At 42.5% G+C, this 129,317-nt stretch overlaps 1 protein-coding gene, 1 non-coding gene and 2 pseudogenes across 2 annotated transcripts; all 4 read right to left on the reverse strand.

The window, feature by feature from the left end:
• Positions 1-14,645: 14,645 nt before the first annotated feature.
• On the reverse strand, positions 14,646-14,718 carry trnaf-gaa (transfer RNA phenylalanine (anticodon GAA)). Its single transcript has one exon. It is a non-coding gene; the product is annotated as a tRNA-Phe (tRNA).
• A 7,910-nt stretch (positions 14,719-22,628) lies between these two features.
• On the reverse strand, positions 22,629-23,031 carry LOC109873462 (transmembrane and coiled-coil domains protein 2 pseudogene; annotated as a pseudogene).
• On the reverse strand, positions 23,031-25,276 carry LOC116352907 (transmembrane and coiled-coil domains protein 2 pseudogene; annotated as a pseudogene).
• Positions 25,277-43,643: 18,367 nt separating this feature from the next.
• LOC109873376 (G-protein coupled receptor 22-like) lies at positions 43,644-107,178 on the reverse strand. The gene is made up of 2 exons (XM_031822573.1): positions 106,613-107,178; positions 43,644-46,274 (listed from the first exon to the last, which is right to left on the reverse strand). Exon 2 carries the CDS (start codon positions 46,157-46,159, stop codon positions 44,459-44,461), a length of 1,701 nt encoding a protein of 566 aa, XP_031678433.1. The 5' UTR covers positions 46,160-46,274; positions 106,613-107,178; the 3' UTR covers positions 43,644-44,458.
• Positions 107,179-129,317: the final 22,139 nt, after the last annotated feature.

Raw genomic sequence — 129,317 nt, forward strand, 5'->3', positions numbered from 1 at the left:
ACCAAGGTGCGGCGTGGTACGTGTTCATGATTCTTTATTCAATCCAAACAAAAGAACAAAAGAACAACAAACTTCACGTTCTGAAGGCTACACAGAGCTAACAAAAAACAACATCCCACAACCTAAGGTGGCAAAACATGCTGCCTAAGTATGATCCCCAATCAGAGACAACGATAGACAGCTATCCTTGATTGAGAACCATAACCTGCCAAAACATAGAATTAAAGAACATAGAATGCCCACCCAAATCACAGCCTGACCAAACCAAAATAGAGACATAAAAAGGCTCTCTAAGGTCAGGGCGTGACAAGAACAGTGATTGCTCACCTCAAACTGGTCCAAGATTTTTCTTTATTGAGTCTGAGCGGAACACTAATCCGGATGCTTATAAGAAATCCCGCTATGCCCTCAGACGAACTACCTGACGAACTATCCTGTATTGAGGCAAAGCGTCAATACAGGATAATGATTGAATACTACTACACCGGCACTGATGGTCGTCGGATGTGGCAGGGCTTGTAAACTATTATGGACTACTAAAAGAAACCCAGCCACGAGCTGCCCAGGAACGCGAGCCTACTGTTACGGGATTCTTCTATTGAAGGAGAGGCGGACCAAAACGCAGCGCGGTAGTTGTCCATGGTTTTTTCATTAGAAAACTGAACATGAACACATAACCAAAACAACAAAGTGAAAACCCGAAACCAGTCCCGTGTGGCACAAACACTAACACAGGAAACAATCACCCACAAACCCCAACACCAAACGGGCTACCTAAATATGGTTCCCAATCAGAGACAATGACTAACACCTGCCTCTGATTGAGAACCATATCAGGCCAAACACAGAAACAGACAAACTAGACACACAACATAGAATGCCCACTCAGATCACACCCTGACCAAACAAAACATACAAACATACAAAGCAAACTATGGTCAGGGTGTGACAATACCCCCCCCCCCCCCAAGGTGCGGACTCCGGCCGCAAAACCTGAACCTATTGGGGAGGGTCTGGGTGGGCATCTGTCCGAGGTGGCGGCTCTGGTGCTGGACGTGGCCCCCACTTCCCCATAGTCTTAGTCCGCCACCTTGTCCAATTCCGTGGCCTCCTAACCACGGCGACCCTTCTAAATGACCCCGCTGGACTGAGGGACAGCTCGGGACAGAGGGGCAGCTCGGTACAGAGTGCAGCTCCGTACTGGCTGACGACTCTGGCAGATTCTGGCTGACTGGCTGCTCTGGCAGAACCTGGCTGACTGGCGGCTCTGGCTGCTCCATGCTGACTGGCGGCTCTGGCTGCTCCATGCAGACTGGCGGCTCTGGCTGCTCCATGCAGACTGCGGCTCTGGCTGCTCCATGCAGACTGGCGGCTCTGGCTGCTCCATGCAGACTGGCGGCTCTGGCTGCTCCATGCAGTCTGGCGGCTCTGGCTGCTCCATGCAGACTGGCAGCTCTGGCTGCTCCATGCAGACTGGTAGCTCTGGCTGCACCATGCAGACTGGCAGCTCTGGCAGCTCCTTGCATACTGGCAGCTCTGGCTGCTCCATGCAGACTGGCAGCTCTGGCAGCTCCTTGCAGACTGGCAGCTCTGGCAGCTCCTTGCAGACTGGCAGCTCTGGCAGCTCCTTGCAGACTGACAGCTCTGGCAGCTCCTTGCAGACTGGCAGCTCTGGCAGCTCCTTGCAGACTGGCAGCTCCTTGCAGACTGGCAGCTCTGGCAGCGCTGGACAGATGGGAGACTCCGGCAACGCTGAACGGGCGGGAGACTCCGGCAGCACTGTAGAGGAGGAAGGCTCCGGCAGTGATGGACAGGCGGGAGACTCCGGGAGCGCTGGAGAGGAGAAAAGCTCTGGCAGCGCTGGAGAGGAGAAAATCTCTGGCAGCGCTGGAGAGGAGGAAGGCTCCGGCAGCACTGGACAGGCGGGAGCACCTGTAGGGATGAGACGGAGAGACAGCCTGGTGCGGGGGGGGGGGTACCGGATAGGGGCTGGTGCGTGGAGGTGGTACCGGATAGACCGGACCGTGCAGGCGCACTGGAGCTCTTGAGCACCGAGCCTGCCCAACCCTTCCCGGTCGCCCTGCCAATGCGGCGAGGTGGAATAGCCCGCACTGGGCTATGCAGGCGAACCGGGGACACCATGCGCAAGTCTGGTGCCATGTAAGCCGGCCCAAGGAGACGCACTGGAGACCAGATGCGTAGAGCCGGCTTCATGGCACTTGGCTCGATGCCCACTCTAGCCCGGCCAATACGCGGAGCTGGTATGTACCGCACCGGGCTATGCACCCGCACTGGGGACACCGTGCGCTTCACAGCATAACACGGTGCCTGCCCGGTCCCTCTAGCCCCCCGGTAAGCACAGGAAGTTGGCGCAGGTCTCCTACCTGGCTTCGCCATACTCCCTGTGTGCCCCCCCAATACATTTTTGGGGCTGACTCTCGGGCTTCCGTCAGCGTCGCCGTGCTCGTCTCTCCAACTCCATTCTATAACCCTCCTCGCACTGCTCCAGCGAATCCCAGGCGGGCTCCGGCACTCTCCCTGGGTCGACCGCCCACCTGTCTATTTCCTCCCAAGTAGTATAGTCCATACTTCGCTGATCCTACTGCCGCTGCCTGTCACCACGCCGCTTGGTCCTGTTGTGGTGGGTGATTCTGTTACGGGATTCTTCTATTGAAGGAGAGGCGGACCAAAATGCAGCGCGGTAGTTGTCCATGGTTTTTTAATTAGAAAACTGAACATGAACACATAACCAAAACAACAAAGTGAAAACCCGAAACCAGTCCCGTGTGGCACAAACACTAACACAGGAAACAATCACCCACAAACCCCAACACCAAACAGGCTACCTAAATATGGTTCCCAATCAGAGACAATGACTAACACCTGCCTCTGATTGAGAACCATATCAGGCCAAACACAGAAACAGACAAACTAGACACACAACATAGAATGCCCACTCAGATCACACGGGATCATATGGGCTAAATACCTTTTTTGCTCCCTTCCAGGCAAGCAACACTGAAGCAGTCATGAGAGCACCAGCTTTTCTGGACGACTATGTGATCACACTCTCCGTAGCCGATGTGAGCAAGACCTTTAAACAGGTCCACATTTACAAGGCCGCGGGGCCAGACGGCTTACCAGGATGTATACTCAGAGAATGCGTGGACCAACTGGCAAGTATCTTAACTGATGTTTTCAACCTCTCCGCTCTCACTTTACCCCTACCTACATTTACAAATTACCTCGACTAACCTGTACCCCCACACATTGGCTCGGTATATAGCCTCGATATTGTTATTTTATTGTGTTACTTTTTTAAAACTTTAGTTTATTTAGTAAATATTTTCTTAACTCTATTTCTTGAACTGCATTGTTGGTTAAGGGCTTGTAAGTAAGCATTTAAGTAAGCATCTACACCTGTAAGCATTTAAGTAAGCATCTAAACGGCGTATGTGAAAAATAAAAATACAATTTGATTTGACACATTGGTATTGGAAGTCCCTCTGAAGGAGAATTACAACCACCAAGTCATGCTACATAGCTTCTCACATTACACCTCCCTACATGAACAACACAAAGCCCTCACATCATCAAAGGAAGGTTGATGAAGGACTCACATGGGCTAGTAATGATGTGAGCCATTGCTATCAAACGACCACTCAGAACTGATTCTTGTCACAGGCCCCTCTCCTCATAAAATGACATCTGTGTTTAAAGTGTTGCATGTCTGTGATAAAAGGCCTGCCAATCAAAAAGATCCCTTGGTTGAGTAGCTGAAGGGGTTTTGGCATTTTCCCAAATATCTCTATACCTTGTAAATCGCCACAACAAAATGCAATCAAAGCTGCTTCTGCTGTGGCGATGGCGCTCATTTAGGAATCCTTTGAACTAAGATTATTATCCCAACCTCCCCAACACCCCTCCCCACTGCAACACAGTTCAGAGAGTACATTTCACAGGGCTCATCTGAGTTTCTCAGTAATGATACTGTTCATCTTATGACATTGCTTCCACAGTCAGGTTAAATTACATGCAGAGGTTCAACATTTTCTGCATACTAACCCTGACTCTCTCTACCCAGTTAACCAGGGGTGTCAAACTAATTTGGCTGCGGGGGGCCGTATTTTGCCTGCAACAAATTTGATGGACAGAAAATATAATACATTTTCATTGTGGCCCTCCGGAGAGGGCCACAATGAAAATGTATTATATTTTCTGTCCATCAAATTTTGCAAATAAGTCTTGATACTCTCTGACTGTCTAGCTTTCATTTGGGTAATTATTAGCGAGCTGGACACAGTCAAGAAACTGTATGAATATAGGTCCATTATCATTTCTACACAGTTTCCACTTGGTTTTAGTCATTTGTAAGTATATTGAGGTTGTTTCCCCCCAAAAATGTTTTTTACAATTTTTTATTCAAAAATATATGTATATTTTTTAATGATTTACTTAAACCACCCGCGGGCCCGATTGGACCCCCATATGGGAGACAGTGGAAAGTTATCTTGCTGCAGGTTGTGGAGGGACAAAGCACAAAGATATGCACGACACTGTGTACTGAGAACTGCTGTTAGCATAACTTAGCCATAAAGTGACTGAAGGCCACACCAAGTCTAAAGGTACAGATAAACACACACTGATTACCTTAATTGAAAGGAATATGAAAGGTTGACGCCAAGTGCAATGCACTGACTGATACTCATGAAACAGAATAAATCTAAAATGTGCCATCCCTCTACGTGTGACCTTTGAACACAGACACACACACACACACACACACACACACACACGCACACACACACACACACACACACACACACACACACACACACACACACACACACACACACACACACACACACACACACACACACACACATTGTCCATTGAGCGAGAAGTCTCAAAGATGTCAGTGTGGGAAAATTTGACTTGGTGCCATTTAAAAAAAAATACTCTTCAACCCCCCTCTTTCTCTCTCTCCCTCAACCCACCCTTTCCACAACAACATGTTGAGAGAACTTCCAGGAATCCAATTTTTTTGTCTCTCTGTAAAAGAACTTGTTGTACATCTGGCGTGTGATTGGCTGAAATGACAGCTCAACTCTGCAGAGTTCACAAGCAGTGCACATACACGGTACCTTTGTTTGGGTGAGGGCTAAGATACCTAACTAAATAATTGCTTGATGTAGACTAAGTTAGTTGTTTGCTGTCTAGCTCTGCAGCATCTTAACATAGACCTCCTTTAGATGTTGTTGTTGTTGTTGTCAATGTTTTTGTATTATGTGTTTAGTCATGGCACCAGGGAATGTCACCTTTATTGTTCCTGGAAGCAGTCAGCCTGTCGTGGTGTGGGTGTCTAGACCTGGTTTTGTGCAGCGGTCCTTGTGTCACCAGAGAGCAAGACTTGCTTTTGTGTGTTTGTCATCAGGGAGTGGGTGAAGTATCTGTTTACAGGCTGCAGAGTGCTCTTGCTGCACTCACAGGACCTGCTCTAGCCACATAAGCAGCCGCTGTGAGTTGGGGTCTCAATTTACTGTTGATAGTTAGAATAACAACATACACAAAGTGCAATTTGGTCAAAATTTGGTTGTGCATCAGCAGTTTTTCTCTCATTATGTCTGTCACTGACAGTCACTCAAATAAATCCAGTATGTCAGCTAAAAATGATTAGATTGGTAAATTATCCTAGCCAGGTATCTAAACTTGTAGTAATCATGGTGGAATACCGACCAGGCATGCAGGGCATGTGCCCAGGGGCTCTGACCACCAGGGATCCCAAATTGATTTTGTTAGTCACTCTCACTCAGATATCATATTACCATGGCATAACTCATGGTAAAAGTGTAGATTTGCAAGAAAATAATCTTTAAACTTGCAAAAATATCTCTCCACCCTCTAATCGGGAAATGTAAGATTAATAAAGTTAACATTCAGTTAATAGTAATTAAGACAATGCTTAGCAGATGTATATGTTTTCATTTTCTGTTATACACATGATTTCCAGTTTTCTATGTGGCACTCATTTATGTACATGTTGATGGTCACTAGACTTGATACAGAATGTTATGGATTGTTCTCATATCTGTTGATAAGGGTTGACGCCAGACTGGAGGTACAAGGACCAAGGACACTGGTTGCTATTGTTTTCTGTGATTCTGTAAAAGTTGATGTTGTGACTTCCTACAAGTCTCTCGGCAGGTGTTTACAAAACATTCCCACTGGGCACAGACGTCAGTTCAACGTTTAATTTTGATTTACATTTGGTTGATTTGTCAACTAACATGAATTCAACAAAAATGTCACCATGTCATTGGATTTAGGATAAAAGTTGGGTGAAAAAAATGCAAAATTCCCTTACCTTAATGACTTTTTTCAAATCCAATCAGTTTCCACCTTGATTCATTGTCATCAAACCAGTTTTTGCCCAGTGGCTTGGTGCTGTTAGATTATAATATAAGGGCCTGCTTAGGCGAGTTAGACATTTTCTGTGCTCTAATGCTGGATGTTGTCTCCCTGTGGCAACTTGTATTAAACCATATTGGTTTTGTTTGACTTCATCTGTGACTGCTCTTCTCTTTTATTCACCTTGGAAATCCCTACGACACGCTCCTTGGCAAAATAGGTAGAATTTCAGGAAATCAGCTGTAAAACTGCTCTCTTCCCATGGCAAAATCTGTAGACTTACTTAAAAGCTGCAACATTCTCTCCGCCATCAAAAGGGGGGCCACTAGAATGTTTTGCCCGCGAGTTGGGGGGCCCATAAAAGGCTAGTGTTGGCCCTGTGTGTGTGTGTGTGAGTGTGGGCTGTTGTCTGAGAGTAGGCTCTAGTTTGCGAGTAAAGATGTGGAATGTCTAGAGTATTGGATAGGAGATACATCACAGAGGTTATGTGTGCATGGCTGTGTGTCTGTCTCTCTCTTCCCCGCTCTCCTGTCTAGGAACGTGATTAGCTGATACAGCTTAAACCATTTGACCTACAGAAACCTCTCCAACTGCGAACCAGAAGTTTCCTCTCAGCTCAGAGGTGCCAGCCATCCTGTTTCCTCTCCTGCTCAAGTACAAGGGTGACTTTACAGTACGTGATTTGTTAAGCCTTGTTAGTACAATAGGGTCTACACAAGTTCATTCTATCAGATGCATGATAAAGGAAGTGTATTAGGGTATAGGTATAGGGTTTATGAGGAGGTGGGCCTATTCAAATCAAATCAAATTTATTTATATAGCCCTTCGTACATCAGCTGATATCTCAAAGTGCTGTACAGAAACCCAGCCTAAAACCCCAAACAGCAAGCAATGCAGGTGTAGAAGCACGGTGGCTAGGAAAAACTCCCTAGAAAGGCCAATACCTAGGAAGAAACCTAGAGAGGAACCAGGCTATGTGGGGTGGCCAGTCCTCTTCTGGCTGTGCCGGGTGGAGATTATAACAGAACATGGCCAAGATGTTCAAATGTTCATAAATGACCAGCATGGTCGAATAATAATAAGGCAGAACAGTTGAAACTGGAGCAGCAGCACAGTCAGGTGGAAGTTGAAACTGGAGCAGCAGCATTATGCCCTATTAAGGGCATCTGCTGAAGGAAACGGATGGTTCATCCTGTCCTCGCCACCTGCTTTGCTGATTTAGCCACTCAGACCACTGTGTGACATTTAAATCCACTCTGAACATCAACACTACTTGACATTTAACAAATGGCTCTGTAGGAATGCAAATACAGGGAGGTTCCAAGAGTTCTTACATAATTCAACAGAATGCAGTATCTCTGGTCAATCCTCCACACTGCAATACAATGGGTATACACTAAGGGCTGGTCACGCTAGCTGTGTGTGAGCTATTATCCTTGCTTACCAGGCTTATTATGAGAAACATGGGACAGACTAGACAGTCATTTCCACTGTTAATGTTGAGTGACTGTGGAGAAGTGTAAATCTGAGCTCTAGTTCAGATTTTAAGCAAGTGACACTGAATTTACAGCTGTGCTGATAAGGCCTTATCTATCCCTGCAATCTCAGAGCTTTCACATTCAAACTGTCATAGCATTTGTGTGTCCCCTCTGATCTCTCTAAGCCCCTCTCCCTGCCCACAGCATGATGCGTACAGTAGCTCCACCACAGTTGAAGGTCAGGAGCTGAGTCTGCACTGAGTCAGCAGGCCGTCGGCGATACTAGTGTTTCTGATGATGGTGGTAGGAGTTGAATACTAGGATTGTACAGTACAGTCTAGCTACTGTAAACACCACTTCAATAGGATGTGTTATTGGCCAAACAAATGTTACATAGTGCACTAGGCTGTTTAAACAAAAACTATAAGTCGGACATATGGCTGGATTCAGCTTGCTGATGTCCTTCGAATGGTGTGTATTATACTAGACCACCTAGTTTCATAAGCATGTATATTATGTGCTGTACTAAACCACCTAGTTCCATAAGCATGTATATTATGTGCTGTACTAAACCACCTAGTTCCATAAGCATGTATATTATGTGCTGTACTAAACCACCTAGTTCCATAAGCATGTATATTATGTGCTGTACTAAACCACCTAGTTCCATAAGTGTGCCTGCAAAATGTTCATTGGCTCAGGGAGGCTCATGTGATTTCAACAGCTATAGACAGACTTCCTTCCGTGTGAGGTAGAGTGAACTGCGAGGTACCATACCATTAAACGTGTCTCGCTCGAGGGCACCCCAAAGACATGTATTTAGTCTCTGTAGGACTAGACATCTGCCCCCCCAAACCTCTTAAAATGTCAAATATGATATGACATGGACACAACAACAACAACAACAACAAGCACCTGGTCCTCCCAAGTTGTATGGTGTATCGTTTGTCTGACAGAGGGGCCAATGCTACAGTCAAATTCATGGGACTAGTACCTCAATGTGTTTTCCCCCTTTTTTATTAGTACTCATAACTTCATAATACATTTAAACAGTAGAACACACATAATCCTTGTTAGAAACAATATTTGCAAAGGATTCAAATGGTGAAGAGCCTTATTCATTCACATTAATCATTTATATAATATTTTATTTGAATGTGTGATGTATTGAGCCTTTGCAAAGCCAATTCAGTACGTCTCACACACACAAACATGAACCAGTCCACTGTATTCTACATCTCTCTAGCTTTCTGTGGATATAAGGGTTCACTAGTCTATTCTTCATGGCCCCTCCTATACTGTCTTTTATTTGTGGCATAGCTAATATGGTCAAAAAAGGCTGTCAGCTCAAGAGAATGGACAGATTTGGCTTCTTCATCAACTTCTTCTTCTTTGGTACCATGGCGTTCACACATTTTGTTTGTGCATACCGCCACCTACTGTGCGGCAGTATGTGTTCAGTCACATTACATTTTGTGATACAAAACCAAAAAAAAGAAAGGGGAAAATAAAAATAAAACAAATGCACCACAAACTAACCCTACACATATAAACATTTAAATAAACACCACCCTATTCCACTACTATCTGCTCCTGCATCATGCCACCTGCCCTGGGAGGACGGGACTCCACCACTCAACACACCTTGTAACTCTTCTCTGCAGCTGCCACCACAACATATATTTTCTGTGATTTACGTTCCATTTCTGCAGTATAGTTGATAACCATTGCTATGAATGTTAAGAAGCCAACCTTACTGAAGCATGTATCACTCGTTGGCCTATCCCTCTATGCTGACACAGATCCACTACTCACAGGGATCCTCTCAGGATCCTTCAACCTTGACCCATCCTCTTCTACTTTCTTCACTGCCTCAGCATACGACCATTCTGCACTACTCTGACTCTGGCCACCTCCATCTGCCTCTCTCGCACTGGACTTCCGATCCGTAGCGACATAGGCATCCCTACAGTTCACACAGACAACTTTATTCTCCAAAAACTACACAATCCTTGGTCCCATGCCCTCTTGCACACTTCCCACATCTTCGTATCTCCCTTCCTATACACGGTTGCGACATGACCATAAACGTTGCACCTGAAACACCGCAGTGGATTCGGCACAAAACTTCTAACAGGATAATTGATATATCCTAACACAATTTTTTCAGTTAAACTCAGACTCAAAAACTCAAAACGACGGACAGTGATTCCTCTGTTTCCCCACTCTCACCACCAGGTCTGCGTCGCACCAAGCGGCGGGCACCAAACACCAGGAATCCTCAAGCTCAACTGCTCCATCTGTACACACCCCAGAAATCACTCCTTTCATCAATGGTACCCTACTCCTAAGCGCAAAGCAAGAAACAGATATTGATGCAAGTTGAGTAACACGGAGCGCCCGCTCCCTCTGGTCCGAAGAAACAAACAAATATCATAAATCCACTACAGGTTACCTTCAATGATTCAAGTGAACCCAACTCCTTTCCTACCCCTTGCCAAAAGGCAAGGATATACTTTCTCCAAAAATGTCACTCCTACTGGACCAGATTCGTCTTTATCATGTCCATCGATGCCAGTCTCCGAACTTTACACCACACCTTCCACCTCACTTAACTTGCCCTCCTTCCCTTCCATTTCAACTCCAGAACTCTGGCGCACGGCTCGCTCTGTTTGCACTTGACACCAATCTTCTTCGACACCCTGTCTCCATTTTTATCGTCATCTTCCTCAAATTCAAATCCAACCTCTGCTTTCCTCTTCAACCTCTTCTTCCTCTTTTTTCCCTCCATTCCTCCTCAGAAATCCACCTTTCTGTGTCCCTGTCCCAATATTCCTCTTCTCCCGACATTGCTTGCCACAGACTGCCTCATTCTGACAAATATGGCACTGGTCAATATTTGTGTTACACCAACTAGGAGGTTGACTCTGATGGGAACTCACTCAATAACCAGGAGTGATACATTATCTGGTCTTAAGAAACAGGAACAACGGCTTAAGAAACAGGAACAGCAGCAGCTGTCAGTAGTGACAGTTTAAACACACACTGACCATGACCGTGGAGATCAACACTGCCACTGCCAACAGGTGCTCTCAGGTCAGAGGTCAAAAGTAAGATGGTAAGGAGTAGGGTGTCCACACAGCAAATTGACCAGTGTTACCTAGAGTTGATTTTGTAATGTAACATGTCTAGTGTTAACTCTCTAGGAGTGAAATGAACACTCAGTGGTATGAAAGGGAAAGGGGGATACCTAGTCAGTTGTACAACTGAATACATTCAACTGAAATGTGTCTTCTGTATTTAACCCAACCCCTCTGAATCAGGAACCCCAGTGTTGATGTTAACCAATGTTGAGTGTCAGGTTGTGATGGTTAGATTTTTGGGGATTGTTTTTAATATCTGTGTTTTTGCATTTACATTTATTGATTAATATTATGCGACACAAAGATAAATCAGTTAGTTACAAATGGATATGTCGCTTGTAAACCAGGAGGTTGCTAACACCAATGTGTTAGGGTAAAACTTGGCCATGCAGTTGCCTAGAACCGCATGTACTGTACACATACTGAGAAGAATAGCAGAAGGCAGTTTGAAATTCGGAATGCAAAAGTCTGGACAAGGAAAAATAATGTGTGTTACGGGTTGAGGAAAGATGCCAACTTAATAATTTCACAACTGTGGCATTGGACAGGGGTGGAGACTGTTACCTAATAAGACCCCAGTTATTAGAGGAGACAAGATTGGAATTTTACACATGAGCCAGTCAGTGATTTTAAAGTAGAGCAACCCACCAAACATCTCTTCACAGTCCACACTAACAGAACACACACACACACACACACACACACACACACACACACACACACACACACACACACACACACACACACACACACACACACACACACACACACACACACACACACACACACACACACACACACACACACACACACACACACCACATCATTTTCTAAGCCTACATCTAACCATTCCCACAAGGACATTCCCAGACATAAAACAGATGGATAAACATCTTTATTACAGGCACGCATACACAGACAGTCATCATGTCTCATGTGTCAATTCTAGGGTGCACTGGGGTATAGTCTCTTCCTGGAAAGGTATGTATTAATAAACTAAGGAGTGGCTCCCTAACACACACTAATAAAGAGACCAATAAGGAGAGAAACAAGCCAGGGAAAGAGAGACAGACAAAGGGAGGTAAAGAAAGAGAAAAGAGGTCTAAAAGGGGACAAGGGGTGTGGGATAAAGAACAGCACGTGAAATGTGAGGAGAGGAATAAATAGAGGGTCCCCAGGGACAGAGGTGAGGACATGGGAGAGTTCTGGATACGTTGGGTAGCTGCTGGAGGAGGTGGGGTGTAGTCTGGGGATCTATGGTATGGTTGGGGGATAGTAGAGACTATGGGGGAGTCTGCAGTTGCTGTTATGTAACAGTTTGGTCAGTGTGTTTGCACTGCCATGTGCGGACTCTATGACCCAAAGGGTAAACCTACATACAATTAGAGTGTATAGTCAAACATGCCACCACACATGAACCTACACAGGGTTTAAAAAGACACACACTACACCACAGCGAATTTCATTAACAACAAATAAAGAGTTAAAACAGCACACAGGTTCATTCACTAGGGAAGTATTTTCCTGGAAGAGGAGCACAAGTAGATGACACACTGACATGCACAGACACAGCTATCTTTCTTTCTGTGTGTGTCTGATATATAGGGTTATATCCCTTTTTTCTCCCACCTCTGTCGGTATAGAGACATATAGAGATGTGGCTGACTGCTTTCAGGACTTTATGGTTTTAACACCTGTCTACAGTATATAAGGTCCCACAGCTGACAGTTCATGTCAGAGCAAAAACCAAGTCGTGAGGTTGAAGGAATTGTCCGTACAGCTCCGAGACAGGATTGTGTCGAGGCAGATCTGGGGAAGGGTATCAAAACATTTATGCAGCGTTGAAGGTCCCCAAGAACACAGTGGTCTCAATCATTCTTAAATTGAAAAAGTTTAGAACCACCAAGACTCTTCCTAGAGCTGGCCGTCCAGCCAAACTGAACAATCGGTGGAGAAGGGCCTTGGTCAGTGAGGTGACCAAGAACCCAATGGTCACTCTGACAGAGCTCCAGAGTTCCTCTGTGGAGATGGAGAACTTTCCAGAAGGACAACCATCTCTGCAGCACTCTACCAATCAGGCCTTTATGGTAGAGTGGCCAGATGGAAGCCTCTCCTCAGTAAAAGGCACAAGACAGCCTGCTTGGAGTTTGCCAAAAGGCACCTAAAGGACTCTCAGACCATGAGAAACAAGATTCTCTGGTCTGATGAAACCAAGATTGAACTCTTTATCCTGAATGCCAAGCTTCACGTCTGGCGGAAACCGTGGTACAATCTCTATGATGAAGCATGGTGGTGGCAGCATCATGCTGTGGTGACTTTTTTCCGTGGCAGAGACTGGGAGACTAGTTTGGATTGAGGCAAAGATGAACGGAGCAAAGTACAGAGAGAGATCCTTGATGAAAACCTACTCCAGAGTGCTCAGGACATCACACTGGGGGGAAGGTTCAACCTTCCAACAGGACAACAACCCTAAGCACACAGCCAAGACAAAGCAGGAGGGGCTTCAGATCAGGTCTCTGAAGTGGCCCAGCCAGAGGCCCGGACTTGAACCCGATCGAAAATCAGCTAACCATATCAGGTTAAGGGTAAGCCCACTCAAAACATAGCCCTTTTTAAAAAGTGTTTCTAACATCCCCTTTGGGATTTGTTGTTGTTGTTGTTGTAAGGGTGGAAGAATGATAGGAACCATTTCCCCGTTTGACCACTAGGTTTTATGGGTATTATGACTCATACTGTGGTACTCTATGGCCTTATAAATAAAACTGGGTTGAGATAGAAGGACCAGGCCTGGAATTTTGTGATTTTAGGGGCAAGGGAATTTGGCTATTGTGTTCTTGTGGACCTTCAATGCTGCAGAAATTTTTTTAATACCCTTCACCAGATCTGTGCCTCTACAACAGCCTGTCTTGGAGCTCTGCGTTCAATTCCTTCGACGGCATGGCTTGGTTCTTGCTCTAACATGCACTGTCAACTGTGGGACCTAATATATAGAAAGGTGTGTCGCTTTTCAAATAATTTCAAATCCATTGAATTTACCACAGGTAGACTCTAATCAACTTATAGAAACAACTCAAGGATGACCAATGGAAACATGATGCCCCTGAGCTCAACAGCGAGTCTCATAGCAAATGTACTTATGTAAATAAGGTTTTTCTGTTTTTATTTTTAATTCAACTGCTAAATCCTAAAAATACGTTTTTACTTTGTCATTTTGGGATATTGTGTGTAGATTGATGAGGATGATCATTTATTTAATCCATTTTACAAAAATGTTACAAAATGTGTAAAAAGTCAAGGGGTCTGAATACTTTCTGAAGGCACTGTAAATATAATGTGCAACAATAAATTAATATGTCAACCCTGGTGAAATTGTGTAACATCATATTTTGAGGGTGCTTTATTGACTACAGAATTTACAAGGGAATTACTACTTGATTAATTACATGTAATTTAATAGGATTATTTAAAATTCCTAGCAACATTTGTACCATTAGCTGATAATAGGCTAGATTCTTGAAGTAGGTCTAAATGAAAAACCTGTGCTCAAAATCATATGACCTGAAGTACACCCGAGGTTTCAGAGAAACAGCGTGGAAAATGGTTAACACCGTTCTGCTGCCGAAACCCGGGATCGAACCAGGGACCTTTAGATCTTCAGTCTAACGCTCTCCCAACTGAGCTATTTCGGCACTCTAATAGATAAAACATCAGTAAGTATATTAACTGGTCAAATATACAATATCGGGAGTGGCCACATGGTGCTGCTCAAACTCCAACAATAACTTGGTCGTCAACTTCAGGGCAAGGAAGGACACTTCGTAATATACACTAAACAAAAATAAACCGCAACATGTAAAGTGTTGGGCTCATGTTTCACGAGCTGGAATAAAAAATAAATACAACATTTCCATATGCACAAAAAGCTTATTTCTCTCGAATTTTGTGGACAAATTGGTTTACATCCCTGTTAGTGAGCATTTCTCCTTTCTCCAAGATAATCCATCCAGCTGACAGGTGTAGCATACCCCAGAAACTGATTAAAGAGGATGGTAGTTACATAGATGCACCTTGTGCTGGGGGTCAATAAAAGGCCACTTTAAAATGTGCCGTTTTGTCACACAACAAAATGCCACAGATGTCTGAAGTTTTGAGGGAGTGTGCAATTGGCATGCTAACTGCAGGAATGTCCACCAGAGCTGTTGCCAGAGATAATGTTAATTTCTTTATCATAAGCTGCCTCCAACATAATTTTAGAGAATTTGGCAGTACTTCCAACCCGGCCTCACAACCTCAGACCACATGTAACCACGCCAGCCCAGCGCCTCCACATCCATCTTCGTCACCTGCAGGATCGTCTGGGGGGGAGCTGAGGAGTATTTCTGTCTGTAATAAATCCCTTTTCGTGTGGAATAACTCATTCCTATTGGCTGAGCCTATTTCCCCACTGGTTGCCCTCCAAGGTCCACCCATGGCTGCACCCCCTGCCAAGTCATGTGTAATCCATAGATTAGGGTCTAATGAATGTATTTATTTGACTGATTTCCTTATAGGAAATGTAACTCAGAATGCAATTTAATTAATCAACTGTTTGCTAGGGGTGAAGAAAAAGTTTGATACCAATCAGGCCCTAGAGAACTGATTGCCCACTCCTGTGCTAAAGGCTTGAGCAGAGACCCCTTTCAGTGTTTGCAAACATTGCCGCACGAGGGCGATGCGCGCAAGTTGGTGGCAGAATGGGGGAGGCTTGGGAAAGTTGCAGCGAGGGGTGCAGGGCTGTTGACCGGGGTAGGGGTAGCTAGGTGGAAAGCATGGCCAGTCGTAGAAAAATGCTTTTTGAAATTCTCAGTTATTGTGGATTTATCGGTGATGACAGTGTTTCCTAGCCTCAGTGCAGTGAGCAGCTGGGAGGAGGTGCTTTTATTCTCCATGGACTTTACAGTGTCCCAGAACTTTTTGGAGTTAGTGGAGAAAGTTCAGCACTGTTGCTACTCTCCCTAGCAGGGGCCGTCCTGCAAAGATGACTGCAAGATGACAGTGCAAAATGCTCAATGAGGTTAAGAAGAATCCGAGAGTGTCAACTAAAGACTTACAGAAATCTCTGGAACATGCTAACATCTCCGTTGACGAGTCTACGATACGTAAAACACTAAACAAGAATGGTGTTCATGGGAGGACACCACAGAAGAAGCCACTGCTGTCCAAAAAAACATTGCTGCACGCCTGAGGTTTGCAAATGTGCACCTGGATGTTCCACAGCGCTACTGGCCCGATGAAACTACAGTTGAGTTGTTTGGAAGGAACACACAACACTATGTGTGGAGAAAAAAAGGCACAGCACACCAACATCAAAACCTCATCCCAACTGTAAAGTATGGTGAAAAACAGCTTCTATCTCAAGGCCATCAGACTGTTAAACAGCCACCACTAACATTGAGTGGCTGCTGCCAACACACTGTCAATGACACTGACTCAACTCCAGCCACTTTAATAATGGGAATTGATGGGAAATGATGTAAATATATCACTAGCCACTTTAAACAATGCTACCTTATATAATGTTACTTACCCTACATTATTCATCTCATATGCATACGTATATACTGTACTCTATATCATCGACTGCATCCTTATGTAATACATGTATCACTAGCCACTTTAACTATGCCACTTTGTTTACATACTCATCTCATATGTTATACTGTACTCGATATCATCTACTGTATCTTGCCTATGCTGCTCTGTACCATCACTCATTCATATATCCTTATGTACATATTCCTTATCCCCTTACACTGTGTATAAGACAGTAGTTTTTTTGGAATTGTTAGTTAGATTACTTGTTGGTTATTACTGCATTGTCGGAACTAGAAGCACAAGCATTTCGCTACACTCGCATTAACATCTGCTAACCATGTGTATGTGACAAATAAAATTTGATTTGATGTGATTTGATGGAAGGAGCGTCATGGTTTGGGGCTGCTTTGCTGCCTCAGGGCCTAGACAGCTTTCTGTCATCGACGGAAAAATTAATTCCCAAGTTTATCAAGACATTTTGCAGGAGAATGTTAGACTATCTGTCCGCCAATTGAAGCTCAACCGAAGTTGTGTGATGCAACAGGACAACGACCCAAAACACAGACCCAAATCTGAACAAGGCAGGTAACCCACTGTTCCTAGGCCATCATTGAAAATAAGAATTTTTTCTTATTAACTGACTTGCCTAGTTAAATAAAGGTAAAATAAAATAAAATAAAAAAGAAGTGAATCAATAACCGAATAGCTTCAACAGAAGAAAATACTCCTTCTGGAGTCCTGACCTCAACCTGATAGAGATGCTGTGGCATGATCTCAAGAGAGCAGTTCACACCAGACATCCCAAAAATATTGCTGAACTGAAACAGTTTTTGTAAAGAGGAATGGTCCAAAATTCCTCCTGACCATTGTGCAGGTCTGATCAGCAACTACAGAAAACGTTTGGTTGAGGTTATTGCTACCAAAAAAGAGTCAACCAGTTATTAAGTCCAAAGGTTTACATACTTTTCCCACCCTGCACTGTGAATGTTTACATGGCGTGTTCAATGAAGACATGAAAACGTATAATTGTTTGTGTGTTATTAGTTTAAGCAGACTGTGTTTGTCTATTGTTGTAATCTATCTGAAAATGTATGCAAATAAGGTATTTCGGTTTTTAATTTTTTATAAATTTGCAAAAATTCAAAAAATGTGTTTCTCTTTGTCCTTATGGGGTATTGATGAGAGTAAAGCAGGGAACCTTTAAGTTCAGATGCTGTTCTGCTGAGGTGTGCTGCATGGTGCGACAGTATGGTGGTCGTGTGACTCAGCTAGGTACATGTCAGATAAGCGTTTGTCTTTGACCCCAGGAGGTTGTCAGAGGATGACGCTGAATTATTCGTTAGGCTCCTCGTAGATCTGATTAAGTGCTGAATTAAATTGATTACAAAAAGTTATTAGCTGCTGTTATTAGCAGTTATAGGATTAGCCTTGGCCTAGATTCGTCACTTTAGATTTTCCCAGTTTAACAAGACAAATAAATGTTTTATTATATATGATTTAATGTATATTATTTAGGGGGTCAAATTTCTGTTTAAAAATGTGTTTAAAATAAATAAATGATATTTATAATATTTTAAACATTTATCAAATAAATGTGTTGGATGAAACAAGCTTATCTTCTCAGCCATATATATCAAGATGTATTTATATCTTATACTCCCTTAAAAATAAAGGTGCAGGTTTCAACCAAATAAGGATCTTAAGACCAATGCCATACGGCAGGGATGGCAAACTCATTCCCTGGAGGGCTTAGTGTCTGCTGGTTTTGGTTTTTTCGTTTCAATTAAGTCTTAGACAATCAAGTGAGGGGAGCTCCTTACTAATTAGTGACCTTTATTTATCAATCAAGTACAAGGGAGGAACGAAAAGCCGCAGCCACTCGGCCCTCCGTGGCATGAGTTTGACAACCTGTGCTGTAGGGGAACAATTTTTCAGGGTCTCTGAAGAACCATACAAAATTCCAAAATCAGAAATGTTTCGGCCCTCCAGGACCGGAATTGAATAGCCCTGCTATAGGTTTACTTTTCAAGTGACTTTTTGAGTTACCAGTGTCACCCATGACTGTGCTGGCCAGTGACAGAGACACAGCTGTTGCATTTATTGATTTTCAGGCCTGTAGCCTTCAACGTAAGATTCTAAGTGAACATGTTGTCGTGAAGCAGAAGCTGACGCGGTAGATCAGTCAGTGAAGAGGCAGACAGGATGTTCTGGTGCTCACCTCTCTTAGAGGGTTTTATTTACAATATTAACAGATGCAGGATGAATTGGCCAATAAACTTTGTACAGAAAATAACACATAGGGTGTTGACAAGATTTGAATAAATCAAAGACATTCTCAGCATAAACTATTCCTGCAACAACTCCTTGCCTATAACAAAACTCAGGTATGGCTCTACTCTAACCAACCTGTTACCTGCCTAGCCTGCTCTCCTCCCAGCCTAAGACCAACTGAGCACATAAGTACTCTTTCCATGAATTCACTTCTGCTAGGAATGTTCCATCATGATAGCCCCAAAACACATTTATACCAGAAATGCATAAGTTCTCATGGACATATTACATTCTAACAGTTTTACATAAACCCACACTTCGATAACTTGTGCCATGTCTTCTTCTTTGAGTCAAACAATACACATTCATGAAGTAATTCACCCCCGGGATAATTGATCACTTTGGTTAATCCCATCAACCAATAAATGTTCCTCTGATTCGCAGACTAATGTGGAGAGGTAACGGATGTTGGGGACGGAGATGGCGGAAACTGAAGTTTTGTTTGAAACCGCTAGTGAGTCGAGTGAAGCTAATAGTGCAGAAAGTGAAAATGAGTGGGTTACAGTGGCAAAGGCAAAGGGAAATGAGTGGGTTACAGTGGCAAAGACAAAGGGAAATGAGTGGGTTACAGTGGCAAAGACAAAGGGAAATGAGTGGGTTACAGTGGCAAAGACAAAGGGAAATGAGTGGGTTACAGTGGCAAAGACAAAGGGAAATGAGTGGGTTACAGTGGCAAACGCAAAGGGAAATGAGTGGGTTACAGTGGCAAAGGCAAAGGGAAATGAGTGGGTTACAGTGGCAAAGACAAAGGGAAATGAGTGGGTTACAGTGGCAAAGACAAAGGGAACTGAGTGGGTTACAGTGGCAAAGGCAAAGGGAAATGAGTGGGTTACAGTGGCAAAGGCAAAGGGAAATGAGTGGGTTACAGTGGCAAAGGCAAAGGGAAATGAGTGGGTTACAGTGGCAAAGACAAAGGGAAATGAGTGGGTTACAGTGGCAAAGGCAAAGGGAAATGCGTGGGTTACAGTGGCAAAGGCAAAGGGAAATGAGTGGGTTACAGTGGCAAAGACAAAGGGAAATGAGTGGGTTACAGTGGCAAAGACAAAGGGAAATGAGAAATACAGCTATGGTGGAAAATAGGAAACCACTAGACTCATTTTTGGTCAGGGTTTTGGATCAATGCTACTTGGGAAATCCATTTGACGTCTCCAGGAAACTCTGGAATGTGTTGGAAGAAAGTGTGGAGTCGGTGATAATTACAATTACTGGTCTTATTTTGATTTTTTTTGTGTGTCTGCGGAGCAGAAGAAGCTCGTGTTAAGACTCAAATATACCGCACTGGAATGTTTCCTGCATGGATTCTCGTAGCAGGACGCCTATCAAGGTTATTTCTGGGGTGGCGCTAGAAATAAAGGCAGAGGATATAACTGAAGACATCGATGGAGTGGTTGGTGCCCGTCGATTGACCTGTATGGTGGACGGAGAAAAGAAGTTCATTTCATCCATGCTACTGTTCTTTGATATAAATTAGTATTCATGAGTTACCCTGTAAGAGCTTTTGTGCACAAGCCCCATAAATGTAAAAGATGTGGTAATGTGTCAAGTGTGTGCAGAAGGGAAGAATATCGTTTTCCAGATGAAGGGAAATGCTGAAACTGTGCACGTGAACATGAGCCTGAATTCTTGGAGTGCCCTGTTAGGGTGAAGGAGAATGAGGTGGCAAGGGTAAGGAATGTCCAGCGTGTCTCCAATCTGGAGGCGGTGAGAAAATTGGAAGGAACGAGTGTCGGGGAAGAAGCAACGGTAGTAGAACCACCACAACGAGCGCAGGTTTCTCATCAACCGAGGGATCGTTAAATGCTGCATGTTAAAAAGATGGACTTTGTATAATTCATTGCAATGGTCATCAACTGTTGGAATCATTGTGAATGCCACTGAACATTTTTTGGATCTTGGTGATTTCACAGCCGAGGCAGTGCAAGAAATCCTGTTGGAGGAATGTATCCCCGTCACAGGCCCCTGAGCCTGTATATGTATTTTGGAGTGGACTGTACTATTGAAGAAGTATATATATTTTTTTACATGTTCTATTTTGTATGAAGTCGATTTCTCCCTTTCCATGTTTTTTTGTTGTTGTTTGTTATTGAAAACCCGTCCAGCTGTTGGCGGTAATGCAGTATTAACATTGGATGCCAACCGTATTCAAACACCATTGAAGAAGCAGAATAATGTCCATCTTGCATAATGTACATGTGCACTTCAAACAAACACATCAGGTAGGTTAAAGTATATGATTATTCTCTACCAACTCTTCAATCGTTATTCAAATAATATATTTCACATTGCTAGAGCATGATGGGCAGCTTTATACACGGTAGAAACATGGTTAACAAGTTACATTGTTTTAATTACTAGAGTCCACAACAAACACTTGACTTTGGCGCCTTGTGTCAAAGTATTGTTGGCAAATGGAAACTCTAACCAACATATTATTATTATTTTCTGGATTCTTGGCTATAAGTTGACGAGATACAATAGAGTATTTCTCAAAGCTATGCGCTTCATGACAGTTGTCATTAAAGGTATTTGTTTCAGTACATATTTCATAAGGCTGTCTTTTGAGGCCCTAGTTATACCCTAATACAGTGGCCTCGTAGTTTACAGGCCACATCAGGCCTGCTGCAAGTGATATTATGCTGGCTTGCAAAGTGATGTGTTATTCCTATCGGAATCCAACAAATAAACATTTGTCATTTTAGTCACCAGCAACCTGCATTCAGAATGACTGCCAGGATGGGAAGACTAAGATATGACACTACCTTAAACATCTAAACTGAAACATCCATTTCAGTAATGGGTACGATAGTTCAAGTAACAGAATGGAATAGTTTACAAAATTGTATGCTATTTATATTTTCTTATATATATATATTTTTTTACCCCTTTTCCATGGTATCCAATTGATAGTCGCTGCAACTCCAGTACGGACTCGGGAGAGGCAAAGGGCGAGAGCCGTGCATCCTCCGAAACACAATACAACCAAGCCGCAATGCTTCTTGACACAACGCTCGCTTAACACGGAAGCCAGCCGCACCAATGTGTTGGAGGAAATACCATACACCTGGCACCATCTCAGCATGCATTGCGCCTAGCCCGCCACAGGAGTCGCTAGAGCACAATGGGACAAGAACATTCCTGCTGGCCAAACCCAGGCCAATTGTGCACCGCCCCATGGGTCTCCCGGTCGCAGCCAGCTGCAACAGAGCCTGGACCAGAGCCTCAAACCAGGCTCTTTAGCGGCACAGCTAGCACTGCAATGCAGTGCCTTAGACCACTGCACCACTTGGGAGGCAACAATGCTATTTATATTTGAGTAGTGTAAGATGAATTAATCAAAGTACATGGAAAAACAGATTTTAACAAACAATTTCAAAAAATCAACCTGCAATATAGTATGCTGGGGTGTGGTTTATGTTCAACTCTGGTTATTAACACTAACACTGGGTCTATTTTACACCACTTAGTGTTAATTTAACTATTTACCGTGTTAACGAAACACTTGAATCGACACTAGAAATGTTACACTGAAAAACTCTAGCCAATTTGCTGTGTGCTATGAAAGGGACACATCTGCAGGCTCTCATACATTTCAAGAACCTTTTAGAATTCTGAAGAACTGTAGATGCCACGTCAAGAACCTTACACTTAACTCCAGGTTTATTTATCGGGCAAGAGTTCTCCAAGGAACCTTCATTTTTTTCAGTGTAGGTGATAGGTCAAGTCAAAACAATGTGTGTGGGTGATGGCCTATGGAGGGGTCAGCCTGGCAGTAGCCAAAGCTCCCAGAAGTCCCAGTACTTCCAGAGGATAAACAGAAAAAGGGCCAGCAAGACAGTGGCAGCCACGCGTGCTCTGGTCTTTATGAGTGGGGTGATAAAGTTAGCAGGGGTGGAGACGAACACTAGCACTACAGCCATGACAGCCAGGATGATGTTGATGAGTTTTCCCAGCAGGGCGTGGGCATTGGCGTTCTCCACACCCTCCCATTGCAGCATCTGCTGCTGCTGCTGTTGCAGCTCTAACCTAGTGATGCGGTTCATGCATGACTCCACCGCCTCCTGTACAGACACACACATAAAATAATATGTATATACAAATACAAACGTCGGTAAACATAAAGTTACAACTGATTTACGGGGACTATAGGCTCCTTTCTGCACTCATACTTGTGTGTTTCAGTACATCTTATACATCCAGGTTTTTGCCTCTTTACCTGAGAGTCTCTGGTTCTCTCATAGGACTGGTAGGTTACTTTCTCTTCCATGCTGACCAGCTCCTGTATCAGGTTGGACATCTGGTTCTGGTGCAGCTCTGTCAGGTCATTCAGCTGTTCCTCCAGTAGCTCATACCTGTATTTCTCTTCCTGTAGGCACTGGGTCATGTAGGCGTAGTCGCTCTGCAGCTGACTCTTCATGTCCTCGATGGCGTCCTCCATGTGGGCCTGGCTGGCTTTGATCTCCTGCAGGCCTTCCAGCCAAGTGTCCGAGGACCTGTGGTGGTCGTTCCCATCCAGCCTGGCCAGCCCCAACCCCAACATCCCCCCTCCTCCCCCAGCCCCAAAATAATTACTATCTGTCACAGAGTCACTGGAGCACTCGTCGTCACTACTGTACTTTGAGCTGGAGGCCAAGGTGACGCTGCTACTCAGGGGTACATCATCTGAATGCTCCTCCACACCATCCTCCAGCGAGTGTGTGCTGCCTAATTTGTTGCGGATCAAGCTGACAAACTCCAGGGGCTTAGACACCACAGCTGTATGGGTGAGTTCTGACACGCCCCCTTTGACACCCTCCACCACACCTCCACCAAAGCTACTGATCCCTGCCCGTACGTTAGCCCCTACATCCTTCAGCCCCTGCTGCATATCCCCCAGCACATCCTTAGGTTGCCGGCCTAGACCTTGCTATAAGGAGAGGGAGGTTAGGTGGATGGAGGAAAAGGTATCAATGCAAAAGTAGACCAATTAGAAATGGAGGACTAATTTAATTTTCTTTCTCTGTCTCTTTACTCACACACACACACACACACACACACACACACACACACACACACACACACACACACACACACACACACACACACACACACACACACACACACACACACACACACACACACACACACACACACACACACACACACACACACACACACACACACACACACACACACACACACACACACACCTGCTGTATCTCCTTAAACTTCTTGTGGTAGTGATCTAGCTTCTTGTGCAGGTGGGCGATGGTCTGTGCAGACTTCTGGTTCTTCTTCTCAAACACCTGTTTGATACGAAAAGCCTGATGGCTGTTGGCATTGTGGGCCAGCCTCAAGTACTCTGCCACATTGTCGTTTCGTGCCTCCTGTTCTATCCGAATCTGCTCAATGCTCTTCAGGATCTTCTGCTGTAGCTGCTCCAGAGCAGCCCGTGTCCGCTGAGCCTCGGCACCCACTGACACTTCAACCCCCCCAGCCAGATATTCCACCCCGGCCACAGCCCCTGCTCCATCCACGCTGATGTTAGAGGCAGAAGCGTCAGTGGCTCCATGGCTGGCTGAGAGGGGCAGGTCAAACGTTGTCACCTCACTCTTATCCAGCTAAGGGGGGTGGGGGTGACAAAGTACAGGCAAAGAGACAGAGTGGAGCGAGCATGATTGGTTACATTGCAGAATTGTATGGTAAAATGTCCCTTTTAAAGCAGAGAACGCATCACAATGACATATCTGGTGATTTTTTTTAATAAATAAAAATTTCAGCCTCATATGCAGTAATTTCCTGACAGAGCTGCCTTCAAACAGGACTAAGTGCTCAATACATAAAATGTTCACATAAATACAATTTTCACATAGGCTGCTAAACTAGGAAATCCTGATTTACAGTGCCTTGATTCTAATCAGAATTATGTTTTTCATTGTGAAGAAACAGTTACATGATATGGACAAACATCTGTATTATCAATTGATAATTATATATTCTTTGAACCACAATCTAAGATTTCCAACCGTTCATTGTCATTTCAATTAATGTAGCATCCCGTTGATTTTGGGAGAATATGAGCACAGCTGTCATACCTTTTAAACCAAAAAAATGAAGGACCAAAAACTGCATAGCTGAAATAGTTTTGTAGACCACTTATGACATCACCAGGTTACAGGCTGTTCCTTTAATGGAAAAGGAATGCAATAGAATGTATATTTATGGTAATTACATTGATTATGACACAGAAAGCAGGAAGATGAGATGGGCCTGCTCTTCATCTTGACTGTTGTCACACTCAAACATGGATGTGCTGAACATCTGCAGATAATTTATTCCATTTAACTATAGAAGAGGTACCACCATGTTGGCATAGCCGCAGGAAGTAGGGGTGCTGAGGTGCTGGAGCACCCTCTGATAAATTGAAATAATTTTGCCAAAATTATATACAGTGCATTCGGAATGTATTCAGACCCCTTGACTATTTCCACATTTTGTTACGTTTACAGCCTTATTCTAAAATGTAGAATATATTTTCTTTCTCATCAATCTACACACAATACCCCATAATGACAATGCGAAAACAGGTTTTTAAAAATACCTTATTTACATACGTATTCAGATCATTTGCTATGAGACTCGAAATTGAGCTCAGGTGCATCCTGTATCCATTGATCATCCTTGAGATGTTTCTACAACTTGATTGGAGTCCACCTGTTACATATATATATATATATATATATATATATATATATATATATATATATATATAGACAGGTGTGTGCCTAAGGTCCTACAATTGATAATGCATGTCAGAGCAAAAACCAAGCCATGAGGTTGAAGGAATTGTCCGTAGAGTTCAGAAACTGGATTTTGTCGAGGCACAGATCTGGGGAAGGGTAACAAAACATTTCTGCAGTATTGACGGTCACCAACAACACAGTGGCCTCCATCATTCTTAACCTGTTGAGTGTAGGGGGCAGTATTTTGATGTTTGGATGAAAAATGTACGCAAATGAAACTGCCTATTTCTTAGGCCCAGAATCTAGAATATGCATATAATTGTCAGATTAGAATAGAAAACACTCTAAAGTTTCCAATACTGTCAAAATATTGTCTGTGAGTATAACAGAACTGATATTGCAGGCGAAAACCTGAGGAAAATCCAACCCGGAAGTGCTGTTTTTCCTGAAAGCTCTCTGTTCCATTGTCTGCCTTCACTCCATTTAAAGGGATATCAACCAGATTCCTTTTCCTATGGCTTTCCCATGGTGTGAACAGTCTTTAGACATAGTTTCAGGCTTTTATTTTGAAAACTGAGCGAGAAAGATCACATTGTGTCATTGTATGGCTGGGTGCCAGCAGCAGTTTGCATGCGCAACAGCTTGGAGCAGACATTTTCTCTCTCAGTCCCAGTTGCTAATATATGGATATTATTATTAGTATTGGATAGTGTTGGATAGAAAACACTTGTTTCTAAAACTGTTTGAATGATGTCTGTGAGTATAACAGAACTCATATGGCAGGCAAAAACCTGAGAAGAAATCCAAACTGGAAGTGGGAAATCTGAGGTTGGTCGATTTTCAAACCAGCCCCTATTGACTACACAGTGGGATATGGATAAAGTTGCACTTCCTAGGGCTTCCACTAGATGTCAACCGTCTTTAGAAACTTGAATGAGGCTTCTACTGTGTTTTGGAGCCGGATGGGAGCTCTTTGAGTCAGTGGTCTGGCAGAGAGCCAGGTCCTGGTCATGCACATTTCACATGATAGCGACCTGCGTTCCACGGCTTTCCTACAGACAATGGAATTCTCCGGTTGGAATGTATTTGAAGATTTATGATAACAACATCCTAAAGATTGATTCTATACTTAGTTTGACAAGTTTCTTCGACCTGTAATATAATTTTTTGAAGATTTTGTCTGACGTTCGGATGGACCTGCACGAGCGTTTGGATTTGTGTACTAAACGCGCTAACAAAAGTAGCAACTTGGACATAAATACTGGACATTATCGAAACAAATCAAGCATTTATTGTGGAACTAGGATTCCTGGGAGTGCATTCTGATGAAGACCGTCAAAGGTAAGGGAATATTTATAGTGTGATTTCTGATTTCTGTTGACTCCAACATGGCGGAAATGTTTATTTATTTTCTGAGCGCCGTCTCAGATTATTGCATGGTTTGCTTTTTTGTTAAAAAAAATTGAAATCTGACACAGCGGTTGCATTAAGGAGAGGTATATCTATATTTCCATGTCTAACAATTGTATTTATCGACATTTATAATGAGTATTTCTGTAAAATGATGTGGCTCTCTTCAATTTCACTGGATGTTTTTGGAACTAGTGAACGAAATGCGCCAATGTATACTGAGATTGTTTTTACATAAATATGAACTTTATCAAACAAAACATACATGTATTGTGTAACATGAAGTCCTATGAGTGTCATCTGATGAAGATCGTCAAAGGTTAGTGATTCATTTTATCTCTATTTGTGCTTTTTGTGACTCCTCTATTTGCTGGAAAAATGGCAGAATTTTTCTGTGAGTTGGTGGTGACCTAACATAATCATTTGTGGTGCTTTCGCTGTAAAGCCTATTTCAAATCGGACACTGTGGTGGGATTAACAACAAGAATACCTTTAAAATGGTATAAAATACATGTATGTTTGAGGAATTTTAATTATGAGATTTCTGTTGTTTTGAATTTGGCACCCTGCACTTTCACTGGCTGTTGTCGTATCGATCCCGTTAACGGGATTGCATCCCTAAGAAGTTTACTAACCTCCAGACGAGCTTCAATGCCATACAACTCCTTCCATGGCCTCCAACTGCTCTTAAATGCAAGCAAAACTAAATGCATGCTCTTCAACCGAGTGCTGCCCACACCTACCCACCAGTCCTGCATCACTACTCTGGACGGTTCTGAGAACTACAAATACCAAGGTGTCTGGTTAGACTGTAAACTCTCCTTCCAGACTCACATTAAGCATCTACAATCCAAAATTAAATCTAGAATCGGCTTCCTATTTCGCAACAAAGCATCTTTCATAAATGCTACCAAACGGACTGTCCTACCGGTCCTTGACTTGTCATTTACAAAATAGCCTCCAACACGCAAATTGGATGCAGTCTATCACAGTACCATCTGTTTTGTCACCAAAGCCGCATATACTACCCATCCCTGCGACCTGTATGCTCTATTTGGCTGGCCCTCGCTTCATATCCGTCGCCAAACCCACTGGCTCCAGGCCATCCATAAGTCATTGCTAGGTAAAGCCCCGCCTTATCTCAGCTCACTGGTCACCATAGCAGCACCCACCGGCAGCACGAGCTCCAGCAGCTATATTTCACTGGTCACACCCAAAGCCTATTCCTCCTTCGGGCCACCTTTCCTTCCAGTTCTCTGCTGCCAATGACTGGAATGAACTGCAAAAATCACTGAAGCTGGAGACTCATATCTCCCTCACTAGCTTTAAGCACCAGCTGTCAGAGCAGCTCACAGATGCACTGCACCTGTACATAGCCAATCTGTAAATAGCCCATCCAACTACCACATCACCATATTGTTATTTATTTTAGCTCCTTTGCACCCCAGTACCGCTACTTGCACACTCATCTTCTGCACATCTATCACCCCAGTGTTTAATTTGCCATACTGTAATAATTTCTCCACTATGGCCTATTTATTGCCTCACCCCCTTATCCTACCTCATTTGCACATACTGTATATATACTTTCTCTATTGTATTATTGACTGTATGTTTGTTAATTCTATGTGTTGTTGTTTGTGTCACACTGCTTTGCTTTATATTGGCCAGGTCGCAGTTGTAAATGAGAACTTGTTCTCAACTAGCCTACCTGATTAAATAAATATTTTTTTATAGACAATTTGTCTTACCGTGGACTGATGAACATCAAGGCTTTTAGAGATACTTTTGTAATCCTTTCCAGCTTTATGCAAGTCAACAATTCTCAATCTTAGGTCTTATGAGATATCTTTTGTTCAAGTAATGGTTCACATCAGGCAATGCTTCTTATAAATAGCAAACTCAAATTTTGTGAGTGTTTTTTATAGGCAATACAGCTCCAACATATCCAAACTTGTCTCATTGATTGGACTCCAGGTTAGTTGACTCCTGACTCCAATTATATTTTGGAGAAGTCATTAGCCTAGGGGTTCATATACTTTTTCCAACCTACACTGTGAATGTTTAAAAGATGTATTCAATATAGACAAGAAAAATACAATAATTTGTGTTAATAGTTTAAGTACACTATGTTTGTCTATTGTTGTGTCTTACATGAAGATCAGATCAAATTTGATGACCAATTTCTGCAGAAATCCAGGTAATTCCATAGGGTTCAGATACTTTTTATCGACACTGTAAGGTCCCACAGTTGAAAGTACATGTCAGAGCAAAAACCAAGCCATGAGGTCGAAGGAATTGTCCGTAGAACTCAGAGACAGGATTGTGTCGAGGCACAGACCTGGGAAATGGTACCAAAACATTTCTATGGCATTGAAGGGCCCCAAGAACACAGTGGCCTCCATCATTCTGAAACAGAAGAAGTTTGGAACCACCAACACTCTTCCGAGTGCTAGCCGCCCGGCCAAACTGAGCAATCAGGGAAAAAGGGCCTTTGTAAGGGAGGTGACCAAAAACCAGATGGTCACGTTGACAGAGCTCCAGAGTTCCTCTGTGGAGATGGGAGAACCTTCCAGAAGGACAACCATCTCTGCAGCACTCTACCAATCAGGCCTTTATGGTAGAGTGGCCAGACGGAAGCCACTCCTCAGTAAAAGGCACATGACAGCCTGCTTGGAGTTTGCCTAAAGGCACCTAAAGATCTCAGACCATGAGAAACAAGATTCTCTGGTCTGATGAAACCAAGATTGAACTATTTTCTCTGAATGCCAAGCATCACGTCTGGAGGAAACCTGGCACCATCCCTACGGTGAAGAATTGTGGTGGCAGCATCATGCTTTGGGGATGTTTTTCAGCAGCAGGGACTGGGAGACTAGTCAGGATCGATGGAAAAACTAACGGAGCAAAGTACAACGAGATCCTTGATGAAAACCTGCTCTAGAGTGTTCAGGACCTCAGACTCAGACTGGGGCACAGGTTCACCTTACAGGTGAACAGGACAACGACCCTAAACAAATTGTTTTGTATTCTTTGACGTGTCTCTTCCCCTTCATCTATACTAATTGAAGTGGATTTAGCAAGTGACCTGGATTCACCTGGTCATGTTATGCAGAGAGCTCTCAGTATATACACCATATACCAACTCACTTCCACACAAAACCCAAACACATTCACATACATGTCGTCAGACAAACCATCAAACAGGCAAAGAGTAAATACAGGACTAAGATGGAATCCTACTACACCGGCTCTGATGCTCATCGGATGTGGCAGGGCTTTCAAACTATTACGGAATACAAAAGGGATACCCAGCCGTGAGCTACCCAGTGACACAAGCTTACCAGAAGAGCTAAACAACTTCTATGCTCGCTTCAAGGCAAGCAAAACTGAAGCATGCATGAGAGCACCAGCTGTTCCAGGATGACTGTGTGATCACGTTTGCCTTAGCTGATGTAAGACCTTTTAACAGGTCAACATTCACAAGGCCGCAGGACAGATTACCAGGATGCGCTGACCAACTAGCAAGTGTCTTCACTGACATTCTCTACCTGTCCTTGGCCGAGTCTGTAATACATACATGTTTTACGCAGACCACCATAGTCTCTGTGCCAAATAACACCAAGGTAACCTGCCTAAATTACTACTGTCCCATAGCACTAACGTCTGTAGCCATGAAGTGCTTTGAAAAGCTGGCCATGGCACACATCAAAACCAACATCCAAGAAACCCTAGACCCACTCCAATTTGTATACCACCCCAATAGATCCACAGGTAATGTAATCTCTATTGCACTCAACACTGTCCTTTCCCAACTGGACAAACAGAATACCTATGTGAGAATGCTGTTAAAAGGCTCATACAATACAATTTTTTTTTTAAAGTTTTCTTTCACAGTGGTAGCGACCCCCGACTGGGAGCCCCTGGTGCCAAGGTGCCCGTTCTACCTCTGCCTCCAGTGGTGTTCATATGCCACAATTCATTACTCCAGGAATGACTGTGCCTCAGGGCCAAAAGGGCACAGCATGGAGGCGTCGTTGTGTTCTGTGTCGCATGAAGTCCATCACCTGCACCACTTGTTCAGTTTTCCTTTGCTTTACATCAGAAAGAGACTGCTATGGGACATGGCACAGGCAGCAAAATATTGTGCTGAGGACTTCCAAAAGGGTCTACTGTTTAAAAAAATATATAATAACTCTATTTTTTTTAAACATTTTCTATTTTTTTGTGTGTTAGAATTGCTTTTTGATATGTTGTATATAGTTATTTGCACTGTTGTATATAGTTATAGGTCATTTCACCAATTCGGCCACTTGGGTACATTTGGGCAACTTGTGTGGGACACCTGGGTGACTTCATGCTAAATGTCATGTAGCTCACCCATTCCTGAAGTTATCAGTCTGAAACTTTCCACAACTACAGTTACCCTCTTGTGTTATCCACAAAATTATCTTCAGCATCCTATCTGACTATGTGGCTATTTTAGTACATGTGAAAGATGATGCTACAACAATAAAAAAAACAGAAAACGTATGCTCTTTCTTTCTCTTTTCTTCCACCAGATCTACTGTGTTATATTCTCCTACATTCAATTAACATTTCCACAAACCTCAGAATGTTTCCATTCAAATGATACCAAGAATATGCATATCCTTGCCTCTGGGGCTGAGCTACAGGCAGTTAGATTAGGGTATGTCTTCATGCGGAAATTGAGAACAAGGGATGCAGCCATAAGAGGTCAAAAAAATATTTATTATCGATATTTGCAAATTGACCAATGACATAATGCCACAGCCTGCCATGATTACAAACACCTGTGTCCTATGAAACGCTATATAAACTGGTGACCTGCGGTGTTTGACATTATACCCTAAAGTTGGTGAAAAATAAATGATTGTTTCAGAGCTCCTAGCGTGTACAGCTTTTCCTTTTCTTTATAGATCACTTTCCTGCAGTCAAATTGTAAGATGGTCATACCATGGATCATTTAGCTATTTGATTTAGAATTTTTTTCCCCTCAAATTATTTTGGACGCTACAGACGTTGTTGTGACAAGACAGATTTTCATGTCTCATGGAATGACAAACACCGTTGTACCTCAGCCACCTTCCACCGCAGATGTGGAAATCTGACATAGGCGGGGATGCGGTAGATTGAGACACAGCCCATGCGAAGCTAGTAGTCCTCTTAAGGACTACCAAGAAACATTCTGTGTGACCCTGATTTAGTCCACTGCAGGAAAAGGTTGAACAGGGCGAGGCTATATGCTGTAACAGGCGAGAGCTGCAGTAGTTGTGGGTGTGGGGGTTTAGCTCACAAATGCATTGCTATGCATCTACATTATCATCCAGTGTTGACTCTAACCATTGGTGTTTATAAATGCATTAAAGCAGAGGCTCCTTCTCTCTCCCTCCCCTCCCATCTCCTTGCCTTTCCCATTTATCCCCCTCTCTCCTATTTTCTCTTTCTTCCCATCCATTCCCCCCACTTCTCTCTCTCTCTCCCTCTCTCTCTCTCTCTCTCTCTCTCTCTCTCTCTCTCTCTCTCTCATCCCTCTCTTTTGCCAGTCTTTCCTTCGTTTTCTTTCTCCCTCTCTCTCTCCTCCAAGGTGACTTTCCTTCCTCCACAGGCACTGCAGATGTTTTCCCTGAGTGTGGATAAGAAATGAGAAAGATGGGGGGGAAAGACTGAGGGGGAAAAGAGAAGGGGAGGGAGGAAAGGCAGCATAGAGTGAGGTTTAGAGAAGGGGATGGAGGAGAGGCAGCATAGGGTGAGGTGTAGAGAAGGGGAGGGAGGAGAGGCAGCATAGAGTGAGGTGTAGAGAAGCGGATGGAGGAGATGCAGTATAGAGTCAGGAGTAGAGAATGGGAAGAGAGGCAGTTTAGAGTGAGGTTTAGAGAAGGGGAGGGAGGAGAGGCAGCATAGAGTGAGGTGTAGAGAAGGGGAGGGAGGAGAGGCAGTATAGAGTCAGGAGTAGAGAAGGGGAGGGAGGAGAGGCAGTATAGAGTCAGGAGTAGAGAAGGGGAGGGAGGAGAGGCAGTATAGAGTCAGGAGTAGAGACGGGGAGGGAGGAGAGGCAGTATAGAGTCAGGAGTAGAGAAGGGGAGGGAGGAGAGGCAGTATAGAGTCAGGAGTAGAGAAGGGGAGGGAGGAGAGGCAGTATAGAGTCAGGAGTAGAGAAGGGGAGGGAGGAGAGGCAGTATAGAGTCAGGAGTAGAGAAGGGGAGGGAGGAGAGGCAGTATAGTTAGGTGTAGAGAAGGGAACTAATATGATTAACATAGGGTGTAATAATATATATTGCTTATTTATCGCTCAAAACAAAAACATGCTGGACATCACACACAAATGCATGCACACACGCACACAACATACTGGACGTTAACAATCTGTCTTAATAAGGTAAGGAGGGTGTTAAAGGAAAACTCTAACCAAAAACGATATTTTGGTATTTGTTTCATCAGTCCATTGTTGACATCGTACCAAAATGTTTGCATCATATAATGCTAAATGCATCATACAGGGAAGATTTCAGTATTTAGGAAGTTACATATCTTGAAAACTTGATGACAAGCAAAACATTTTGGGACTATGTCAACAATGGATTAATAAAACAAATACCAAAAGAGGGTTTTTGGGTGTAATTTTATTTTAAGAGGATAAGTGAGCTGCAGGGTAAAGTGATGTAAGGTGCTGGTAGAGGACAAGTTTACCTGAACACCAGCAGTAATCTTCATTAGCTTCCTATTGTCACAGCACTGGTGAGAGGGAATGAGGGAGGGATGTCGCATATATATTATTATTCAAGAAAAGCGGAGTGGCTGCAGTCAGCAGTAAATACTGTAAGAATCTGGGACAGAGTTTCTAAATGAGGGATCAGAGAAAGAGAGAGAGGAGGGAGCGTGGTAGCAGGGGATGGAAAAGAGAGAGAAAGAGAGAGAGGGGTAGCAGGGGATGGAGAAGAGAGAGAAAGAGAGAGAGTGGTAGCAGGGGATGGAGAAGAGAGAGAGAGAGAGGAGGGAGTGTGGTAGCAGGGGATGGAGAAGAGAGAGAAAGAGAGAGAGGAGGGAGCGTGGTAGCAGGGGATGGAGAAGAAAGAGAAAGAGGAGGGAGCGTGGTAGCAGGGGATGGAGAAGAGAGAGAAAGAGAGAGGAGGGAGCGTGGTAGCAGGGGATGGAGAAGAGAGAGAAAGAGAGAGAGGAGGGAGCGTGGTAGCAGGGGATGGAGAAGAGAGAGAAAGAGGAGGGAGCGTGGTAGCAGGGGATGGAGAAGAGAGAGAAAGAGGAGGGAGCGTGGTAGCAGGGGATGGAGAAGAGAGAGAAAGAGAGAGCATGGTAGCAGGGGATGGAGAAGAGAGAGAAAGAGAGAGCGTGGTAGCAGGGGATGGAGAAGAGAGAGAAAGAAGGGAGCGTGGTAGCAGGGGATGGAGAAGGGGAGGGACGGTCCGGGGTAGAAAGAAAGAGTGACAGATTTGGACAGTTGGAATGGATGATTATAAAGTCAGTCCAGGGCTAAGCAGACCTGGCAGGTCCTCCTATTGACTGAGCTAGATTGGACTGCTGAGACACAAGCTGTGCATATTATCTCTGCAAGGTAGGTCAATCTTTCCACAAGTGTTAGTGTCATGGGTGGGATCTGAACCCAGGTCTCCAATGGGAGAAACCAACATCCGCTACATTAGCATGCACAAAACATAATCAGTGACAATCCTAGAAAAACTTGACTCGATAGCCAGCAAATGGTAAAGGTATTATTTTACAGCATGTAAAGTGTGGTGTTACATCGATTGTCAATGACAGGTTTGTGTCGATGTCATTGCAATATTCATAGAAATTGCAAGTCAATAGTTGTTAATGATTAATATTGTTGGCCCCATGTCGTCAAAAGGTTAAATACGTGACTAATTGGAGGAACCACTTTTCACAGAGTCCTGTCATAGATTTTAATCAACTACATGCAAATTGTAACTGAGATTGGTCATAAAGGATATGTGATAAACGTTAACAATCATCACATGCATCCTACTGACTGCCTTTAGGTCCGATAAGAGCTATTACACTAAACATCGAACAGCACCAATTCCGGAATGCTCAGAGCCACAGTCAAGGCTAACTGAGCAGCTAACATTAATCGAAAATGGCAAACCATGTAGCCTACAATACAATGAATCAGGTCTCACCAAAATCCCAATGGAATGGAATGTGAGCTGTGCAGAGTTGATTGACAGTGGAACAGGTTCATGATGGGACTGGGAGTGCTCTCTCTCCCACACACACACTCAGGCTCCTCTCCCTGTGTAAGATACTCGCTATGTAAATGAAAAGGCATGTGTCCACGTAGGCATGTGCACAGTCTTTTTTTAATTATTATTCCAGATTTTGTAATGTTCTAATAAGAAATACAATATAACAACACAATAGAAATCATGTACAATACTATCTCTATATACATGGCAATAAATGTACAGTACGGTACACACATACAGAAACAAAATACATTTAGATGTTTGATCTCTTCCATGTGTCTTTTCTTACCCTCTCACTCTGGTCAGCAGATGACTGCTGCAACACAAAATAATCCTTCCACTCAAACCCCGAAGAGCTAGATATTAGAATATTTACATCCCTGAACATGTACATATATAAATACACAGGAATGAATTCCTTCCGTCTGGCTCCAAAGTGAAGCAGGAGGGAAAAGGAGGACCTATATCATAGTAACCCACAAAAGAGACTGGAAAAGTTCCTTCACACTTGAGAGCCATACATAGTCTACCCAAACTTTTGATCATACAGTACCAGTCAAACATTTGCACACACCTATTCATTCATCTTCACTATTATTGTAGAATTATAGGAAATAGATCAAAACGATGAAATAACATATGGAATCATATAGTAATCAAGAAAGTGTTAAAAATGTGAGATTCTTCAAAGTAGCTACCCTTTGCCTTGATGACAGCTTTGCACACGCTTGGCATTCTCTCAACCAGTTTCACCTGGAAGGAGTTCCCACATATGCTGGGCACTTGTTGGCTGCTTTTCCTTCACTCTGTGGTCCAACTCACCCCAAACCATTTCAATTGGGTTGAGGTCAGGTGATTGTGGAGGCCAGGCTTCCTTCATGGTCAAATAACCCTTACACAGCCTTGAGGTGTGTTGGGTAATTTCCTGTTGAATAACAGGTGTAGAAAATAGTACAAATAAAGAAAAACCTTTGAATGAGTAAGTGTGTCCAAACTTTTGACTGGTAATGTATGTAGCCTACCTACTTCATGGCTATAACTAGGCTAATACCTATCACAATAACTGAGGGCTGGTGCAATGATGTAACTGTATATGTTCAACATGCTTCAAAGGGAGATACAGTGCATTTGGAAAGTATTCAGACCCCTTGACTTTTTCAAATGTTCTTATGTTACAGCCTTATTCTAAAATTGATTAAATAAAACATCTTTATCAATCTACACACAATACCCAATAATGACAAAGTGAAAACAGGTTTTTAGACATGTTTGCAAATGCATTAAACATAAAAAAACACAAATACCTTATTTACAAAAGTAATCAGACCCTTTGTAATGAGACTCAAAATGTTTTTTGCTTTGTCATTATGGGGTATTGTGTCTAGATTGACGATTGAACGTAACAAAATGTGGAAAAAGTCAAGGGGTCTGAAAACATTACAAAAGTACTGTATATATATATATGAAGGTCATTCTACTGGTTCTTTATCCAAAAGTCCTTACCAGTTTTTTTCTTCTTTTTTTCTTCTTCAATTAAATCATTCAATAATCAAGTTCAAATATTAAGTTTAGAAAAGTAAAAAATACATAAACAAAATCCAATTCTAACACATGAAACATTAACAAATGATAACAATATAATGCTGTGTATTTTAGATATAAAGCCCTGAGGAGGAGGTAGACCCAGATCGAAAACAACCTCCAAATGCTGCTCCAGGACCTGTCTAACTCCGGAGCCTGGGATGGTTCACAGTGGTGCAACCATCTGCCCTCTAAGAAAAAGAGGGTTCCTCAAGGGTTCTTTGGTAAGGGTTATGGTTCTATCTGGAACCATAATGACTCAATGAACCCTTTGAGCCCTTCAATGGTTTTTTGCAGTTAAGAAAATTGTTCTTTCATCTTTTAGTGAAAATTCAAATGTAGGGGCAGCGGCTCATTGGAATATATTTGGGGTGTGGTTTGCGCACAGCTCTTTTTGTGCAACCATGATTGAGAGTGCTATCCCAGTTGATCTAATCTGTTGTATTATGTCATTGCATATGGAAATGATGTCTTATGAAAGACCCATGTAAGGTTTTGTGTCAACTATGAGCTGTTGACTATATCAGTGGTTTTCATTTTTCTCCTCAAGGACCCTGAGCTGTTCTGGAGCTAGCACACCTGATTCAATTTGTGGATTAATACCTATGGAAATGTAACAATATCATATGGCTACTAACCACAATATAAAACCCTGTATGGTTCTTCAAAAGGTTATTTGTAGAACCTTTGACAAAGGCTATTTAGCCCCCAAAAAGGATGTTACCATAGCGGAACTCTTTGTGGTGCTATATACCGCAGAACCTTATGAAATGGTTCTTTATAGCGCCATAAAGGTTCTATGCAGAACCTTATGAAATAGTTCTTTATAGCGCCATAAAGGTTCTATTTAGAACCCTGTAAGCATGGTTCTTTACAGAACCTTCAAAAAAGGATTCTAGATAGCACCAAAAAGGGATCCGCTATGTTAACAACCCCAAAAACCCTTATTTGGAACTATATAGAACCACACACACGCACACTACACTCTTGTAAACACAAGACATACAGTAAAACATTCAGAATCATTTGAGAAAAGGAAATTAAGGAGTTGTTTTTGTTACAACCAAATCTAAATTTTTTTATATAAATAGCATGTTATAGAAGGGTCCAGGCATGATTTCATATGTTTTTGAGAAACTTACCCCAAACAACAGATCACTTCCTCATCTTCTTTGTGTGATATGGAGCCCCCCAAAAAACATGAACAAAGGCTCCAAAAACACCCAAATGCATCCTTTAGAAACGGCAAAGCTCTCAGTAGAGTGATGCAGGTCTTTAGATGTTGTAGACATTCTGTCATTCTGAACTTTATCTGCAATGTTATAGTCAATGTTTTTGTAACTCTAGCGATACCTCTCAGTCTATTCTACAGGTAACTGCCAAAATAAAGGAAACACTTGAGTAAATGAGGGATACAACGCATATTGAAAGCATGGGGTGCTTCCACACAGGAAGTTCCAGATACTTGTAGAATCTATGCTAAGGCGCATTGAAGCTTTTCTGGCTGGTCGTGGTGGCCCAACGTGTTTCCTCTATTTTGGTAGTTACCTGTAGCAGCAGGCTACAAGGAGAATGGAACAGCTGGATAGGGGAAACAGATCCAGCCGCGCAAAAGGGAATATAACACTGCGGATAAAGTTCGGAATGGCACAATTTCATGTGTACAACATCTAAAGACTTGCATTACTATCTTTAGGGCTTTGCAGTTTCTAAAGGATGTATACATCACTGACAATCTGAAATGGTCCACCCAAACAGACAGTGTGGTGAAGAAGAAGCAGTAGCAACTCTTCAACCTCAGGAGGCTGAAGAAATTTTGCTTGGCCCCTAAGACCCTCACAAACTTTTACAGATGCACCATTGAGAGCATCCTGTCGGGCTGTATCACCACCTGGTATGACAACTGTACCGTCCGCCACACTAGGGCTCCCCAGAGGGTTGTGCAGTCTGCTCAACACATCACCGGGGGCCCACTGCTTGCCCTCCAGGACATCTACAGTACCCGGTGTCACAGGAAGGCCAAGAAGATCATCAAGGACCTCAGCCACCTGAGCCACGGCCTGTTCACCCCGCTACCAAGCAGAAAGTGAGGTCAGTACAGGTGCATCAAAGCTGGGACCAAGAGACTGAAATACAGCTCCTATCTCAGGGCCATCAGACATATTAAATAATCACCACTAGCCGGCCACCACCCAGTACCCTGCCCTGAACTTTAGTCACTGTCACTATCCGGCTACAACCTGGTTACTCTACCATGCACCTTAGAGGCTGCTGCCCTATGTACATAACACTGGTCACTTTAATAATGTTTACATAATGTTTACCCACTTCATATGTATATACTGTATTCTAGTCAAGGCCTATCCTATTTAACTATTGCTGTACATATACTATTCTTCATATATACTACATATTCTATCCATATAAAGTGCCTTCAGAAAATGTTCAGACCCCTTGACTTTTTTCACATTTTGTTACATGACAGCTTTATTCTAATATCGATTAAATTGGTTTTACCCCTCAATTTACACACAACACCCCATAATGACAAAGCAAAAACTGTATTTATTTGTAATTTTTGCAAATTTATTTCAAATAAAAAAACGGAAATATCACACTTACATAAGTATTCAGACCCTTTACTCAGTACTTTGTTGAAGCACCTGTGGCAGCAATTACAGCATTGAGTCTTCTTGGGTATGATGCTACAAGCTTGGCACACCTGTATTTGGGGAGTTTCTCCAATTCTTCTCTGCAGATCCTCTCAAGCTCTGTCAGGTTGGATGGGGAGTGTTGCTGCACAGCTATTTTAAAACCTCTTCCAGAGATATTTGATTGGGTTCAAGTCCGGGCTCTGGCTGGGCCACTTAAGGACATTTAAAGACTTGTCCTGAAGCCACTCCTGTGTTGTCTTGGCTGTGTGCTTAGGGTCGTTGTCCTGTTTGAAGGTGAACATTCGCCCCATTCTGAGATCCTGAGCGCTCTGGAGCATGTGTTCATCAAGGATCTCTCTATACTTTGCTATGTTCATCTTTCCCTTGATCCTAACTAGTCTCTCAGGCCCTGCCACTGAAAAATATCCCCATAGCATGATGATGCCACCACCATGCTTCACCGTAGGGATGGTGCCAGGTTTTCTCCAGACCTTTCATCAGACCAGAGAATCTTGTTCTCATGGTCTGAAAGCCTTTAGGTGCCTTTTGGCAAACTCCAAGTGGGCTGTCATGTGCCTTTTACTCAGGAGTGGCTTAAAGGCCTGATCGGTGGAGTGCCGCAGAAATGGTTGTCCTTCTGGAAGGTTCTCCCATCTCCACAGAGGTACTCTAGAGCTCTGTCAGAGTGACCATTTGGGTTCTTTGTCACCTCCCTGACCAAGGCCTTTTTTCCCAGATTGCTCAGTATGGCCAGGCGGCCAATTCTGGAAGAGTCTTGGTGGTTCCAATCTACTTCCATTCAGGAATGATGGATGCCACTGAGTTCTTGGAGACATTCAATGCTGCAGAATTCTTTTGGTACCCTTCCCCAGGTCTGTGCCTTTACACAATACTGTCTCGGAGCTCTACGGCCTCTTTCTTCGACCTCATGGCTTGGTTTTTGCTCGAACATGCACTGTCAACTGTGGGACCTTCGATACAGTCGTGGCCAAAAGTTTTGAAAATGACACAAATATACATTTTCACAAAGTCTGCTGCCTCAGTGTCTTTAGATATTTTTTGTTAGATGTTGCTATGGAATATTGAAGTATAATTACAAGCCTTTCAGAAGTGTCAAAGGCTTTTATTGACAATTACATGAAGTTGATGCAAAGAGTCAATATTTGCAGTGTTGACCCTTCTTTTTCAAGACCTCTGCAATCCAGCCTGGCATGCTGTCAATTAACGTCTGGGCCACATCCTGACTGATTGAAGCCCATTCTTGCATAATCAATGCTTAGAGTTTGTCAGAATTTGTGGGTTTTTGTTTGTCCACCCACCTCTTGAGGATTGACCACAAGTTCTCAATGGGATTAAGGTTCTTGGGAGTTTCCTGGCCATGGACCATGGACAAGCTTTTTTCCAGATGCCCCAAACAATCGGAAAGGGGATTCATCAGAGAAAATGACTTTACCCCAGTCCTCAGCAGTCCAATCCCTGTACCTTTTGCAGAATACCAGTCTGTCCCTGATGTTTTCCTTGGAGAGAAGTGGCTTCTTTGCTGCCCTTCTTGACACCAGGCCATCCTCCAAAAGTCTTTGCCTCACTGTGCGTGCTGATGCACTCACACCTGCCTGCTGCCAATCCTGAGCAAGCTCTGTACTGGTGGTGCCCCGATCTCGCAGCTGAATCATCTTTAGGAGACGGTCCTGCATTCAGTCCTTGCTGGACTTTCTTTGGCGCCCTGAAGCCTTCTTCACAACAATTGAACCGCTCTCCTTGAAGTTCTTGATGATCCAATAAATTGTTGATTTAGGTGCAATCTTACTGGCAGCAATATACTTGCCTGTGAAGCCTTTTGTGTGCAAGCAATGACGACGGCTCGTGTTTCCTAGCAGGTAACCATGATTGACAGAGGAAGAACAATGATTCCAAGCCCCACCCTCCTTTTGAAGTTTCCAGTCTGTTATTCAAACTCAATCAGCATGACAGAGTGATCTCCAGCCTTGTCCTCCTTAACACTCACACCTGTGTTAACGAGAGAATAACTGACATGATGTCAGCTGGTCCTTTTGTGGCAGGGCTGGCTGAAATGCAGTGGAAATGTTTTTGGGGGATTCAGTTCATTTGCATGGCAAAGAAGGACTTTGCAATTAATTGCAATTCATCTGATCACTCTTCATAACATTCTGGAGTATATGCAAATTGCCATCATACAGACTGAGGCAGCAGACTTTGTGAGAATTAATATTTGTGTCATTCTCAAAACTTTTGGCCATGACTGTAGACGTGTGTGTCTTTCAAAATCATGCCCAATGAATAGAATTTACCACAGGTGGATTCCAATAAATTTGTAGAAACATCTCAAGGATGATCAATGGAAACAGAATGCACCGGAGCTCAATTTCCAGTCTCAAAGCGAAGGGTCTGAATAATTATGTAAATTGAATCAATATTTGGGTCATGAAAACTCATTTTTCAACCACTCCACAAATGTCTTGTTAACAAACTATAGTTTTGGCATGACAGAAGTCATTTTTCCAACAATTGTTTACAGACAGATTATTTCACTTATAATTCACTCCCACAACTCCAGTGGGTCAGAAGTTTACATACACTAAGTTGACTGTGCCTTAAACAGCTTGGAAAATTTCCGGGAAATGATGTCATGGCTTTAGAAACGTCTGATAGGCTAATTGACATAATTTGAGTCAATGGAGGTGTACCTGTGGATGTATTTCAAGGCCTACCTTCAAACTCAGTGCCTCATCAATGGAAAATCAAAATAAATCATACAAGACCCAAGAAAAGAATTGTAGACCTCCACAAGTCTGGTTCATTCTTGGGAGCAATTTCAAACGCCTGAAGTTACGACGTTCATCTGAACAAACAATAGTACGCAAGTATAAACGCCATGGGACCACACAGCAGTCATACCGCTTAGGAAGGAGACGTGTTCTGTCTCCTAGAGATGAACAAACTTTGGTGCAAAAAGTGAAAATCAATCCCAGAGCAACAGCAAAGGACCTTGTGAAGATGCTGGAGGAAACAGGTACAAAAGTATCCATATCCACAGTAAAACAAGTCTTATATCGACATCACCTGAAAGGCCGTTCAGCAAGGAAGAAGCCACTGCTCCAACACCACCATAAAAAAGCCAGACTACGGTTTGCAATTGCACATGGGGACAAAGATCGTACTTTTTGGAGAAATGTCCTCTGGTCTGATGAAACAAAAGTAGAACTGTTTGGCCATAATGACCATCGTTATGTTTGGAGGAAAAGGGGGAGGCTTGCAAGCCGAAGAAAACCATCCCAACCATGAAGCATGGAGGTGGCAGCATCATGTTGTGGGGGTGCTTTGCTGCAGGAGGGACTGTTGCACTTCATAAAATAGATGGCATCATGAGGTAGGAAAATTACATGGATATATTGAAACACATCTCAAGACATCAGTCAGGAAGTTAAAGCTTGGTCACAAATGGGTCTTCGAAATGGACAATGACCCCAAGCATACTTCCAAAGTTGTGGCAAAATGGCTTAAGGACAACAAAGTCAAGGTACTGGAATGGCCATCACAAAGCCCTGGTGGTTTGTGCTTTAGAAACTTTGTGGGCACAACTGAAAAAGTGTGTGCGAGCAAGGAGGCCTACAAACCTGATTCAATTACACCAGCTTTGTCAGGAGGAATGGGTCAAAATTCACCCAACTTATTGTGGGAAGGCTACCCAAAACGTTTGACCTAAGTTAAACCATTTAAAGGCAATGCTACCAAATACTAATTGAGTGTACGTAAATGTCTGACCCACTGGGAATGTGATGAAAGAAATAAAAGCTGAAATAAATCATTCTCTCTACAATCATTCTGAAAATAAAGTGGTGATCCTAACTGACCTAAGACAGGGAATCTTTACTAGGATTAAATGTCAGGAATAGTGAAAAAGTGAGTTTAAATGTATTTGGCTAAGGTGTATGTAAACCTCCGACTTCAACTGTGTGTATATATATATATATATATATATATATATATGTATATATATATATATATATATATATATATATATATATATATATATATATATACTCTGGACTCCGACATTGCTCGTCCTAATATTTCTATATTTCTTCTTCTTCTTCTACCTTTTAGATTTATTAGCATTTTTGTGTATTGTTATTATTGCACTGTTGGAGGTAGGAACAAAAGCCTTTCGCTACACCCGCAATAACATCTGCTAAATATGTGTATGCAACAAATAACATGTTATTTTATTTGGGTGTTTTTGGAGCCTTTGATCATATTTTTTCGGTGACTTCATACTCCACAATGAGGATGAGGAAGCAATTTGCTGTTTGGGGGAAAGTAAAAACAAACAAACATGAAATCACAAAAAAGGTGTCAGGATCCTTCTATAACATGCCATTTACAGTACATCAAAAATAGGTTGTAAAAAAGGTTGTAAAAAATAAAACTTCACCTTTAATGCATGACTAATCAAATGATAAACTGTTACTGGATATTGACTCTCATTGAGATCTGTGTGCAGGTAGATATTGTGTGTTCACTTGTTCCGTGAATGACAACAGGTTGATCAATGTGTGTGGATATTTTTGCTCTGTACCTATATTGGGATGTATATCCACAGTAACTAAGGTTGCGGCAACGCAGGTGATGTCACATATTGCTTTGTAGCTTGGCATTGCCATGGAGAAGGAGTGGCCATCTTGTCGTTAACTGGGGGACTAATGAAGAGCTGTGTACATAGATCACAGAGCAGGTCTGATGTTAATTAGAGCTCTGGGCCCACCTGCCATCATCACACATCTGGATGGAGGGAGGTGCTGATGATGTAGTGTGACCTTTGTCAACTATCACACACTGTACACCCATGTACTCATGCAAGCTCGCTTGTATACGCACGCATACACACAGCTGCACGGCCTCTCATTCTCTCACAGCCACTGTTAGGCAGTTACTGGTGGCGTCACTGCCCTCCAGTCGGGGCTTGCGTCCCTTCCTCTGTCCACCCCCCTGCACCCAGGAGTTGTGAATAACAGCTCCCCCGTTGGGCGCCGGGTCCACCTGCAGCAGGGACACCACCCTCTTCTTGACATGGGTCTTCAGCGCTTTACGCAGCTTTTGCCTGGTGAAGGCATAGAGCAGCGGGTGGAAGATGGTGGTGCCGTATGCCATGGCCAGGAAGCAGAGCCTCACACGTACCAGGCCATCGCTGGGGCCCAGGCACAGTATCAACACGTTCACCATGGACAGAGGAGCCCAGCAGCCCAGGAAAGAGGAGATGATGATCAGGGACATCTTGAAGACTCTCCGCTGGCGCTCCCGCCGGTCCCGGTGGCGCCTCACTGCTCTCCTCAGGGCGATGATGGCCGACACAGAAGCCTGGACGCCTGGGCGGTCTGCCGCCGGTGGGGGGGAGATGTCGTCAGTGGGGTTAGGGGTCGCTGGGGTGGTGGCGCTGGGGGTGGTGGCGGTGGTGTTGGTGACCCCCGTGGCCCCACTGTCAGAGGTAACCAGGGGCATGGAGGAGAGGGGAGGGAGGGAGCTGGGGGATGGGATGAGGGGCGGGTGGGTGAGGCGTTGGTTCTGGCTGGAGGAACCTCTCCCCTCTGTGGCCAGACTCAGTCCCTTCCTCCTTTGTCTCCGCCTGCGGATCCTGCAGCCTGAGTCCTTATTGGAGGCCCGTGGGCCCCTCTTTATGTGGGTGCCGATGCGGATGTTGAGGGCCTGCAGGATGCGGGAGTATGTGAACAACATGACGACCACGGCGATGAAGAAGCAGGGCACCTGCAGGAGGAGGTGGTAGTACATGGCCAGGCCCGTGTGGTAGCCCTGCCCACCCACACATAGCAGTGTCCGGTTCTGCCTCAATGGCGGCAGAGGGTGGGAGTAGTATGGAGTAGAGGGGGTGGAGGGAGTGAGGGTCAGCCCAGTGTGGTTTTGCCCAGTGGGGGTCAGTCCAGTAGGGGCTTCAGAATCAGACTCAGGGATCAGATCCCCCATCTCCATCTCCAACCCTCCTCCAATCTCATTGTCCTCCGCGTCAGACCCCATTGAGAAGAAGTCCCCCTCCAGGAAGGGCAGGAAGAAGACGGCCAGTGATATGGCCCAAACAGCAGCCAGGAGGAGTGCAGCACGTCGCGGGGTCAGCAGCCGCGTGGCTGGACGGACGGTGATGTCGTAGCGGTCCAGGCTGATGACCAGCACATTGATGGCCGTGGCCACACTGGTGAAGGTGACGCAGGCCTCATGGAAGCAGCACAGCGTAGCCAGGATGCCCCCGCCACTACCGTCCACTGGGAGCAGGATGATCGCCACGGTCAGCGGCAGACACAGCACACACACCAGGATGTCCAGCACGTGCAAGCTGACCGTAACCATGTTGCTGACTGAGTCAACCAGGTTGGACTGGGCGCAGTAGAGCACCAGCACGGTCAGGTTGCTGCTGAAGCCGAGCACCAGCTCCAGCATCAGCACGGTGGTGAGGGACACCTGGAAGCCCAGGGGTAAGGGGACGCTCCAGCCCTCCTCAGTCCCAGACACGTCCCCTCTCTCCAAAAGTCCCGACCCCTGCCCATCGCTGGTCTCCAGGAGGTCAGTATAGCCCTTGGTCTCCATGGACACCATGGCACTCGCTCATGCATAGCAATGGCCAATCCAGTCCATGCCCTGCCCTCTCCTTTTCTCCTGGCTTTGACTGGACGGTGATGAGGGTGATTGACAGGTCTGCACCTCCGAAGTTCTGTGGAGAGAAGGAGAGTAGGAGGGTGAATAGCTCAGCTAGTATCTATCACCTTATAGCTATAGGACCTAGAGCTCCTCTTAATCCTCCAACAACAAATATGCAGCAAACATGATTAATTAACATCCAATCACATTAACCGCTACTCTCCCGTGGGAAACCTTCACTCTTGCGCAGACATTTCGAAATTAAACATGACAATTTGAAAAGTAAGCCACGGTGTTTTGAGTGAGAATAAAGACGACTTTCAAGTAGTAAGACATGTATAAAAGCAACAGATACCATTAATAATAAGGGGCTAGAAGCGTCTGATATGGTGAGCTACCGAGTGGCTAGGACAGGCAAGCCCCACACTATTGTGGAGGACTTAATTCTTACTGCTGCCTGGGACGATGCTGGCCAAAAAAACTATACAGACAATGACTTCATCAAACAACACTGTTTCACGACGCATTAGTGACATGGCAGGAGATATTTTGAAACAATTACTGCTTCGCATACAAGCCAGTGAATTCTATGCTTTACAGCTGGATGAGTCAACAGACGTGGCGGGCCTGGCACAGCTCCTGGTATATGTCCGTTACGTTTATGGGGGGTCAATTAAGGAAGACATCCTCATCTGCAAACCACTGGAAACCTGGACAACATGAGAGGGTATTTTTAAAGTACTGGACAGCTTTGTGACATCAAATGCACTTGGGTGGTCAAGATCTGTTGGTATCTGTACTGATGGCGCAAAAGCCATGACAGGGAGACATAGGGGAGTAGTAACACACGTGCAAGCAGTTGCTCCCAATGCCACTTGGGCACACTGCAGCATCCACCAAGAGGTTTGAAAGACGTTTGACACTACAGTGAAAATGGTTAACTTTGTTAAAGCAAGGCCCCTGAACTCTCATGTATTTTCTGCATTAGGCGATGATATGGGCAGCAACCATGTAACGCTTTTACAACATACAGAAGTGCGCTGGTTATCAAGGGGCAAAGTATTGACATATTGTTTTGAATTGAGAGACAAGTTTAAGTTTTCTTTAATGACCATCATTGTCATTGTCTGGCTGCTTGCATGATGACAGGTTTCTCACACAACTGGCCTATCTGGATGATGTTTTTTCTCACCTGAATGATCTGAATCTAGGATTACAGGGACTCTCCACAACTATATTCAATGTGTGGGACAAAATTGAGGCTATGATTAAGATGTTGGAGATCTTTTCTGTTTTCATTAACAGGGACAACACACAGGTTTTTCCATCATTGTATTACTTTTTTGTGTGCAAATGAACTCAAGCTTACTGACAATGTCAAATGTGATATAGCAAAGCACCTGAGTGATCTGGGTGTGCAATTACATAGGTACTGTACTTTCCCAAAACGGACGACACAAACAACTGGATTCGTTATCCCTTTCATGCCCTGCCTCCAGTCCACTTACTGCTATCTGATCAAGAGAGCCTGATCAAAATTGCAACAAGCGGTTCTGTGAAAATTGAATTTAATCAGAAGCCACTGCCAGATTTCTGGCAGGGCTGCGCTCAGAGTTTCTTGCCTTGGAAATCACGCTGTTAAGACACTGATGCCCTTTGCAACCACGTACATATGTGAGAGTGGATTCTCGGCCCTCACTAGCATGAAAACTAAATACAGGCACAGACCGTGTGTGAAAAATTATTTAAGACTGAGACTCTCTCCAATACAACCTAACATTGTAGAGTTATGTGCATTATTTCAAGCACACCCTTCTCATTAACCTGTGGTGAGTAATTCACAATTTTCACAAGGTTTTATATGTAAGATGGCTAAATAATGAGCAAAATGATTCATTATTACTATATTATTATTTGTGCCCTGGTCCTATAAGAGCTCTTTGTCACTTCATGCCCTGCCAAGCCGGGTTGTGACAAAAACTCATTCTTATGTTTAATAAATGTATCGTTTATTGTGTGTGTGGCAGGCTTACAATGATGGCAAAAAACAATATTTGAGAGTGCGCTGACCCAACGCAGTTGGAGGTTGAATGTTTTAAGTGGTGCGGGACTATAAAATGTTTGGGAACCACTGGACTAGAGGTATGATGTATGATCAGAGCTGAGACAACAACATGTGTCATGGAGGCACTGGAAATAGTTCTAGGGGGTGGAGGGTGGTGAGAATACTTTTCCCTCTCTGAGGATGGCACGGTGTGTGTGTGTGTGTGTGTTTGTGAGTGAGTGCCGTGAAGTTGGAGGTGAACAGATGGAAGTGCCACAAGCAGCCCCCACAGCTTTTTAACAAGCCAATGGGGAGATATTGGCCTACAGAACTCCCCACCTCCTGTATTCTACCGCCTGGCTGTATTCCTGAACCAGTAAGGAGGAGCTGCAAATTTCACTGCCCACATTCTGAGAGAGTGGGTGGGCGGTTCATCCTTACACAACATACACCCTCCATTAACTAGGTCAGATAACATGCATACGTTATGGAAAAGTCCTCTTTTCTCAAAAAATACTCATAAATACATATCCAGATAGGAGACACATTCAAGCACTGCTCCAATGATGATCAATCTTCATATGAGTCCAGCCAGTTTCTCTGCCCACAGATGAGGTGAAACACAGTCAAACCTTTTTACAAAACAAACACCCTCCAAATCTCTGTTAAATCCCACGCTTTCATTGCTTAATTTCAACCGTGGATAGCTAATGAGAGGAGACGTTTCACAAGTTGATGAGCAGGTTTCATCGTTCCTTGTTGGGGTGCGTTATAGAGCGTACAGGGCTTGTTGACATAGCCCAGGGCCAACAGTGTGGCGACAGTTAATAGTTTTCAGAGGGGTGCGTCGGAACATAAACAAGGCTAGTAGTAACCAGCAACACCCCTCCCTCCCCTCCATCTCTTCCCTACAACGCTCATCTGTCTGTTTTTTAGATCCATGCCTTGCCTTCCTCCAGCTTATGTTGCCCTAGTTGGCACATATCTCCTTTTCAAGTTTGATTCTCTCACAGACAAGGTTCTGAGCCACATGTGCAGTTTGCTCAGATGTGGCTCAGAACATTATGTAACCAAGCTGAATTGGTTAAACTAACTCCTCAGCTTGAAATACCATCAATTCTCTGGTGGACCTTTTCATGTTCAAACTGCATGAGAACACACACTTAATGAAGGGCCAAATTCATTCTGGTCAGATAAAATGACAATACAGAATTCATTTAGGGCACTTTAGTGTTGAGTGTTGAGTGTTGTACTGTTTTTCCTCTCTCCTGCATGCGTCCTATAGATAATGTCTCCTGAACCTTTCTATTTCTGTACTATGGCATAAATAGTATACTATGGTGTAAATACTATAGTACACACTGTAGAGTTTTTGCAGACTTTACGGTAGTATTTACTGTAGTATACTGTAGTATTGACAGTGGTAACTAAGTAGAAATAGTTTGAAGTACTACTTAAGTAGTTTTTTGGGGTATCTGTACTTTCCTATTTTTTACTTTTATACCACTACATTCCTAAATGTTCTTTAATTAACACGCAAAAGTACTTGTTACATTTCAGTGGGGTAAAAATTACAAAAATAAAAACTATATTTTACTGGGTGACTTTCACTTTTACTTTTCTATTAAGGTATATTTAATTTTACTCAAGTATAACAATTTGGTACTTTTTCCACCACCAAGCATTTACAGTTAACTACATTATAAATACTACAGTAAAAGAAAACCATTATATACTATTGTAATTAATGTTGTGTTTTGCATTTTGTAAGTGTAGTGTTTTTGACATAGAAGTGGAAGCTTTCTCCTACAGGAGAATGAATAAATAGTGCACTTTCCATAATCTGTAGGCAGGTAGGAAGGACTTTGGCCTTCGACAGATAGTGCAGCACCTCTGCTCCATATATGATCTACACTTAGCATGCAGGTTTCTCACTTATGGGTAGCACAAATTGGGATATGGGAGAGGGGAATGGGCAGGGTGTATGCTAAATAAAAACTGTAGTATTTAATACAGTTCAAAAAGTGTAGTGCTGTTGTGGACTGTAGTGTTTTTACAGACAATACTGTATTAAATACTACAGTTGGTGAGTGTGTAAGTGTTGGTCCCAACATTCTGTCTATTGTAAATAGTTCCTTGACCTCTGTTCCGTTCCAGCGTAGTTTAAAACTGCTCTGGTTCAACCTCTCCTTAAAAATACCAATCTAGACCCCTCCTCACTGAATAACTATAGACCCATCTCTAAGTTTCCTTTTGTTTCCCAATTGTTTTTAAAGTTGATTTCAAGCAATTTGTGGCTTATTTCAGTATGAACCAACTTATTTGACAAATTCCAGTCGGGCTTCCACTCACTTCGCAGCACGGAAACTGCTTTATTGAAAGTCAGTAATGACCTTCTATTGGCTGCAGATGCTAGTGAACGCTCTATTCTTGTTCTTTTGGATCTCAGTTTGACACTATTTATCATAACATCCTTGTTGACCTTGGTAACATCATCCGCAATCATAACATTCAGTTTCACTGCTATGCTGATGACACGCAGCTCTTTACCAAGTAACCAAGCTAGCTTAGCTACGTTTCACAAGTGTCTTGCTGATATAATATGTTGGATGTCTGACAATCTTCTTCTGCTCAATGAAAATAAATCAGAGGTTGTTGTATTGGGCCCACAACCATTTCCTCATGCCAAGATTACTGTAACTCTTTGTATACTTGTCTCAGTCAGAAATCACTCCATTGTCTACAGCTCGGATTTTAACAGGCACCAGGAAACTTACAATATTACACCAATTTTAGCTTCTCTACACTGGCTACCAGTCACTTTTAAAACAGATACAAATTATTGTATTAATCACGTTTAAGGCTAGGCTTGGTTTAGCCCTGTGATAGAAAAATTACATATTTACCTGATTTGATTGATATTAATTTTTAGCAATTAATACTTAACAAATGGCAAGACATTTCTGTCCTACTAATGCTGTGTTTTTATGGTCTCAACTCTTGTTCCCTGCAGCTAATCTGGGTGTATGGTCACTAGAGATGACCTGAGCAGACAAATTAGTTAACGACTGCATTACATAGACAAGAATGTGTTTAATTAGAGACAACTTAGGAGTAGAACAATCCCCCGTTGTCTCAAAATCATCCTTGCAACTGGGAAACTAAGCCAGAGTGGTAGCCACCGGTGATGGTGAGGACCTGCCTTACACCAGGCCTACATGCCCTCAGTCCAGCCTCTCTCAGCCTATTGCGGACAGTCTGAGCACTGATGGAGGGATTGTGCATTCTGGTGTAACTTGGGCAGTTGCTGTTGCCATCCTGTACCTGTCCCACAGGTGGTGAGGTTCGATGTACCGATCCTGTGCAGGTGTTGTTACACGTGGTCTGCCACTGCAAGGACAATAACCTGTCCGTCCTGTCTCCCTGTAGCGCTCTCTTAGGCGCCTCACAGTACGGACATTGCAATTTATTGCCCTGGCCACATCTGCAGTCCTCATGCCTCCTTGCAGCATACCTAAGGCACGTTCACGCAGATGAGCAGGGAACCTGGGCATCTTTCTTTTGGTGTTTTTCAGTCAGTAGAAAGGCCTCTTTAGTAGTGTCCTAAGTTTTCATAAATGTGACCTTAATTGTCTACCGTCTGTAAGTTGTTAGTGTCTTAACGACCGTTCCACAGGTGCATGTTCATTAATTGTTTATGGTTCATTGAACAGGCATGAGAAACAGTGTTTAAACCCTTTACAATGAAGATCTGTGAAGTTATTTGGATTTTTATGAATTATCTTTAAAAGACAGGGTCCTGAAAAAGGGAATAATTTATGTTACTTAACAGTTGCCAATAAAATAAGTCCTAAATGGAAAGGAATATTTGTCAACTGCAGCCCCATGAAGTGTCTGCTACCACACCAAAGACTATCCCAGCAGCTCACCTCCAACCTCAGTATGGGGGATCCTCTTCCGGGCACACTTCCCTTGACCTCAGGGTTATCATCATGGTAATCCTGACTATGGCCTCTGTGAGGAATGGCCCAATGGCTACTGGGTAATATACCTGGCCTGGGCCTGGATGAAATGACCCTTCTGCCTGGCTGTGGTTGGAGGTAAATCTATTCTGACAGCCAATCATCAAGAAATAATATGAGAGGCAGAGATATTCTATTTAGAATTACCTATACAGGCTTTGAGCGAAGTCTTGTGGAGCTGTGCACCTAGAGCCAAGATGGTGGATAAATAAAGATGTCTTACTCAGGCCGTTTACCATAGAGAAAATGGCAACAGTTCCAGTCTACTAAAGCGGTGGCTCTTCCATAGACACCAATGAGATAGCAGCTGGGTCTGGCCTACTTGTATATGAACTGAATTTTTTTGCCAGTGAGATGTCTAGCTTCCTCTCTGCTGGAGCAACCATATACAGTAAGTGGGATTGACGCACTTGTATCACCGAGTTTCTATTTTGATGGGACAGGAAGTGTACTTTCCCATACCACTTCCCTTTATCCTTTCTAGTCATGACCCAATTTATTAGGGGTATTTTCTATTAATTCCTGTAGCTAACAATGTAGCTTCCAGAATTTCTATTCATCACACCAAGCCATGGAAATGTTTACGGATCATATGTATAACATACTCAGAGTCTGCAATACTCTACACCCCACAGCCACAACCTTCCGAATGCGACTCCGCAACAACGTAAGAAGCAGTCCTATCTTTAATTTGAGATATTCCAGTGTTCAACACCATTTGTTTATTGGGCAAAATATCTTATTGTCTCCTGTTATTTGACAGGCTCTGGCAAGTTGGTCAAAATAACTCTGCTGAAGTGAAGCAGCGCTTTACAGGGGCAATTGAAGACATGATGTCTGATGTGGAGACAGACCCAGAGGACCCGGATACATTTTTAATAACCTCCCGACCCTGGTGCTCCCCTGAGTTTGAGGACCTGATTGCATTAGCAGACAGGAGAAGAACCGCCTACCGAGAACATCTGATTGTGCAATAGACCACAAATAATCACCTGCACCTTACACACTATTTTCACTAACTCTTCACACCTGCTTCTCAAGAGACTTTTTGCCCTGACTCCCACTCACTCACTCAGACTTACATACTGACACACAAACACACACACACACAAAATGACCTTATTTTTAGTACTCTTTATTACTTATAGTTTTTTTATATAAATGTATTTGCATTTGACTTTTTTTGTTGTTCTTTCATTCAATTCAATATTTTTTTAAACAAATTGTTTATGTTGTACACTTCATTTAGTTATTATTTATTTAGAGATGTTGTATTTTTATAATTTGTTTGACTTTTGAACACCTGTTCTTTTTGGGGGGTGGGGGGTCAATACAGAGCAATTGTATTTTTTTGTATTAAATTGTATTTATTTTATTACTTATATTTTTGGAAGGGGGTTAGGGATATCTTTTTTTACTTATATCTTGGCTTATCTTGTACACTTACGACAACCTTGTCCAGCGGTATCTACCACTGGGGGTCCAAAATGTGGTGAGGTAACTACTCTCTTCATCCAAACTACTCACAATCACCCAACCTCAACCCAATTGAGATGGTTAGGGATGAGTTGGACAAGCATCCAGCAAGTGCTCTGCATATGTGGGAACTCCTTCAAGACCGTTGGAAAAGCATTCCAGGTGAAGCTGTTTGAGAGAATGTCAAGTGTACAAAGCTGTCATCAAGGCAAAGGGTGGCTGCCTTGAAGAATCTCAACTATAAAATATATTTTGATTTGTTTAACACTTTTTTGGTTACTAGATGATTCCATATGGGCTTCTGAGTGGCATAGCGGTCGAAGGCACTGCATCTTAGAGCATGCGGCATAACTACAGTCCCTGGTTCGAATCCAGGCTGTATCACATCCGACTGTGATTGGGAGTCCCACAGGGCGGCACACAATTGGCCCAGTGTCGTCCGGGTTTGGCTAGGGTAGGCCGTCATTATAAATAAGAATTTGTTCTTAACTGACTTGCCTAGTTAAATAAATAAAAAATATATGTTTTATTTCATAGCTTTGATGTCTTCACTATAGTTATATGTGGAAAATAGTAAAAATAAAGAAAAACCCTGGAATGAGTAGCTGTGTCCAAACTTGTGACTGGTATTGTATGTGCTAAAGTTTCAAGAGGTGAAAACCTGGCAAAAGCCTGCCTTTTTCAGAAGATGTGTCAAAAGCTTCAGTTGCTACAGCTCAACCACCATCATGTTGTTCATCATGTCAGCAGCACTAAAGAAAAACAAAAGGTCCCATCACACTTGACAACCTGAGGCAATACTGAAACCATTTGAGGATGTTTTTGAAGGGATGGGGGCCCTGCTAGGTGAGCTCCACCTGGTGGGGGATGAGTCTGTTTTTTATTTATTTTTTATTTCACCTTTATTTAACCAGGTAGACTAGTTGAGAACAAGTTCTCTTTTGCAACTGCGACCTGGCCAAGATAAAGCATAGCAGTGTGAACAGACAACACAGAGTTACACATGGAGTAAACAATTAACAAGTCAATAGCACAGTAGAAAAAAGGGGAGTCTATATATATTGTGTGCAAAAGGCATGAGGAGGTAGGCGAATAATTACAATTTTGCAGATTATTAACACTGGAGTGATAAATGATCAGATGGTCATGTACAGGTAGAGATATTGGTGTGCAAAAGAGCAGAAAAGTAAATAAATAAAAACAGTATGGGGATGAGGTAGGTAAAAATGGGTGGGCTATTTACCGATAGACTATGTCGGGCTGCAGCGATCGGTTAACTGCTCAGACAGCAGATGTTTGAAGTTGGTGAGGGAGATAAAAGTCTCCAACTTCAGCGATTTTTGCAATTCGTTCCAGTCACAGGCAGCAGAGAACTGGAACGAAAGGCGGCCAAATGAGGTGTTGGCTTTAGGGATGATCAGTGAGATACACCTGCTGGAGCGCGTGCTACGGATGGGTGTTGCCATCGTGACCAGTGAACTGAGATAAGGCGGAGCTTTACCTAGCATGGACTTGTAGATGACCTGGAGCCAGTGGGTCTGGCGACGAAAATGTAGCGAGGGCCAGCCGACTAGGGCATACAAGTCGCAGTGGTGGGTGGTATAAGGTGCTTTAGTGACAAAACGGATGGCACTGTGATAAACTGCTTCCAGTTTGCTGAGTAGAGTGTTGGAAGCAATTTTGTAGATGACATCGCCGAAGTCGAGGATCGGTAGGATAGTCCGTTTTACTAGGGTAAGTTTGGCGGCGTGAGTGAAGGAGGCTTTGTTGCGGAATAGAAAGCCGATTCTTGATTTGATTTTCGATTGGAGATGTTTGATATGAGTCTGGAAGGAGAGTTTACAGTCTAGCCAGACACCTAGGTACTTATAGATGTCCACATATTCAAGGTCGGAACCATCCAGGGTGGTGATGCTGGTCAGGCGTGCGGGTGCAGGCAGTGAACGGTTGAAAAGCATGCATTTGGTTTTACTAGCGTTTAAGAGCAGTTGGAGGCCACGGAAGGAGTGTTGTATGGCATTGAAGCTCGTTTGGAGGTTAGATAGCACAGTGTCCAAGGACGGGCCGGAAGTATATAGAATGGTGTCGTCTGCGTAGTGGTGGATCAGGGAATCGCCCGCAGCAAGAGCAACATCATTGATATATACAGAGAAAAGAGTCGGCCCGAGGATTGAACCCTGTGGCACCCCCTGTTAGACCAGTTTAACAGCTTCCCTACCGAAATCCCTATTCCACTGAAGGAAAAATATTAAAGGCTGTTGATTCAATGGAGGAACAGGGTGTCATTACAAAGGTCACCAAAAATACTTATAATAAGTGCCCTGAACAAAGCCTTATGTAAGGCACATTACTAAATGCCTACCATTGAAGAGGTACTGCCAAGCCTGGCAAAAGCGAAAATCTTTTTGGTTATTGTTGGAAAAAATGGGTACTGGCAGGTATGTTAGGATGAAAAGAGTAGTTACCCCACCACATTTTGGACTCCCAATGGTAGATACCGGTGGACAAGGTTGCCCGGAGTGAAGGAGTGAAACCAGCTGCAGAGGAATATCAGCGAAGGCAACATGATGCACTTCAGGGACTGCCAGGAATAAGTGTCCTAGCCAGGAATAAGTGTCCTAGCTGATGACATCCTGGGATACGGTTGTGGTGCTACAATGGAAGAAGCAGTGCAGGACCATGACCACAACCTGACTCAGCTCTTACAAAGAGCAAGGGAGATGAATCTAAAGCTGAATAAAGACAAAGTTAAGCTCAGGCTCACAAGTACTACATACATGAGACATCTTTTAACAGCTGAAGGCCTGAAGCCAGACCCCAAGAAGGTGGAAGCAGTACAGCAAATGCTGCTGCCTACAGATGCAAAATCAGTTCAGTGACTGCTTGGTTTTGTAAATTCTTACCTCATTTGTCTGACGTATATGAGCCATTGTGTCGACTGACCAATAAAGATGTGCTGTGGGCATGGCTTCCTCAACATGAGGCTGCATTGAAGCAAATCAAGAAATTGGTAAGCAACCAACCAATCCCGAAGAAATGACCCAACAATGTGATGCAAGTGACAAGGGCCTAGGGACTTTATCACGGTGCACACTGATCACAAGCCTCTTGAGGTTATCTCTAAAAAGCATCTTCTGTCTGTCCCGAAGCCACTTCAAAGGATATTGCTAAAGCTTCAACATTATCAACTACAGGTAGTATACAAGAAAGGAATAGAGATTCACGTTGCATATTTCTTGTCTAGAGCAGCACTCCCAACAACTAGTTACCCGCAATATCGGACAAATGAGACTGTATATGCTCTACAGGCTGAATTTGAAGACGTGAACTATGCTAATGATCAAAACATCTCCCCGCAGACACTGGATGGTATCAAAACTCAGTCAGCAGAGAATAAGACTTTTTATTTAACTAGGCAAGTCAGTTAAGAATAAATTCTTATTTTCAATGACAGCTTAGGAAAAGTGTGTCAACTGCCTTGTTCAGGGGCAGGAGGAGAGATTTTTACCCTGTCAGCTCAGGGATTTGATCTAGTAACCCTTCGGTTACTACTCTAACCACTAGGCTACCTGCCACCCCATGCTTCCATCTTTTATCCTAAGAGGCTGGCCGGACACAAGAAAGAGTACGCCCATCCTGGTGAGGGACTTCTGGACATACAGAGTGCTAGTGCCAGAAACTTTACGCCCATAGGTGCCCAATATGCTGCCAGTGCGACACACTAGGACAAGGGCTAACATAAGACAGCTCCTGCGGTATGGGGACTGTCTTTTGAGATATAAAGGCTTTTTTAATATTATATAATAATACAATTTAAAAAGTTGTTGATAATGTAAATATGCATTTTCGCTGTGGTATTAGAATGGTATGAAGTGCTCGAGCCAATTATATATGAAAAGAAAGATGTTAAGATAATGGGCATAATGCCAACCCAGAGATGGAGCTAGTGGGCACCTACCTAGGATATGTAAACAGGTGCCTTATGAGAGTCTGATTAGGATGTCATGACCTGTAACATGTCAATCGAATCAAATTGTATTGGTCACATAGAAAAAGCCATATCTCAGACTGGCCAATAAAAATAAATATTAAGATGGGCAAAAGAACACAGACACTGGACAGAGATATGGCTTTTTATTTGCAACTCTGCCTAGAAGGCCAGCATCCCTGAGTCGCCTCTTCACTGTTGACGTTGAGACTGGTGTTTTGCGGGTACTATTTAATGAAGTTGCCAGTTGAGTACTTATGAGGCATCTGTTTCTCAAACTAGACACTCTAATTTGTCCTCTTGCTCAGTTGTGCACCGGGGCCTCCAACACCTCTTTCTATTCTGGATAGAGCCAGTTTGCGCTGTTCTGTGAGGGGAATAGTACAAAGCATTGTATGAGATTTTCAGTTTCTTGGCAATTTCTCGCATAGAATAGCCTTTATTTCTCAGCACAAGAATAGACTGATGAGTTTCAGAAGAAAGTTTTTTGTTTCTGGCTATTTTGAGCATGTAATCGAACCCAGAAATGCTGATGCTCCAGATACTCAACTAGTCTAAAGAAGACCAGTTATATTGCTTCTTTAATCAGCACAACAGTTTTCAGCTGTGCTAACATAATTGCTAAATGGTTTTCTAATGATGAATTAGCCTTTTAAAATGATAAACTTGGATTAGCTAACACAACGTGCCATTGGAACACAGGAGTGATGGTTTCTGATAATGGGCCTCTGTACGCCTATGTAGATATTTCATAAAAAAATCTTCAGTTTCCAGCTACAATAGTCATTTACAACATTATTAACAATATCTAGACTGTATTTCTGATCAATTTGATGTTATTTTAATGGACAAAAAATGTGCTTTGCTTTCAAAAACAAGGACATTTCTAAGTGACCCCAAACTTTTGAACAGTGGTGTAAGATAGTCTAGCTAGCTACATTTTCATATATTACACAGTTCTAATTTCGTCATAAAGTAGTTTTCATTTCAAGTTAAAGTGTACTGTTAGCTAGCTAGTTAATGTTAGCTGGCTGGCTCGCTAGATAATGTTAAGTGCATGATCTGTGTTGTAATGTTATTCGTATCTCAAAGCCAATTGCTTTTCTAGTTATAGCTTAGTGTTAGCTAGCTAACATTGAACTTGGTTGGTTAGCTACCTGCAGATTCATGCAGGGTAGTAATATCATGAGTGGTTCATTGTTTAGCTAGCTAGCTACATGTTTTAACAAAAGACTCTATCCAATTAACCATTTCATTAGAATGTTAATGATGTCACTGCAAAAACTGTTGATAGACGTAGCTGGTAAATTTGCTCCGGCTATCTACTTCGATTAACGAGCACTCTCGTCTGAGTGTGCCAAAGCGCAGAATAACTGAAGAATTTACGAACGCTCAACACCCACTGAATATGGCCGGTGTCTGTAAACTTTGACAAAAAAGCATAAATTGTTGCCAGCAGCGCAGTGTCTGTCACCAACACTCTGGATAACATAAAAACAGCCAAAACAGCTCTGCTAGGGTAAGTAAAATGGTCAGTGAGCTTTTCTCTCATTTGTGTCTGGAAGTAGCTAGCAAGCTAGGCAACATCAGCCAGTTTGCTTGGGTGCTTCACAGCTGTTGCTAGGACAGAACACTCGGGACCAAACCTTAAAGAGATGGGTGGGGCTAAAGCTTAAGAGAGGGTAAACGATGCCGAATGGGTTTAGACAAAGAAGGGCTCTCCAGTAGTTGTATCAAAATATTCCAAGCCCATTTTCTCAAAAGTAAGGTTACAAGTTTATCAACTTTCAAAGCAGAATTACTTTCCCATTGTTCCTCAACTGTAGTGTATTATATACCATTTTCTAGCACTGAGTCTCTACTTTTATCCAATGTAAAAAACACAATTTCAAATTTTTCTATATACTGTAAGACCGAATCGAGCCAGTCGGTCACAAATAGGATACTTGCGCCTTACAGCCCATTACATAACCAAAGAGTGGGTGCTTGTGGAGAGGGTGACATTCACCATGGATTGGGACAGTTCCCAGCTCAAAACTGCAGATAACATGAGGCCAGCTATTGTGAATGTGTGCTTGTGGATCTTGTTGATTTCCTCTATCGTCTCAAAGAGGCCACATTCGCCTTAGAGGCAAGGCAACAGCCTACTCTACACCTGGTAATTGTGTGATTCCAAATGATAAAGCGTCACTTACAGCTGGATTTGTGTTGTCAGAGAGGAGAAGCCAGCTGACCACGATCGGTGGATGATTTCCTTTTCCTGCACCGCAATTCGAGAAATCAGAGTGATGAATGGACAATTTTTTAAATGATTGTTTTAGTAGCTTTATTTGTTTGTAGGCTTACATCACTGGGCAGCTAGCGGCTGGGTTTCCCTTTGTAATCTGTGATAGTTTGCAAGCCCTGCCACATCTGAAAAACATCAGAGCCAGTGTAGTAGGATTCAATCTTAGTTCTGTACTGATGCATTGCCTGTTTGATGGTTCATCTGAGGGTGTAGTGCGATTCCTTATAAGCGTCTGGGTTAGTGTCCCACTCCCTGAAAGTGGCAGCTCTAGCCTTTAGCTCAGTGTGGGTGTTACCTGTAATCCATGACTTCTGGTTGGGATATGTATGTACGGTCACTAGGGACGATGTCGTCGATGCACTTATTAATGAAGCTAGTGACTGATGTGGTAAACTCCTCAATGCCATCTGATAAGCCCCGGAACATATTCCAGTCTGTGCTAGCAAAACAGTCATGTAGCTTAGCATCCGCTTCATTGGACCATTTCTGTATTAAGAGCGTCACTGGTACTTCCTGTTTGAGTTTTTGCTTGTAAGCAGGAATCAGGAGGAGTTATGTTCGGATTTGCCAAATGTCGGGCGAGGGCGAGCTTTGTATGCGGCTCTGCATATGGAGTAAAGGTGATATAGGTTGTTTTACCCTCTAGTTGCACAGCTGACATTCTGGTAGAAATGAGATAAAACGGATTTCATTTTTTTCTGCATTAAAATCATCGACCACTAAGAGCACCACCTCTGGATGAGCATTTTCTTGTTTTCTTATGGCCCTATACAGCTCGTTGAGTGCAGTCTTAGTGCCACCATCGGTTTGTGGTGGTAAATACACAGCTACGGAAAATATTGGTAAATAGTATGGTCTACAGCTTACCAGATCGCGTACCAGCTGTTTGTTTACAATGAGACACACACCACGCCCCTTGAGCTGAACTGACAATGCCATTCTGTCCAGCTAGAATATTATCCATGTCCTTGTTCAGCCAAGTTTCTGAGAAACATAGGATATTACAGTTCTTCAGGTCCCGTTGATTCGATAGTCTCGAATGAAGCTCATCCAGTTTGATCTCTAGTGATTGTACATTTGTCAATAGAACAGAGGGTACTTGTTGCCGTAATTTCATCAGGCTACCCCCACGCCGGCCTCTATATTGCCGTGTCGTTGAGTGTGTGTGTGTGTGTGTGTGTGTGTGTGTGTGAGTGTTTGGTTTTACTATCCTTGTGGGGACCAGAAGTACTCACAAAAATAGTAAAACAATGAAAAAGTGGGGATGGTTTCTTGTCATCCTGCTAGCAATGTGGCCATCCAGAATTACAACAACACGTTGACTTCTTCCCCATGTAAGGGAACACCCCCCTGAAATGGACAAAAATGAATGGGATCTTATTGGCACCATACAAAACATATACACAATGTACAATACCACTCATTTGGACGCCGTTTCATTCAAAACATATTGCAAATGCCATACGGTAAATGCCAAGTGTAACACTGCAAAAATCCAATAGATGGCGAGCGCGCTCCACCGTAAATGTTCATATTGCAAATGTAACACAAGCCAAGACCCAAGAGTAAAATTTAGAAAAGTTGAAAAAAAATAAAAAACTTATCACCCCCTTAAAAAAGTGCTTTCTGGACCATTTTTTAAATTCTTTTGATTTTCTTTGTCAATTGCACATGTATAAGAACTGTATGAACATACTTTTGTTATTTTATTGTCATAATTTTTTTTTCACTTGTCCATAAGGCTCATGTTTTGTCCATTTGCAATATGATGCCATATTGTCAAATGCCATAATAAATGTTGCCAAATGCCATAAGAAATGTCCAAATGCAATATGAAAGATTTGAAAGTGCCAAATCAGGATGTTATGTCCATTTTCCATGTACGATCATAGGAAGTCGGTTTACAAACCCAAAAGTCAGTGAAACATGTCCAAATGGCATTTATACTGCCCAAATGATATATAGCACTATGTTAAGCTATGAATCAACCTAGATGGTCTGTTTGTCATGTATGATGAGGGAGAAGTGGGACTCTGTTGTTTAAAAAAAAATAATTGAAAAACATCCAAAATGCCCTATTGGATGGGCACGGATGGGGGGGTGCTCCCTACCCAACCGTAGATCCCTTGCTCCCCCTAAAGGCATTAACCTCTTGCTCCTACCCGACACGCAGGCGTCCCATCTAGACATCTGGAAATGCAAATGCGCTATGCTAAATGCTAATAGCACTCGTTAAAACTCAAACGTTAATTAAAATACACATGCAGGGTACTGAATTAAAGCTACACTCGTTGTGAATCCAGGCAACAAGTCAGATTTTTAAAATGCTTTTCGGTGAAAGCATGAGAAGCTATTATCTGATAGCATGTAACACCCCAAAAGACCCGCAGGGGACGTAAACAAAATAATTAGCATAGTCGGCCCTACACAAAACGCACAAATAAAATAAAACATTCATTACCTTTGACCATTTTCTTTGTTGGCACTCCTAGATGTCCCATAAACATCACTATTGGGTCTTTTTTTCGATTAAATCGGTCCATATATAGCCTAGATATCGATCTATGAAGACTGTGTGATCAAGGAAAAACATTTTTTTTTTATAACGTAACATTTTTTTAAATAAAAAAAGTAGACGATAAACTCACAAAACAATTCGAAATACTTTTGTAATGCAACTTTAGGTATTAGTAAACGTTAATAAGCGATCAAATTGATCACGAGGCGATGTATATTCTATAGCTGTACTTCTGGAAATAATGTCCGGGTAAATCTCAACCAAAATATCCAGTCGGAGACCGGAAGAAATGCGCTGCCTCGTGTCCGTTTGACCAAGAAACAAATCGTAGGCAAATGACAAGACTGTTGACATCGTGTGGAAGCTGTAGGTAATTGCAACCTCGGCCCCATTTAATGTGGTTCACGTTTAACAATGGGTTCAAGTGGCACATGGATATATTTTCCCATTTTCAGTGATCAGATTTTCCTGCACTTTTCGATGAAACGCACGTTCTGTTATAGTCACAGCCGTGATTTAACCAGTTTTATAAACGTCTGAGTGTTTTCTATCCACACATACTAATCATATGCATATACTATATTCCTGGCATGAGTAGCAGGGCGCTGAAATGTTGCGCGATTTTTAACAGAATGTTCGAAAAAGTAGGGGGTAGGAACAACAGGTTAAAAAACATTTTTAAATGTGCTTCTGGTAACACATTTTAATCACCAGGTGCACAGCTGTCCATTTGCAATATGTTTCAATGGGCATTTACCATCACGAATTTGACATGCTCAAAAATACTGCAGAAATGCTAAATTGACTTGGCCAATGAACCCGGGATGGCCGGGCAGTGATAGTGGTTCCTCTCCATCGCTCGTTGGTGTTGATTTCAGAATGTCATTTTGGTGATGGTACATCACTGTTTAAACATATTTCAAATGTACAAAAGTCAACTACCAAGTCAGCGTCCATCAGTCAATTAGATATAATTCTGACACCAAACTGATACCATCTGACACCAAACCCACTTTTCCACATCTCGTTTAGAAGCCAACTATCACATATTTCAGAGCAGGTCCATAATTCACAGTGCCTTCAATTTAAACCATAATAAAAACATGAAACACGTAGTTACGTTCTAGCTGCGGGTCCAGCTCTGACTTTATGTGTAGGCCTATGTGAGGTGACTCCGAATCCCGAGTTTCAGCTCGATGGGTCATTCGGTGCCCGAGCAATGACCTTAATTGGTGCTGAAAATTCACATTTTCCAGGCGTTGCTACGGGGTCCTTGAATGAACTATCGGACAGAAACGTTGGGGTCCGTCTCTATGGGCCGAGGCGGTTTCAATGCACCCAGTCTTGCGACTCTGGGACATTTCTAAATGTTGTTGATGATGTTAAAATGAATTGAAGTCATTGCAAATGTACGAGGCTGTTTCTCGGAGCTCTTTGTCTGATGGTTCTTTGATAGTTTGAACAAAGGTGACTATTGCAGGCTCTGTGTTTATCTAAGCCCCACACTGTGTCACTCCATCCTTGCTGTGTGTGTGTGTGAGTTTTTCTTGGAAATCTGACGGGATAAATGACTGATTTACAGTTCATGAGTGTTGCCTAATCACACATATGAAGTTTTGGAAAGATGTGACTTTTTTAACCCTTCGAAACAGTCACTGTGACCCCAATTTAAGGCACGTCCGGTTGGCACAGGAAGGTAAAAGTAAACACATATCCTCATTGGGGAGGCTTTTACAGAATCCTGAGTTTTAAGTCTTTACGTTAAGAACTGACTGATTTACACAGGGTTGAATGCACTATTAATCACAAACTGCAGGTTGGGTATGGAAAAACATTTTAGGGTGATTTTAACCACTTTCGGTTGCTCCAGGAAGCTTAGAATCAACACAGGTAGTCCTTTTATTTATTTTATTTTACCTTTATTTTACTAGGCAAGTCAGTTAAGAACAAATTCTTATTTTCAATGACGGCCTAGGAACAGTGGGTTAACTGCCTGTTCAGGGGCAGAACGACAGATTTGTACCTTGTCAGCTCTGGGATTTGAACTTGCAACCTTCCGGTTACTAGTCCAACGTCCTCATAGTGGTGTGATGAATTGTCATCGAAGACAGGTTCATAAGACATTCATAATCCACATAGGCTTCAGGTTGAATTTAGGGGAGCAGTCAATGTATTCCTATGGGGAGGGAAGTCATTGCAAACTGCTTGATGTAAACACCTTCTTTTCACTGTTAAGGGTTAATGCCACATGGTCAAGGTTAGGCTTGCACAGATCGGGAGGACCTCAGGAACGTTCCTGAGGTCGAATCTAACCCTAACGGTTCTCTCGCTGTCACTCAAAAGCACCTGCAATTTAGGGCCAGGCTTCATTTTGGGCCTTCTTATTTTCACGGTCGCTGCACTCAGGCCTAGCGAGCTACGGTCAAGCGGGGCGTCTCGTTGAACTCGGCACAGCCTAGAGATTATGGTAATGCCGTTGCAGGCTCTGTGTGTCTTTAAGCCCCGCACTGTGTCACTCCATCCTTGCTGTGTGTGTGTGTGTGTGTGTGTGTGTGTGTGTGTGTGTGTGTGTGTGTGTGTGTGTGTGTGTGTGTGTGTGTGTGTGTGTGTGTGTGTGTGTGTGTGTGTGTGTGTGTGTGTGTGAGCTTTTCTTTGACATCTGTTGGGAGAAATGACTGATTTACAGTTCATGAGGGTTGCCTAATCACACATGAAGTTTTGAAAAGATATGATCTGAGGTACCGGAAATGCATTAAAAAAAGCATTACAAGCCTATCATCACATTTGCACAGAGTTTCACATATGGGGAACATTTTTAGTAGCATAGGTTCCTGGAAAAATATGCCCTTTTATACAATTCTACATAATTTGACATGACTGGAGACTTTGACAAAATCTTATAGGAGGAAATTATAGTATATCACGGCTCAGGATATGGCCAAGATGCAGACACAGGAGGCGGATAGTACAGATCTCAGATAATTTATTATAAAACACGGGGCAGGCAAAGGGCAGGTCGAGGAAAGGCAGAGGTTCGTGATCAGGTCAGAGTCAGGCAGGTACAGGACGGCAGGCGGGCTCGGGATCAGGGCAGGCAGAGGTTTGTAATCAGGTCAGAGGCCTGCAGCTGGGTCATGCAGCTGCAGCCCCGGGTAACTCCAGTCTTCAGGGACCTGATTGGTGTCACACTTTTGCCCCATCCCTAGCAAACACACCTGATTTAAATTAATTGCATTTTTAACTGAATATTATGATTAGTTGATTATTGGAGTCAGGTGTGTTAGCTGAGGCAAAAGTGTGACACCAATCAGGCCCCAGAGGACTGCAGCTGCATGACCCAGCTGCGCTTCAGCTTCAGCTCACAGACGGATGGCCTGACATTCTCCTGTAGAATTCTCTGATACAGAGAAGAATTCATGGTTCCTTCTATTAAGGCAAGTCCCCCAGGTCCTGAGGCAGCAAAGTATCCCTAAACCATCACACTTTTTGCCACCATGCTTTACCTTTGGTATGAGGTTCTTACTGTGGAATGTAGTGTTTGGTTTTCGGCAGGCATAATGGGACCCATGTGTCCATAGAACATTCTTCCAAGAGTCTTGATGATCATCCAGGTTCTTCCAATACTAACACACCTGCTTCAACTAATTAAGGGATTGGTTATTAGTGAATTGGTTGAATCATGGGTTAGCAGTAGTAGTAGTAGTAGTAGTAATAGTAGTAGTAGTAATAATAGTAAGCATTTCACGCTAAAGACTATACCTGTTGTATTAGGCTCATGTGACAACATTTGATTTGAGTAGTAGTTGTACTGGGCTGGAACAAAAGGTCCCCATGACCAGGAATGGATAACGCTGTTTTGGACTATTTAATGAAAACAATGAAGGTAGAAAGACATTGAATAGTTAAGAATATAATGAGTGTTGTGTCATGCTAACGCTTACCTCATTAACTGCAGTTACTGCACTACTACAGAGCTGATATAGCATGTTGGGAGCATATGTGAATGAACTACTAGCAAGGTAAAAATACTATTTGAAACATTTGAGTACATGGACAGGGTAACGTCTCGACAAAGTGATGAGAAGATTGGTGTTGTCCCTTGTGACCCTATGATTGGGACAACATGATAGACATCCTCTATCCTCTCTTAACGAAGACACTCCATTAATTTAGGGGATGATTGCATGCTGACACTGTGAGTGAACTGCAAACTATCATCTACAGAGTCATCTGATGATACTCATACTGTCACGATTTTCACCGAAGTTGGCCCCCTGCCTGTTCGGGCGGTGCTCGGCGGTCGTCGTCACTGGCCTACTAGCCGCCACCGATCCCTTTTTCGTTGTCTGTTTGTTTTGTCTTATTAGTTGCACCTGTCTATTTGTGTGCTTGATTGGCTTCCTTATTTATAGTATGTTTACCCGCCCTTGTTTCGTGCGGGATTACTCATATGTTACATGTGTATGTTTTTTTGGTGTTCCTGCTCTGGACCTGGTACCCTGTTGTGTTGGTCCACATTTTCCACGCCCTGTCTTGTTGGGCATTATTTTCTGTGCGATATTAAAAGTGCACGTCTTCCTGTGGAACTATATGCTCTCTGTGCCTGATTCTTCCCTCACGCACCAAGTTACCCGTGACACATACACACATCTATGTATACAAGAGCACACAATCACATGCCAACACACACACACACACAAATATAGATTTTTTTGTAGATTTAAAAAAATAACTGCAATAGTTTGGGGAACCTTCCTTTTTTCTATGAGCAGCTGTGACTACGACCTAAAACCTAAAATTATCCCTTTTCACAAGTGACGATAAGGCAAAGAAAGTACAGAGAGGCGAATAGATAATGTTGAGACATGGAAGAGAGAAAATTCACATCTAAAAAGGGGTTGACAGAATGAATGTTCTCTACATGCGAGCAGTAAGCAAGAGGAGAAACCTTTAAGTCCAGTGCCAAGCTGTTCAACTTCATATTACTGATCAACAACTTGTGTTTTCTACTTCTAGCAGTAACCATCTGTAGTTAGCATGCTGATCTGGCTCATTTGAGGTGAAATATCAATTCTGCAGCTGACCAGGGGCCCGAGGAAGTGGGATCATGTTTTACAGACAGGTAAACAAGTTGCCTCAAGAGGACCCTGAAGTGAGACAATGCCTTTCTGTCTCTGTCCACCTGTTCTAAAGAGGCTGCGTTTACACTAAGACTTGTAGGCTGCAGTGCTACTCAGTCCGTCTTGCATTGATGTGCAACCGGTTCTGACTCTTACCTCTGACAAAGGCACAGTGCAAAATCTAGTTCCAGCCTGTGTGTGTGTGTGTGTGTGTGTGTGTGTGTGTGTGTGTGTGTGTGTGTGTGTGTGTGTGTGTGTGTGTGTGTGTGTGTGTGTGTGTGTGTGTGTGTGTGTGTGTGTGTGTGTGTGTGTGTGTGTGTGTGTGTGTGTGCAAAATTGATTTGTCACATCTTTTGTAAAGCAACAGTCAAATGCTTAATTAAGGGCCCTTCCCAACAATGCAGAGAGAAAGAAAATAAATAAATAAATAATAATATGCCGAATAAATACACAATGATTCATGATAGCTTGGCTATATACATGGGGTTCCAGTACCAAGTCGATGTGCAGGGGTACAAGGTAATTGAGGTAGATATGTGCATATACTGTAGGTAGGGATAAAGTGATTAGGAAACAGGATAAATAATAAACAGTAACAGCAGCGTATGTGACGAGTCAAAAGAGTTAGTGCAAAATGAGTCAATGCAGATAGTAAACCAAATAGCTACCCACACTATTTAACAAACTATTTAGTAGTCTTATGGCTTGGGGGTAGAAGCTGTTGAGGGACCTGTTGGTTCTAGACTCGGTGCATCAGTACCGCTTGCCATGCGGTAGCAGAGAGAACAGTCTATGACCTGGGTGGCTGGAGTCTATAACCATTTTTTAAGGCCTTCCTCTGACACCATCTGGTGTAGAAGTCCTGGATGGAAGGGAGCGCGACCCCAGTGATGTACTGGGCCGTTCACACTACCCTCTGTAGTGCATTGCATCGGATGCCAAGCAGTTGCCATACCAAGCAGTGATGCAGCCAGCCAAGATGCACTCAATGGTGCAGCTGTATAACTTTTTGAGGACCTGAGGTCCCATGCCAAATCTGTTCAGCCTCCTGAGGGGGAAGAGGCATTGTCGTCCCTTCTTCATGACGGTGTTGGTGTGTGTGGACCATGATAATTCTTAAGTGATGTGGACCTGCTCCACTACAGCCCACAATCAGCTCCTTTGTATTGCTGACGTTGAGGGAGAGGTTGTTGTCCTGGCACCACACTGCCAGGTCTCTAACCTCCTCCCTGTAGGCTGCCTCATCGGTGATCAGGCCTACCACTTTGTGTTGTCGGCAAACTTAATGATGCTGTTGGAGTTGTCCTCACCTCCTGGGGGACAGCCCGTCAAGAAGTCCAGGATCCAGTTGCTGAGGGAGGTGTTTAATTCCAGGGTCCTTAGTTTAGTGATGAGCTTGGAGGTCACTACGGTGTTGAACGCTGAGCTGTAGTCAATGAACAGCATTCTCACTTAGGGTTTCCTTTTGTCCAGATGGGAAAGGGCAGTGTGGAGTGCAATAGAGATTGTGTCATCTGTGGATCTGTGCATACACACGCCCCTTTGTGTGACATGGCTAGCCCTCAGGCCATACAGAGTTAACAGTGAACAGTATAGCTGGAAGTAAGGTGACTCCACAGAGACAAAGCCCAGCAGACATGTGATTGACAGGCCAGACAGAGATGGAGGGGACAGGGGAGAGATGAAGACACAACCAGCCTCATGTTCTATTTAAAAATAACCCAAATAGAGGAGAAAAAAGGGGAAAACGCTCCGAGGTCATTAAAGTTTCATGACAGATCCAGCACATCTCCCCAAGAAGGTCAAAAAATCCAAACAAAAGACATGCAACCAAATTAACTGGTTTGGCCAAGGTTAAAGGAACCAATAAGATCCCAGTTGCCTACGAGAGTCCCCTCAATACCTATCAGAAGCTTAGTATGCAGGGGGTGACATCAGTGTCTCGTGTGTTCCTCTGTGCCCTCTTCATTATTTTGTCTCTGTTCAGATCGATGTGTTTTGGGTACAAAGTATTCAATGTCATCATTGTTCTCAGAAAGACAGCAAATTCTACCACCTCACCTAGCAGGCTACCAATGGACCTTACTTAAGGCTATCGAGCACATGACATTAAATTTGATCAAACCTGTAGACTTAACCAGCAGATAGTAACATTGTTTTAGCACTTATAACAATATGTTCATTAAGTGCACACTGCCTTGCTGACAGATTTAACAAATAAACACATGGTCTTTATTAGTCCCATGTAGAGGCTTGTCACTCTGACCAGAGAGAGGACTCTGCTCCATCTATTACAGTTACTGGGCTCTGGCATAGGTGAGAGTTGACTGACAGCTAGTCAAGCTCCTATAGTTCCACTGAGACAGGAGGCAAATCTATAAACAGATCCGGCCGTCAGGTTCTCATCAGCACTGACAGCAGTGACATTAGAGACAGTCCCCAGTAAGTCCACAAAATGGTGTGGTATCTGTAAAAGGACAGGGACCACCACTAAATTGAGAGTGAAAATAGAGTGATAAAGTTTATTGATAAAGGTAGGTACTGACCAGTGGAGGTTGCTGAGGGGAAGATGGCTCATAATGGCTGGAACGGCGCTAATGGAATGGCATCTAACACATGGAAACCATATGTTTGATGTATTTGATACCATTCTACTCATTCTGCTCCAGCCATTACCACAAGCCTGTTCTCCCCAATTAAGGTGCCACCAACCTCCTGTGGTACTGACAGAGAAACAGAATAGGGGGGAGGGACCAAAAGAGAGCGAGCTCGACAGAGAGCCATTGAGAAGAGGGGGTGGAAGAAGAGAGCGATTTAACGAGAGCAAGAAAGACGCAAAGAGAGTAAGAGGGCTAGAGAGAGAAATATGGGAAAAGGGTGGAAAGACTGCTGACTCATCGCTGTCTTAGATGTTTCTAATGTCCGCAGTGAAACAATCGATCAAAGGCTTAATTTTCCCACTCAATTCATCCCGCAGCGCAAACCGCTAGCAGCCGCAAGCTGGACCAGCAGCCTCCCTGGCAGCCAAGCAGTGGTGGGCCGTCAGGGCCAGCAAGGCCTTCTCTGCTGGCCTAAACATCATCAGAATATATATATTTTTAAAAATATATTTTCCCACAAATATGTATTAAATGATTCCCCAGAGTAAGAGTTATCCTCTTCATTTCATAGCTTTCCTCTTGGTTGCACTGCTTCCAGCCCCAGGTTGAGATTTGGAGGGCTGGTATTTATGTTAGATCTTTTATCCAATCATATTCAGCCATCATGTGTTGCTAGGGGTCTAAAATCTGACCTCAGGTTCGTTCGCCACTTTCAAAGTTCCAACTACGAGCGCTATCAATGGCTCACAGGCTCCGAGAAGCACTGCAAACTGTACTGCTGGGAATGCCTATTATTTGCAAGTGATCGATTTGGTGTTTGGAGACACACTGGCTGTACAGTACACACACACTGCCTACTGCCTGATGGATGGCAATGTCACATGCACGCACACACACCATATGCCATATTGTGCCACCAACAAACCAACCCACCCACACACATCCTATCCCACCACTGCACTGCCTCAGACTCCCACACAGGAACGTATTATCTATCCCACACCACACTACACCACCGCCAACCAACCAAATCCACTGTGCCATATGCAGATAGAACTGAAGTGATCACCATTGCCTCTGAAGCTAAGCAAGGTTGGTCCTGGATGGGAGACCATATAATGCTGGAAGTGGTGTTGGAGGGGCCAGTAGGAGGCACTCTTTCCTCCAGTTCCAAAAAATAATATTGACTATTTACAAAAGTATGTGGACATGCCTTCAAATTTGTGGATTCGATTATTACAGCCACACCCCTTGCTGACAGGTGTATAAAATCGAGCACACAGCCATGCAATCTCCATAGACTTGGTTTCTCAAATCATTGCCTCGCCTGGTTCACCAACTACTTCTCTGATAGAGTTCAGTGTGTCCAATCGGAGGTGTCCAATCGGAGGACCTGTTGTCCGGGCCTCAAGCAGTCTTTATGGGGGTACCACAGGGTTCAAGTCTTGGACCGACTCTCTTCTCTATATACATCAATGATGTCGCTCTTGCTGCTGGTGAGTCTCTGATCCACCTCTACGCAGGCGACACCATTCTGTATACTTCTGACCCCTCCTTGGACACTGTGTTAACTAACCTCCAGACGAGCTTTAATGTCATACAACTCTCCTTCCATGGCCTCCAATTGCTCTTGCTCTTATACAAGTAAAACTAAATAATGCATGCTCTTCAACCGATCGCTGCCTGCACCTGCCCACCCGTCCAACATCACTACTCTGGACGGTTCTGACTTAGAATATGTGGAAAACTACAAATACCTAGGTGTCTGGTTAGACTCTCCTTCCAGACTCACATCAAACATATCAAATCCAAAGTTAAATCTAGAATTGGCTTCCTATTTCGCAACAAAGCCTCCTTCACTCATGCTGCCAAACATACCCTTGTAAAACTGACCATCCTAATGATCCTCGACTTCGGCGATGTCATTTATAAAATAGCCTCCAATACCCTACTCAATAAATTGGATGCAGTCTATCACAGTGCCATCTGTTTTGTCACCAAAGCCCCATATACTACCCACCACTGCGACCTGTACGCTCTCGCTGGCTGGCTCTTGCTTCATACTCGTCGCCAAACCCACTGGCTCCAGGTCATCTACAAGACCCTGCTAGGTAAAGTCCCCCCTTATCTCAACTCGCTGGTCACCATAGCAGCACCCACCTGTAGCACGCGCTCCAGCAGGTATATCTCTCTGGTCACTCCCAAAACCAATTCTTCCTTTGGCTGCCTCTCCTTCCAGTTCTTTGCTGACAATAACTGGAACGAACTACAAAAATCTCTGAAACTGGAAACACTTATCTCCCTCACCAGCTTTAAGCACCAGCTGTCAGAGTAGCTCACAGATTACTGCACCTGTACATAGCACATCTATAATTTAGCCCAAACAACTACCTCTCCCCATACCGTATTTATTTATTTATTTTGCTCCTTTGCACCCCATTATTTCTCTCTACCTTGCACATTCTCCCACTGCAAATCTACCATTCCAGTGTTTTACTTGCTATATTGTATTTACTTTCCCATCATGGACTTTTTTTGGAGGTTACCGCCATTATCTCACCTCATTTGCTCACATTGTATATAGACTTCTTTTTCTACTGTATTATTGACTGTAAGTTTGTTTTACTCCATGTGTAACTCTGTGTTGTTGTATGTGTCGAACTGCTTTGCTTTATCTTGGCCAGGTCGCAATTGTAAATGAGAACTTGTTCTCAACTTGCCTACCTGGTTAAATAAAGGTGAAATCAAATAAAAAATAAATAGACAAACATTGGCAGTAGAATGGCCTTACTGAGGAGCTCAGTGACTTTCAACGTGGCACCGTCATAGGATGCCACCTTTCCAACCAGTCAGATGGTCAAATATCTGTCCTGCTACAGCTGCCCCTATCAACTGTAAGTGCTGTTATTGTAAAAGTGGAAACATCTAGGAGCAACAACGGCTCAGCTGTGAAGGCCACACAAGCTCACAGAACAGGACCGCTGAAGCGCGTAGTGTGTAAAAATAATCTGTTGTTGGTTGCAAGACTCACTACCGAGTTCCAAACTGCCTTTGGAAGCAACGTAAGCAGAATAACTGTTTGTTGGGAGAGTCATGAAATAGGTTTCCATGACTGAACCGCTGCACACAACCTTATGATTAACATGTGCAATGCCATGCGTCAGCTGGAGTGGTGTAAAGCTCGCCGCCATTGGACCCTGGAGCAGTGTAAACGCGTTCTCTGAAGTGAGGAATTACGCTTCACCATCTGGGTTTGGCGGATGCCAGGAGAACGCTACATGCCCGAATGCATAGTGCCAACTGTAAAGTTTGGTGGAGGAGGAATAATTGTCTGGGGATGTTTTTCATTGTTCGGGCTACATCTCTTAGTTCCAGTGAAGGGAAATCTTAACGCTACAGCACACAATGACATTGTATACAATTGTTATCACCGACAATAGGATGGCCTAACACTCCACAACACAAGTTAAATAAAGGTTAAATAAAAAATAAAATACAAATAAACACACCCACATGCCTGAGGTTAACCAAGATCCTGTCCAAAATGGCATAGAGGCCACAGAGGAACCCCTGAGGATAGCAATAGATTAAGAGAACCTTGATCTCCAAGCAACCCTGGGGTCCTGGAGCAGTGTCATCAATATCTGGTGATGGTTTATCGAATTATTGTCTGTAGAAATTGCTCTACGATCCGTTATAAGACCTTCACACATCACATAACTATCGCTAGCCCTGAGAGCCCAAGCCTGTCATTTAGCCATTACATGTACCAGCCCATCAGTAAAGCCAATCAAGACTGCAGCGCAATCAAGCCTTTTTAAAGAAGAGAATGAATACAAATCAAGCACCACTGAGTCCCTGTATAATTAAGCTATGATGGAGAGTGTTTAAGCATAGCAAGCCGTGTGGAGAGGAATGATGATGATGCTGCTGGTAGGTTGTGTATTTTAACATAATGTGACATGTAGTACTGTTACATGTCACATTATAATAACATGCTTAAGATTCTATAATTTCAATAATTACTCCCACATTACTTAAAGGGTTTTAAGTGCTAAGAGGTGCTAAGCAACGGTGGCGACAGTTTGTGGCAACCTTTCTGTCATCAGGAGTTAATTGATTCCCTGAGTGCCGTCTGGGGGAAAAATTGCCATTTGAATTTTAAAAAACATGGCCATGTCATAAATTGTGTAACCAGATTCACAGAAATGTCACTGTTTTCCAAGAAGAGTATTCAAATCCTGTGTATTTTTCAGACCTGTTTCAAATACTTAAAAAATTCATTCAAATAATTTGACCGTTTGCTTGAGTCTGCCTGGGGTGCCAGATGTTCAGGTTTGCAGTTTTTGTACTTTTCTATTGGTTTATTAAGCCAGACAAGCTGAACGGGACATATAAAGTATTTTAATCAACTTCTCAAGTATTTGAAACCCAGGGAAGGTATTTTCCCCTTTGACATTACATGTTTCCCCCCTCCCAGGCAGTTTGCCACTTTCACGGAGTGTTTATTCACCAATTTGTCCCAGATAAGCAGGCTGCTGGTGTTGAGGGAGGTGTCATTTTTTTCTTCTCCCCTCCAGCCCTGTGTCATCCATTTTGTTTTATCCCACTGCTTACTCCCCAGCTAACGGTAATCCAATCTGTGGATCAATGTCACCAGACACCAGAGTCCCATTGTAGCATCAGTTTAACACCTGCCTGACACTACAGTAAACAAGCCAAGCTAAGGGAGAGGTAGAGGGAGAAGAGAGGAAGAGGAACAGAGAAAGAGGAACAGAGAGATGGGTAGATCAAGAGAGGTTAAAAACTTGAACTTGAAAGCAAAGGGAGAGAAAGAGAAGGGGACCAAAGTGGACAGACACAGCAGCAGAAAGAGAGAGACAGTCAGCGTGATGAGATGCTTAAGCATGGTTAAAATAATGAAGTTACAGTATCTCTCGCAATAAGAGCTCAATTAATACTATTTTTCTCTTGCAAACAGGGCATCATTTGGGCAGGAGGGGGGGGGGGGGGGGGGTCATTGTCACCTCCCTCAGCAAGACTATCACTCTGCATTGACAGACCTCAACACCAGAGGCAGAGGGAAACCAGTACCATATCGTTCTGCATGTGGCCTGGCCACACGATACATATAAACACAGGAGGCTGGTGAGAGAAGGGTGGCAAAAAATGTCTGGAATGGAGTGAATCGAATGGAAACCATGTGTTTGATACCATTCCATCCGTCCTCTCCAATTAAGGTTCCACCAGCCACCTGTGACTAGGGTTGCGAAGGGTCAGAAACTTTCTGGGAACTTTCTGGAAATTTTCCATGGGAAGTTAAGCCCTGGAATTTTGGTAATTTTGCTTAAATTCAAAAGTTAGCTTATAACAGTGAAACTTTTTAATGGGATAAACATAAGGCAATTCTAGGTCTTGTGGCATATTTTGGTTAAACTATCCCCAATTCAATGGAATTGCAACCCTCTGCATGCACAGTGCATTCTTCCATCACATGTACGTACAGCTGATTCTCAAGATCTTGCACACTAATGAGATGCTATTGAGCCCACACTACAACACTGTCTGAGCCAAGGACTACATGCTTTCTGGTAAGTTTTGATTACAATACTGGGTGAGGTGAATATTTGATATGACATACATGATGTTTTTGTTAACTAGTAAATAGTAGCCTACAGCAAAGTGTGTTGAAATTATTACTAACTTGTTAACAATTTCTGCTAGTTAGTTTTCGCTACCATGTGGGTTTTAGCTTGCTTGAGCTTGCTAACCGAGGAGTGTTAATTCACCTGTTTCCATACATGTTTCATTTTAAAACATTTATCTTACAAAGGAGTTGTTTAAACTAACTATTTATCTGTACATGGAATTGTATTTGGGTTTTTTTAACACATTTTTTTCTCCTCTTTACAGGAAAATGCCACGGACACTATCTGATGTGTGGAGACATTTCACTGCTGCTAATGTAGAAGGAAAAGCTGTGTACATTTGCAAATACTGTGCCAAATCATATGTGAAGAATGCAACAAATATGCAGAATCATCTGGCCAAGTGCATAAAGTTCACACAGAGCTCACAACAAGCAACCTCTGACAAAAGTCCCTCTACTTCTATTCGAGGTGAAAATTATGAATCAGTCACCTTATCCATAGCAACAGCTCATGGTCCTCCTGGAATCATAAGGTTTTTTGACTCAATAGAGGAACGTAGTCAGAGAAATGCTGATTAATGTCTTGCACGAGCTGTGTATGCAACTGGTTCACCTCTGATGCTCACAGGCAATGTGTATTGGAAGAGATTTCTGAATGTTCTTCGCCCAGCATACACCCCCTCCAACCAGACATGCTTTATCTACTAATTTGCTGGATGCAGAGTTAAACAGAGTTCAAGTGAAGGTCAAGCAAATCTACTGCAATCATCTCTGATGGGTGGTCGAATGTGGGCAAGGAATAATTAACTAAAAAAGAAACGTCCCTTTTCAGGACCCTGTCTTTCAAAGATAACTCGTACAAATCCAAATAACCTCACAGATCTTCATTGTAAAGGGTTTAAACACTGTTTCCCATGCTTGCTCAATGAACCATAAATTATGAATGACCATGCACCTGTGGAGCGGTCGTTAAGACACTAACAGCTTACAGACGGTAGGCATTTAAGGTACATCCGAACATCACACCTGCGGGACAGGTGCAGGATGGCAACAACAACTGCCGAGTTACACCAGGAATGCACAATCCCTCCATTAAGTTAGCTGAAAATAAACACAGTTGAGAGTGAGAGGACGTTTCTTTTTTTTGCTAAGTTTACATTATCCTCACCCCTCAATCAGTATTCTTCAAGAGCACAGACACAAGGGACAACATACACACCAGTCTCTACATTGCAGATGAGCTGAAGGCAGTCATCAATGACCTTGGACCACAGATGGTATTTGCACTGGTGACAGACAATGCTGTGAACATGAAGGCCGATCGGTCTAAAGGGTGGTAGTCCTTTAGACCAATCCGTACTGCCCTGCCCACTTCACTGTTGCGCCAAGCAGAGGAAACTGCAGTTCTGAAATACATCAAAAAAGTGTGAAAACTTCTACCTGAAGCACACACACGCCGCAGGGTACATGTTGGACCCCAAGTATGCTTGCAAGACATCCTGTCTGGTGCAGAGATTAACAAGGCCTATGGTGTCATCACTACTGTGTCTCGCCACCTTGGCCTGGATGAGGGCAAGGTTCTTGGCAGTCTGGCGAAGTACACTTCCAAACAAGGGCTTTGGGATGGAGATGCAATATGGCAGTCGTGCCAACATATCTCATCAGCCACCTAGTGGAAGGGACTTTGTGGATCTGAGGCTCTTTCTCATGTTGCTTCCATCATCCTCCCAATCCCACCAACATCAGCCGTCTCAGAGCGCAACTGGTCCTTGTTTGGGAACACTGTTAATGGAATTGATATGTTTAAATGAATGATTAGAATATTCCACCCTGAAACCATATGATTGTATGAAATTGTTTAGGATCATTGAATTATTATTAATGATGTGTGTAGTTTTAGTCAGTAAAATTATGTGTGTAGTTTTAGTCAGAATTAGGGTAAAACAATATCTCTGTACAAAATGTCTTTATAGTATCTTAAACACAGACTGTCTGAGCAAAATTCGGTGCCGACCTTGGCTGGGGGCCACTGAGAGATTGGGGAGAGGGCAGGGAGTATTTCTCACGGCATCCATAATCTTGGGGGAGGACAGGGAGTGCTTCTCACGGTCTCCATAATCTATGTCGGCTGGGTAGGGAGACAGTATGTGCGTAAGGAGCAGGTATAAAATGAATGGTTTTGTACAACGAACCAGCACTCTCTTGAATAAACATTTTGACTATTTTAGCTGGGCCTTTGTCTGTTTCATTCAACCAGTATCTTACAAATTCTGAGTTGCAGATCGAGTAGTTTAAATGAATTGGGTTATGAACATTGAGAACATAATTCTCGTGACAAACACACACACCAAAGCACGCAACAGGCTGACCAATTCAAGAGGTGGACATTGAGGGAGTCCAGGGAGAAGACATGGAAGACAACCAAGTCTTCAGTTTCTAGACTATCATTTTACAGATTTATGTTGAAAACGTATTTGGGAGATGCGATGGATCATTGGGGATCATTCAATATTCCATTTATTTTGTTGTTCTGTGAAATCATCCCATGTGAAGAGTCAACTCATTCAATTACATTTACATTTGTAACTAAATCGTTTAAAAAATAATTATATTGGAAGGATTTAATCATTTGCAATTATGTATACTTATGATAAGTTAAAATGTTTATGTTTCTGTCTCCATTTGACATGGTAAATATATTCAATGCAAAAAACATCTACTTTCAAATGGTATTACTATTATTTTGCAAATATTTACATTAATTCCCATATATTCCAATTAATTCCCACAGAAAGTTTCCACCTCTGAATATTCCCCAAAATGTGCAACCCTACCTGTGACATATACATACTCATGAACGGATACACACGGGCACACATGGCAAGCACGGACACACATTCACACTCACAGGCACACATTGCACACAACATGCACACATTATGCCCTCACACACATCCATGAACCGATACAAAAACACACACATACATTTGTGTTTTTTCTCCCTACTCTCACAGCTCTCCCCCTCCTTAATGGCATATCTCCCCAGTGTCTCCCTCTACCTCACTGGTGATTTACTGTATCTTTCCATCTCTCTATTTGGGCTGCTTTTCATGTGTCCCTCCATTCCACCCCCTTTCCTTACTTTTATCCTTTCTAGCTTGATTTACTTATTGTGCGGTGGATAAATCTCCTCTCGTCACTCATTATCTTGGATCAGTGAATTAATTGCAATGTGTTTTTAATTTCACATAGCCACCTCACTGCTTTACTCAGGGGAAAAGTCTGCACAGCGGAACTACGTAAAACTCAACCCACTTCGTATTCGTCTATATTCATCCAACCCTGTTGACACCCTCTGAGTCAGAGGGATAGAGAACATTAGAGGTGCTTGCGGAGGTGCATGGGGCCCTGTGGTTCATGGAATAATTTAAATATAAAACCATTAAGAATAATAGTCTGCCAACAGTTTTAGGACAGAAGGAATACCTGGAGCCATTGAGTCTGTATAGGCCCTTAGATTCACCACACATAAGCCCATCAGACATACTAACACAGATGGAAACACACTGTATGAACACATTCAAAACCACAACTGGCCCTGGCGTAGACAGCTGCTTATAGAGTACTGAAATATCCTACTCAAGTAGAAGTACGGATACTAAAATAAAGTAAAACTACTGGTGTAAAAAACTACTCAAGTAAAAAGTTGCTTATTTTAAAATTACAGAGAGTAAAAGTAAGTTAGTTACTTTTAAAATAAAATAATTTACTTTATAGATCATCTCGCTAAGGTTACCTGAACATTGTGACAAAAGAAAAAAGAACACGAGTGAAAAAACACAGGAATCGCCCCATCAACATTTGTGGCCCTGAAGAGAGATAGAGATTAAGATAAAAGAGAGAGACATTTGAGTGAACAGAAGAGGAGAATGAAACGTGTGTCACTGAGCCTATGAGCCCTTTGAGCCATTGTGGCTCTGACCTTGAGTTACTGTCTGGGGTTAGTCAACAAAAGGACCACGACAGACAGCGAGGATTATGCAACAGGTAGATTGGTGGAGTGGATAAGACGGACAATAAAAGAGAGGGAGAGTTAGAGAGCAAGAGAGAGAGAGAGGGATGTGTGATGGAAGGGAAGAAGTGAAGCAGCTGTTTGATCAGAGCTAATTAGGACATTGAATCAATGTCCGGTTCGTTCCAAGGTGGCATAGCAGTTCAGACGTCTTTTGTCTTCGTCTTGTCGTGTCCTGTATATATATATATTTACAACTTTTTCACATACATTTTATTTTTATTTTCCATCAACTCATCTTCAAAACACTCTCCTGCAACCCGCCTCACCAATGTATATTTATAAAAAAGTATTATTTACCTCAGATCTGTAATCCTCCAAGAAGCTAGCCAGAAACTCCAAGAAGCTAGCCTGAAACTAGCCAGAAGCTAATCCAGAAGCTAGTTCAGAAGCTAGTTAGCTCCTTTACTGGCAAATCGTTAATATTCAGCTAACCACGGTTTGTGGTCATCAGCTATCCTTTAGCTCGAAAATCTATCGCCAGTTCTGTACGGCGCAGCGCGGCTCGGAACGGAACATACCGGACCAATTTTTCTCTCCATGTCCCTGGACATTCATACCCGGATCTCACAGCTAGCTAGCTGCTATCCGTGTGACCATCGGCCTTCGTCGATTCCGGAGCAAACATCAATTATTCCGGAGCTAGCAAGCTCCGTCAATCACTCCTGAGTTCCATCAATCACACCTGGGCTGCAGTCACCTATCCGGACCCGTTTTACTGCCTTCGCGGAGCCCCACCGGGCCTTCACAACTGGACTGCCGACGTTATCTACCCGAAGGAGTTATTCGGCCGGCTCCTCCGTCGCGACGTTACCTGAACGCCCATCTGCGGCCTGCTAACCGTTAGCTGTCTTACCGGCTGCTATCTGAATAGACAATCGGACAATTTTTTTATTATTATTATTTTTTTAATTATTTTTTAAATTATTATTATTATCTTTTCTTCTTGGGCCTCTATAACTATATCTATTGTTTTTATTTTTGTTGTTGTTGTGTGATTCGGATTAATCCCCTCTACCACACGGAACCCCACTAATCTACTGACGGAACGTAAGGGGTGGCTAACAGACCTCCATCCTATGCTAGCTTGCTACCGATGCCCTGGCTAGCTGTCTAAATCACCAACCAACCTCTCCACTCACCGGACCCTTTTGATCACTCGACTAAGCATGCCTATCCTTAATGTCAATATGTCTTGTCCATTTCTGTTCTGGTTAGTGTTTATTGGCTTATTTCACTGTAGAGCCTCTAGTCCTGCTCACTATACCTTATCCAACCTATTAGTTCCACCACCCACACATGCTATGACATCTCCTGGTTTCAACGATGTTTCTAGAGACAATATCTCTCTCTTCATCACTCAATACCTAGGTTTACCTCCACTGTATTCACATCCTACCATACATTTGTCTGTACATTATACCTTGATGCTATTTTATCGCCCCCAGAAACCTCCTTTTACTCTATGTTCCAGACGTTCTAGACGACCAATTCTCATAGCTTTTAGCCGTACCCTTATTCTACTCCTCCTATGTTCCTCTGGCGATGTAGAGGTGAATCCAGGCCCTGCAGTGCCTAGCTCCACTCCTATTCCCCAGGCGCTCTCTTTTGACGACTTCTGTAACCGTAATAGCCTTGGTTTCATGCATGTTAACATTAGAAGCCTCCTCCCTAAGTTTGTTCTATTCACTGCTTTAGCACACTCTGCCAACCCGGATGTTCTAGCTGTGTCTGAATCCTGGCTTAGGAAGACCACCAAAAATTCTGAAGTTTTAATTCCAAACTACAACCTTTTCAGACAAGATAGAACTGCCAAAGGGGGCGGTGTTGCAATCTACTGCAAAGATAGCCTGCAGAGTTCTGTCCTACTATCCAGGTCTGTACCCAAACAATTTGAACTTCTACTTTTAAAAATCCACCTCTCTAAAAACAAGTCTCTCACCGTTGCCGCCTGCTATAGACCACCCTCTGCCCCCAGCTGTGCTCTGGACACCATATGTGAACTGATTGCCCCCCATCTATCTTCAGAGTTCGTGCTGCTAGGCGACCTAAACTGGAACATGCTTAACACCCCAGCCATCCTACAATCTAAACTTGATGCCCTCAATCTCACACAAATAATCAATGAACCTACCAGGTACCTCCCCAAAACCTTAAACACGGGCACCCTCATAGATATCATCCTAACCAACTTCCCCTCTAAATACACCTCTGCTGTCTTCAACCAAGATCTCAGCGATCACTGCCTCATTGCCTGCATCCGTAATGGGTCAGCGGTCAAACGACCTCCACTCATCACTGTAAAACGCTCCCTGAAACACTTCTGCGAGCAGGCCTTTCTAATCGACCTGGCCGGGGTATCCTGGAAGGATATTGATCTCATCCCGTCAGTAGAGGATGCCTGGATATTTTTTTAAAATGCCTTCCTAACCATCTTAAATAAACATGCCCCATTCAAGAAATTTAGAACCAGGAACAGATATAGCCCTTGGTTCTCCCCAGACCTGACTGCCCTTAACCAACACAAAAACATCCTATGGCGTTCTGCATTAGCATCGAACAGCCCCCGTGATATGCAGCTGTTCAGGGAAGCTAGAAATCATTATACACAGGCAGTTAGAAAAGCCAAGGCTAGCTTTTTCAAGCAGAAATTTGCTTCCTGCAACACTAACTCAAAAAAGTTCTGGGACACTGTAAAGTCCATGGAGAATAAGAACACCTCCTCCCAGCTGCCCACTGCACTGAAGATAGGAAACACTGTCACCACTGATAAATCCACCATAATTGAGAATTTCAATAAGCATTTTTCTACGGCTGGCCATGCTTTCCACCTGGCTACTCCTACCCCGGACAACAGCACTGCACCCCCAACAGCAACTCGCCCAAGCCTTCCCCATTTCTCCTTCTCCCAAATCCATTCAGCTGATGTTCTGAAAGAGCTGCAAAATCTGGACCCCTACAAATCAGCCGGGCTAGACAATCTGGACCCTTTCTTTCTAAAATTATCTGCCGAAATTGTTGCCACCCCTATTACTAGCCTGTTCAACCTCTCTTTCGTGTCGTCTGAGATTCCCAAAGATTGGAAAGCAGCTGCGGTCATCCCCCTCTTCAAAGGGGGGGACACTCTTGACCCAAACTGCTACAGACCTATATCTATCCTACCGTGCCTTTCTAAGGTCTTCGAAAGCCAAGTCAACAAACAGATTACCGACCATTTCGAATCTCACCATACCTTCTCTGCTATGCAATCTGGTTTCAGAGCTGGTCATGGGTGCACCTCAGCCACGCTCAAGGTCCTAAACGATATCTTAACCGCCATCGATAAGAAACATTACTGTGCAGCCGTATTCATTGATCTGGCCAAGGCTTTCGACTCTGTCAATCACCATATCCTCATCGGCAGACTCGACAGCCTTGGTTTCTCAAATGATTGCCTCGCCTGGTTCACCAACTACTTCTCTGATAGAGTTCAGTGTGTCAAATCGGAGGGTCTGCTGTCCGGACCTCTGGCAGTCTCTATGGGGGTGCCACAGGGTTCAATTCTTGGACCGACTCTCTTCTCTGTATACATCAATGAGGTCGCTCTTGCTGCTGGTGAGTCCCTGATCCACCTCTACGCAGACGACACCATTCTGTATACTTCCGGCCCTTCTTTGGACACTGTGTTAACAACCCTCCAGGCAAGCTTCAATGCCATACAACTCTCCTTCCGTGGCCTCCAATTGCTCTTAAATACAAGTAAAACTAAATGCATGCTCTTCAACCGATCGCTACCTGCACCTACCCGCCTGTCCAACATCACTACTCTGGACGGCTCTGACTTAGAATACGTGGACAACTACAAATACTTAGGTGTCTGGTTAGACTGTAAACTCTCCTTCCAGACCCATATCAAACATCTCCAATCCAAAGTTAAATCTAGAATTGGCTTCCTATTTCGCAACAAAGCATCCTTCACTCATGCTGCCAAACATACCCTTGTAAAACTGACCATCCTACCAATCCTCGACTTTGGCGATGTCATTTACAAAATAGCCTCCAATACCCTACTCAACAAATTGGATGCAGTCTATCACAGTGCAATCCGTTTTATCACCAAAGCCCCATATACTACCCACCATTGCGACCTGTACGCTCTCGTTGGCTGGCCCTCGCTTCATACTCGTCGCCAAACCCACTGGCTCCATGTCATCTACAAGACCCTGCTAGGTAAAGTCCCCCCTTATCTCAGCTCGCTGGTCACCATAGCATCTCCCACCTGTAGCACACGCTCCAGCAGGTATATCTCTCTAGTCACCCCCAAAACCAATTCTTTCTTTGGCCGCCTCTCCTTCCAGTTCTCTGCTGCCAATGACTGGAACGAACTACAAAAATCTCTGAAACTGGAAACACTTATCTCCCTCACTAGCTTTAAGCACCAACTGTCAGAGCAGCTCACAGATTACTGCACCTGTACATAGCCCACCTATAATTTAGCCCAAACAACTACCTCTTTCCCAACTGTATTTAATTTTTATTTATTTATTTATTTTGCTCCTTTGCACCCCATTATTTTTTATTTATTTCTACTTTGCACATTCTTCCATTGCAAAACTACCATTCCAGTATTTTACTTGCTATATTGTATTTACTTTGCCATCATGGCCTTTTTTGCCTTTACCTCCCTTCTCACCTCATTTGCTCACATTGTATATAGACTTGTTTATACTGCATTATTGACTGTATGTTTGTTTTTATTCCATGTGTAACTCTGTGTCGTTTTATCTGTCGAACTGCTTTGCTTTATCTTGGCCAGGTCGCAATTGTAAATGAGAACTTGTTCTCAACTTGCCTACCTGGTTAAATAAAGGTAAAATAAATAAAATAAAATTGTTACACATGATCTTTTCCATGCAATAAATTGGAAAAGGAAGAGAGGAAATGAATGTACAGTAGGAACTAAATTAATGTATTGTTTGAATTGCAGCGACACACATCTGTATATAAAAAAGATTTGTCAACACTATTAATATTTGAAAATAGATTAAACATTCAAAGCAATTAAAATGTATTGATGAATTAAAAGCAATGCAAAATAAAGTACATTAACAAAAAATCACCCATCCATTTCCTCACTCATTTACTACCTCACTCACTCCCTCTTTCCTCGCTCGCTTTGCAGTGAAGAGCAGTCCAACACAGCTAAAAAAAACACTCACAGGCGGCAGAGGCAGGCAGGCCGTGTTCAGTTTGAGGGATGGCTTCTTTATGTATGGAAAGGAATGAAGCGAGTCCATCTTGTCTGATACACAGGCAAGGTACCCAACCAGTTCCGATGTACATTATGAACTTTTGGGCATCAGTGATGAAATTAAATCCTCTTCATCAGATGAACGCTGCCTCTGTTGCTCTGTGTCCTCTGTCATTGTGTCAAGGTGATGCTTCATGTAGACCCAACCTGTATAGTGGTACAACAAACACATTTAGAATATTTCATAAAATTCAGCTTTATGTGGCAACTCAGTTCATCATAGCACTGACATTAAAATAGCCCAAATGTTGATGATGTTTTCAGACCCCCCCAAAATTATAATGTCTAGCAGCACCTATTGTGTAGACTCACACAGTTATATACACAGTTAGACTTACTGAGTCTTTGTCTTTTAGATGAATGTTATCCTAATTTACACAGACAATGTACAGTACATACAAAAGAATCCTAGGTCTCTCTAAATGCTGTATGTCATGACCAAGCAAGCGAAACACTTGCTGACATTAGCCTAAGGTTGTTAACTACCCAGATAACTTCAATGACTAACTAGCTAGATAGCCACCACCACACAGTGTCATTGACGTGCTAGCCATAACAGTTATCCCCACAAGGTGGTGGTTTGCCATGCAACTTATTTAGCTGCAAGAATAGCGTTAGCCTAGTTGTCTAGCAAGCTAGAGTTCATAAGTTAGACTATTAGATAGCTAGCTATACTAGCTGCTAAAATCATCGATAGCAATTTTTTTTGTATAAATCATAGCTAGCTAACTAGCTAGTTATCTTACCTCTACAATGTTTCCTCAAGTTCGAGGCAGAGTTTTTGTAGGCTTCCACCTCCCCCCTCCTGGCTAAGCAAAGCTTGTATTGCATCGCAAAATATATATATATATCTTTCACGATACATCTCAAACTAAAATAAGCTATTTTTTCCCTTTTGAAAATATTCCGACCATCATCGTTCAGTTTGTATGCACAGGTTGATATGATTGGCCTGTATTGGCACGATGTGTGAAATTTGATTTCATTGGTCACTGACTAAACAACGATGAACAGTTTTTTTCTGGCTCCGAGGATCTCTCTCAAACTTTCCATGCCCTCAAAATTGTAGGCTACTCTGTAATGGATGGTTTTAAAATGGTAGTGAAGGACAACACTTGGTAGTGAAGGACAACACTTGTCGTCCCCCACAACTGATGCAGCACCCCCCCCATTGGGTTATTTATTATTGCTCCTGCCTTGGGCCGATCAGTGTAATTTTGAAAATTCAGGATCTCTATGGCAAGACAAATCATTCACCCATAATCGGACCAGTGCTTTCTGAGATATTGCGTGTATTTTGTATTTATTAAAGATCCACATTAGCTGCTTCCTGGGGTCCAAACATATTCAAGCTCTTACATTACATATAAATCAAAAGATAAAACAGTACATCATATAACAGTATTACACAACTACATATATACAATACAAAATGTTTGATACCGCTATACAATAATACCACAATGCATGTGTGAACATGTGTCTGTACCTTTGTGTGTGTCTCTTCACAGTCCCCGTTGTTAAGGTGTATTTTTACCTGTTTTTTAAAATCTGATTCTACATGGCTCTATGTAGTACTGTGCGCCTCCCATAGTCTGTTCTGGACTTGGGGACTGTGAAGAGACCGCTGGTGGCATGTATTTTGGGGTATGCATGGGTGTCCGAGCTGTGTGCAAGTATTTTAAGGATATAACAATTTGTTTCAATTTTCGCCTAAAATGACATACCCACATCTAACTGCCTGTAGCTCAGGACCTGAAGCAAGGATATGCACATTCTTGATACCATTTGAAAGGAAACACTTTGACGTTTGTGGAAATGGGAAATTAATTTAGGAGAATATAACACATTAGATCTGGTAAAAGATAATACAAAGAAAAAGCATGCATATTTTTTGTTGTTGTTCCATCGTCTTTGAAATGCAATGTATTATTCCAGTTTAGGTGCAATTTAGATTTTGGCCACTAGATGGCAGTAGTGTATGGGCAACGTTTTAGGCTGATCCAATGAACCATTGCATTACTGTTCAAAATGTTATATCAAGTCTGCCCAAATGTGCCAAATTGGTTTATTGATACATTTTCAAGTACATAACTGTGCACTCTTCTCAAACAATAGCATGGTATTATTTCACTGTAATAGCTACTGTAAATTGGACAGTGCAGTTAGATTAACAAGAATTTAAGCTTCTGCCCATATCAGATATGTCTATTTTCCTGGGAAATGTTCTTGTTACTTACAACGTCATGCTAATTAGGGACACACACACATTGATCCTGTAGAGGTTAAGAGGTAGCAGACAGCTCAGTACATTCAGCTTGTCAACACCTCGAACAAAAACAAGTAATGACGAAGTCTTCTCTTCCACTTTGAGCCATGAGAGATTGACATGCATGTCATTAATGTACTTTAAGGGCCAGCCGTTTTGCCAAGTTCTGAGCCAACTGCAATTTTCCTACATCCCTCTTTGTGGCACCTGACCACACTACTGAACAGTGGTCTAGGTGTAACAAAACTAGGGCCTGTAGGACTTGCCTTGTTGTTAGTGCTGTTAAGAAGGCAGAGCAGAGCTTTATTATGGACAGACTTCTCCCCATCTTAGCTACTGTTGCATCAATATGTTTTGACCATGACAGTTTACAGTCCAAGGTTACTCTAAGCAGTTTAGTCACCTCAGCTTGCTCAATTTCCACATTATTCATTACAAGATGTAGTTGAGGTTTAGGGTTTAGTGAATGATTTGTCCCAATTACAATGTTTTTAGTTTTGGAAATATTCAGGACTAACTTATTCCTTGCAACCCATTCAGAAACTAACTGCATCTCTTTGTTAAGTGTTGCAGTCATTTCAGTTGCTGTGGTAGCTGACGTTTATAGTGTTGAGTCATTCGCTACCTCCACCCCTTCTTTACTAACAACATGCCATTGGCTTTGAGTTAAGCCAGTGTGTCTATACACACTGGCTTAACTCAAAAAGTAAGGGGCCTAAACAGTTTTCTATTGTTAATAGAAAACTATATTTTTTTCACCTCTTCCACACTGACTATACGGAATTCAAAAGTCCAGTTCTTGTCTTTCATAATTTGGTCAGATATACTTGGATGTGTAGTGTCAGCGCTTGTTGCTGCCATGTCATACCTAAGTTTGCTTATCTTGCCAATGAAAAAGTCATTCAAGTAGTTGGCAATATCAGTGGGTTTTGTGACGAATGAACATACGAATGAACGAACGGAGAGAGAGAGATCCACAGTCCCCTCCACAATTTCATTGTGTTGGACAATTACTGATTTAGAAAAATACTCAAAAACTACAAGTACTCGGAAAAGCTACTCAACTACATTAATGAGATTATTTGTAATTCGCTACCTCCACCCCTTCAGCTGCTGCCATAACAACAACAAGCCTTTCTTATTTCTAATTCCCCTAGACTTCCATGCAAATTGTGACTCTCATAATGTAGTGAAATTTTAGGATAGTGAGTGCATAAGCTTCTACATCAGGGATGGGCAACTTTGATGGGGGTGGGGGCCACATAAAATCTGAACTCATCATTGGGGGCCGAGGTGGCTCGCGGGGGTCTGCTTACCCACATGCATACCCACACATGGAGTCAGAGCCAGCTGTAGCCTTTTGGGGGCCCTAAGCAACATTTTAATCAGCGGGCCTAAAATAAAAGGCACGCAGTTGCCAATCCCTGCTTTACATCAGAACATGCAGTGCATTACAGAACAACTGTAGGATGGAGCAATCCTCTACTCACTGTGAAAAAATCTATTATGAGAGCTTCCCTGGATTACTGCAGCAGCAGCTGTAGTGACACACTTTGTAGAAATATATTCCCCCACCACCTCCTACATCAGCCTCCATAAATACACACACACACAAACACACACACATCATGCACAGAAAGACAAACACCAAACACACACTTGTGTGCACACTTTCTCTTTCTATCTCTCTCACCCCCCCCCCCCCCCCCCCACACACACACACACACACACACACACACACACACACACAGGGGTAGTACGGTATCTGAGTGAGCGGAATGGGACCAGGTCTTCAGAGACAATCCCTTTGGGTTTCGAAGCAGGGAATAGGCAGAGATGGGCAGTATTTCTGTTACATCTATTTGAAATATGTATTTCAATTACTTTTTAGTATTTTGTCATTTGTATTACACAGGGCTGAACTACACGTCAATGTATTTTGTAACAAGATACTTTCGAGAGCTTTCCAATACCCTATTTTTATAGTGGTTCGCCATTTTGTGGCCTCCTCTCACCCTGCATTGGTATCAGAAGTCAGATTGCACTAAGGTATGATAAGAGCATCCCCTAAATTAACAAAATATAATTGTGTATGTAAAAATTGACAATTGCAATGCATTCTGAGTATTATTCTAATGGACTCCTCCTATCACAAAGCCTATAATAATATCAGTGTGTTTTGTAGTTCATTTTGGTATGTTCATTTTCATATATACATTTAGGTCATTTAGCAGACAATCTTATTCAGAGTGACTTACAGTCCGTGCATTCAACTAAGATAGATAAACAACAACATATCACAGTTATAGAATGTAAATTGTTTTTGTAATTGCTACTGAGTATGTTGTTGCTGTGTGGGCCAGCTATTTGCAGATTTATTTCTCTATTTTAAAAAACATGTATTTTAATTAAATACATTTCAAATAAAAATATTTTGTAGTTTAATTTGATACATTTATCATTTTTGCCCATCCCTGCCTATATCATATGTAGATATACTTTAATCTAGTTATCCATAGGCTAGTTCTGAAATAAAACACTCAAATGCTATTCAATGTTAACCCCAATGTGCTGTCATTACTCAAAACATTCAAGGAAATCTGTTGCGCTTAGATTTTGTAGTCATTACTCAAACTGATAGAGTCACTGTGAGCCTGTAGGGCAGGGGTGTCAGACTCATTTCATGGACAGACTAGTGTCTGTGGGATTTTCTTTTTTCTTTCAATTAAGACCAAGACAACCAGGTTGTCCGAAAATCCGAAGACACTCGGCCCTCCGTGGAATGAGTTCGACACGTGTATAGGGTGTCCAGATTTAAGTTGCATCAGTTTTTTTAAATGGTAACGCCCCCATTAAGTCAAGCCTCCAATATAATTTCCCTGTGCTTCTTGCCTTTGCGAGTGAATTGTAGAGTTAGCACCCATGACTGTATTTATTAGTGAAAGAGACATGGTTGATGAATTCATACATTTTTAAACCTGTGGCCTTCACCAAGTGAGTTCCTAGGTGAATGTTATCATGATAATTTAACTCTTACATATTTCTTAAGGCTTTATTTTGAGGCCTAGCTTTACTCTAATACAGTGGCCTGCAAGTAGGGCTGTAAAAGTCCAGTAATTTCCAAAAATGCCCAGATTTTCTAAAAATCCTGTCTGAAGGATCTCCAGGTATCTTCCAATCGGGATTTCTGGAAAATGTACCTGATTTTTGCAACCCTACCTGCAAATCACATTATGCTGGCTTGTAAAGTGATGTGTAATTCCTATTGGAATCCAGACAAAGCTATGATATCCAACAGTTGAAAATTGTATTCACCTGCCACATGCATTCATAATAACTGCCAGGATTAGGAACAATGTGCAGAGGCTACCTAAGCCATTTACAATGAAACAACTATTTCAGTAACGGGTGCAAAAAATCGAACTACATGGAAAAAAATACAGTATAAATGCAACATGCAACAATTTCAAAGACTTCACTGAGTTACAATTAATCTAAGGAAATCAGTCAATTTAAATAAATACATTAGGCACTAACCTATTGATTTCACCTGACTGGGAATACAGATATGCATCTGTTGGTCACAGATACCTTTTTTTTTTTAAGTGGAAGGGGCGTGGATCAGTCAGTATCTGGTATGACCATGATTTGCCTCATGCGGCGCAACACATCTCTCCCAATCGACACCTGTGATTGCTTTATGCCTCGCTTTATGTCTCTCTCAAATGTCAATATGCCTTGAATACTGTTGTTTAGGTTAGTTATCATTGTTTTAGTTTACAATGGAGCCCATAGTTCCACTCATCATACCTCTGATATCTCCTTTACCCAACTACAACATTTTCTGTCAAGATAGAACTGCCAAAGGGGGAGGAGTTGCAATCTACTGCAGAGATAGCCTGCAAAGTTTTGTCATACTTTCCAGGTCTATACCAAACAGTTAGAACTTCAAATTTAAAATATTAATCTCTCCAGAAATAAGTCTCTCACTGTTGCCGCCTGTTATCGACCCCCCCTCTGCTCCCAGCTGTGCCCTGGACACCATATGTGAATTGATCGCCCCCCAATCTAGCTTCAGTGTTCGCTCTGTTAGGTGACCTAAACTGGGATATGCTTGAGACCCCGGCAGTCCTACAATCTAAGCTAGATGCCCTCAATCTCACACAAATCATCAAGGAACCCACCAGGTACAACCCTAAATCCGTAGACATGGGCACCCTCATAGACATTACCCTGACCAACTTGCCCTCCATATACACCTCTGCTGTTTTCAATCAGGATCTCAGCGATCACTGCCGCATTGCCTATATCCGCTATGGGTCCGCTGTCAAACGACCACCCCTCATCACTGTCAAACGCTCCCTAAAACACTTCTGCGAGCAGGCCTTTCTAATCGACCTGGCCCGGGTATCCTGGAAGGATATTGACCTCATCCCGTCAGTCGAGGATGCCTGGTCGTTCTTTAAAAGTAATTACCTCACCATCTTAGATAAGCATACCCCTTTCAAAAAATGCAGAACTAAGAACAGATATAGCCCCTGGTTCACTCCAGACCTGACTGCCCTTGTCCAGCACAAAAACATCCTGTGGCGGACTGCAATAGCATCGAATAGTCCCCGCGATATGCAACTGTTCAGGGAAGTCAGGAACCAATACACGCAGTCAGTCAGGAAAGCAAATGCTAGCTTTTTCAAGCAGAAATTTGCATCCTGTAGCTCTAACTCCAGGAAGTTTTGGGACACTAAAGTCCATGGACAATAAGAGCACCTCCCCCCAGCTGCCCACTGCACTGAGGCTAGGTAACGCGGTCACCACCAATAAATCCATGATAATCGAACATTTCTATAAGCCCTCCTCTATGGCTGGCCATTCCTTCCTCCTGGCTACTCCAACCCAAGAGCCCCCAGTATCTTATGCATTCTAAATTACCGCCCATTTGGAAAAGGAAAATGCAATAAATATTTACTCTGAGCTGCGCTTCAGTAGGTTGGTGGTAGATGGAAGGCCGTGTTGCCAAACCGAGTCCTTTGTCCTTTGAAGAATGTCTCTGGTGGTCAATTGGATACATTGTAGTAATGTCATTGTGTGATAGACGGGATACTCTGTCTGTTCCTTCCTAACCCTCGTTTGCAGCTGCAGTTGCTAACTCAACGGCTAGGAGGTATCACTTCTGTAGTGAATAAGAGTTCAAAGTTCATGCCATTTGCAACCAACGCTCACGCTGATGTTGGCTTCGTTCTGTAGTAATTATCTGAACCATTCTGACATCGGACCGTCGTCCTCACATTCTCGGAACAGGAGGTTATATTGTCGTCAAGGCTTTATATTGGAAGGGTGAGGAGGGTGTGTTTGAAAAGTTTTATAGCCCATGTCCCTTCACAGGGGTGGGCCACTGATTGAGCAGAGCCCTAACCTTATGAAAACCCAAATCTCACATTATAGAAGCTAAAATCACATTTCATTCCATCATGAATAATTTCATCTTTAAACAGTTAAATTGAACAACAATTCCATGTGAATCCGATAACTATGATGTGTAGACTTTCCACTGTAGAGTTTATGTCATCTTATCATTGATGAGAATGTCTCAGATGACATCCAAACTGACATCATATTCATTAAGTACCACCGCATATGTTCAATTGGTCAGATTACCAGAATATAGTTCATTTCCCCCCACCTTCTGATGTTCCCAGAATCTCTATGTTAACCAAGGGGTTTGCAAATGTAACATCAGTAGGGTAGAGAGAGGAAAAAGGGGGAGAGGTATTTATCATAAACCTATCCCCAGGCCAACGTCATGACACTATCCTGCCCTGCATCTCTAGTCTTCGAAAGCCAAGTTAATAAACAGATCACTGACCATTTCAAGTCCCACCGTACCTTCTCCGCTGTGCAATCCGGTTCCCGAGCCGGTCACGGGTGCACCTCAGCCACACTCAAGGTACTAAACGATATCACAACCGCCATCGATAAAAGACAGTACTGTGCAGCCGTCTTCATCGACCTGGTCAAGGCTTTCGACTCTGTCAATCACCGTATTCTTATCGGCAGACTCAATAGCCTTGGTTTCTCTAATGAATTCCTCGCCTGGTTCACCAACTACTTTGCAGACAGAGTTCAGTGTGTCAAATCGGAGGGCCTGTTGTCCGGACCTCTGGCAGTCTCTATGGGGGTACCACAGGGTTCAATTCTCAGGCTGACTCTTTTCTCTGTATATATCAATGATGTCGCTCTTGCTGCGGGTGATTCCCTGATCCACCTCTACGCAGACGACACCATTCTGTATACTTCTGCCCCTTCCTTGGACATTGTGCTAACTAACCTCCAAACGAGTTTCAATGCCATACAACACTCCTTCCGTGGCCTCCAACTGCTCTTAAACGCTAGTAAAACCAAATTAATGCTTTTCAACCGTTCGCTGCCCGCACCCGCCCGCCCGACTTGCATCACCACCCCAAAATCAAATCTAGAATCGTCTTTCTATTTCACAACAAAGCCTCCTTCACTCACACCGCTAAACTTACCCTAGTAAAATTGACTATCCTACCGATCCTCGACATCGGCGATGTCATCTACAAAATAGCTTCCAATACTGTACTCAGCAAACTGGATGCAGTCTATCACAGTGCCATCCGTGTTGTTACCAAATCACCTTATACCACCCACCACTGCGACCTGTATGCTCTATAGTCGGCTGGCTATCACTACATATTCGTTGCCAGACCCACTGGCTCCAGATCATCTATAAGTCTGTGCTAGGTAAAGCTCTGCCTTATCTCAACTCACTGGTGATGATAACAACACATGTTCCAGCACACGTTCCAGCAGGTATATCTCACTGATCACCCCCAATGCCAACACCTCATGTGTGCCAACACCTCATGTGGCTGCCTTTCCTTCCAGTTCTCTGCTGCAAGTGACTGGAACGAATTGCAAAAATCGCTGAAGCTGGAGACTTAAATTTCCCTCACCAACTTTAAACATCAGCTATCTGAGCAGCTAACCGATCACTGCAGCTGTACATAGTCCATCTGTAAATAGCCCACCCAATATACCTGCCTCATCCCCATACCGTTTTTATTTCGTTTTCTAGTATCTCTACTTGCACATCATCATCTGCTCATTTATCACTCCAGTGTTAATCTGCTAAATTGTAATTCTTCGCTACTATGGCCTGTTTATTGCCTACCTATATACAGTGTGCCTTTTGCACACTGTATATAGACTTTCTTTTTTCTACTGTGTCATTGACTTGTTTATTGTGTTATTGGCTTGTTTGTTTATTCCATGTTATTCCATGTGTACAGTGCCTTGCGAAAGTATTCGTCCCCCTTGAACTTTGCGACCTTTTGCCACATTTCAGGCTTCAAACATAAAGATATAAAACTGTATTTTTTTTGTGAAGAATCAACAACAAGTGGGACACAATCATGAAGTGGAACGACATTTATTGGATATTTCAAACTTATTTAACAAATCAAAAACTGAAAAATTGGGCGTGCAAAATTATTCAGCCCCCTGTTAAAGATAGGGCTGATTGCTACCCCCTTTGGGGTGATTGCGTGCCCATAGTAAACAGAAAAAAAATCTGTCAAAAATTGCTAATATATGCATATAAAAATTATTATTGAATAGAAAACACTCTAAAGCTTCTAAAACCGTTTAAATTATGTCTGTATGTAAAGCAGAACTCTCAGGGCACTCATTCTCCCAAACTCTCTCTTGTCATCATAAAAGTTGGCCCAACTTTGACGTCATCGCCCCCACCCTTCCCAAGCACCTACAGTCCTGGGAACAGTTTCTATGTCTTCAGCGCGATGTCTGCTTTCAATGGGGCTTCTCATTTTGAGAATAGCGCACTCACGAGAGTTTTGGCGGGCCGAAACCTTTCGGTCACGCGAGAAAACAGGTTACTCTCATGCACGTTCTGCTCCGGTGATGTCTTTCTTCCAAGATTGATTAAACGATGCGTGTGTTTCTGTTCGTCCTCAGAATTGCTGTGAAGCTATATAACATGCTAACGCTGTGTTCTGAACATAGTTTGACAAGTTTAGTCGACATATAATATGTAATTTCGATGTTTTGGTGCGCACCCACTTGACTTTTTGGCTGCATTTCAACCGAAATATGTCATGTTTGATAACCGAAAGACACAGACTTCAAAACTAAAGCTGTTTTTGGTAAGTATAAACCCTTCCAGGTCTTCTGATGGAAGAACAGCAAAGGTAAGGGAATATTTATGTGTTAAATTTGGGTTTCTGTGGACTCCAAGACAGAGGAGCCAAAATGCTAATTCCTGAGCGCCGACTCATATTATAGCCTAGTGAACGAAATCTGTAACGTTAAAAATAAATGTAACACAGCGATTGCATTTAGAAGAAGTGTATCTTTCTATATATATGTAGATATTTAGTCTAAGTTTATGTTGTGTATTCCATGTTAGCTGACGGCATCTGCCGGAGCTATCGTCATTTCCGGACATTTGAGTAGCATTTTTTGAACATGGCGTCATTGTAAACAGAGATTTATGGATATATATAGCATATTATTGAAAAAAACATAAATGTACTGTGTAACATGTTATATTACTGTCATCTGATGAAGATTTCAAAAGGTTAGTGAAATTATTTTTCTTTTAATCCTGCGTTTGGTGATTGCATATTTTGTTCAATTTGGCTATGGAAATTAGCTGTGTCTTCGGTGTGTCTTCGGTGGTGGTTTGACATAAATATGTGCTATGTTTTCGGCGTAAAACATTTTAGAAATCTGACTTGCTGGCTAGATAAACAAGTTGTTTATCTTTCATTTGAGCTATTGGACTTGTTAATGTGTGGAGGTTAAATATTTTTAAGAATATTTTTTGCGTTCCATGCGCCACATTCCAGCTGACGGTGGGAGGGCTGATCCCCAATTGGGAACCAAGATCTTTAATACTTTGTAGCGCCACCTTTTGCTGCGATTACAGCTGTAAGTCGCTTGGGGTATGTCTCTATCAGTTTTGCACATCGAGAGACTGAATTTTTTTCCCATTCCTCCTTGCAAAACAGCTCGAGCTCAGTGAGGTTGGATGGAGAGCATTTGTGAACAGCAGTTTTCAGTTCTTTCCACAGATTCTCGATTGGATTCAGGTCTGGACTTTGACTTGGCCATTCTAACACCTGGATATGTTTATTTTTGAACCATTCCATTGTAGATTTTGCTTTATGTTTTGGATCATTGTCTTGTTGGAAGACAAATCTCCGTCCCAGTCTCAGGTCTTTTGCAGACTCCATCAGGTTTTCTTCCAGAATGGTCCTGTATTTGGCTCCATCCATCTTCCCATCAATTTTAACCATCTTCCCTGTCCCTGCTGAAGAAAAGCAGGCCCAAACCATGATGCTGCCACCACCATGTTTGACAGTGGGGATGTTGTGTTCAGGGTGATGAGCTGTGTTGCTTTTACGCCAAACATAACGTTTTGCATTGAGCACCTTCTTCCACATGTTTGGTGTGTCTCCCAGGTGGCTTGTGGCAAACTTTAAACGACACTTTTTATGGATATCTTTAAGAAATGGCTTTCTTCTTGCCACTCTTCCATAAAGGCCAGATTTGTGCAATATACAACTGATTGTTGTCCTATGGACAGAGTCTCCCACCTCAGCTGTAGATCTCTGCAGTTCATTCAGAGTGATCATGGGCCTCTTGGCTGCATCTCTGATCAGTCTTCTCCTTGTATGAGCTGAAAGTTTAGAGGGACGGCCAGGTCTTGGTAGATTTGCAGTGGTCTGATACTCCTTCCATTTCAATATTATCGCTTGCACAGTGGTCCTTGGGATGTTTAAAGCTTGGGAAATCTTTTTGTATCCAAATCCGGCTTTAAACTTCTTCACAACAGTATCTCGGACCTGCCTGGTGTGTTCCTTGTTCTTCATGATGCTCTCTGCGCTTTTAACGGACCTCTGAGACTATCACAGTGCAGGTGCATTTATACAGAGACTTGATTACACACAGGTGGATTGTATTTATCATCATTAGTCATTTAGGTCAACATTGGATCATTCAGAGATCCTCACTGAACTTCTGGAGAGAGTTTGCTGCACTGAAAGTAAAGGGGCTGAATGATTTTGCACGCCCAATTTTTCAGTTTTTGTTTTGTTAAAAAAGTTTGAAATATCCAATAAATGTCGTTCCACTTCATGATTGTGTCCCACTTGTTGTTGATTCTTCACAAAAAAATACAGTTTTATCTTTATGTTTGAAGCCTGAAATGTGGCAAAAGGTCGCAAAGTTCAAGGGAGCCGAATACTTTTGCAAGGCACTGTAACTCTGTGTTGTCTGCGTCACACTGCTTTGCTTTATCTTGCTGTAAATGAGAACTTGTTCTCATCTAGCCTACCTGGTTAGATACAGGTTAAATAAAATGTATTACATTTAAAAAACATAGCTATTAAAAATGATTCCAAAAAATACAACGTAAAACATTTCCTGTTAAATGTACCATAACTTACTGGGAGCAATTGGCCAATAAGTTACTGTAATTTATTTTACAGTATATTACTGGAATTACACATGCAGCGACATATTACCCCGTGTTCTTTGCAAGTTAACATTTTTTTATTTACATTTTGGTCATTTAGCGGGTGCTCTTGTCCTTAGGAAGTTATAGTCAGTGCATTCAACCAAGGTTCATAAAAAACATCACAGTCATAGCAAGTAAAAAGTTTATGTAACCATTACTGAAAATGTTGTTGTAGTTCAGAATACATTGGTCTTCAAAATTATTGTAAATACAACAATATGAAATATTGCTGACTATCTGCATAAGGCCACTTCAATACTGAGATATTCACAGTAACTTGATGCCAGAGCAATGAAACGCAGTACAATACAGTAAATGTGACTATTAAACTGTGAGAATATTATTTCTAATATTATTTCTAAATTTCTAAATTATTTCTAATTTTACTGTAATTTTAAGGGATTAGAGCAAGCAAGTTATCTGTAGGAATTTGCATATTATGTAAGGGGTAAACGCAGACATTCTGTACATTACTTTGGAAATAATGGTTGCTGTGGCGGGACAAGGTGGAGCCGGGTCCCTTTGCGGAATTCATTTTTCCAAGGTAATGTACTACGGAGGTGTTTATCCCACTTATACCACATTTGCCAATGAAAACAATATGAAAGCACACATTTACCAGCAGAAGTACTTATTTTTCCATTTTCATCTTTTGGATGCTAGAGACACGACCCAGTCGTTTGTTTGAGTAGTTGGATATTTACGTTCGTTCTTTATGTTCGTTTAACATGCTCAGTGGCAACATTATTATCCCTTGCTTGCTGCTAGCTAGCCAACTTGCTCCGGCTAGACAGTCACTACCTCTGTAGCCAGAATAACAGCTAAATGTATCCTTTTGCGTTTGTTTAAGCTGTTTATACCACAGATGCAAGAGAAACAATATTAAGCACACATTTACCGAAATAAATAAAACATTTCCGTTGATATTTTAATTTATGTAAGCAAATACATACTTTCTGATATTTTGGTTGCTCGAGACACGACCCAGTCACTCGTTCGCTTAGTTTGATATTTATGGACACAGTCGTTCTTTTTGTTTCGTTGCAATGCTCAACATTCCTATCCCTTGCTTGCTAGCTAGCTATGGCTAACACAGTCACAACATCTACAGCCAGATTAACAGCAAAGTTGCTATTTTCTATTGAGATTAATTTGGATACATCCATAACAATGAGCTGATAATGCCCGATTTTGCCTGGCATAGCTAGAAAGGTTTGCCTTCTTGTCAGGACACTCGTCAACACTGACTGTTAATTATGAGGAGATTGCATTGCATATCAAAGGCTAGAAGCTAGCAAATCTGTCAATATGACAACCCTCCCCAAAAAACATTGCTGAAAACAGCTGGTCAAACTAGAAACGTGGGGGGATTTGACAGCATGGCGTCACTTGTGTCGTGACTGCAACAGTAGGGACCAGATAAATGAATCTTCATCACTCACCATGTTAGGTCATGAACAGATGCAAAAAAGAAATCTCTGCAAAAACAAATCAATGCCAGTTAGCTAAGTTTTTTCCTCATTGGACCTGCGTTTACAATTTACACAATTTCAGTTTGTGTAGTTGTTGGTTTAGCTTTCTGTAACTTTGGAGCATGTACGGTCTGCATGTGTGGGCGCATATCGCGTTATGAATGAAAGGTGTCCCAATGTCTTTTCCAAATTTCCAGATATCTTTTCCAACTGTCCAGTTATCTGGTGTAGCGGTTTCAGGGCTTGTGTGGTGGATGGACATTATGTGCTTGCGAGGTTTATTTGTTTTTTGGCTGCCAGGACCACAGACAGCTCAAGGGAAAATGTCTAGTCTGCAGCAGAACAGCCACACCTGCCTCCAGTTGTAATCAGTGCCAAACTACAGACAGGTGAAACCAATCAGTGTCTCCAGTTAACCACGCCCTGGGTTTTCTTTCGTTGTCTTCTCTTTGACCCGGCAGGTGAAGGAGTAGGAGGTTATTGGAGAGACAGAGCCTACAGTAGAGAAGGAGGTTTTTAAGAAGAAAGGAAATTATGACTTCAAGAAGGATTGAACCCCCAAAGACCAAGATTGGAGGACCATCCACTGGTGATGAAGTGTTTACTCTGTTTGTTTTGAGTGTTGTACATCAGGAAAGCTAACGATGCCTGATAGTAATAAACCGGTTTAACCCTTCACTTGGATTGGTGGTGTGTGCTTGTATGCATAAACCGTGTCTTACAAAGATCTTGGCGCCGAAATCGCCACACTGATTTTAATGTCCATTCTAGAATGCCCTTCTTGCCAATCAGAAACGAGTATTCAATGCTGTGGTATAAAGCATATTAATGAATACTAGGTGTTTCATATCACTTGCACTTCTAGAAGTCTAAACAAATGCTTCCAAACTGGCCGTAATTAGAGGGCAAAACCAGGCCCCCAGTGTCCGGTCTGGATTGTGAAGTTACAAGCTATGCTGGTCTGCTATTGCGTAGCAACCTAGCAGTCCCAAAAGCCCTGGTTTGCCCTAAAAAGTCTATGTGAATTACGTTTGCCAGAACGGTCAAAAAAAAAAAAGTGTTTCTTATCATCTATATTTTTAGGAAAAGGTTTGTAGAATTCCTAAAATACAGTATATTACTGTATTCTGTGGGGTTACAGAATGATCACTCACACATGCGACAAATATAGCCTCTTACAAGGCACGCCTTATGTTAATTAGCCAGAGACTCTTTCACTGCCCATAATTTTTCCACAATACAAATGTACTGTATTTTACTGTACATTCTATGGTAATCTCCTGTATTCAGTTTATACAGTCAGTGGCGGTTCTAGCTTGTATGGCTCCCTGGGTGAAACCCCCCTTCAGCCCACCCAAAAACACCATTCTGCACTAACTGTAATTCTAATTCAGACATTTGGAACGACACAAATAAATAATCATAACATTTAAAATCATATAAATATAAAAATAAGACTCATAAATATCAAAAAGTAACAAAGACAAATAGAAACAAATTGTAGTATATAAATACAAATAAAAAAGATAATCAAATTATTACACGATTACCCTGTTGCTAACAAAAAACACATAAATAAAACTAAATTGCACAAATCCTATATCACACAAATAGAATAACACACTTATAAAGAAGAGAACCTGATTATTACACTATTGCACTTCAAACAAGAAAAAAACTAAATTGCACAACTGCCATCTAAACCCTGACCTTTCTTGCCTTCCTTGATGCAAAGTCATCAAATACATCATCATAAGAAATCTGCCCAGCAATTGCATGGTTAATACTGATGACAGCAATGCCAGTAAGGCGTCCAGTTCCTGTGACATGGTGGACCTCGGGTAGGATTTGATGAGCTTCAGCTTTGAAAAGCTCTCTGCTTCAGCTATGGTCACTGGAAGGGTAAGACAAATTCTGAGAGCAGTCCACAAATGTGGATACAATTCTGAGAGCTCCCTTTCATGTATTAATATCAGCAGCTCAAGCAGGGTCATGGTCTCCGATGGCAAGTCAGGCAAGTTCTTCAGGTCCTGTGCAAGCTCTCTGCCATCCAAGTCTGAGTGTTCTTTATAGTGTAGTCATACTAAAGGCCTCGCAATGTTCTGTCAGCTCCTCATTTGAGAGACTTTGGAAGGTTGACAGCACTCCAAACTTCTCTCCCACATTTTCCAATGTGGAAAATCTTTCCTGAAGAGCTGAGGTTGCAACATCAACAACGGCATTGAAAAACGTTACCTCCAGCTTCTTCAGGACATCACTCAAAGGCTCATCAAATGATCCGTAGGAAAAGTGCCGCTTTGTGGACCTCAGCCTTCTTTCTTGTAGAACATTCACACCCTCACAATATCCTTGGCTGACGTTTGTGCAGTCATAAAGCCTGTTGCCCTGTAGCTGCTGAGACCTCTCTCTGTCTTTCTGAGAAGACTGACTGCAACATCCACATGCATACTGGGAGACTGCATCAGCTTGCTCACATGTTGGATCTGTCTCCTCACCTCCTCCGACAAGGACTGGGCTTCAATCTTTATCACAGGGTCTTTGTTTTGATCCCTCACCTCAATCAGTGCCTCTCTCACCGCTGCTGTCTTATACCTCAGTGGCTCGACACACTTAACTTTACTCTGCCACCTTGTCTCAGTCCACATCTTCAAAGTGATGTCCACATAGATGGCCCATCGCTGTGTGGAGACTGAGAACAAGGTGTACAGTTTGTGTAAGATGCCAAAGTAACCTATGGCATCGACAGAACTTTTAACAGCATCAGCCACAACCAGGTTCAATGTGTGAGCCCCACATGGCTCCAATAGAGCTCTTGGATTCATTTCCAGGAGTTTGGCTTGGACACCTTTATTTTTGCCTCTCATGTTGGCCCCATTATCAAAAGACTGTCCTCTACAGTCCTCAAAAGGAATGTTTAGCTACTCTAATCTTTTGAGAATCAGGGATGCCAAATGTTGGCCCGTGGACTCCTCTGCATCCAAAACCCCCATAAAATGTTCCTTTATGTGAGGCTCCTCCTTCAGTGACACAATTATAATCACAACTGACAACTGTTGAGTGTGGCTGACATCTGAGATGCAATCTAGAATTTTAGAGAATAATTTTGCCAGCTTGATGTCACTCACTGTTATTGAAATGACCTTGCTGCTCAACAAATCAATGAGTTCATTCTGCATTTGGTGGCCAAGGTAGCTGGTGGTGTGACTCAAGGTCCCTTTTTGGACACGGTTAAGGTGCTCTTTCATGACTTGATCCAATTTTGCCATTAGTTCAACCTCTTTGAGAAAATGTCCATTTGATGGAGAGTACAGTGTTTCTGTGTCCCCTTTGTGCCAGATTTCTAATTGCCAGAGACTGCACAATAGCAGTCAGACGTGTCAACACCTCTCTCCATCTTATCCTCTCAGCCTCCATAAGTGCCATCTCATGCTTATGAATAGTTTCCCCTTTTGTGATCCTCATTGCCAGTTCTTTCCATGTTTTCATGCAGTTTTGGTGTTATGGACTGCTGTCGTGTGAAGTCAGCAAAGAACATGCATGTTTCCAGTCTGTCAGTCCTGAGTTTGCTAAATTAATTTTCTTCTTAGAAAAGTGTTTGCAGCAGAAGCAGAAGTTTCTTTCAGAATACACCAACCAACTTCTAGGGATGTTTTTACCACTCACCAGGGTCTTCCTGAAATACTGGTGGTGGCAACTTCTTCCATCACTCTCATTCCTTGGGAAAACAAAGTTTGGTGGTACCTCACTTGGTCCTCTGCAAACTAGTTGTGTCCGAATTCTGTCAGTCAGAACTGAAGGCCAGTCAGAAGGGTCTGTAGACAGGGTCTGTAGACAGTGGTTCATCCTCAGCAGCAGGATTTGGTGGGGATGCTGCTACAGGCATTTCTAATGGAGAGCACATGGGCATTAGTTAACACACATTATTCACCACATTTATAGTGGTGGAACATACCACATAGATTTTTTTTTAAATTGTACCTTTATTTAACTAGGCAAGTAGGTTAAGAATACATTCTTATTGACAATGACGGCCTAGGAACAGTGGGTTAATTGCCTTGTTCAGGGGCAGAACGACAGATTTGTACCTTGTCAGCTCGGGGATTCATTCTAGCAACCTTTTGGTTACTGGCCCAACACTCTATAACCACTAGGCTACCTGCCGTCCCATACATACCCAGTAATAATACAATCATGACTGTTACCTACAAAATGGAAACTTAAAATTTTGCAAAAGGGAAATTATTTATTTTTTAATGTTATGCAGGGATGCACACATAAACACAGGTGTGCGTGCGCACAAACACACCTGAAGAATCCTGCTGGAGAGAAGTGGAAGCAAATGGGTCTTCATCCTCAGGCAACATTTGTGAAGACACCTGTGTGGCTGAGAAAGGTATGTGGCTCCTCATCCTGGCCAGTGCCAGAGTGTGCTCCAAAATATTTCAGAAGTGCCCTTGAATTTGCATTAAAATACAGTATGAGTCTGACAACCTAAATACATTTGTTGCACAATTATATATTCATGTCATTATGCACAATTTATCAAACTTTCAGAATAGGAACCAAATGAACCATACAACCTCCTTGGCTAATTCTAGGCACAAGACATCCCAAAAGACTCAATGTATCACAAAAGATACAACATCTCAGCATAATAGACATCTTATAAGTTTGCCTAAAGCATTGGAAATTCCCCTTACTGAGTTCAGGACCTAGTCAATACAATCACAGAAAACCTTTATGATGTCACCTCAATGAAAGTTAACCAAATCAATAATGTGCTAGTTAGGTTGTAATCGTTTTGCTGCAGGCTACACACATTATCATGATGAAACTGTGTGAAATGATATCCAATGTTATGTAACCTAGTTGGACTGAAATGTGTCGCCCTATGTGTAATTGCATAGCAAGCAACATAGCAACATAGGCTGACAAACATAAGTGTTATACTAGCCTCTTTCATTACATGCATAATATTATACTCATAAAGAGATGACATAGCTGCATACCTTTATCTTTTGCGCGTTTCTCCTCTTCTTCTTTCCTCTTTTTCCTAAACTGGGCACTGATGGCTTAGACCTTTTCTTACCCATTTGTGTTGATTTGGTACTCGAGCATCAATGCATTACCCATCCCCAACACTGTCAACCAAGAGCCAAGACTAAACCAATTCACCTTGGTGGTGTGCAGAATGGTTTTATATTATTCTCCACGATTTTGCACAAACCAGAAAAAAATGCAACAATATGTCTGTGAAACTATATATTCACAGTATTATGAATGAATTGTGGTTTATTTGGTAGCATTTCGTAGTGTGACTAATTTTACTAATGCATTAGTACTGTACAAAGTTAGAAGGGCACTATTTGATAGATTCCCCCGCTCCCACTACCTCGGGCTTCCAGTGGGGAGACCTGAGGTCAACCTACCCCTGCCCCCCTCCCCATCTTCTACTTCTGAGTGGGAGACCTTTCCAGGCAGTAGCCTGCCTAGCTCACAAACTAGATAAGGGCGCCCACTCAGACAAGGTTAATTGACCCCCAGTCCCACACGGTGACATGATATCATTGACGTGATGTGCAAATGAGCGATAGAAAACCGATCGCGCAAAAGTCACCATTCCAAATGATTTTGTCCGGCAAGAGCACTGGGTGGCTGCCCATGTCCCCATACCTAAATCCGCCACTGAATAAAGTAAGTTACTGATAAAATTACAAAAATGGTTAACAATGTAGAATTGGTGTGACTTATTTAGTTTTGAGTCAGTACCATATAAATATTTTAAGCAATAATTACTTTTCATTGACTTTTAGTTCAACATACTAGGAGTATTTGAGTTAAAAATGCCTTAAGATTTACAGTATAAGCTCACGTTCATATAGTAAACAAATACACAGTAGTCTACAGGGCAAGGCTAAAATATGGAAGAGTGATTGTCTGACAGTACTCTGTACATTTAGGTGATAAATGGCTGCATGAAAACAAAGCTGTTTTACTACAGTGACGCCCCTGACCACCTAAAGGACTGCTCTTAGGACTGAGTGCTACTAGTCCATCCAGTCTATTATGCTGTAGCAGGCCAGGGCTCTTCTCTCATTCGCCTTCATTTGGCCTCCATGGGAAAAGCTCAAATAAACCAAATGCATTCATTGAATGAATTGAAATCAACAAAAGGTAGCCATGCTATATGACAGTCAGTGGGGTTTGCAATGACAGTTGGTCTCTATAACATTTACCTGCCACAATGTAGCATACAATAAACATCTATATCATGTAGCCTACTAATACAGTATACAGTAACAACAATGCACTTGGCCCACTTTAAATATACATCGGTTTAGTTGTCATTGCAAAGCATCCTGAAAAACAACCATTCGATAGACAGACTTCTCAGCAGGACAGTATTTCGGCAATCATCCCATACACTGAGCTGGTAATGGCGCTCTATGGACGTCTTCTCCCGACCCACTAAACCAAGTGCACACTTCTACTGACTCAGATTACGTGCTGGGTCCGTGGTATGATAGCCGCAGGAAGTAGTTTGGGAGGGGGGGGGGGTTAGTTCTGCGTTTTTAAATATTTTATTCAATTTAAAGGGGGTGTGCTGAAATAATATTTTTGCCTGAGCCACAGATGGCTAATACAGTACTATTAAAGGCCCATTGCACTACTTTTGTGAACAATTATTTTCTTGAAAAAATATATTGATATTTATTTTTTTAAATGTATTCAGATTTTTCAGGGGGTGCTGCAGCACCCTCAGCACCCCTACTTCCTGTGGCTATGTGTGGCATATGCCTATGGCTTCTACTGCAAATTAATGTTACATAATTCAAAATGTTAATTCAACAATTTCTTCAACCTTCTTTAATATATATCAATGTATAAAACAAACAAATAATCATTCAAGAGATAAATTAACAATAAAGATGAAATATATAGTGGATGAAATGGTGGTGGGCTAATGGTAGGCTATAACCTATATAGAATCATAAACATAATGTAAATGGATTAGATATCTTCCGAGAGGTTTTTAACTTACCTTCTCCGGACGGTTTACGAGGGGAATTCCCGCTACATTTACTGCAGGTGTCCGCGCGCTGCGCTATCTCTCACGTGCACGGAGCACCTATTCACTCCAGCGAGATCCAGGACAGCTGGTTGTTGCGCTACGTGACAGGAATCATTTCGCGCCTTTAGCGCCGGATTGGGGAAAAAATCATCCACGGGACAAGAAAGAGTAGTTACCAGTGACCTTTTTTCTGTCCATAAATCAGTTAATTCCTCCAACTTTTAACGTTTTCCCTCTCAGGACGCTATCAGCTCCTTGTCTCTCCACAGAGAGTGAAAAATCCCATACATAGACAGATCAGTCAAACGTTAACACATGCACTGCAGCGGGTAGTCGCTCTTGGAGCACAGCGGCGCATCCTTCATCCAATACGGTCACGATCTGCAGGCAGAAGGGAAATCGAATGCTTTAGTTGAAGAGGGGATGGAATAGAAGCGATGGAGGGATTCATGAAGGGCGAACGCTCCCTTGTAGTAATTCCGTGTGATTCCCCAAATCCTGAAATATCTTCTGCTCCCTCTCGTGTATATTACAACACTCTACTACACCCCCTCCACCCACCCCCTCCACCCACCCTCTCTCTCAGAGCGGGGAATTATTTTGAGGAGATGATGCAAGAAAAACAGGTGCGCTCGAGCATTAATTAAACCGTCGACCTTTTCATACTCTATTAAACACATTGTATTCAGACATTTTTCCATTTCATTTGGTTATTTTACTCTATTTTCCCCTGTATTTGCTAGAGGGAAGGGGTCCACTCAATCAATCACACTGACTTGAATATGAACAGGTATCAGTAGGCTAGTGAAAAACTAAATTACTTTATACAGTACATTGTCTGAATATGTCAGACACTTGCACAAAAAAATGGCAGTCAGTAGCTAGGGTTCCATCCAATTGGCGACAGGTGTTCATGCAAATACTATAGAATCCGCAAAAAGAAATATGCGTATTTTCCCACAAGTGGTGTGTTTTCACCAAATTGACTTTTTGTGGATAAACATCAGTGCGTGATGAAGTAGTTCACACCTTTTCGCTTAAATTTCCACGTACAGAATGAACATCTAAAGTTCTATATGTTTCCATCGCATTTTCAACTCTACCATTAGTTTTGTCACAAAAACACCAAATGTGTTACTCTGGTCTTGGCACGTGCTCTATAACCAACAACTCGCAGATAGCCTACAGTGCGGGTAGGCTAGGCAGATAGGCAAATCTACATGATGAGATTATTCTGGATAAAACCCGGAATATTTTTTATTTGTCAAATGGGAGTCAAGTATAGTTCATAACACCAGAGTAAGATCCTCAATATTTATCGGAAATTAGCATTTTCACCACCCTGTGATGTTCATCATCATTTATTTAATCCGTATCATAATAATTACTTTGATATGATGGTTATTATATCAATCATTTTGCATAATATCGTTTCCACCGCCATTTCTCCCATAAGTAATTTTACTGACAGATAATTATCTATAATTATCCATAATAATCTCATTATATAGCCTAGACTAGACAATCCGCACAGCCTACCCGCACTATATCTGCAAACTGTGGGCTAGAGCGCAGGTGCCAAGATTTGAGTTGGCACATTTGCTATTTGACTCAACCGTTGTTGTTACAAAACTATCGGTAGTTAAGAATGCGATGGAAACACATTAAATTTTAGATTTTTATTCGGCACATGAAAATTTAAGACAACACTTAAGCCAACAAATACATTGTGTGTGCACTACCTCGTCACGCACTGATTTTTTTATCAAATCTATTTGGTGGAGACATAGGCCTACCACTGGTGGGAATATGCACATATTTTCTTTATGCAGAATACACAATATTCTAAATCTGTCGCCAATTGGATGGAAAAGCTACTGTCAGTCCATATTCGACAATTTGAATCTCTACACGTGAGAGGGTGAAACGTTAACCTACATAAATTATGAGATGTGTCAACGTGTTTGAGGGATGAATAAAGTGAAGGGTAAAATAGGTGACATATTAAGGGGAGGATGCATGGGCATTGGGTTTGTATGGGAATATGTCAAGAAGACGTTGAGCGAACATATGTATTTATAGTGCATTTGAAAGTATTCAGACCCCTTGGATTTTCCACATTTTGTTAAATTACAGCCTTATTCTAAAATTGATTAAATTGTTTTTTCTCCTCATCAATCTACACACAATACCCCAGAATGACAAAGCAAAAACAGTTTGTAGACATTTTTAAACATTTATAAAAAATAAAAAAACAATAACTGAAATATCACATCTACAAAAGTATTCAGACCATTTACTCAGTACTTTGTTGAAGTAACTTAGGCAGCAACTATAGCATTGAGTCCTCTTGGGTAAGACACTACAAGCTTGGCACATCTGTTTGGGGAGTTTCTCCCATTCTTCTCTGCAGATCCTCTCAAGCTCTGTCAGGTTGGATGGGGAGCGTCGCTGCACAGCTAATTTCAGGTTTCTCCAGAGATGTTCGGTTAGGTTCAAGTCCGAGCTCTGGCTGGGCCACTCAAGGACATTCAGAGACTTGTCCTGATGCCACTCCTGCGTTGTCTTGACTATGTGCTTAGGGTCGGTGTCCTGTTGGAAGGTGAACCTTCACCCCAGTCTGAGGTCCTGAGTGCTCTGGAGCAGCTTTTCATCAAGGATCAATCTGTACTTTGCTCTGTTCATCTTTCCCTCGATCCTGACTAGTTTCCCAGTGTCTGCCGCTGAAAAACATCCCTACAGTATGATACTGCCACCACCATGCTTCATCATAGGGATGGTGCCAGGTTTCCTCCAGACATGTCGCTTGGCATTCAAGCCAAAGAGTTCAATCTTGGTTTCATTAGACCAGTGAATCTGGTTTCTTATGGTCTGAGAGTCCTTTAGGTGACTTTTGACAAACTCCAAGCGGGCTATCATGTTCCTTTTACTGAGGAGTGGCTTCTGTCTGGCCTCTATATCATAAAGGCCTGATTGGTGGAACACTGCAGAGATGGTTTTCCTTCTGGAAGGTTCTCCCATCTCCACAAAGGAACTCTGGAGCTCTGTCAATTGATCGGACATGATTTGGAAAGGCACACACCTGTCTATATAAGGCCCCACAGTTGACAGTTCATGTCAGAGCAAAAACCAAGCCATGAGGTTGAAGGAATTGTCCATAGAGCTCCGAGACAGGATTGTGTCGGGGCACAGATCAGGGGAAGGGTATGAAAAAATGTCTGCAACATTGAAGTTCCCCAAGAGCACAGTAGCCTCCATCATTCTTAAATGGAAGAAGTTTGAAACCACCAAGACTCTTCCTAGAGCTGGCTGCCCAGCCAAATTGAGCCATCGGGGGAGAAGGGGCTTGGACTTGGCAGGGAGGTGACCAAGAACCTGATGGTGAATGACAGAGCTGTAGAGTTCCTCTGTGGAGATGAGAGAAGCTTCCAGAAGGACAACCATCTCTGCAGCACTCCACCAATCAGGGCCTTTATAGTAGAGTGGCCAGACGGAAGCCACTCCTCAGTAAAAGGCACATGACAGCTCACTTGGAGCCAAAAGGCACCTAAAGACTCTCAGACCCTGAGAAACAAGATTCTCTTGTCTGATGAAACCAAGATTGAACTCTTTGGCCTGAATGCCAAGCATCACGTCTGGAGGAAACCTGGCACCATTCCTAAGGTGAAGCATGGTGGTGGCAGCATCATGCTGTGGGGATGTTTTTCAGCGGTAGGGACTGGGAGACTAGACAGGATTGAGGCAAAGATGAACGGAGCAGTACAGCGAAATCCTTGATGAAAAGCTGCTCCAGAGTGCTCAGGACCTCAGATTGGGTGAAGGTTCACCTTCCAACAGGGCAATGACCTTAAGCACACAGCAAAGACAATGCAGGATTGGCTTCGGGACAAGTCTCTGAATGTCCTTGAGTGGCCCAGACAGAGCTCGGACTTCAACCAGATCAAAAATCTCTGGAGAGACCTGAAAATAGCTGTGCAGCAACATTCCCCATCCAACCTGAGTGCGCTTGTGAGGCTCTGCAGAGAGGAATGGTTGTCATCAGACTTACACCAATGCAGGATGAAAGGGGCCCACAAAATTGTGAACCGCAATAAAAAATTAAATATAGAAAAGTATTTTGGATTTTGAAAATACAAATCTACAGCTCTCAAAAGTATCTTGTTACAAAATACATTGGAGTATAGTTCAGCGCAGTGTAATACAAATGACAAAATACTCAGAAGTAATTGAAATACATATTTCAAATACATGTAGCAGAAGTACTTCCCATCGCTGCGGCTGACCCCACTTTGAGAACCCCTTCTCTAGTCTGTATCCTGCACTCTTATAAGTAAAGGAGTCTGGAAGAACCTTTCGGGGTTCTACAAATAGCCATACATAGGGAACCTTTTCCAGTTCAAAAAGTTCCTTGAACCCCTCTGAACACAGCTGCGGGAAGTAGTTGGGTGTTGGTACAACTTTCTTTTGCAGAGGGGGGAGGTGGATGCAGAAGTTTTTTGTTGTTGCCTGCACTTAAGATATCTATATCAGCCCACTAATACAGGACTAGTAAAGGCCCAGTGCACTACTTTTGTGATTTAAAAAAAACTAAATGTATTTGAGGGTTTACTAGCATTTGTAACTTGAGTCTCATAATTATCTGTACAAAAAAGTTAATCTGATAATATCTGTGGAATATAAAATACTTGCTTGATATATGTTTTCCAGTTTCTTGAAATAATTTGCAAATGCAACTTATTTAAGTGTGAAAACTGATCTATTAAGGTATAAACCTAGATGACCAGCCTATGTACAATACAGTAATGTATATTTACATTAAGTGGTTTGTAAGGATGGTAAATTAATACTGCACAAAAAGTGATTGTTTTCCATGTTATTTGATCAAGAAAAATATTTAATTTGATGTGGATGTTTTGTGTCTTTGCCCATAACTCTGCACCTTTTGATGTAAATGTTTGAGGACAGGGTTTTGCTCTTTCTGAATACTGTACATGAGAATGACAATCGCGGAGAAAGGGAGAGGGCAACAACTCTTACAATTCCAACTATTGAATCCTGCAAGATATGGCTGTTAATAATACAACTACCTTTTTGCCAAAGCTGAGATGCCACAAAAAAAATGTGTGCATGCTACTGAAGTCTACCCCTTGGGTTGTGCCGTGGCGGATATCTCTGTGGGCTATACTCGGCCTTGTCTCAGGATGGTAAGTTGGTGGTTGAAGATATCCCTCTAGTGGTGTGGGGGCTGTGCTTTGGCAAAGTGGGTGGGGTTATATCCTGCCTGTTTGTCCCTGTCTCCCTGTATCATCGAAAGGGGCCATATTGTCTCCTGACCCCTCCTTTCTCAGCCTCCAGTATTTATGCTGCAGTAGTTTATGTGTCAGGGGGCTAGGGTCAGTCTGTTATATCTGGAGTATTTCTCCTGTCTTATCCGGTGTCCTGTGTGAATTTAAGTATGCGCTCTCTAATGCTCTCTTTCTCTCTCTCTCTTTCTTTCTCTCTCTCGAAGGACCTGAGCCCTAGGACCATGCCTCAGGACTACCTGGCATGATGACTCCTTGCTGTCCCCAGTCCACCTGGCCGTGCTGCTGCTCCAGTTTCAATTGTTCTCCCTGCGGCTACGGAACCCTGACCTGTTCACTCTGATTATTATTATTTGACCATGCTGGTCATTTATGAACATTTGAACATCTTGGCCATGTTATGTTATGATCTCCACCCGGTACAGCCAAAAGAGGACTGGCCACACCTCATAGCCTGGTTCCTCTCTAGGTTTCTTCCTAGGTTTTGGACTTTGTAGGGAGTTTTTCCTAGCCACCGTGCTTCTACACCTGCATTGCTTGCTGTATGGGGTTTTAGGCTAGGTTTCTGTACACAACTTTGGTATATCAGCTGATGTGAGAAGGGCTACATAAATCAATTTGATTTGATTTGATTTACATTGGTTCACTAATGCAAGTAAAAGCCCAGTGCACTACCTTTGTGATTTTATTTATTTATTCATATTCAGATTTTTCTTCAAATTTTTCAGGGGGTGCAGCACCCCTACTTCTTGCACCTATGCCTCTGAAAAGGCTATTTGAGGAACCCATGTGTGAAGAATCCTACTCATTACTCCTTGTGCTTAATTACGTCACATTTGTTTTGAGCCAAGTTCTCTATGGGCTTTGAACGGGGCACCTGGCTCACACCCGGGAGGCAGCCCACTTCCAAAAGGAATGCAATGAACTTTCACCCTGTGCAAAACACACCTACCCTGGCACCTGGGCCAGATTAATCAAATCCACTCACTGGAAATACAAAGATGAAGGCAGGCGGGAGGAGAATAGATCAGGTGGGACCATTCTAGCCAATGCGAGGGCAGATATGCATGTGAACAACAGGCCATAGAGTTTACTTGTCTTTGTATCTGTGCCATTATCGCGCCTGTGACAGTATGGGCAATGCCATTGAGTCTATCTCCATTTTAAAGTAGTCAATTTTCTTATTCTTCCCCACTGATTGCTCCCAACTATTAGGAATATCCACCCAGTTGACTACTTTAAACTGGTGGAAGCCTTCAATGGCAATGTCCATGCTAAAACTGGTTATATCCAAGATGAGTCCTTGATCTCTCTATTTTATTTTTTTATTTAACCTTTATTTAACTAGGCAAGTCAGTTAAGAACAAATTCTTATTTACTATGACAACCTACACCGGCCAAATCCTATGACAACAGCCACAACTCCAATATAAAGTTGTTTTTTCAAAGTTGCAGAAATTCGACGTGCGTCCACCCCTATCAGTGCATTCGTAACAACCTAACCATTACAAAACTTCTAATTTGATCAAATAAGCCACACGTAGCAACTGAGCAATTACATTTTTTGTTGACCAAATTAGATATTTTCTTATTGAGTTCCATACAAAACTTCCTAACTTCGTGGCCTTTCTTTTTGTGTACAGACTTTGGGTGGTGTAAAACCGCTTGCTTCGCTTCTTCCTCTGGCTACATTGAACCATTAAAGGTGTCTCCAAGAACCCATCATCCAATCGAAGGTGCAAATTCAAACAATTGACAAGCAATGGTTCCTTGACCAACTCCAGGGTTTCCTTGAGGCTTTCCAGGGTTTCTGCACTAGCCATTACTTATTCTAAGAGTGTATCGTGCTCTCTCTCTCTGTGTCACACACACACATAGTACTCAAATACACGAGTAATCAAAGACGTTCTCTAGCTTCTACCTTTCTGACTATCAAACCCTCGCCATCGCCACACGTGCACTAAACTTCACAAAGCAAGGAATGATGGGAAAACACAGTGTATTCAGAAAAAAAGCGAGAAGTACATACTAAGGGAAAATGAGGAGAGAGAAACAGAGAGAATGCAAATCTGCAGAAGCCGGAGGGTGCTGCTGGGGGAAATTATGGTGAGGTCGGAGACTCTGAGTCATTTAATTGGATTTTAGATTAGAACACAGTGGTTTGACTGACATCTCTCTGCAGCTCTCTCTCTCTTGCCCTGTACATGCCTAGATCTTTGTCGCTATGGAAGGTTTTTCAAGGCCATTTCCCGGTGTGCTACACACACACGACTTGACAAATAAAAGGAGCTTGAAAAATAAATGGATAATTGGACATTTTATCAAAGTCTAATGGGGGACAATTTGTTCTTAAATAAGACAAAATCATTTATAACGGAATGTTCCAGTACAATATATAGGTTCCACCAATCCCTTTATTGTTTGAGATACTTTTAAATGTACCTTCAGAGGTCATTCAATTCAATATTCATCAGTAAAGAAAAAACTGTTTCTGTCTAAAGAGACAAGACTAACAAGAGAAATACAGGAACTAACAGTACAGGTAGATGGCAATAAAACAGAGGTACAAAACAAGTTAGAGGAAAAACAAAAAGAACTGGAGGAATTTATTCAAGAACGATCTAACGTATTTGGACAATTTCACGCCATATGTATTGAAAAAAATTAAAAATAAAGTTGAGAATGTAGAGGAGGCACAGGATGAAGCAAGCTGGGGAGACCTACTGGAGGCCTGGTCCTTGGAGGAGGCACTGGATGGACCGGACTGTGGGGGAGCACTGGAGATCTGATGCGTATCCCTGGCACCACTCTTCCAGGCTGAATGCCCACTTCAGCCCGGCACGGGCGGACCGCAGGCATAGGACGAACCGGGCTGTCACAGCGCACTGGAGACAATGCGCAGAGCCGGCGCAGGATAACCTGGGCCGAAACGGTGCACTGGAGACCAAGCACGCTGAGCTGCCACAATCTGCCCTGGATGGATGCCCACTCTAGCGTGGCACTTGCGGAGAGCTGGCATATAGCACACCGGGCTATGAGAGCGAACTGGAGACACCGTGCCATAACATGGTGCCCCACCAATACCACACTCCTTACGGTAAGCACGGGGGGTTGGCTCAGGTCTATACCCTGATTCAGCCACTCTCCCCGTTTGGGGGGGCTACCTCTCGTGCTTACTCCGCTGTGCCAACTCCTCGTAGCGTCGCCGCTCTGCTTTAGCTGTCTCCAGTTCCTCCTTAGGACGGCGATATCCACCAGCCTGTGCCCAGGGTCCCTTGCCTCCCAATATCTCCTCCCATGTCCATTCCTCCAGATAGCGCTGCTCCTCCCGGCCACGATGCTTGGTATGTTTGTGGTGGGTAGTTCTGTAACGCTCGTCTGAAGAAGAGGACCAAGGTGCAGCGTGGTATGTGTTCATGATATATATTTTTTTAAGCAGAACACTAGAACAGAAAATAACAAAGAGAAAACCGAACTGTTCTGTAAGGTAACTAAAACTATACAGAAAACAACTACCCACAAACACAGGTGGGAAAAGGCTGCCTAAATATGATTCCCAATCAGAGCCAACGATAGACAGCTGCCTCTGATTGAGAACCACACCCGGCCAAACACAAAGAAATAGAAAACATAGAAATACAGAAACTAGAATGCCCACCCTAGTCACACCCTGGCCTAACCAAAATAGAGAATAAAAGCCTCTCTATGGCCAGGGCGTGACAACGCTCTTGCCTGCATGTACTACCGTTTGGTTATGCTACTCGTATCTTTGCGCTCTATGTCTGTTTCTTTGCGATTTTTGGCATTATCTTTCCATGAAGGGCAGGATTTAGAGGGAAGCGTAGACTTAGAGTCTCCTTTGGTCTGCTAGTTTTGGAGTAATGGTTCGTCTTAACCCAATCAATGAACATGATAGACAGGCTTTTTTTTCTATTGCCTACTTAAGGAGACGGTCTGACGTACCACTACGCATCAAATCTTCCCCCTGTGCCCGCATGTTCTGAACATGGCGAATCAGTTACCAACACCTGCACTGAATGTTGTGCAACAGGTAATTCATATGTTTACCTAGGTAGTTAGAAGGGTTAGAGGCAGTGACACATCAAATCATTGATTGGGTTAAGCCGAACTTTCACTCCAAAACTAGTGGACCAATGGAGACTCATTGTCTATGCTTCCCTCTAAACCCCGCCCTTCACGGAAAAATTATGCCTAAACTCGCAATGGAAATGAATGGCAGTGAAAGCAAAGAAACAGACATCGAAAGCAAAGATACGTGCAGTGTAACCAAAAGGTAGTACATGCAGGCAAGAGCGTAGGCAACATGTATTTAATAGGATTGGTTGCTGGGAAAGTCAAATATTATTTTAAATAATTTGTCATAGAGCTTTGCTCTCACTTTAAAATGATTTGCTTATAAGTTTTGGGGTTTTGCTTTTGATGTCTTATTTTTGTTTACAATTCTATACATTTTGCTTTCAATTGTTTGGGTTTTGATTTCAACATTCATTATTTCACCTGTCCTCAAAAATATCCTGTTTAATTTCTCAACGTTATTTTTCATGTTGACGATTTATTTTATTTTGAATTCAATATGGCGTGAAATTGACCCCATACTAATGTGATATATTACCAAAATAAAGCAAACTGGATGGAATATGGAGAAAAATTCACCAAATTCTTTCTGAATCTTCCACACAGGAACGCTACCAAAAATAATTTGCAGAAACTCCTTACTAAAGACGGTGTCATCCATGATTCTCAAATTATATTTTAAAAGAAGGAAGCTAAATATTTTAAGCAGATGTTTTCTTTTCTTTTTGAAAATGTTTTACATATTTTTTTTATTAACAACAAATCAATAGATGATTTACATGTGGGAACACAGGTATATATAAATAATATACATGGGACAATTGGGCTGGGGGCGGGGCTAGGGGGTACAATATCACATTACACAAGGACCATACATAAGGGACATACATAAGGGACATACATACACTTATTATTCTAACAGCATTTCTTTTAGTTAGTAGAGTATTTAATTGTCTTAAAATACAGTTCAATTTCTTTTTGTAAGGTAAGAAAATGTGGTGTTTAGTCTGTAAATTTACATTTGTGAATATGACATTTGGCCAAAAGAATAATGAAATTAATGTTTCAGTTTATTTCTATCATAGGTAAATATTCAAAGCAGTACATTGTTCCAAAATAGTGTAAGATCTTCATAAATCTGTTCAATTATACATCTACTTGCCACAGTTTTCTTACATGAATACAATGCCAAAAAAGATGCAACACTGTTTCTGGGTGGTCATTACAAAAGGAACAATTTAAGTTGATGTTTTCCTTAAACTTCTTTATATAGTGGTTGGCAGGATAATATTTATAAATCATTTTAAAGGAAACTTCCTTAATTTTGTTAACAAGTAGGTATGTATGTGGCAACATCCAAACTTTTTTTCAACAAATATTATCAATAAATCCGATCCAATAAGGCATGACATAAGGTATAGATACAACATGCTGCTGAAACAAGATTCGTATCTCTCTGATGTTGAATGGACCAAAAGAGAAACAAATCTTTCCTACTGATGAGTCAACAGGGTCAACAGAAGGTAGGCTCTGAGGGTCAGGTCTTGACACGTTCCTGAATAATAAAGCAACACCTGAGGGAATGGCATCTAAAACAATTGCAAAATCTTTAGGTGTTACAGGTACCTTGTAAAGTGATAAGAATTCCTTATAACTAAGTAAAAGACCCTCTGTATTTACCAGTTGGCTCCAGATGTTTTCTTTTCTGTCTCCTCTTCACCCTTTGAATGACGTCGATTACTGTAAGGAATTCTGTCCTAATAATACAAAATATGAAACATTTACAAATGCACAAAAAGATCAGTGCGAAGGCCGAATTACATAGGAAGCACTCTTTGAGGTTATTAAATCCTTTCAGACGGGAAAAACCCCAGGGCTTGATTGCATACCAGTAGAGGGACAGTATATCAAGCCTTTTTTATATACTCAAAGCACCATTGTTTTAACGACTCCTATAGAAACGGTAGTCTGTCAGGTACTCAGCAGGAAGGTCTGATTTCACTACTATTAAAATAAGCTCAAATGGCAAATATAAAGATCCAGTATGCCTCTTCCACTTCAATGTTGTGATGTAAAAATACTAGCGAAATGCATAGCACTCAGAATGAAAAAGGTTTTACCAGGTATTGTTCATCCTGATCAGATAGGTTTTTTACATGGACGATACATTAGAGAAGATATACAACAACCACTAGAAATAATAGAACAGCAGGAAACATCTCAGAAGCCGGCCTGGTATTCACAGCGGACTTTATATATACAGTACCAGTGAAAGTTTGGACACACCTACTCATTCAAGGGTTTTTCTGTATTTTTATTATTTTCTACATTGTAGAATAATATTGAAGACATCAAAACTATGAAATAATACATATGGAAACATGCAGTAACCAAAAAAGTGTTAAACAAATCAAAATATATTATATATTTCAGATTCTTCAAAGTAGCCACCCTTTGCCTTGATGACAGCTTTGCATACTCTTGGATTTTCTTCTCGCTTTATCTGGGATGCTAAACCAGACAAGACAAAGCGGGCCGGTCTATATAAGGAATATGAACTGGGTGGGCTGAGATGACTACATATGAAAGCAACAAACTTCTTTCGAAAAGCTTCACTTACTTGAACCCAAAATGGTTCTCAAGTACAGTTGAAGTGGGAAGTTTACATACACTTAGGTTGGAGTCATTAAAACTTGTTTCAACCACTCCACAAATTTCTTGTTAACAAACTATAGTTTTGACAAGTCGGTTAGGACATCTACTTTGTGCATGATACAAGTAATTTTTTCAACAATTGTTTGCAGACAGATTATTTCACTTATTATTCACTGTATCATAATTCCAGTGGGTCAGAAGTTTACATACACTAAGTTGACTGTGCCTTTAAACAGCTTGGAAAATTCCAGAAAATGATGTCATGGCTTTAGAAGCTTCTGATAGGCTAATTGACATAATTTGAGTCAATTGGCGGTGTACCTGTGCATGTATTTCAAGGCCTACCTTCAAACTCGGTGCCTCTTTGCTTGACATCATGGGAAAATCAAAAGAAATCAGCCAAGACTTCAGAAAATAAAATTGGAGACCTCCACAAGTCTGGTTCATCCTTGGGAGCAATTTCCAAATGCCTGAAGGTACCACGTTCATCTGTACAAACAATAGCACGCAAGTATAAACACCATGGGACCACGCAGCCGTCATACCACTCAGGAAGGAGATGCGTTCTGTCTCCTAAAGATTAACGTACTTTGGTGCGAAAAGTGCAAAACAATTCCAAAGGACCTTGTGAAAATGCGGGAATAAACAAGTACAAAAGTATCTATATCCACAGTAAAATGAGTCCTATAACGACATAACCTGAAAGGCCACTCAGCAAGGAAGAAGCCACTGCTCCAAAACGGCATCGTTATGTTTGGAGGAAAAAGGGTGAGGCTTGCAAGCCGAAGAAAACCATCCCAACCTTGAAGCACGGGGGTGGCAGCATCATGTTGTGGGGGTGCTTTGCTGAAGCAACATCTCAAGACATCAGTCAGGAAGTTAAAGCTTGGTCGCAAATGGCTCTTCCAAATGAACAATGACCCCAAGCATACTTCCAAAGTTGTGGCAAAATGGCTTAAGGACAACAAAGTCAAGGTTCTGGAGTAGCCATCACAAAGCACTGACCTCAATCCTATAGAAAATGTGTTGGCAGAACTGAAAAGTGTGTGTGAGCAAGGAGGCCTGCAAACCTGCTTCAATTACACCAGCTCTGTCAGGAGGAATGGGCCAAAATTCACCCAACTTTTTGTGGGAAACTTGTGGAAGGCTACCCGAAATGTTTGACCCAAGTTAAACAATTTAAAGGCAATGCTACCAAATACTAATTGAGTGTATGTAAACTTCTGACCCACTGGGAATGTGATGAATGAAATAAATAATTCTCTCTACTATTATTCTGAAATTTCACATTCTTAAAATAAGTGGTGATCCTAACTGACCTAAAACAGATAATTTTTACTAGGATTAATGTCAGGAATTGTGAAAAACTGAGTTTAAATATATTTGGCTAAGGTGTATGTAAACTTCTGACTTCAACTGTAGATTACTAAGAAAAGCTCATCCCTTGTTTAAAAATGCCCATTTTGCCTTTGCAACCCTTTCTCATTTTCGATTAATTGAAAAAGAAACGTTGTTCTAAGTACTCATCGTTTTCAAACAAGCAATGCGTGAGAGAGAACAAATATTATGGTTGAACTCAAATGTGCTGCTTAATAAAATACATGTATTTATGGAAAAGATGTTTGAGAAGGGTATTCTGTTTTTAAATTATATTGGAATGGTAGAATTCTGTCTTTAATGGAGCTAGTATGGGAAGGTCTGCTCAATCCAAGATTACAACCAATAGATTACAGCACTACATCAAAAATGGAGAGGGAGGAAGAAGGGAACTGGTCTGTCTGCCCAATATAAAGGATCAAAACTGTCGGAGGAACAATAATAGCATAAACAGAAAAATATACCAGTTACATTTGAGGACCAGAATGTTGACAGCTGTGCCATACAGATTGTGCCATACAGATTTTTCATGTTCCTATTCCATGGCACAGGTTGTATGAGATACAATTTAAAAAATGACGCACAATTCATAATTTCATGCTTTTCAGCTAAAATTATTGTAGAGAATTCTTGCCACCAACAACATTTTAAATATTTGGTGCATACAACCATCGCAACTCTGCAGAGTTTGGTGTGAAGGTACAGAATCAATAGACCATTTGTTCTGGTATTGCCCTCAGGTAGCCTGATTCTGGTCTCCCCCAAAAGCATAACATTCATCTAAAATTTACCCTAGAAATAACATTTTTGGGGGCGGGGACTTGTGTGGGGGTCTTGGATGGTTGAGGGGCAGCTTTTGAGGGGAACTGTGGGGATATCTTGGATGGTTAGTGGCCTGGCGGTTGGGAGCTTGGGCCGGTGGCCTAGAGCTTGATGGTGTGCATCCCTGATTCGACTGGATGGGGAATCTGCCCTTGTGTCCTTTGGCGGGACGCTTGACCCTGGTTGATCCTGTTGTGACGTTGTATTAGTTAATATGACGACTGTTGCTCATCGAATGATTAAAAGTTTCTAATTGCATGATTAACTGAATCAAGCAATTATTAACTCATTAACCTGGGGCACCATGGGAAAATACATTTTTATTGAGTTTCTCTTTCCCAAATTAACTCAAAGAATATCAGAATATCGATTTTACAACAGGGTCTAATTAATCAGTTACCTCTACAATCTCGTTCTGAACGTCGTATAATCCGGGAATCTGCACGGACCCGGGTCTCACCAATGAGTTCGTACCACACCAATATTAGTTGAATATTTATTTACTAGAAAGCTAAAATGATGATAAAAGACACACATACACAAAAAAACACATTCTAGGCTATTGATTAGAACTTAGTATAACGGGCCAACACACTATGGCGCGTGTTACCCAAAATGGGGATTTAAAAGAGAGAGAAAAAGAGAAAGTACACGAGAGAAATATACATTTGGGTGAATCTGTCAGCTATGCTTAGTCTAACCCTAGCCTTGCCCCAAACTGCCGCTTTTATGGGTCAGAATATAATGATGTAATTACGTGGGGAAGGTCTCTGTGGAATCTCCACAGAGAGTTTCCTCGCCCTTGTTCTGGAAGGGCTCTTCGGAGGACAGACCGCAGTGTAGATACCACGATTAGATGGGAAGTGGAAGCTAGGTGGTTCGACATGAATTCACCCGCTTAGACACAGCTACTCATCCGTAGCTTGGGAGAAAAATATTTATTTGTCTTCAAACTTGTTTTGGGTTCGTCGACCTCGGCTGCAGCTTGGGTCAAGTAACCTTTTCTGTAAATTCTTTACTCACAGGTTTTATACCCTCGTGTCAGAAGTGGGCGTAACCACCTTTAGGGCACTTCTCTGATGTTTTATTAAATATTTTATTAAATATGGCTGTCTTCTGTATACCACCGCTGTCTTCTGTATACCACCACTACCTTGTCACAACACAACTGCATTAATAATAATAACTCAAATGCATTAATAAGGAATGAATGTCCACAAATGTTAATTGAAAGGTGACTACCTCATGAAGCTGGTTGAGAGAATGCCAAGAGTTATTCAAGAGTTATTTATTCAACAGTGGGTTGAGTGAAAAAGCATATGAATCGCCCCATCAAACTTTGTGACCCTGAAGAGCGATAAAGAGAAAGTAAGAGAAAAGACAGACATTTGTGTGAAAGGGGAAAAGAGTACAGAAGAGGAGAATGAAACGCATGTCAGTGAGCCCTTTGAGCCATTGTGTACCTTGAGTTACAGTCTGGGCTAGTCAAGAGAGGGACACGACAGACAGAGAGGATTATAGGACAAGTAGATTAGGGGAGTGGATAAGACGGACAATAAAAGAGAGGGAGAAAGAGAGAGAAAAAGAGAGAGAAACATTTGTGACGTGAGTGATGGAAGGTAAGGGAAGACGAGACAAGATGCTGTTTGATCAGAGCTAGAGCCAATTAGGACATAGAATCATTGATGAGAAGATCTAAATTGACCTTCCGCACATTTAAAGGAGAGAAAATTAGGGACAGAGAGGAAGAGAGGAAGCTCTTTAAATGCCACCCCTGAAGTGTGTTTGTAGAAGCTAATGGGGGCCTCTGGCACAGAGGGGATAGTGACAACCTACTTCATATTATCTCATTACCCCACTGTACACCAGTAATACATGAAGATTTGGGCTGGAATTTAATCAAACATGCCGTAGCATATTTACATAGTGGCTTTGTCTGAGAACTTACTATTGGCAATGCACACAGAGTTCTTATTCTGAAAACTGGAAGCATCTACAGGTATCAAATCAAATGTTACTAGTCACTTGCGCCGAGTACAACAGGTGTAGACCTTACAGTGAAATGCTTACTTACAAGCCCCTAACCAACAATGCATTTAAAAAATATATGAATAAGAAATAAAAGTAACAAGTAATTAAAGAGCAGCCGTAAAATAACAATAGCAAGACTATATACAGGGGGGTACCAGTACAGAGTCAATGTGCGGGGGCTTCCGTTAGTTGAGGTAATATGTACATGTAGGTAGAATTATTAAAGAGACTATGCATAGATGAAAATAACAGAGTAGCAGTGGTGTAAAGGGGGAGGGGGGGGGGGGTAGGTTAGCAATGCAAATAGTCTGGGTAGCCATTTGATTAGATGTTCAGGAGTCTTATGGCTTGGTGGTATCTGTTTAGAAGCCTCTTGGACCTAGACTTGGCGCTCCGGTACCACTTGCCGTGTGGTAGCACAGAGAACAGTCTATGACTGGGGTGGCTGGAGTCTTTGACAATTTTTAGGACCTTCCTCTGACACCGCCTGGTATAGAGGTCCTGGATGGCAGGAAGCTTGGCCCCAGTGATGTACTGGGCCGTACGCACTACCCTCTGTCATGCCTTGCGGTCAGAGGATGAGCAGTTGCCATACAAGGCAGTGATGCCCCTCTGTGAGGGGAGTCTGTCTGGCAGTAGGGGAGTCTGTCTGGCAATAGTAGGTGTTTAGTAGACCTAAAAAGCATTCTATAATTGTATTTAACCATAAGAAAAAGAGATACTGTGTATGAAATACTGCCCAAATCGAGATCTCAACCTATACACTTGAGGAAACAAGGTCCATCTCACAAAGTTTGAGCATACAGGTTAATAAATGAGTGTTTTGTTGGTTATCATGCACCAGGCAGCTATTCTCTGTTTGTTTACTTGCCATTGTGGTTTTCACATGTCTAATGGGCTGTGAAATGAGTTTCTTCTGTGAACACAATGAAGCTTAGAGACCAACTCTGGCCCGAAGGCAGCTCTCAATATAACATTTAGGAGGGGCATCATGTCAAATGATGGAAGCATCAACTGAAAGATATAACCACTGGCCAAGCCATTTCACAGAGGGCCGATAGTCCATCCTGTTATCTTGGCCTAAATACATAATCAGTTCAAATGTGTGTGTCAGTGTATGTAAGCGTGTGTGTGCATGATCTATACCAGTGTTCCCCCAACTGTAGTCCTTGAGTACTCCCAACAGCATACATTGTTGTTGTAGAACCGGACAAACACACCTAATTCAACTTGTCAACTAATCATCAAGCCCTCAACGAGTTGAATCAGGTGAGTTTGTCTGGGGCTACAACAAAAATGTGTGCTGTCTGTGGTATTGGAGGACGTGAGTTGGGAAACACTGGTCTATACAATGGTTCCTACATGTACACTCGTGTACATGTGGCTGTGTGTGTACATGCCTGTGTGAGGCAGGATATCTGTGTAGTCTAGACAGCTTTCATTCCACAGCACCATAGCGGTGACAGATAGAGGATGAGAATTGCATTGACTGTCACTGCAACCCTTACTTTCCCTCCTCCACCCTCCCTAGTATGTTCTCCCAGGATGCCAGTGTCCCATGTACCTATATCTGTCAGCTCACCCCCTCATCCCCTTCCTGTCAACCCCTCCCACCTTTTCCTCCCCTCCCTCATCCCTCATCCCCTGCCCTCTGTTCTCTCTCACCCCCTCATCCCCTTCCTGTCAACCCCTCCCACCTTTTCCTCCCCTCCCTCATCCCTCATCCCCTGCCCTCTGTTCTCTCTCACCTCCGCATCCCATTTTTTATAAATCTCCACCATATTCGACCTGAATGGCTGATTGCGTCACAACGGTTCACAATGGTATAAACCTCCACTCTACAATGGGGACTGGCTCCGACTGGCTCCGAATGGCGTAGCACATTTTCTCTGGACCCCCCAGCAAAGGCAGAGCTTGCCAATAAACATTCAGTCGAGAAGATGTGGGATGCCACCAAAGGTTTTATTTTTATTTATTTATTTAACCTTTATTTAACCAGGTAGGCAAGTTGAGAACAAGTTCTCATTTACAATTGCGACCTGGCCAAGATAAAGCAAAGCAGTTCGACAGATAAAACGACACAGAGTTACACATGGAGTAAAAACAAACATACAGTCAATAATGCAGTATAAACAAGTCTATATACAATGTGAGCAAATGAGGTGAGAAGGGAGGTAAAGGCAAAAAAGGCCATGATGGCAAAGTAAATACAATATAGCAAGTAAAATACTGGAATGGTAGTTTTGCAATGGAAGAATGTGCAAAGTAGAAATAAAAAAAATAATGGGGTGCAAAGGAGAAAAATAAATCAATAAATAAAAATTAAATACAGTTGGGAAAGAGGTAGTTGTTTGGGCAAAATTATAGGTGGGCTATGTACAGGTGCAGTAATCTGTGAGCTGCTCTGACAGTTGGTGCTTAAAGCTAGTGAGGGAGATAAGTGTTTCCAGTTTCAGAGATTTTTGTAGTTCGTTCCAGTCATTGGCAGCAGAGAACTGGAAGGAGAGGCGGCCAAAGAAAGAATTGGTTTTGGGGGTGACTAGAGAGATATACCTGCTGGAGCGTGTGCTACAGGTGGGAGATGCTATGGTGACCAGCGAGCTGAGATAAGGGGGGACTTTACCTAGCAGGGTCTTGTAGATGACATGGAGCCAGTGGGTTTGGCGACGAGTATGAAGCGAGGGCCAGCCAACGAGAGCGTACAGGTCGCAATGGTGGGTAGTATATGGGGCTTTGGTGATAAAACGGATTGCACTGTGATAGACTGCATCCAATTTGTTGAGTAGGGTATTGGAGGCTATTTTGTAAATGACATCGCCAAAGTCGAGGATTGGTAGGATGGTCAGTTTTACAAGGGTATGTTTGGCAGCATGAGTGAAGGATGCTTTGTTGCGAAATAGGAAGCCAATTCTAGATTTAACTTTGGATTGGAGATGTTTGATATGGGTCTGGAAGGAGAGTTTACAGTCTAACCAGACACCTAAGTATTTGTAGTTGTCCACGTATTCTAAGTCAGAGCCGTCCAGAGTAGTGATGTTGGACAGGCGGGTAGGTGCAGGTAGCGATCGGTTGAAGAGCATGCATTTAGTTTTACTTGTATTTAAGAGCAATTGGAGGCCACGGAAGGAGAGTTGTATGGCATTGAAGCTTGCCTGGAGGGTTGTTAACACAGTGTCCAAAGAAGGGCCGGAAGTATACAGAATGGTGTCGTCTGCGTAGAGGTGGATCAGGGACTCACCAGCAGCAAGAGCGACCTCATTGATGTATACAGAGAAGAGAGTCGGTCCAAGAATTGAACCCTGTGGCACCCCCATAGAGACTGCCAGAGGTCCGGACAGCAGACCCTCCGATTTGACACACTGAACTCTATCAGAGAAGTAGTTGGTGAACCAGGCGAGGCAATCATTTGAGAAACCAAGGCTGTCGAGTCTGCCGATGAGGATATGGTGATTGACAGAGTCGAAAGCCTTGGCCAGATCAATGAATACGGCTGCACAGTAATGTTTCTTATCGATGGCGGTTAAGATATCGTTTAGGACCTTGAGCGTGGCTGAGGTGCACCCATGACCAGCTCTGAAACCAGATTGCATAGCAGAGAAGGTATGGTGAGATTCGAAATGGTCGGTAATCTGTTTGTTGACTTGGCTTTCGAAGACCTTAGAAAGGCACGGTAGGATAGATATAGGTCTGTAGCAGTTTGGGTCAAGAGTGTCAAGAGTGTCCCCCCCTTTGAAGAGAAATTATGCAACTTCATTTGCATCTGGGTTGAATAAATCACAATTAAAGAAGATGTAAGAATTGGAAATGTTAACTGCCTTCTCAACAAACACTATTTTCAGACCAGGTAGCTATTAATCTTTCTAAAGTCAAGACAGAACCTAAAGGAAAGTTTCACCCATTTTGAATGTTATATTGTTTTTGTTCATCTCTGAGTGATATTCTATCGATTCCCAGGGTAATTTCATGTTTTCATGCATATCAAGCAGGCAGAAATCTGGCACAGCAGAGCTTTGTATGACCCCCCTTTCTTCCTGAAGACCTAGATAACACCAGACACAGTTAAGTGCTATTTTATTATTATAATAGTTTTATTTTATTTTGGGAGGGAGGGTCGAGGTAAGTAAAGTTTATGCGAGTAAAATCATACCGTATATATTTAAAAAATCACAATGAAGTTTCGGGTACAATTTTATAAATGCAGACAGATGATTTGTTTGTTCGACATGGTGGGATCATTCTGTGTCGGTAAAATGTATAATGTGACAAATGGAGGTGGAAATGCCTTTATGCGCAAATATTGATATTATAACCATCAAATCGAAGTGAACTTGGAGTCACACAATGATATGGTGTGTGCTCCTCCCACTACAACTTGGAAAACCATGCAGTTTATTAGGGAACAGATTAAATAAATTATGATGAACTTCACAGGGGGGTGGAAGTGCACAGTATGATCTTGACGCTCCTTTCCAATAAATGTCGAGGGTCTTATTCTGGTGACATGATGATCGATGCTTGACTGACATTTGACAAAAAAAAATAATAATTCTTACCCTTATCCATAATAATCTCATCATGTTCAGGTGATTAAAAGGAGCATCACCTGATTCAACTACTCAAGTGCTTGATGATTTGTTGAATCAGGTGTGTTAATGTTGACTTGGAAGAAAAGCAATGTGCCATCTGAGGGGAACCGAGGACTGGAATAGAACCACCTGGATTAAATCCTATAGAGCTCAAGATGGTCAATTGACTTGATAGAGAAGGCAGTGTGACATTGTCCCAGGGTTGGGGCGGAGGTAATAGCAGGGTAGGGTTGAGGGACTCAACTTACCTCAAGTGTCCAAATATCCCCGCAGTCCTCTCAATTAAATTAAATTCAATTTAAGGGCTTTATTGGCATGGGAAACATATGTTAACATTGCCCCTCAGTCCTCTCAATTCAATTCAATTTAAGGGCTATATTGGCATGGGAAACACATGTTAACATTGAAATATACAATGAAAATGAACAGTAAACATTACACTCACAGAATTTCCAAAACAATAAAGACATTTCAAATGTCATATGATGTATATATACAGTGTTGTAATAATAAAGGGAAAATAAAAAACATAAATATGGGTTGTATTTACAATGGTGATTGTTCTTCACTGGTTGCCCTTTTCTTGTGGCAACAGGACACAAATCTTGCTGCTGTGATGGCACACTGTGGTATTTCACCCATTAGATATGGGAGTCTCTTTCCCCCCCCCCCCCCCCCCCTTCTTTCTCTCCCTAAATGACAACTCCACTTCCTGCTCAGCTGCAAAATTATCCCCCTTTTAGCTGAGAGAGGGAAGAAGATGAGAGGAGAGAGGGAGGATGGAGAGAGACAGAGGGAGAGATGCTCTATCCTCTCATATTGTCATTTTGTCTTGTGGTACATGTTAGTCATCATCCCTTTGTGTGGTGTCCCATATAAGACAATTCCTTGACATCTTTGAAGAATATGAATATACAATATACCCTTACCATTCAATTCAATAACAACAAAAGATGATGAAAAGTAATAGATGTGTCTTGCATGGTTTTAATGCTGCGTGCAAGGTCTCTCCCAGTTCAGACATCAGTATCAACCTGTCTTTTAGTCAGAATTAGAGCAAACCCGGTTACCGAGATTTATCGGCATTTACTGCCCAAAAATGCTCCCCTTTCCCGGGATAAATAGCTGCAAAAAATATATAAATGATTTATATGAATAGCATGGCGTGAAATGGAACTGTTAAATGATATGCAGTGTCTAAATCTGTCTTCTCTAGGGCCTCTGCATGATGAATCAACGCTCAGGGTGGGGACAGACAGCCCATCTCAGTATGGAGAGCAGTTCACAATGCATGTAGACCTATCATCTCATTATGGTAAAAGTTTTTCTTGTAGGCCTACATTTGTTGCAGCACAGCCTATGCTACAGTAATATAAAGACCGAATGGTTGTCCAATTTACCTCGTGTCCAAAATAGTATCCTCATTCCTCTCTCTCTCTTTCCCACCCTCTCTCTAAATGACGGCTCTTTCCACCACTCTCCACTTCCTGTTCAGCAGCAAAACGATCCTTCTGTTAGCCGAGAGAGGGTAGAAGATAGGAGAGAGAGAGAGGGTAGAAGATAGGAGAGAGAGAGTGTTAGAAGATAGGAGAGAGAGGGTAAAAGATAGGAGAGAGAGAGGATGGAGAGGATAGAATATAGGAGAGAGGATGGAGAGAGACAGAGGGAGAGATGCTCTATCCTCTTGTGTTGGTAAGCCAAAGAACAGTTGAGAGCAGTCCAGCGAAGCACCAGCCTGGGGAGAGAGGTAAGATGAGCCACCTCTCAAAGTCAATGGCAGTTGTCTGTCCAGAGAGTCTGTGTGTG

The sequence above is a fragment of the Oncorhynchus kisutch genome, linkage group LG1 (assembly GCF_002021735.2).
Source record: "Oncorhynchus kisutch isolate 150728-3 linkage group LG1, Okis_V2, whole genome shotgun sequence".
Lineage (NCBI taxonomy): Eukaryota > Metazoa > Chordata > Actinopteri > Salmoniformes > Salmonidae > Oncorhynchus > Oncorhynchus kisutch.

Bases quoted from the DNA above. Each gene is read 5' to 3' on its own strand.
- LOC109873376 (XM_031822573.1), bottom strand. From the start codon at position 46,159: ATGGTGTCCATGGAGACCAAGGGCTATACTGACCTCCTGGAGACCAGC.